This window comes from Vigna angularis, chromosome 8, assembly GCF_016808095.1.
Source record: "Vigna angularis cultivar LongXiaoDou No.4 chromosome 8, ASM1680809v1, whole genome shotgun sequence".
In the NCBI taxonomy this organism is placed as follows: Eukaryota; Viridiplantae; Streptophyta; class Magnoliopsida; order Fabales; family Fabaceae; genus Vigna; species Vigna angularis.
The window spans coordinates 756,455-900,104 of record NC_068977.1 but is presented as its reverse complement, the minus strand read 5'-3'; the positions used below and the strand labels follow the sequence as shown (position 1 = coordinate 900,104).

The 143,650-nt window shown below is 33.1% G+C and overlaps 12 protein-coding genes, 1 long non-coding RNA gene and 1 pseudogene across 26 annotated transcripts; 7 read left to right on the top strand and 7 right to left on the bottom strand.

Annotated features, from left to right (window-relative positions):
* The first annotated feature begins 6,393 nt into the window (after positions 1–6,393).
* On the top strand, positions 6,394–12,742 carry LOC108345976 (putative disease resistance RPP13-like protein 1). 4 transcript variants are annotated; one of them, XM_052866850.1, is made up of 5 exons: positions 6,394–9,844; positions 10,306–10,414; positions 10,844–10,969; positions 11,110–11,596; positions 11,773–12,742. In XM_052866850.1, the coding sequence occupies exons 1-2, from the start codon at positions 6,493–6,495 to the stop codon at positions 10,335–10,337; spliced, it is 3,384 nt and encodes a 1,127-aa protein (XP_052722810.1). In that variant the 5' UTR covers positions 6,394–6,492; the 3' UTR covers positions 10,338–10,414; positions 10,844–10,969; positions 11,110–11,596; positions 11,773–12,742. The 4 variants fall into 4 exon arrangements, with proteins under 4 accessions (XP_052722810.1, XP_052722811.1, XP_052722812.1 ...); XM_052866851.1 differs by having other exon boundaries at positions 11,107–11,596; XM_052866852.1 differs by lacking the exons at positions 10,844–10,969; positions 11,110–11,596; positions 11,773–12,742 and adding an exon at positions 10,488–10,625.
* A 449-nt stretch (positions 12,743–13,191) lies between these two features.
* LOC108345720 (DNA polymerase alpha catalytic subunit) lies at positions 13,192–20,058 on the bottom strand. 4 transcript variants are annotated; one of them, XM_017584438.2, is made up of 18 exons: positions 19,736–20,058; positions 18,372–18,511; positions 18,214–18,286; positions 18,055–18,111; positions 17,842–17,934; positions 17,399–17,521; positions 17,228–17,325; positions 17,078–17,123; positions 16,608–16,721; positions 16,412–16,495; positions 16,160–16,273; positions 15,982–16,071; positions 15,805–15,881; positions 15,053–15,266; positions 14,798–14,851; positions 14,592–14,711; positions 14,433–14,507; positions 13,192–13,558 (listed from the first exon to the last, which is right to left on the bottom strand). In XM_017584438.2, the coding sequence occupies exons 1-18, from the start codon at positions 19,775–19,777 to the stop codon at positions 13,412–13,414; spliced, it is 1,761 nt and encodes a 586-aa protein (XP_017439927.1). In that variant the 5' UTR covers positions 19,778–20,058; the 3' UTR covers positions 13,192–13,411. The 4 variants fall into 4 exon arrangements, with proteins under 4 accessions (XP_017439927.1, XP_017439928.1, XP_052722814.1 ...); XM_017584439.2 differs by lacking the exon at positions 19,736–20,058 and adding an exon at positions 18,847–19,668; XM_052866854.1 differs by lacking the exons at positions 14,433–14,507; positions 14,592–14,711.
* On the top strand, positions 20,050–23,788 carry LOC108345719 (putative disease resistance RPP13-like protein 1). Its single transcript, XM_017584437.2, has one exon. The coding sequence runs from the start codon at positions 20,153–20,155 to the stop codon at positions 23,606–23,608; it is 3,456 nt and encodes a 1,151-aa protein (XP_017439926.1). The 5' UTR covers positions 20,050–20,152; the 3' UTR covers positions 23,609–23,788.
* A 2,067-nt stretch (positions 23,789–25,855) lies between these two features.
* Positions 25,856–28,921, bottom strand: LOC108343680 (plasma membrane ATPase). Its single transcript, XM_017582004.2, has one exon. The coding sequence runs from the start codon at positions 28,919–28,921 to the stop codon at positions 26,069–26,071; it is 2,853 nt and encodes a 950-aa protein (XP_017437493.1). The 3' UTR covers positions 25,856–26,068.
* Positions 28,922–41,167: 12,246 nt separating this feature from the next.
* LOC108345321 (uncharacterized) lies at positions 41,168–42,210 on the top strand. The gene has a single exon (XM_017583912.2). It carries the CDS (start codon positions 41,246–41,248, stop codon positions 42,062–42,064), a length of 819 nt encoding a protein of 272 aa, XP_017439401.1. The 5' UTR covers positions 41,168–41,245; the 3' UTR covers positions 42,065–42,210.
* A 9,725-nt stretch (positions 42,211–51,935) lies between these two features.
* LOC108346026 (carbonic anhydrase, chloroplastic) lies at positions 51,936–56,141 on the top strand. Of its 4 annotated transcripts, none has more exons than XM_017584946.2 (10): positions 51,936–52,202; positions 53,359–53,417; positions 53,526–53,675; positions 53,769–53,817; positions 54,094–54,210; positions 54,483–54,536; positions 54,674–54,759; positions 54,980–55,085; positions 55,516–55,674; positions 55,935–56,141. In XM_017584946.2, exons 1-10 carry the CDS (start codon positions 52,002–52,004, stop codon positions 55,971–55,973), a joined length of 1,020 nt encoding a protein of 339 aa, XP_017440435.1. In that variant the 5' UTR covers positions 51,936–52,001; the 3' UTR covers positions 55,974–56,141. The 4 variants fall into 4 exon arrangements, 3 of the variants coding, with proteins under 3 accessions (XP_017440435.1, XP_017440436.1, XP_052722983.1); XR_001833765.2 differs by having other exon boundaries at positions 51,937–52,202; positions 55,516–55,738; XM_017584947.2 differs by having other exon boundaries at positions 51,937–52,202; positions 55,516–55,719.
* A 2,400-nt stretch (positions 56,142–58,541) lies between these two features.
* LOC108346063 (protease Do-like 1, chloroplastic) lies at positions 58,542–63,912 on the bottom strand. 2 transcript variants are annotated; one of them, XR_008244875.1, is made up of 9 exons: positions 63,459–63,912; positions 63,230–63,352; positions 61,802–61,973; positions 61,268–61,305; positions 60,685–60,883; positions 60,405–60,557; positions 60,007–60,141; positions 59,001–59,134; positions 58,542–58,855 (listed from the first exon to the last, which is right to left on the bottom strand). XR_008244875.1 is itself a non-coding variant. In XM_017585006.2 (8 exons), exons 1-8 carry the CDS (start codon positions 63,833–63,835, stop codon positions 58,778–58,780), a joined length of 1,275 nt encoding a protein of 424 aa, XP_017440495.1. In that variant the 5' UTR covers positions 63,836–63,911; the 3' UTR covers positions 58,542–58,777. The 2 variants fall into 2 exon arrangements, 1 of the variants encoding a protein (XP_017440495.1); XM_017585006.2 differs by lacking the exon at positions 59,001–59,134 and having other exon boundaries at positions 63,459–63,911.
* Positions 63,913–65,778: 1,866 nt separating this feature from the next.
* Positions 65,779–74,716, bottom strand: LOC108346152 (uncharacterized). The gene is made up of 13 exons (XM_017585171.2): positions 74,281–74,716; positions 74,105–74,172; positions 73,435–73,488; positions 72,732–72,815; positions 72,525–72,610; positions 71,899–71,979; positions 70,865–70,986; positions 70,522–70,563; positions 69,883–69,959; positions 69,711–69,801; positions 69,548–69,629; positions 66,314–66,386; positions 65,779–66,100 (listed from the first exon to the last, which is right to left on the bottom strand). The coding sequence occupies exons 1-13, from the start codon at positions 74,521–74,523 to the stop codon at positions 65,932–65,934; spliced, it is 1,272 nt and encodes a 423-aa protein (XP_017440660.1). The 5' UTR covers positions 74,524–74,716; the 3' UTR covers positions 65,779–65,931.
* Positions 74,717–86,566: 11,850 nt separating this feature from the next.
* LOC108343679 (L-aspartate oxidase 2-a, chloroplastic) lies at positions 86,567–91,791 on the top strand. 3 transcript variants are annotated; one of them, XM_052867470.1, is made up of 8 exons: positions 86,567–86,706; positions 87,302–87,453; positions 88,041–88,392; positions 88,834–89,076; positions 89,288–89,344; positions 89,436–89,516; positions 90,009–90,070; positions 90,524–91,790. In XM_052867470.1, the coding sequence occupies exons 2-8, from the start codon at positions 87,320–87,322 to the stop codon at positions 91,578–91,580; spliced, it is 1,986 nt and encodes a 661-aa protein (XP_052723430.1). In that variant the 5' UTR covers positions 86,567–86,706; positions 87,302–87,319; the 3' UTR covers positions 91,581–91,790. The 3 variants fall into 3 exon arrangements, with proteins under 3 accessions (XP_052723430.1, XP_017437490.1, XP_017437492.1); XM_017582001.2 differs by lacking the exon at positions 86,567–86,706 and adding an exon at positions 86,717–86,774 and having other exon boundaries at positions 90,524–91,791; XM_017582003.2 differs by lacking the exon at positions 86,567–86,706 and having other exon boundaries at positions 86,744–87,453.
* Positions 91,792–97,013: 5,222 nt separating this feature from the next.
* On the top strand, positions 97,014–99,944 carry LOC108344700 (GDSL esterase/lipase At3g27950). Its single transcript, XM_017583154.2, has 5 exons — positions 97,014–97,392; positions 97,785–97,985; positions 98,478–98,644; positions 98,737–99,007; positions 99,409–99,944. Exons 1-5 carry the CDS (start codon positions 97,134–97,136, stop codon positions 99,642–99,644), a joined length of 1,134 nt encoding a protein of 377 aa, XP_017438643.1. The 5' UTR covers positions 97,014–97,133; the 3' UTR covers positions 99,645–99,944.
* A 2,205-nt stretch (positions 99,945–102,149) lies between these two features.
* Positions 102,150–105,503, bottom strand: LOC108346055 (protein KINESIN LIGHT CHAIN-RELATED 2). 2 transcript variants are annotated; one of them, XM_017584990.2, is made up of 3 exons: positions 105,417–105,503; positions 102,800–104,761; positions 102,150–102,507 (listed from the first exon to the last, which is right to left on the bottom strand). In XM_017584990.2, exons 2-3 carry the CDS (start codon positions 104,731–104,733, stop codon positions 102,291–102,293), a joined length of 2,151 nt encoding a protein of 716 aa, XP_017440479.1. In that variant the 5' UTR covers positions 104,734–104,761; positions 105,417–105,503; the 3' UTR covers positions 102,150–102,290. The 2 variants fall into 2 exon arrangements, with proteins under 2 accessions (XP_017440479.1, XP_052723494.1); XM_052867534.1 differs by lacking the exon at positions 105,417–105,503 and adding an exon at positions 104,862–105,368.
* Positions 105,504–105,684: 181 nt separating this feature from the next.
* LOC128193620 (uncharacterized) lies at positions 105,685–107,120 on the top strand. The gene is made up of 2 exons (XR_008244972.1): positions 105,685–105,721; positions 106,732–107,120. It is a non-coding gene; the product is annotated as an uncharacterized LOC128193620 (long non-coding RNA).
* A 7,363-nt stretch (positions 107,121–114,483) lies between these two features.
* On the bottom strand, positions 114,484–116,490 carry LOC108346133 (2-methylene-furan-3-one reductase). Its single transcript, XM_052867293.1, has 4 exons — positions 116,115–116,490; positions 115,557–115,880; positions 115,285–115,444; positions 114,484–115,125 (listed from the first exon to the last, which is right to left on the bottom strand). The coding sequence occupies exons 1-4, from the start codon at positions 116,340–116,342 to the stop codon at positions 114,860–114,862; spliced, it is 978 nt and encodes a 325-aa protein (XP_052723253.1). The 5' UTR covers positions 116,343–116,490; the 3' UTR covers positions 114,484–114,859.
* Positions 116,491–135,326: 18,836 nt separating this feature from the next.
* LOC108346132 (2-methylene-furan-3-one reductase-like) lies at positions 135,327–137,357 on the bottom strand (annotated as a pseudogene).
* Between the last annotated feature and the right edge of the window lie 6,293 nt (positions 137,358–143,650).

The following is a 143,650-nucleotide window of genomic DNA, read 5'->3' as shown; positions in this document are numbered from 1 at the left end:
ATGTCGCCTGCGGAGTTAGCTGAACTCAAGGAGCAGATTGAAGAATTGATAGAGAAGAAGTTCATTAGGCCGAGCGTGTCACCTTGGGGAGCGCCCGTGCTGTTAGTAAGGAAGAAGGATGGCAGCTCTCGGTTATGTATAGACTACAGACAATTAAATAAGCTGACCATCAAGAACAAATACCCGTTACCTAGGATTGATGACTTGTTGGATCAGTTACATGGGGCTGCTGTGTTCTCAAAGATTGATTTGAGATCCGGATATCATCAAATCAGGGTCAAGGAAGACGACATCCAGAAGACAGCGTTCAGGTCTCGATATGGGCATTATGAATATGTGGTGATGCCTTTTGGAGTGACGAACGCTCCAGCCGTGTTCATGGAGTACATGAACCGCATATTCAGGCCCTATTTGGATAAGTTTGTGGTCGTCTTCATAGATGATATTCTCATCTATTCCAAGACCGAAGACGAGCATGAAGAGCACCTTAGACTTGTACTTGGAGTGTTGCGGGAGAAGGAGTTATATGCCAAGTTGTCTAAGTGTGAATTCTGGATGAAGGAGATTCAGTTTTTGGGTCATGTGGTGTCGGCTGGAGGCATCTCTGTAGATCCAGCGAAAGTGCAAGCGGTACTAGATTGGGAGAGTCCGCGTTCGGTCACGGAAGTGTGTAGTTTTGTTGGACTGGCGGGCTACTACAGACGTTTCATTGAAGGTTTTGCTAAGATAGTAGCACCGCTAACTCAGTTGACTCGTAAAGATCAGCCGTTCGCATGGACCGATCGTTGTGAGGCCAGTTTTCAGGAGTTGAAGGTGAGATTGACGAGCGGTCCAGTGTTAGTTATTCCGGACACGTCTAAACCGTTTGAAGTTTATTGCGACGCTTCTCATCAAGGTCTGGGTTGTGTTTTGATGCAAGAGAAGCGAGCGGTAGCTTACGCGTCTCGACAGTTGAGGATTCACGAGAGGAATTACCCAACGCACGACCTGGAGTTGGCAGCGGTCGTTTTTGCGCTGAAGATTTGGAGGCATTTCTTGTATGGATCCACGTTCCAAGTCTTCAGTGATCACAAGAGTCTCAGGTATCTCTTTGATCAGAAGGAGCTGAATATGAGGCAGAGGAGGTGGCTCGAGTTCTTGAAGGATTATGACTTCGAGCTACTGTATCACCCTGGAAAGGCGAACGTAGTAGCGGACGCTCTAAGCAGGAAAGTGGTGCATGTGTCGTCCATGATGGTGCGCGAGCTGAGCTTGGTGGAAAGTTTCAGAGATCTAAGGTTACAGTTTGAGTTAGAACCGAACAGCATCAAGTGCTGTAACCTTAGAATATCTAGCAATGTGTTCGACCGGATCAGAATGAAGCAACGTGAGGATGAAGAGCTGGTGAAGATCTTAAGCGCGCTCGGTACGGATCGAGCTAAGTGGTTCAATACGGGAACGGACGGCATGTTGCGTTACCAGGGAAGAACGTGCGTTCCTAACGATGGCGAACTGAAACGAATCATCTTGGAGGAAGCTCATCACAGCCGTCTTAGCATGCACCCTGGCATGACTAAGATGTATCAAGACCTCCGGAAATCGTTTTGGTAGCCTGGAATGAAGGGTGATGTCGCTCGTTTTGTGGCATCATGTCTAACCTGTCAACGAGCGAAGGCGGAGTATCAAAGACCTGGCGGTTTACTTCAACAGTTGGAAATTCCCGAATGGAAGTGGGATAGCATATCCATGGATTTCGTGACTCATCTACCACGCACGGTCAGAAATCATGATTCAATCTGGGTAATCGTGGACAGATTAACGAAGAGCGCACACTTCCTAGCAGTTAACTTGAAGATGTCGATGACCAACCTAGCCAAGTTGTATATCCAAGAGATCGTTCGTCTACATGGAGTACCGTCGAGCATCATTTCCGATCGAGACACAAGGTTCACTTCGCGGTTTTGGCAGTCACTTCAAAGCGAGCTCGGTAGTAAGTTGCAAATGAGTTCGGCATATCACCCTCAGACGGACGGTCAGTCTGAACGGACCATCCAGACGTTAGAAGATTTGCTGAGGACGTGCGTCCTAGATCACTTAGGCGCATGGGATGAGATCCTGCCGCTAGTGGAGTTCACGTATAACAACAGTTTCCAGGCGAGCATTGGAATGGCACCGTTCGAAGCACTCTATGGGAGGAAATGCCGAACGCCACTTTGTTGGTTCAAGGAAGGAGAGCACGTGCTGACTGGACCTGAGCTTATCCAGCAAACGACCGAGAAAGTCAAGCAAATCCAGGAGAGGTTGAAGACGTCCATGAGCAGGCAGAAGTCGTACGCTGATAAAAGGAGAAGACCGTTGGAGTTCGCTGCAGGAGATCATGTGTTCCTTCGACTCAATCCAGTCACTGGTGTAGGACGAGCCGTTCGCCCAAAGAAGCTGTCTCCCAAATTCATTGGGCCGTACCAGATCCTGAGGAAGATCGGACCAGTAGCGTACGAGCTTGCATTGTCGCCCCAGCTATCCAACCTTCACCCCGTTTTCCACGTCTCTCAACTTCGGAAATATATAGCGAATCCATCACATGTATTGGAGTTGGAAGACATTCAACTTCGTCCAGACCGAACGTTGGAATTACATCCAGTCCGTATAGAAGATAGCCGCACCAAGTACTACAAAGGCAAGGAAGTTCGTTTGGTGAAGATGGTGTGGGACGCTAAGACTGGTGATTCAACGTGGGAAGTGGAGAGCGCCATGAAGGACTTGTACCCTAGTCTATTTTCGGGTGAGTCCTTAATTTTCGAGGTCGAAAATTTTTGTAGATAGGTGGAATGTGAGATCCCGAAATTTTAAACGTAATTAACATGTCAAATCTGTACTTATTGTGTTGCTGAGTCACTTGTCAGCTTCCTTAAATGCGTCTCGTCACACGTTCAGTGCATTAAAAACGCACTCATCGCTGCATGCACGAGCGCCACTTGTCACGTTGGAAGGTTCTGAAGTCAGAGTGAGTGTGCAGGTGTCGGATCGGAAGACGTTCGTCCGCACGAACGTGGATTGAACAAAATGAGTTTTCGAAAAACCCTTCCACTCACCTGTACCACTCATCTTCTTCCTCAGCAACCTCAACTCTTCATCTTCTCTAACTTCTCTCTAGAACCAGTTCACCTCCTTTCTTCTGTAACTCATCATCTTCTTCTCCGATCACGTTTCAGAACCGTAGAAACGTTCCTGGAGACGTGAGCTTCAATCCGAACCGAACAGATCCTAGTTCTGTAACCGATAAGTCACTCGACTCTGGACGTTGATCTGAACGTTTGTTCTGTAGTACATGCAAACTAAAATTTAGTTGCATGCATGGGTTATAGGTCTGAGTCGTTTCTGATTTCTGGTGTTTTAGATTAAGTGAAAGTTGTTGAGCGAAACCTGAGGGTAGAACGCTGTTAGAGGTCGAACCAAACCTTGCATTTCGGGAGTACACTGTTATCCAGGTAAGGGAAGCTTAGTAATTTAATTTATACCTGTATGTTGTATGTAAACCTGATATGAACTGAATGTATGAGATGTATGCTGGTTGAATATGCATGATCGAACATTGCTGTGCTGAATGAATAAGATATATGTCGGTTGAAATATATGTTATGGTTGAGTCGTGCGAATATGTCGTATACATGCTTAGAAATGAGTGAATGTAAGTGAAATTTGATTATAAACTTCCCTATGATAACGTACGTCCGACATTAAACGGTTCTTGACCGTTTGATGTTCCAGTAAACTTCCTTGAATTGGAATACTTTCATTTGGGAAGGATTCTGGTCGAGTATGAGCTATGTAGGTCTTTTACTTAGAGCTAATAATGAGCAGTGTCGATCTTACACATAGTAATCGTATTGGACAGTGCTCGGTCTTACACCAAGCGCTCTCACTCTTTTCTGGAAAAGTCCTTGATAATACAGATCATCTGTCTGTGTCGACCGATAGTGTCGAATACCTTTGTTAATACAGATCATCCATCTGTATCGATCGACAGTGTCGAGTACCTTTGTTAATACAGATCATCCATCTGTGTCGACCGATAGTGTCGAAATACCTTGTTAATACAGGTCATCCATTTGTATCGACCGACAGTGTCGAGTACCTTTGTTAATACAGATCATCCATCTGTGTCGACCGATAGTGTCGAATAACCTTGTTAATACAGATCATCCATCTGTGTCGACCTACAGTGTCGAGCACCCTTCTTAATATAGGTCGTCCATCTGGGTCGACCGACCGTGTCGAGCACCCTTCTTAATCCAAGTTGTCCATATGTGTCGAGCAACCTTGTTAATATAGGTCGTTCATCTATCTGATAGTCGGTCCTATTCTGTTTTGGGACGGGGTAAATTCTTCGGTCTCGTTCCTCACGTTTGTCCTTGTTGTAAAGAGGGTTGAACGTTCGCCTTTTTATGAAAGTGGAACACAGAATGAAAATGTAAATAAAAGGAAGAGTTAAGGTGTGCGAACAATATAAGAAGTGAAGTTATGATGATGGTATTTGAACGAGCGTTCCAAGGAGGAACGACTCTGATTTATATATATTGGATATTAAATTTGGTAAAGTATGACTGTGGATGAGTTAAGACTCGCTGTCCATCCTGATGTTCCGTGAATACTATCTTCATGTAGAGGAAGTATGTCATGCGTGGGAACGGCAGGAGGTCCTTAGTCCATAAGTTAACATGGGCGACGTAAGAACGGACTGACCTCGAGTGGCAGCTGTTTGGTGTATCCCAGTTACTACACCACTCGGGTGCAAGGACGCTTGTAACTACACAGATTCATACAGTCCGGACGGTCGGTCTAGCATTATATACATTTATGTTTTGGATGATGTTATATGTATTGAAGTTATGTGTTTTATTTGAATATAAATGTTGTAGTATGAATTTAAATTACTTAAGCTTACCCTGTGTCGTTTCCTTGTGTTGTCGTTGTCCATGTACGTTCGTCTTGTCTTTGCAATGATCATCCGTGTGGATGTGAGCAGATGGTGGTGCGTCCCTTGAAGAAGTGCTAGAAGAAGAACATTTGGAGGACGCGACTCTGTTAGACGTTGAAGTTAAAGTCGAGCCTTAGAGCGCTCGCCCGTGTAGTTTAGTTGTGTTATGATTATTTTGCAGACGTTCGGCTATAGTTTTGTAAAGCCGCTCGTCCTTAAACTCTTGTACATTTTAGCGTTCGTTATTTCTGTATCTTTATGCCGCTCGACTTTTAACGCTCGTTCGGTTTCTTTTTGTAAGACTGCACTGTTTTATTTACTTAATGTAATTAATTCTGATTATGGTAATTACTATATTTTGGGATGTTACAAATTGAACCAGATTTTGTGGTAAATGAACCGGTAGGATTTGCCTATTTTTTAATTAGGCTTGTAGACCTTATATTAGAGCCCAAATTAGGCTCAAATTGCTTTAGGGTTTTCTAAAATTAGGGTTTAGGTCAGAGCTTATTAAAGCCCTAATTCTGTCCAAAAGCAGAGAACATAAATAAATTATTTTCTCTTTATTTCCGCTTCTGATATTTAATAATGAAAAATTAAATCTTTGAGAATCAATTAAGGGATTTAATATCAAACAATACAAATCGAGTTCTTGCACTTATTGTTATCCAATTTGAATTTGTCCTTTTCTTTCTTAATTTTGGTATTACTCTTTGTGATATCAATTTATGTTTTTGAAATTAAAATTTGAATTAGAGACCAATTGAATCTTAACTTGATAATTGAATACGAATTGAATTGAATGACATTGAGATTTAATTAATATATATTTAACTTATTGATTGATACATAAATTATTCAAACTTGGAATCTAATATCTAAAGAACTACAATTTTCGAATTATTTGGGTGTTTGAGTATTGGATTGATGTATTGATTTCGATTTTTAATTTTGCTTCCTAATTTACGTTTTGCATATTTAAACAAAAAGAACAAGTAAAAACATGGGAGGAGTATACCAAGGCCCATGTATACAGAACATAATACATCTGTTTAGCACAAGTTGAGCAACCAATGTAATTAGAGATAAACGTAGTAGGAAAAGGAAAAATTGTAACAACAAATTTTTCCACATATTTCATATAACTTTCTTACCTTTTAATTTTTTCTTTTTTTATACATAAAAGCTAACTTTTTTAATAACTAAATACCTTGGTGGTAGTGGTGTAAAAAATCAAACGAAAGTTTAAAAGTTTGAAAAATCAAACGAAAAAAATTAGTTAGTAAATAGTAACACCATCCTTATCACAATTCTCGAAAAATATCTCCAAAGAGCTACTCTCTCTAAAGCACTAATTAGTGTCAAAGATGCATTAATTAGTCATTATAGCATCCTGCACTGAGTCATTGGCGCCTTTAATAATGTTGTTAAAGTCAACATTGTAGCATCATTATAGCATCCTGCACTGAGTCATTGTGGTTAGTAAACTCCACTTCAAATTACACACTTCCATTCACCATTTTCAAACTCCTACCATGGCAGCAGAACTTGTCGGTGGTGCTCTTCTTTCCGCTTTTCTTCAGGTTGCATTCGACAGGCTGGCTTCTCCTCAATTCCTAGACTTCTTTCGTGGAAGAAAACTTGATGAGAAGCTGCTCGGCAACTTGAACATCATGCTGCACTCCATCAATGCTCTCGCTCATGATGCAGAACTGAAGCAGTTCACAGATCCACACGTTAAAGCATGGCTTTTTTCTGTCAAAGAGGCTGTCTTTGATGCAGAGGATCTCCTGGGTGAAATAGATTATGAACTCACCAGATCCCAAGTGGAAGCTCAATCCGAACCTCAAACCTTTACTTACAAGGTATCAAATTTCTTCAACTCTACTTTCAATTCGTTTAACAAGAAAATTGAATCAGAGATGAAAGAAGTCCTAGAAAAACTAGAATATCTTGCAAAGCAAAAGGGTGCTCTTGGTTTGAAAGAGGGTACTTATTCTGGTGATAGATCAGCTGGAAAAGTGTCACAGAAATTGCCATCATCTTCTTTGGTGGTTGAAAGTGTTATTTATGGCAGAGATGCGGACAGAGAAAAGATCTCTAATTGGCTCACATCTGAAACCGACAATCATAACCATCCATCAATACTTTCCATTGTGGGAATGGGTGGGTTGGGTAAGACCACACTGGCCCAACATGTATACAATGACCCAAAGATTGAGGAGGCTAAATTTGATATCAGAGCTTGGGTTTGTATTTCCGATCATTTTGATGTTTTGACTGTGACTAAAACAATTCTTGAGGCAATCACTAAATCTAACGATGATAGCGGAGACCTAGAAATGGCTCATGGAAGATTAAAAGAAAAAATATCAGGAAGGAAATTTCTTCTTGTTTTGGATGATGTTTGGAACGAAAGACAAGAAGAATGGGAAGCTGTGCGAACTCCTCTGAGCTATGGGGCTCCAGGAAGTAGAATTCTTGTCACAACACGTATTGAGAAAGTTGCTTCTAACATGAGATCTGAAATGCATCACCTAAAGCAATTAGAAGAGGATGAATGCTGGAAAGTTTTTGAAAAACAAGCACTAAAAGATGATGATCTTCGATTGAATGGTGAAAAAAAGGAGATTGGTAGAAGAATAGTTGAAAAATGCAAAGGATTACCACTTGCTTTGAAAACAATTGGAAGTCTTCTCCGAACAAAGTCATCAAGCTCATATTGGAAAAGCGTATTGGAAAGCGACATATGGGACTTACCAAAAGAAGTTGAAATTATCCCTGCTCTATTATTGAGTTACCAGCACCTTCCTTCTCATCTGAAGAGGTGCTTTGCTTATTGTGCATTATTTCCAAAAGATTATGAGTTTGACAAGAAGGAATTAATTTTGCTATGGATGGCTGAAGGTTTTCTTCATCACTCTAAACAGATCAAGAACGTACAAGAAATTGGTGAACAATATTTTGACGATCTATTAACAAGGTCATTCTTTCTTCAATCAAGCCTTGAAATGCGACAGACCAAGAATGTACAAGAAATTGGTGAACAATGTTGCGACGATCTATTAAGGAGGTCTTTCTCTCTTGAATCAAGCTTTGAAATGCGATTCGTCATGCATGACCTTCTGAATGATTTGGCAAAATATGTTTGTGCAGACTTTTGTTTCAGGTTAAAATTCGATAAAGGAAGCTGTATACCCAATACAACCCGTCATTTTTCATTTTCACTCGATGACGTAGAATATTTTGATGGTTTAGGGAGTTTAACAGATGCTGAAAGACTGCGTTCATTTCATTCAATTACAAATAACTGTGGCTATGGAATCGATCCTTGTCAATTCACTATTTTGGTGCATGAATTGTTTTCCAAGTTCAAGTTTTTACGTGTCTTATCTTTGAATGGATATAATGAGCGTTTTGAGGTCCATGATTCTGTTGGTGATCTTAAACATCTCCATTCGATAGACCTTTCATATACTCGTATACAGAATCTACCTAACTCAATAGGTTTCCTCTATAACTTGCTAGTACTGAAGTTGAACTGTTGTTCATTTCTGGAGGAATTACCTTCAAATTTGCATAAGCTCACCAAGTTGCATTGTCTGGAATTTGAACTTACAAAAGTGACAAAGATGCCAATGCATTTTGGAGAGTTGAAGAATCTTCAAGTACTGAGTACGTTTTTTGTTAATAAAAATAATGAGGTCATCAGTATCGAACAACTAGGAGGACTCAATCTTCATGGAAGGCTATCAATTAATGAGCTGCAAAATATTGTGAATCCTTTGCATGCAATAGAAGCAAATTTAAAAAATCATCACCTTGTGGAGCTTGAGTTAAAATGGAGTTTGAATCACATCCCCGATGATCCAAGGAAAGAACAGAAAGTGCTTGAGAATCTACAACCTTCTAAACAATTGAAGAGTTTAGAAATCAACAACTATGGTGGTACACAATTCCCAAGTTGGGTATTCGATAATTCATTATCAAATTTGGTGTCCTTATGGTTGGCTGACTGTAAATATTGCCTATGTTTGCCTCCCTTTGGACTTTTGTCATCTCTAAGGATTCTACAGATTATAGGGTTTGATGGAATAGTGAGCATTGGTGCTGAATTTTGTGGGAGCAGCTCTTCTTCATTCAAGTCGTTGAAAATATTGGAATTCTACAACATGAAGGAATGGGAAGAATGGGAATGTAAAACTACTTCTTTTCCACTTCTTCAACATCTTTCTATCCATAATTGTCCGAAACTGAAAACTCTGCCAGAGCAACTTCTTCATTTAAAGAATCTAGATATTAACAGGTGTGATAAGCTCGTAATTAGCGTAAACAGCATGTTCATATCCTCGCTTCAACTCTGGAGAATTATTTTATGCCCACTTGTGGAAATTCCTATGACCCATTACGATTGTATTGAAGCAATGGAGATTAATAATGACTGCGTCTCTTTCACCATCTTTCCGCTAGATTGCTTTCCAAAGCTCCGTTTACTTCAATTGAGTCGGTGCCAAAACCTCAGAAGAATTTCACAGGGACACACTCATAATCATCTCAAAGAACTAAGAATTGATGAATGTAGCCAATTTGAATCATTTCCAAGTGAAGGATTATCTGCACCGTGGCTACAAATAATTTCAATTCGAAAAGCGGAGAATTTGAAGTTGTTGCCAAAACACATGCAAATCCTGCTTCCATCTCTTACTGAACTGGAGATAATTTTGTGTCGAAAAGTGGAGAAGTTCCCAGATGGAGGTTTGCCATCAAACATAAAACGCATGTCTCTTTCAAGTTTAAAACTTATCACCTCCCTGAGAGACAACTTGGATGTCAACACACGTCTTAAAAGCTGGACTATTGAAAAGTTGGAGGTGGAGTCTTTTCCCGGTGAGGTTTTGCTGCCACGCTCTCTTCTAAGATTCACATTTTTGCCTAAATCTTAAAAAGATTGACTACAGGGGTCTATGCAACGTCTCCTCTTTCACACATTATGGATGCCCCAATCTTCATCTAAGAAAATTTCAAATTTCTTAGTTACAAATATTTCACTCTGTTACTAAACAACAGATGCCCAAAGTTTTAAAGGAGATGGTGAGACGACTTTTAATGGATTACCTATTGATCTTACAAGATTATTTACGAACCTCACATGAATTAATTTCTTGGAAAAACATTTTATTGCTTCAGAAAAGACTTTGAGAGAGGCTTTTATCAAGTTATGGGTATTGATTGGAGACAAGATGGAAACTGCTGTCAACATAGGGTACATTAGCAAGTCTTGTTATTGATTTTTTTTATGAGAAGGTTGTGTAAAATTTAATTTATTTTCCACCCTTTTCTTTGTACAGGTATGCTTGCAGTTTACTTAGAAAAGACATGAAACAGATAGTGATCACTCTTGATTCCTCAGATATCCTATACTTGGAAAAACAAGGGGACAAGCAGGCTCTAGCAAAGGTACACGGCCTTTGAATTTATTTGGAATTTAATTTTGTCACTATTGTAGATCTTTGATACAAAAATTTCTTAGGCTTCTCTTGAAAGCATTAAGAAGCAAATTGGAGAAGGAATCTCACAAATTAACTCTGCAAAAGAGAGTTCTAATGCAAATAAAGGAAGTTCTTCTGGGTTTGGTTTGATAATAGATGGGAAGTCCTTGGATTATTCTCTTAACAAGAATTTGGAAAGGTCCTTCTTTGAGCTTGCCATGAATTGTGCTTCTGTCATATGTTGCCGATCTTCACCCAAACAAAAAGCTCGTGTGAGTCTATGGGTGTGTAGTTTGAATTTCTGTCATATAAATAATATACATTCCTTGAGTAGTTCGTATAATCATAGGTTGGGTTGTTAAAATATTATAATCATGTCAGCCATAAAAATATGCAGGTTACAAGGTTGGTAAAATTGGGAACGGGGAAGACAACATTATCTATTGGTGACGGGGCAAATGATGTTGGCATGCTTCAGGAGGCTGATATTGGAGTTGGTATTAGTGGTGCTGAAGGGATGCAGGTCTGAAGATATTCTTATTAGCCTATTCCAGTAACTTCTATATTCAAATTTATGGCAAACAATCTTATATGAGATAATAACTTCTTGATGATGTGCTTAAATAAGAGTTTTTTACCTTAATGTGCCCTTAATCTTAGCAGGTATGTCATTGCATTTGGATTATTTCAAATTAAGGAGAAATTCACTTGAGCATAATCAACCGAGCTGTCAGACCAACATGGATGCAACACAAGTTATCAGTAATGTTATTATGTACAGAATAGAGTTGTTAGAAATGACTATTTTTACGAAACTGTGTTCAGGTGCGAAACCCAATGAAAATGTTTAATGACAATCAAACCGCCATGTAGATAGTGCCTAAACTCAGAAAATTCAGCATTGTGATGAAGTTGGTTTTAATTTTCTATATTGGATTTGGTGATTGGTGGAGTGATCTTATTATTCAGCCTTTGGATTGAACACTTCTTATGAATACTGAACCAAGTTGGGTGTGATTGACATTTAATATCTATTCATTACCTTGAGGAGGAATGCTGGAAATATTCTTAACAGGGTAACATTACTATCTAGTCTTATAGGTTATCTTGGCCATTACTTTCCATACAAGTAACCATCATTAATTAACAGGTAATAGGTATATAAAAACATTTCGTTTAGTAACAACTACTCCACACAGCAGTCCTAAACACTTCATTAACATTTCTGAATGTACATGTTATTCTTTGTATGATTAGCTAATGATGAATTGAGTTTGAATGACAGGGTCCCAATTTCTGATATCTGTGAATAAATGTTGTCTGCAGGCTGTAATGGCAAGTGATTTTGCAATAGCTCAATTCCGGTTTCTAGAGCATCTTTAGTTGGTACATTGTCATTGGTGTTATCAATGTATATCAATGATGGTAAAACCATGCATCCATCTATTTCTCAGTCTTAAAGATTTAGTGTTCACCTACTCAATGCTTTCACAGTTCAACTTTAGTTTCCTCAATGTTCTGAAGTTACAGAAAGAGAGAATAACAAAATTCAAGAAGTATCGTAAAAGAAAAATTGTCAGGAAGGAAATTTCTTCTTGTTTTGGATGATGTTTGGAATGAAAAACAACAAGAATGGGAAGGTGTGCGAACTCTTCTTAGCTATGGAGCTCCAGGAAGTAGAATTATCGTCACAACACGAGCTGAGAGAGGTGCTTCTAACATAAGGTCTGAAGTGCATAGTCTGAAGCAATTAGAAGAGGATGAATGCTGGAAAGTTTTCATAAAACATGCACTAAAAGATTATGATCTTAAATTGAACGATGAGCAAAAGGAGATTGGAAGAAGGATAGTTGAGAAATGCAAAGGATTACCTCTGGCTTTGAAAACAATTGGAAGTCTTTTATTGGATTGCATCTTTTTCTGCAGGGTCATCAGATTGATGCCTATGGAATTGGTACATAGCTGGTTACGTGTTATGCTCAAGCTGCTTTAGGTGTTGTTTTGAAGCTGGTTGAAATTAATAATAAACCTCGTATCAAACTTTCTGAAGCTGTCTCAAAGGTTTGAACACTAAACAGAATATAGAAGCGAATATATATAGATTGTATGGGAAAGAAGGTTATGCTTTGGTAGACATAATGACAGGAGAAGATGAACCCCCTCCAAAGGGTTCAGAACCATCACATTTCTTAAATCACAATTAATCTTCCCATCATATCTAATTAAGATTTTAATTCATGAGAAAAAATAAATAAAACATAGCAGTCACATGTAGACAAAATAAGACTTATTATTTTATAAGGCGTGATGCTTTATTATTTTATAATTTTCCTTTTAAAATGCTTTTAACACCTTTACTTCAAATTCTGGTCAGGTTAGTGTGAGTGCAAACTTATATGACTTCATTCATTTCTTGTGGGTCAATGAGGCACCTGTTGGAGAGCTGCGATAACAAGGTAAATAAATGGAGATGCACCTGATTATTTAATATCATGTGAAAATATCACGTAACAAAATTTCAGTCATGTTGGCTATAATCATAAATTTTGATATTTCAGTTATGTTGGTGCTTTAAAATCCATTAATAATTTATTATTATACAAAAATATATTAAAAACATTATTTCGATCCAAACGTTGTGGCGTTGTCTCTTTTGGAAAAATACATGACTTAATCATAAAACTAATCAACATTCTTAAAAAGAATCAATCATTAAATTTTTTATAATAAAAGAATTACCCTAAATTGTAAAATTACATTAGGCACACTGTAATCCATTGAGGAGCTTTGAAAATAATAAAGATAAACGTAAACATATTTACAGAACATGTGAAATTGTTCTATGAACATCTACAGCTACACAATCAAGTACATGATTTGCTCAATCACGCTTGATAATCTATTTATAATTCTTCATCACTCTGCTAAGAAACCCCTTGCTTCGGGGGGACACCAAACCTCCAGATTAAACTGATACGACCAGATCCTCCAGTCTCACCCAACCAAAGGCACAATGGTCCCTGATCTTCTGCGCTGTTGAAGCAGCCGGATCAATCATCGGCCTAATTTTTATCACCTCTTTCTCTATAGTTATTCTAGATTTGGCCTCCATCTGGAAGAGTCACGTCCAAAAACAGATGATTAATAATGATGAACCAAGTTGTATAGTTAGTTAATCATTATTCATATATTTAACTCAAACATCACAGTTAACAAATTATCCTCATCAATCTTGTTGTCGCATCCTTTAGGCTTTGTTATTTTGGGTAGATTTGGGGGAGATGATTTGAGTGGATTTGAGGGTAATTTTTTAGTTGTTTTTTTGAGTGGATTTGTGGGTAATTGAGAGTGGATTTGGAAGTAAAGTTTGTGAGAATTAGTGTAGGATTTGATTGATGTGATAGATTTTAAAAATTAGTTTAATTGGTAGAAATTAAAGATTACCAAAATGTCCCTAATTATAAAAGTAATATAAAATGTTATTTATAAATGTTATATTTAATTGTAAAAATGTTTATAAAGAAAAAAAATTATGAATAATTTATAAAATTAATTTTTAAAAATTATAAAAATTAAATAATCAACTTATTTTTAATAAATTAGAAAATATAATATACCTAATTTTATTAAGATGTAGATCTTTTTAAATTATAATATTAAAATAATTATACAAAAAACTGAAAAATATATAGCGGCGTAACCGGTTACGCGTGCCAACCAAAACTTCACTCTGCTGTAACCGGTTACACTCTGTTGTAACCAGTTGCGCCACCCTCTTTTGTTGCTTAAATTGGAGGGCACATACGACTTTTCCGCGACAATCCACTCACAACCGCGGGTGACTGAACAGTGCAACCATCCCGCATTTTACCGCAAATCCGTCCGTGCATTTCACTTCAACCGAACGCATAACGAGCTTAATTCCTCGTTCGCAAAACTGTGTGAACAGTTAAATCGCTTCAAACGAACACAGCGTTAGTGAGTACCTTTTCTATACAAGAAACAGTGTCAAACACGTGGCAAAAATACGAGAGCTGCTTGTACAAGTCTGCTTCAGTGTACTGAAAAATCATATAAACATTTAGTATATTATAATATGCGTATGAAAGCGCTTGTTAAAATTCAACAAGTTCGTGGAGTGAAACCTTTCTAAGCAGACGACCATTGCAACGAGGATAATTTGGACAAACAGTTCCTCTCTCGGAATCACCAACCAACCAAAGGCTGATACTTCGCGTTGTATGCTTACACGTTTCATCATCACACTGGATATGCAAAAACAGCCAAGGAAATGACACTTAAACTTTCACAGGTTACTAATTTTCATAATATATTTAGAGAGGTGACTTACCGTTAGTAAACCTTTATAGTACATCAAAACAAACATCTCTGCTTGCCTTTTGACCTATGAAGTATAATGATGTGTAAGTATATTCTCGGGAATAATATTCTGTACTAAATCAAATCAAAAAACATGTTAGGTGTTACTTTAAATGTTCTATTTTGAAGTTCAGTCCAGAGTCTGAAACTGGTGTCCAAACTCTCCTAGATGAAGCGCACTTAAACAACACTTTTAGAGATGCCTTGAATCTTGAATTAGTCAAACCTGATTCGCTATCATCGCTGGAGAAATTTTGATATCTTCGGAGCATTTAGGACAACACAGCTTACGCCAGAAATTGAAGTCAGATTCCTCGGTGGATACGCTGGTTGTCATTCCACTTTCCAACAAGCAGCAAATATATTTAGAGACGGGTGGGCAGTCAAATGTACCAGAGCAGCTGGGGCATGACAAGACCAATGGCTCACATCCTCGATACCTGAAATTATTTTATCACATCCAATCCGTGAATTAATAATTATGGATAGGGAAATCATCAGTAAAATCCATTGATCATAACACAGCTTTAGCAATAATCTACCAAAACCTAAATTAATAAAGCTAAAATACTGTTAATATTTTTTATAGCTTGTTCAAATCTCTGCAGAGTGAAACAGTGATCAGGATAAAAAAAAACTATACTCACAGATATCTACATGTAAAATTCATATGATATCCTCGATGGATACATGCCGGTTATGAACACGAATATTTTATTACTCACTTATTGACAAGACGTATAGGAGTATAAAGATATACAAACCAGCAAATACCCACTACTGGTTAATTATTTTTAGTAAATTTTATTTGAATTAAAAAAAACAAATAAAAACAAAGTTACTAGTAAAAAATATTAACCATTCAAGAATAACCCTTTGTCATTCCTACCCAGTATTTATATTAACATTGGTAGCGCATATCTGCATTTAAGAGATTTTGACAATTAATGGGATCTGAATTTAAAAACCAAGACATACCTCTCCTCGTCGTTAGCAGCAGACAAGAGTAAACTGCTAGAATCATCATTAAAAGCTTCACATGATTTATGATGAAACTGTAAAACAATATAGTTTTCCAATTTAGATAACTTGTACAAAAAATAAAAGTAAATACCTGGATCTGAATTCTGAGACAAACTAGGAAGTATATTTTACCTTTGAGGAGTCAAGCCCTGAGCAATCAGCCAGTCTTTCTGGGCTTGTTCCCTGAATTGATGCACAAAGGCGTGATACTACGGGATGGATCTACAAGAGCAAAACATAAAATACTCAATTAGAGTACAGTACTCGGTAACCATTGTTATCTATAAAATTAACCACTGTATTCTAAGACCTGTTGTGATAAATAGTAATCAATGTCAATCAGCCATGTCCCTTGTTCCCCTTTAAGTTCTTCAGGATGTCTAGCACGTTGAGCAATGCCACCAGCACTGCCTGAACTGCCACCCTAATCAAAGCAAAACGTAATATTAAAAATACAAAAGTGAGAAAGAACATAACCAACGTGTCGATTACTTCATGAAAAAACATTTCCCAGGGTTACACTATTTGTCCTTTATAGGAAGTGAATTACTAAATGACAAACCTGTTCATAACAAATTATATACGGGATTGTATCACCAACAGAACAGCCAGAAGAGTAACCTTGTTGCTTCAGTCTTTGTGTCACCTATACGTTGTGATCAAGAAAAGCATCCTCAGAAGTCAGAATCAAGTAGGTCGTAATAAAAGAACATAGATCAGACTATTTGAAGTAACAAATGAAAACAGCTTGGACTAACAAGAACATGTGGCTGGTTCTTGGCATCAGGATAAGCTTCAGGGGGTTTAGTCAATGTCTTCGTAGTGACATATTTCTCTAATGGTACTTGTCCGTTCCTCATTTCTTCTTGTACCTGTATTAAGATTAACATCGACCGGTTTGCAGGAAAAACAAACTTCAAACGCCAATATAAAAATCATTAATTAAAATGAAAGGAAAAATTTACATGAACAAAATCCCCAATGAACTTCAATTTCTTCAGAAACGGTTGATAACTAGATCAACCAAAAAAAACTATTCCACATCATCCATTAATCCCATCATATGTGGATTATACACCCAAGCACTCAAGTTTTTGGACCATCCTATAAATAGCATTCCACTCTTCCAGCAGAAAGTAATGAGCCTAAAGCTCCAGGAAGAAGTTTTCTAATCACATGGTAAGTTATTATAAACAAATGTCTGATACTTCAAGAAATCACAATTTACCTTCATGAGCGAGTTGTGGATTGACTCCACTACATCTTCACATGATCTGTGAGCATGGGAACCATAATATAACTAGTTGGTAAAAAAAATTGAGTGATTATGCATCTAGGCAGGCAAAGTGGCAAATTGGCAAAAAGGTAAGTAACATACCCTCCAGACAAAATTTGAGTCAAGCAATAATCTCCTAATTCTTTAGCTAATAAGCTCCAGTCACGACGAACAATGTCAAGACCTTTACGTTCAATCACCTGCACCATGCAATAACCTCACTGTATGATCTTATGACTGGTAATGTAAAAGAATAAGTTATCACAAGCATACCTCATATGGGGTGCCATCTTTAAACAGCAACTTCAATGCTGCATACTTCTTTTTCTTGAGAAGCAGCATTCTTTTATATAAACCATCAAGATCAATTTCCAAACATTTATATTTCTTATTGACCTGATGACAAATTAAAGCAGAAAACACATATCACGAGAAGATAGCTGAAAAAAGAAGAGGGAAAACTGCCATTTATTCTTGAAATATGGAAATATGCCAGAAGTGCAAACTAAACGTGCTAAGACAATGTTGCAGTCGTGTCCAAATTAAATCACCTAACAAAGAATCTTGAAATATATTTAACAAGGGGATAACAATGCTGAAAAATTATGGGTTAGCTCTAAAACACCATGTAGCACGGCATAAGAACAGAGGAAAGGATATGCAAATCTAAACCACCAAGCATTAAGAGATTTTCACAGCTAATAGTCAAATCTTACCTCTTGAATAACTTTTGCAGCAATTTTATTAGCTTCCTCAATATCATCCAGCCCACTGTAAATCATTATTGAATCGGTGTCGCCATAGATCACCTATAAAGCAAAAAAACAATGCACAAATTAAGAGCCTAATATTCACCACCAGTTACATAAAATAAATATAACTAATATACCAAACTCTAATACTTCAAGATGAAGAGTACTAGAGATAACCTCTAAATTCAAGGCATTCTGAACTAAATCAACAGTACTCTGCAGTATCTCCCTTCCCTGTATGGCCAATAGACATGCAACTGAAAATGTGAGCATTTGAAAATATGTTTCGGAGTACAGTAATTACTCGTTACACTGAATAAGCAAGTGTATTCTTACTTGTAAAGTAATAAGCTCAGCCAACGGCTTAGCATAAAATCTTGAATTGGAAAATCCCAGGCACCCATACATACTGCATAACACACCATTAAATTTAGCACAGAAGGAACAAAAGCATTTAATATTGAAAGATGCAAGAAAAGGAAAAAGAAATACACCTGTTAGCAGTAAGCTTAAGTGCTTGCTGCTGAATATCCAGTTGCTGAACCCTTGTAGGATCAGCTTTTTCATTCTTCTTTTTTTCATTCTTAATCAACGACTTTACGTTCTTCCTCCTATCTACCAGATTTTTCAGCACCTAGCAACAAAAACATCCTCAATTATACACGCATCTAAACTCTGTAGTCTACAAGAAAGAATATGAAAATAACTTGTACATTAATGAAGTTATAAATTTTTAGATATATTGATAAACCACACAAAAAACAGACGGTGCCACTTTTACTTGAACAAAACAACTAAATATCCTAGGACCTTGATTGTGCCAATGTGCAAAATCTAAGGAGCATTTGTATATGGAATTCTAAGACAAGATTATTTAGTTTGAGGCAATTTAAAATGAATCATTATGAAATGCTGTTTTCAAATAAATACGCTTTGTAGGTGAAACAAACAGCCCTGGCCTGTACTTACTGTGCTACTGCTTTAGGTTAGTTGCAGTGATTTTCTTTTACACTTTTGTACCTCATTCGGTAATAGAATTCTTCACTTAGCTTTCTTAATGAACATCACACCATATTTGCACAAATATAACAAGAGCCTACATCAGTCAGTGAGAGGTTCAAATTGCTGTATAATAAATACATATTGGAAGAAAGAAAGTTTAGTGTCGGATGGAAATGAAGCCATGTCAAAATTTGGTTAGATGAGATATAGTTATAATAGAATGTTCATCTGTAAGAAATTATTATAAGCCATCCACACAAAAGCATAGGTGTTGAAAATGAAGATAGAAGAAAATTTTAGAAGTATGACTAAAAAGCTCGACATATTAATGAACAATTAACAAATTTCATAGTGACATACAATATGATTCTACAAACTTCACAAGACCATCTAATTTTCTCTACTTGGATATCTGCAAAGATTGATCTAAGCTTCATGTTAGATAATTGACACTCCTAAAACGAGAATAAGAATTTCTACAATATTCCCATGTTCAAGAACAAACACTGTTACAACTACAAGAAAACAGTACTCAACAGGACTGAAAATCCATGATAATTAAAGAGGTAATTGTTTTACGTTTTCTTTGTAAAATAACTGCAGCGTCTGAGGCTATAAAATTTTTCAACTTGTCATAGATAAATGAAAATATCATCAAAACCATTAATACCACTAATCTAAATTAACAATCATAGAGGAAGGAAGATGACATTCAATTAGCAGCTCAATCTTGATCAAATGTTTTTGTAAGATGGTGACTTTAAGTCTCTAAATCTTATACACTCATAATGTCTTTACTATTATGACTTTATAAATTAAAGATCATACATATAAAAGGACATATATAGTTACTCACTAATACCGTATCATGAACATTGTTCTGTGAGATCCTTATCATTCGGTGAAAGACAGTACATAAGCGTTGGGGATGATAGCTTTTTTTTTTCTTTTTTCCTTTTTATTTGTCAGTACTGAATTATTGTCAGACATTCATTCATGGATTACAGCTGTGAACATTTTTATGATCAGAAAGACTCAACAATTATTGCTTCACTGGGTCCCACAACCCTTTTTCCGTATCAGGATTTCATACTTTCATTCATCCCAACCGTTGAATTAATATCGAACTGCCCACATCTTATATTGCTGAGTCACACTTATCCAATGTCAGCTAATTACTAATTTCATCGGTATAGCATCTCTTCACTGAATTACAGCCGTAAACTTCCATTTCAAATTACACACTTGCATTCACCATTTTCCAACTCCTACAATGGCAGCAGAACTTGTTGGTGGTGCTCTTCTTTCCGCTTTTCTTCAGGTTGCATTCGAACGGCTTGCTTCTCCTCAATTCCTAGACTTCTTTCGTGGAAGAAAGCTTGATGAGAAGCTACTCAGCAACTTGAACATCATGCTGCACTCCATCAATGCTCTCGCTCATGATGCAGAACGGAAGCAGTTCACAGATCCACACGTTAAAGCATGGCTTTTTTCTGTCAAAGAGGCTGTCTTTGATGCAGAGGATCTCTTCGGTGAAATAGATTATGAACTCACCAGATGCCAAGTGGAAGCTGAATCCGAACCTCAAACCTTTACTTACAAGGTATCAAATTTCTTCAACTCTACTTTCAAAACCTTTAACAAGAAAATTGAATCAGAGTTGAAAGAACTCCTAGAAAAACTAGAATATCTAGCAAAGCAAAAGGGTGCTCTTGGTTTGAGAGAGGGTACTTATTCTGGTGATAGAACAGGTGGTAAAGTATCACAGAAACTGCCATCATCTTCTTTGGTGGTTGAAAGTGTTATTTATGGTAGAGATGCGGACAAACAAATGATCTGTAACTGGCTCACTTCTGAAACCGACAATCATAACCATCCATCAATACTTTCCATTGTGGGAATGGGTGGGTTGGGTAAGACCACACTTGCTCAACATGTATACAATGACACAGAGATTGAGGAGGCTAAATTTGATATTAAAGCTTGGGTTTGTGTTTCTGATCATTTTGATATTTTGACAGTGACAAAAACAGTTCTTGAGGCAATCACTAAATCAAAAGATGATAGCGGAGACCTAGAAATGGTTCATGGAAGATTAAAAGAAAAAGTATCGGGAAAGAAATTTCTTCTTGTTTTGGATGATGTTTGGAGCGAAAGGCGAGAAGAATGGGAAGCTGTGCGGACTCCTCTTTGCCATGGGGCTCCAGGAAGTAGAATTCTTGTCACAACACGTGTCGAGAAAGTTGCTTCTAACATGAGATCTAAAGTTCATCACCTAAAGCAACTAGAAGAAGATGAATGCTGGAAAGTTTTTGAAGAACAAGCTCTAAAAGATGATGATCTTGAATTGAATGATGAGAAAAAGGAGTTTGGTAGAAGGATAGTTGAGAAGTGCAAAGGATTACCTCTTGCTTTGAAAACAATTGGAAGTCTTCTCCGCACAAAGTCATCCATTTCAGATTGGAAAAGCGTATTAGAAAGCGACATATGGGACTTACCAAAAGAAGTTGAAATTATCCCTGCTCTACTATTGAGTTATCAGAACCTTCCTTCTCATCTCAAGAGGTGTTTTGCTTATTGTGCATTATTTCCGAAAAATTATGAGTTTGAAAAAGAGAAATTAATTTTGCTGTGGATGGCTGAAGGTTTTCTCCATTACTCTTCACAGAACAACAATTTAGAAGAAATTGGTGAACAATATTTTGATGATCTGCTAACGAGGTCTTTCTTTCTTCGGTCAAACATCAAAATGCATTTCTCCATGCATGACCTTCTGAATGATTTGGCAAAATATGTTTGTGCAGATTTCTGTTTCAGATTGAAATTTGATAAAGGAAACTGTATACCTAAAACAACCCGTCATTTTTTATTTGCATTCGATGATTTAAGATATTTTGATGGTTCTGGGAGTTTAACTGATGCTAAAAGACTGCGTTCATTTGTTCCGATTACAAATAACTTTGTGCATGGTGCTTTTCCTTGTCAAATCAAAATTTTGATACGTGAATTGTTCTCCAAGTGGAAGTTTTTACGCGTCTTATCTTTGAATGGAAATTATGACCTCGAAGAGGTCCCTGATTCTGTTGGTGATCTTAAACATCTCCATTCATTGGACCTTTCTCGTACTATGATACGAAAACTACCTGACTCAGTAGGTTTGCTCTATAACTTGCTGATATTGAAGTTGAATGATTGTTCATTTTTGAAGGAATTGCCTTCAAATTTGCATAAGCTCACCAATTTGCGTTGCCTGGAATTTGAAGATACAGAAGTGACAAAGATGCCAATGCATTTTGGAGAGTTGAAGAATCTTCATGTACTGAATATGTTTTGTGTCGATAGAAATAGTGAGTTCAGTGCTAAGCAGCTAGGAGGAATCAATCTTCATGGAAGGCTATCAATTAATGAGCTACAAAATATTGTGAATCCTTTGGATGCATTAGAAGCAAATTTGAAAAATAAACAACTTGTGGAGCTAAAGTTAATATGGAATTGGAATCACATCCCCGATGATCCAATGAAAAACAAGAAAGTGCTTGAGAATCTACAACCTTCTAATCAGTTGGAGCATCTTTCAATCAGGAGCTATTGTGGTACACAATTCCCAAGTTGGGTATTCGATAATTCGTTATCAAATTTGGTATCCTTAGAGTTAGAGGATTGTAAATATTGCCTATGTTTGCCTCCCCTGGGACTATTGTCATCTCTGAAGACCCTCAAGATTAGAGGATTTGATGGAATAGTAAGCATTGGTGCTGAATTTTATGGGAGCAGCTCTTCTTCATTCAAGTCCTTGGAAATATTGAAATTCTACAACATGAAGGAATGGGAAGAATGGGAATGTAAAACTACTTCTTTTCCACGTCTTCAACATCTTGTTATTGTTCGATGTCCCAAGCTGAAAGGTCTGTCAGAGCAACTTCTTCATTTAAAGGAACTTTTTATTGAGTCATGTCCTAACCTCATCGTTAGCGAACACAGCGAAGACACATCAGCGCTTGATCTCTTGAGAACTCGTTCATGCCCACTTGTCAATATTCCCATGACTCGTTATGATTTCATTGAACAAATAACAATTGATAAAAGTTGCAACTCTCTTACAATCTTTCAGCTAAATTTCTTTCCAATTCTCCGTTTACTTCGTCTGGAAGGATGCCAAAACCTACAAAGAATTTCACAAGAGCACCCTCATAATCATCTCAAGAAAATGTCAGTATGTGCATGTCCTCAATTTGAATCATTTCCCAGTGAAGGATTATCTGCAGCATTTCCATTTCTTACTGAACTGGAGATAATTTGGTGTCGAAAAGTGGAGAAGTTCCCAGATGGAGGTTTGCCATCAAACGTAAAACACATGTCTCTTTCAAGTATAAAACTTATCGCCTCCCTGCGAGAGACCTTGGATGTCAACACATGTCTTGAAAGCTTATCTATGAAATATCTTGATGTGGAGTCTTTTCCCGACGAAGTTTTGCTGCCACCTTCTCTTACTTCTTTAACAATCAGTAATTGCCGAAATCTCAAAAGGCTAGGCCACAAGGTTCTCTATAACCTCTCCTCTCTCACACTTTTTGATTGCCGTAACCTCCAATGCTTACCTGAGGAGGGTCTGCCCGAATCCATCTCTTCTCTTCAAATTTTGAACTGTCCATTGCTGAAGCAGCGTTGTCAGAAGCCAGAAGGCAAAGATTGGAGAAAGATTGCTCACATTCAAAATCTGAGAGTTTGATAATAAGATGAAGCAGAAGTTCAAAATTAGACGTGCTTCAATTCCCGATCATCTTCCTTCTCCCTACTTCAAAATTAGATGTGTTAATTCTTCTCACATTCTAATTGCATGGCTTCGACAAACTCTTCTTTGTTTTGATGTTTTTTCTATTAGAGTGGCATCTGATCTCTTCGTTTGGAATTATATTTATTTGTTTGAACCAAGAAGAAAAATAAAAGATGGATTTTTTAAACAGTACAAATTATTATTTGTGGAATGATAAGATGAAAGACCGGTTGTTGTGAAGAAATTGCATGGTTGGTCTTTTACTTTTAAAGTTTTATTCATTTTAGTTTTATCATTTAACATCTTTGCACATATGTCATCTCCAATGAGTTGTTGCAACTGATTATACACATTAAGAATCATTAGTTGTTTCTTTAAAATATAAATTGACTTTAAAAAAAGTTTTGTACGAACAAGACACAGAAGATTAAAGATTTTTATATGATTAACTCATTATGTATAACGACATAATTAACTCATATTGGACTTGGTCACTCTACAGAACTTTTTGAATTGTGTCTATATATTACAGGAATCATATAAGAAGCTTTTAGCATGTATGTACTTCGATCTTTTCTCAATCACCAAAGTCCTTTTATTACAATTTTGTCTCTCATTGTATTAATATATGGTATGGTGTAAAAATAACACCAATATTTATTTAAAAATAAAATTTTATTTCATTCTTTAGTAAATAATTTAGTGACCTTTGTTTAATGATGTATAACGTTAATATTAGTAGCATTTTTACAATATTTCCTTTATTACAAAAACACTACCAAAGGTTTTAAAGTAACATTTCAATGTTACTTTTTATAAAATAAACAGTACTAAAAACTTTTAATAATATTTTTAGATTGTTTTTTCTCTTGAATAAAGTTAATAAAAAAATTTAATAATATGAACAAGTAGCTCTATATAAAATTTGATATGCTAAATGCATTTATTATGTGTCCACTCATTCTTTTGTTGGACCTTTTATATCTATATAGGCAAATCTCATTCATAAATTATAATAATAGGCTATTTTTTTAAAAGTTACGATTAAGTCGTTAGGCTGCACGACTTTAAATTGAGAAATCGTCTATCCCAGTCAACTTTTGAATTGATAGAGCCGAACAGTGAAAGTCATTAATCTCTCAATGACTTTAATTAGTATGTTTTAATCAATTACGATAAAAAGGTAATTGATTATCTTATGTTAAAGTCGTTGAGAATTGACTACTTTCAATTGTAAATTAAAAGTCATCTGACAACTTCCATTATAATCGATTACAGAGTACTTGTGATCGATCAGTAAACTTTATTCATATAATTTGAAGTTGTAATCAATTACAAGTTTCCTATAGCAATTACCAGGTAACTTTCTTTGTAGAACACCAAATTATAATCTATTACGTTTTTATGTCATTGATTATTAGAGGGATTTGGCTCCTACCATATAGAAAACGTATTGTAATTAACAAAAATCTTGATTGATTCAATGATTCATTCGGTATATATTTATGATAATTTAGTTATATAAGTTTATAATTAAGTATTAAGTTTGTAGATATTGGTTATTTATTAAATCATTTATTTTGATTAATAAATAACATTTAATTTGTAAGCTATCTAGATTCTCACGGAACTATATGAGTTCTTTAATTACTTTATTGGGTTTTCTGACTTTCTACCAAGATATTCATGTGTCTTGTCTTGTCGACCTAGGAATTGAATGCACGTGTCTTGCTCACCTTATTAGATTGGAGACGTGACACACTGTTTATCACCAAATTTGTGACTTTTTGAAAAGAAAGAGACAAAAATTGATCAAAGTTTAGAATAAAAAAAAATAAGACACAAAAATATATTTAACTCTGTGAGAAAATGTTACTAAAGAGAGAAAGAAAGACTAATAATCAAATCTTGGCTAATTAAAAGTTACTCACTGCATATACTAAATTGGCTTAATTATCCCAAGATAACCAATTAAGTGAATAAAGAAATAATGAGAATTAGTATATTGCATGAATAAAATATAATTGATGCAATATATATATATATATATATATATATATATATATAGTTTTATATTTTAAAGTCAGAGAATATCCAAACAATTAAAGTTTACTAGGCCCATATATAAAATTTTGGCTTCAAAATATTGTAAACCAAGAAAGAAGATTAATTTATTTCACCTTATTGTCAGACATGCATTCATGGATTACAGAAATGAACATTTTTCTTATCAGAAAGACAATAATTATTGCTTCGCTGGGCCCTCAACCCTCTCTCCACACAGATAAGGTTAAATTCATCTCAGAGAAGGTTTTGGTTATGTGGAGTTAAATTAACTTAAATCCACTTTTTAATATGGGAATCATGAATTAGAGTTTATCATGTTTACAATACGTAGAGTGTTAATGTCCCACTTCAAAGTGTGTAGTTCTGCTGGATTGTATCAATGTCAAGTCCTTTGAGCTTCACGACAGACTCAACATGACCCTTCAGAGTGTGAACCTCCCTTAGCCTGGCAACTTCGGCACGTTTCTTGGCCTGTTCTGCAAGTTCAGACAGCTCCCTGTAATCGTTTCTCTCATTCAAAATGTCATGAACAGTTTGAGGTGGATTCAAGCCATGTAATGTGCGTTGAGCTGCAGCCCACTGTGCTTCTCTTTCTCCCTTTCCATAATCGTTCTTTGAGTTGAAAGCAACCCTATTCTCAGTGATATTGTTCCAAGCTTTTCCAGTTAATGCATATCGGATGATGAACTTCAGAATATCCATGGGAATATAGAAAATTATGCTGTATACCCAAATCACACCAGCCCAACCCCATCCAATGCCTTTAATCTTTGCAAATTCCCAGTTTGCATACACAGCTATGATTGTGGCTATGAGCTGTGCTATAAGAAAAGCAACGACAAGAAGCAGACCAGGGCGTTCAACGTAAGACCAGCTCCTGGAGCGTGTCACAAAAATGAGTGCTTGACTTACAATGCTCACTTGAAGATAAACAGCTGCCGTGAGCTCGCCGTGGCTTTCCCTGATGGATCTCACTCCGAATTTGTCCGAGAAAAAGTTAGATGCATAAGCAGCCCAGAAGAAGACAACAGTCATGATAGCTAGGTAGGCACCGAGAACAACGCCGGTAAAGAAAATCTCTCTCAACTTCCAGGAATCTGGCACTGGAGATGGCTTCACCCTGTCTTTGGAAATGGTCATGATGGTACCATCATTCAGAATGGCAATGATCAAAACCATGAAGGGTGAGAAGTCAAACTTCCAGATCAGAGCAAGCAGCATAAACCCTAACACCACTCGGATGGTAATAGAAACAGCATATATGGTGTAATTCTTCATCCTTTGGAAGATGGCTCTGCTTGTCAACACAGCACTCACGATCACACTCAAGCCAGGCTCGGTGAGAACTATGTCGGATGCACTTCGAGCTGCGTCAGTTGCATCGGCAACAGCGATCCCAATATCAGCTCTTTTGAGTGCAGGTGCATCGTTCACACCATCTCCTGTCATCCCACAAATGTGTTTCCTTTCCTGGAGTCTCTTTACTATCTCGTACTTGTGCTCAGGGAAGACACCGGCAAAGCCATCAGCTTTCTCAATAAGTTCATCAATGGGAAGTGCAGCAATGGACTCATCCTTATGCTGACCGAGGAGGGATGAAGAAGGATACATGTTGCTTCCCATGCCAAGTCTGCGACCAGTTTCCTTGCCGATGGCTAGCTGATCACCTGTAATCATCTTAACGTTAACTCCTAGATGGAGAGCGCGCCTTATAGTCTCAGCACTGTCATGCCTTGGTGGGTCAAAGAGTGGCAACAGACCCACGAACTGCCATGGTCCTCCAGCACTCTCCTTTGTCTTTTCTGGCACCTCTTGTTTCGCCACAGCAAGCGAACGAAGACCGCGGTCAGCAAATTTATCAATGATGGATAAAGCCTTCTTCTTCACTTCTTCCCGAAGGTTGCAGAGCTCGATAATCTGTTCTGGTGCACCTTTGCTTACTCGGTACCACTTACCTTCACTGTCTATGTATGTTATGGCTGTGCGTTTGTCCACTGGGTTAAATGGCAGAAAATGCACCTCTGTAATGCCATCTCTAGCCTCTTTTGGATCGCCCAACATTCCAACTATGCAAGCATCAATAGCATCCTGGTTTTCAACTCTGGAGGCCCTAGCCCCAAGCAAAATTACTGTATCCTTGTCAGCATCTCTTGAGAAAATCTCAATCAAAGACTTGTCCACTGTAAGCTTGTTAAGTGTAAGAGTGCCAGTCTTGTCACTGCACAGAACATCCATCCCAGCCATCTCCTCAATGGCTGTCATCCTCTTGGTGATAGCACCTTGCTCAGAGAGCCTGTGGGAACCAATTGCCATTGTTACTGACAACACTGTAGGCATGGCAATGGGAATCCCTCCAATCAGAAGGACCAAGAGGTTGTTGATTCCGCTCCTGTACTTGCGGTGCTGAATTGGATACATCACCACAATTTCAATGATCATCCCCAAAGCAATTGAGCAAATGCAGAAATTTCCAATGGCCGTCAACACCTTTTGGAAATGCCCAACTTGGTTAGTGCTGTCGACCAGGTGAGCAGCCTTACCGAAGAAGGTATGAACCCCAGTAGCGATTACAACTGCTTCAATCTCTCCTTGCTTCACTGTGGAGCCAGAGAAGACTTCATCGCCGGGGTTCCTAGTAACAGGTAATGACTCGCCCGTGAGTGCAGACTGATCAATCTTGAGGGAATCTCCTTCCAAGAGACGAGCATCAGCTGGAATGATGTCTCCCAGTTTGATGCTGATTATATCTCCCGGTACCAGTATGCTAGCGTCCACTTCAGACCACCTTCCATCTCTCAAAACCTTTGCTTTCGGAGCAAGGCCTGCCATGAGTGCTGCTGCAGCATTGCCGGCGTTGTTTTCTTCAATGAAACTGATGGTTGAGTTGATAAAGAGCAACACCACGATTCCAACAAAGTCTTGCCAGTCTGGGGGCTCACCCCCTCCATTTGCCAATGCAATGGCCATGATGGCTGCGGCTTCCATCACCCATGACAAAGGGTTCCACATAAAACCCAAGAATTTAAGGAGCTTGCTTTCTTCCTTTTCCTCCAACTTGTTTGGTCCAAAAACCTGCAACCTCTTGTCGCCTTCCTCATTCGTCAGACCTTCCTTCGTACAATTCAGTTCGCGGAACACTTCATCCACAGGAATCCGCTCCAGATCCACTGCCTCGTTCTTGATATCTTCGAGACCTCCCATGTTGTCGTTGTTGTTGTTATGTTAACGAGAGAAACAAGATGGTTGCTTGAGAAAGAAAGTGTCACAGATGGGTATATATGCACAAAGAAATGCTAATTATTTTGGTTCTTGGCATGTGAGTGAGAGCTTCTCTCTCTACAGTTATTCTAAAATCACTCCTTCCCACTCGTTCACTAACAAACTAGCTCTCTTTTCTTTATACTACTCAATCAAACTCATCCAATATGAACCGTTCATTCTTAATATCACCATCATTTTGGAACAAAGCTGATAAAATTTGCGATCAAAGAAAATTAAAGTCAAATCTTCTTCGTAAAATAGCCAACCCCTCATTTCATATAGCACTGAATTACACATTTCCAAATTACACACTTCGATTCTCTCCATTTCCAATTGCTACCATGGCAGCAGAACTTGTTGGTGGTGCTCTTCTTTCGGCTTTTCTCCAGGCTGCGTTCGACAAACTGCCTTCACCTCAATATGTAGACTTCTTTCCTCGAAGAAAATTTGATGAGAAGCTGCTCGGCAATTTGAACATCATGCTGCATTCTATCAATTCTCTCGCTAATGATGCAGAACAGAAGCAGTTCAGAGATCCACACGTGAAACCAGGCTTCCATGTTTCCCTATCATGCTAGAGCTTCTCAAACCAGCAATTACAATATACATACACATATACATAAATGCCATAGACATGTTCTTTATCAATGATCACGTACATCAGTCACTTAGCGTAGTCGATTGAAGGTAAATATTACACAATCCAAAAGCTCGTGGGTATTATGGGTTTGAAATTTTGAATGTTTACGCCATATAAATAGTAGAAATTGCTTGCTTATAGTACAAAATATACTTTTAAAAGAAGCTGAGACACATCACGGAAGAATTTCATTAACTCTTATTCATATATACACTCTAGACAAAGCATAGTAATCTAATATAAAAGAAAAAATTATATTATAAAGTGTATACATCAAACTTATTTTATATATTGAAAATACATATTCACACTAGTTCTCATGTTCTTGATTCTTAACATGAAAATACAGATTCCTGAATGTATTGAAAAGCCTTTCTAGGATAAAATGAAGTTATGGTATTGAGTGGACACAATATGAATGGAAACAGCTCTGAACATTGGGTGCACTAAGAAAGGCTTGTTCTGGATTCTGTTTCTAAGGAGCTGTGATAAATATAAGCTAATGCTATGTTCCCTTTTCCTTAAACAGGTATGTTTCTTTCTGGTTTACTTTTACAGAAGACATGAAACAATGATCCTTGTGATATCCTGTCATTGGAAAAACAATGGGAGAAGGAATGTCTAGCAAAGGTAAACGACCTTGGAAGTTTTCTCAATGATTCTCTCTCTCTCTCTCTCTCTCTCTCTCTCTCTCTCTCTCTCTGTTTTATATGTTTTACACAATGATTGCTTAGGTTAGTATCAAATTTAGAGAACAAGCTCAAATGTGATAATTGTTTTCATGAAGAGTACTGAAGCTGGAGAAATTGAATTATATATAATCAACCAAGCTGTGAAACCCCTACTTATGCATCATAGGCTATTGGTAGAGTTATCTTTTGACAGATTTTGATTTTAAATTAATGATATTGGAAGACCAGAAGCTCTGCTAATCACACTATCTTTTGACAGTATCCTTTTCTATATCTTGAGGGAGCAGAAGACACCCTCTTTAGAGATCTTCCTCTTGACCACTATTTCTTTCTTGAATCAAGCCTTCAGAAGAGATGGTGAGGTGGCTGTTTTTTGAAATACTTAGGGTCACGGTGTATTATTGCAAGCTACTAAAAATGGTTATAGATTACATTGATTACTCATTAGAATCATTGTATTATTGCAAGCTACTAATTTTCTTCAATTGAATACATTTTATAACTTAAATACTTAACAAATTATTCTTATGCATGCTTGGATAAAGACAAGCATATCTATCATCTGTCTTTCGAAACCTCTCTGTGGTGTCCATACCAAAATATAGAAAAACAAATTAGTGTACTAAACTACTTATTGATGATGACATCATGTGCTCCATGAAGACAGGTCGGGCTTGGATCAGTGACAAAATAGAGATGGTTCGGTGTTGATGTGTGTAGTGTGGTCAGTGAGAAACAATTTCTAAAAAGGTTAGGCCTATTATAGGGAAGGAGGTTAGAGGAAGCTAATCCAGAACCTCTAACTATGGGACTTAAAAAATAAAATGGTTTGGAGTGATCTTAATAGAGTTTCATTAAGCATTCGTTTTTATATAGTTGTCAAAACAGGTCACCCGTTCCGGCTCACCACGGGTTGGTCATTAGCGAGCCAACCTAACCTAGCTCATTTATTAACGAGTCAGAAAAATTCAAATCCGGTCCGACCCACCACGGATTGATAGGTAATCGGATTGGCTCACTTAATTACAATTTTTTTTTAAAAAAAAAATTACAAACTTTCTATAATTCAAATCTAAACAAATTTCACTCCTAAATTGCACTCCCAACATGAGTGTTTAATTAATTTTGAAAATAAGGAACTTAAATAATTTTTTCAAGCAAAAAAAAATAATAAATATTTTGTTTATAAAATTAAAATTAAATTTTAATAAAATAAAATTAGGTAGGTGGGTTGGTTCAACCCGCATGAGCCGGGTTTAAATGAGCCTGGTTTAAATCTGATGCGCATAAAAATATATAATTTTTTCAAACTCAACCCGGCCCGAACCCGTGGTGGGTCGGGTTGGCCCACGGGTTGTGACCCATTTTGACAGCTCTAGTTTTTAACAATGATGGAGGTCTCTATTTATACGAAAAAGACCTCCAATTTCACGCCATGAATAACGTGTTGGGTCTATCGAGGAGGTTCACCGGGGAGACACAAACACCACTAAGATCTGAAACCAACCATATAAGGGATTGACACCACTCTCTATCCAAAACCTTAAGGTAATGGGTTAATGGGTCTTTCATCTTTATATAGTGTTCTATTTTCTCATTTCTATCCAATGTGGGACTTTGACTCACACTTGTATTCCCAACATAACAGATCAAGGGACAAGTGTCACTTCACGCATTGTGTGCCTTTACACCGTGTGCTTAATGTGCTCCACATGAGGTGTTCTAGAATAATGAACTGACTTCTAGCACATAGCTCGATAATCAGTATGGAGCTTGGCAACAGGATAACCAACTCGACAGGAAGCATGGAAACTCGTTAAACAAAGTAGGAGCTCGATAGGTCAACATGGGAGCTTAGATGGAATCATGGGAGCTCGGTTGGAAGTATAGGAACTTGACTCGAAGCAGAGGAGCTCGATTGGAAACATGGTAGCTCGGCTAGAAGTAAGAAAACTCAGTTGGAAATAAGGAAGCTCGGCGGGAAACATGAGAGCTCGATTGGAAATAGGAGAGCTCAGATGGAAACATAACTCAATTTGAAGCAGGAGAGCTCAATTTGAAGCATGAGAACTCGACTGGTATCATAACCAACCTAGCTTGGTCCAAAAATACAAGGTCCAAAATGTTAAAGAAAAACCTATACAATTCCACATTACTTTTATATATTTAAAAAAGAAATCATGAAAACTAAAGTTGGTCTTGTCCATGGACCCATGTTGTAAACCCTTAGGATGGTTATCATCATTCCTTCCCTCTTGAAAGGAATTATCCTCAGGGGTGTATTAGGATCCACAACTTCAAATGTTTATTACTTCTTGGATCAAATATCTTTTTGCAATAAACATCAAACATAATCCCAATTAATTTTTGTTCCATAAACAAGGTATATATAAAGACAACATTAAAAGAGGGTCTCATTGCATTTTGGACTACATCTTTAAGAGAAACTAGAAAGCCCATTTCATAAAATCTTTGGTATATCCACTTTGAGTTAGTTGTAAACTAGGAGTAACAATAACTCAAGATGTTACTTGGAAATATTTGTGGAGGAGTTTTAAACAATGGACAATGGAGGTGGAGTTGCAATATTTTCAAGAGAAAAGTTTGGAATAAAGAAAAAAACAATTAATGAATGGAAAAGAATTCAAAGAATGCATAAACTAAGTATATAATATTTGCTACTCCTAGCAAAGAAAAGATGCAACTCTTCAATTTTCTTCTCCCAAGCTAAGTATGATAATGCACTTATCTTCTCAAAAAAAAAAAGGAATGGAAACATGGAAGCTAAATTGGAAGCATGGGAGCTCAACCGGAAGCAAGGGAACTTGGTTGGAAGTAGGGGAGCTCAGTTGGAAACAGGGAAGCTTAACAGGAAAAACATGGAAGCTTAGCTAGAAGCAAGAGAGCTTGGCTAGAAGCAAAATGGCTCGATTGGAAGCATAAAAATTCGGCTGGTAACATAACCAGCCCGACATGTAGCTTGGTCCAAAAAATACAAGGTCCAAAATATGAAAGAAAAACCTATACAATTCTACATTATTTATATATTTAAAAAACAGACAAACTCTAGTTAGGCTTGTTCATGAATCCATGTTGTAAAGCTCTTAGGGTAGTTGTCAAAAGAACTATTTATTGAATGCATGTAATTTGAATCATAGGTTTTTGAGAGGCCTTCACTATCCTTCATCTTAGAATGTAGATTTCAGTATAAAAATCCGATTTTCATGATAATGATTGCCTTGTGTTGATATTGTCTCTGGTAGATATAGGACTTTATTTTTCCTATACTTAACAACTAGGATTCGTTTTCATTCCTTTACTCCTAACTTCATCCCTATTTCTGCAATACTCACCAACTACAACTAACTAACTATGGCTAGTTATTAATTCTTACACATGAAATGGTCTCATTCCTTTCCTCCATTTCTCCTGTACACTGTCATAAAAAGATGTTCTGTCCCTGTCATTAACAAATTTTTCCCAACTATTTTCTTTTCTCATCTTTGCCATTGATGCCTTTATATAAAGTATGGATCCAGTTGCTGATATGTGTTCAATTTCTTTTCTCTAATCTGAGGCATATGAAAGAAATCATCCATTCCTCTTTTTCATATAACAGCCATGAACCATGTGGATGAAACAGGTTAAAATATATCAGTAGCAGATTAGCTATTTAAACCAAAAAGGATCCATGTATTTGTTTTTCCACTAGTGCATGATCGAAACACTGCTACCTCTATGTCCTATGTAGCTGTTCTTGTATGAGAGAAAAGAATCTAAAGAAATAATAGCATAAAGAATACAATAAGAAATAGGAATGTGTATACTTGTGTAAATAGTTGTAATATTTGTTGAGATTCAATATGATCTAGAAATATAAAGTAGTGTTACAATCCTACACAGAACAGAATACCAAGAGTGGGTTAGTAGGACAGAAGAGAAAGGCTGCATGGGAAAGGTTTGTCATTATTAATTCCTATGTATGTGCTGTCTCATGCAGCCATCATCCATTAAAGGTAAGAAAAGCATTATGGTGGCCAATGTAAACAATCATTTAATATATAATTTATACCTATCCACACAACCCACTAATTTCATATGCTGAGCAAAGTTTGGAGGCTGCTCATTAGAAACTTATTACTATCTTCTAGATAGTATTGTTAAGAAAATGACATTGTTTAAGGCAATTCATAAACTTTAAAATCAATACACTAAACTAATTAAATGAAAAGAATAACATAAAAATATTACTTATTACTTATATTGAGCTTCTACTCTGATATTATTTGGAAATTGTAGATTTATTTGTTTATCTAAAAGTTTAGAGTCAAAAAGTACTAATTAGAAATATAATTTTAATAGTTATTTAACGGATCCTAGTATAAAGTAGAAGTTCAAATAGATTTTCACGTGAGGTCATACTTCTAGAAAGGTGCTGACTTGGGGAATGAGCTTTAAGATTAAGTTTATCTAATTAGCACTATTGCTCTGAAACTAAAAGGAAAAGATTAAGTTTAGACTATAGATATGTATCTTGTTATTGAATATATTACTTTTTCTTAGGGTAAATTAGTGTATGATTAAGTGCTTTCTAGAAGAAAATCTTTAGACCCCATCAAAGATTTTTCCTTTTGAAAAAACAATGTAACTTTATAGTTGCCAAATTAATAACAAGAATGCATCAATGTGAATTACTATTTTACTAATCATTCATTCATGATAGGGATGTGAAGAATCTTTTCAATGGGAAAACAAAAGGAATGCCAAAAATGGGGTTTAACCCAAAACTTGTTGTGTAAAGTTATTTAGGTTTTTTATTTCCTACAAGGACTTTTAGAGACAAAAAAAATAGTTTATTAAGTAGAAATAATTTATACGTATTAATTTCTAAGTTTTCGCAAATAACTTTTTCAAATTTTTGTTTTTATTGTATAGAAAAATTCGTTGACTTATGTCCAAAATCCAACGCTAGTGTAAATTAAAAATTACAATAATAATAAATTCTTTACAAGTTTGTCAAACTCTTATCTCACTTCGAATGATGAAAATAGTTTCCTTGGTATGCTTAAAAGCTTGTCAAATTATTTAAAGCGTGCTTTGAAATTTTCATCCTAGGCAATAAAAAAAGTATATATTCAATAGAATCTCAATCTGGTTTATACTTAATTTCAGTGACTTTTCCTTAATCAAGTAGAAAGTTATATATAATGTAGTAGTTAGTTCTATTCCAAGTCTTAAACATTGTAATGTGAAAGCTAATTTAATAGTCTGTAATTTTATTTTTGTTTCTTAAAACTTGTAGGTTAGATGGGTACTTATCTACAATATTATGGCAGTATGTCAAATCATAAAGTTAATTAAGAAATCATCTCTTATGAAATCTTATAATGTCCTTATCATGTATCTACCTCTAATTTTATTTTTATTTTTGTGCTTGGAAATGTAATATTTAATCTATTTAATTGTTCTGACTTTCAAGAACACCAGGTCCTGTGCTTAATAATTAATTGTAATAGTATTTCAAACATATGTGTACAAGGAAATCAAGCTTTACCAAAACCTGAAAATGTCCCCTATTTTTATTTTCACATTCTATAATATTTTGAGTATTTCTAACGTTATTTTAGTTGGAATAGAACTCAATCAGAAGAAAAATATGAGATTCAATTCTATAAATAAAAAACTTAAAAAAATAAGATTGTGATAAGTTGTATGAAGAAATCCCTTGTAATGAGAATAAACGGAGAAAAAAATTTAAAAAAGAAGGTAGTTTTCTTATTATAAGGAAATTAAATTGTTAGAACATTATTTATTTTTATTACATATAATTATGTGCGTAAATTGAGCTGTTTATAAATTAATTATTTGAATTTGACTTATTAAAATTCTCAGTTATTTTTTTTTATTTAATCAAGATTAAATTTAGTTTTAAAATATATAAATTGAATATTTTTCATTGCATGGTTTTACACTAATTCAAATATGTTTGAGATACTAAATTAATAAATTGAAAAATAAAATATACTCAAAACTATAAATAGCCCAAATAAGACAATTTTATATATGCTTTTGAATTGGATTTTTTTTAAATGAATTCCATTATTTTCATAAATTATTTTTTATTCCAATTAAGGAATCTTTTTACTCAATTATGTAAATAAAAAATTAAGTTTGAATTTGATAGTTTAACTATATATATATATATATATATATATATATATATATATATATATATAGACATTCAAAATAAATGAAAATATGTCCTTCAAGTTTATTGGGCAAGTGATAGCTAGTTGATGCATTAATATTCAATTATTCGGTTTCTTCCTAATGAGGTTTTTGATTTGTGAGCCTAATCCATATTATATAATGATCAAAATGGCAACATGTTGTGCTTAATAATAAACTAACATATTATTCTTTCCCATTCATCAAGGTGATGGGAATATACTTTTTTTTTAATTTAAAACTTATTCTTAAAGATATACATAGATTGTTGGACTATAGATATATATAATTTCTTCTAGAGAAAGTCCATGCCTATGGGCACATTCATTAATTCTAGAATAAAGCAATGAAGACTTAAAATCAAACACTTTCAAACTCCATTAAGCTTTTTGGAAAAATGGTGGAAAGTGGTAATTTCCGCCATTGTTAGTCATCATTGCATGCACCCAACTGTTTAGACTAACTTTCCCACTTACCCAATATTCTTGGGTCACGCAGATTTTTTGTAGGGTCAAGTGTGTGCAATATTAATTGAAAATTAATTAATCTCTAAGTAAAATATTAATTAATAATCAATTACAAAAATGGAAAAAATATATGGCATTTTACACGAAAAAACATCGTCAAACTAACCTAATTGTGTTCGTGAATCATGGAATGTGAAACACATGAACGGCTAATTAACTCGTTCATCGGTTTTCATATTAGAAATCATTTAATTTTAAGCAATTCAATTAATTTTAATTAATACATGTTTTTATTAATAAGTTTCTTAACTGAAAAATAGATATTTTTCTTTCTTTCTTTCTTTCTTCAACTTTTCATATTCCCTCTCTTATACTCAATATATAAATGTTAAGAACTTACGTGGAATACTTGATTGCATTAACAACTCATTGATTTTGACAATATTCTAAAATCACATGTATAACACATAAAAAAAATATTTTATTGATAAGAAACTTATGTAATATCCACTCAATTAATAAGAGTTTTGCTTTTATTATTATTTTAATAATCTCCATAATATTTTAATAAAGAAAATGTATAAGTTTTTATATTAGTTAACTAATCACGTTCTTTCTTGAAGAACGTGAAAGAATATAATATTTCTTCTGAAAAGTTACACACAATACATTTTATATTATGTAATATCACTTTTTCTTCCATTACAAAAACAAAACTCACTTTTTTTCTTTTGAATTAAAAAAAAAGGATAAACGCACATTCATTATATCAGTCAAACTGTGTGCGCAGAAATGAAGCAACTTTTCTAGAACTGAAATGGCTGCCACCTTTTTAGGTTATATGTATCAAAACCAGCTGATAATAACTAATTTAAAATCCATAGTTATCAAGTTAATAGATTGAATTAGAAGCGTTAATTGTAAACTTATATGCTGAAAATTTGATAAATATAAAACTCCACACGTCTATAACTTTTTATATAAATCGTATATATTTTTGTCTTTGTGAACAAATATATATTATTGATTAATTGTAGCTTTAATTTTGTATTAATTTTGTATTAATTTTAACAATTTAAAAAATAAATAAAAGAATTCACGTGTTCAATTACTAAGATCAAATTAAAGAAAAAAAGTAAGTTACGGTATAAAGTTAGGTAAATTAACACGTGCTTTATTAGTTATAAGTTAGTTAAATAAGTCCTATGATACCCTCATACATTTTAAATTATTATTGACCTTTTATAATTGATATCAACATTCTCTTAACTATTATCAAACATTTTTAATTACTCACTCTTGCAATTTGTCTTTAATATTCTCCTACAAATATTTCTAAATACCATTTACAATTATAATATATATCATCACACATAATATATATATATATATATATATATATATATATATATATATATATATATATGTATATGTGAAAAATCACTCTCAAGATTGTGCATAAGATTCTCAATGCCAACTTGATAAGAAAATAATTAGATTGTGACTTCTTTACATTTAGGAATATAATAATGGCTAAATGCGTCTAGGAGGGTAGTTAGGTTAATCAAATATTGCCTTGCAGTATTATTATGGTATAAAAGAAATGATAAACCACTTTTTAATATGTTTGGTTCATTAATTAAAATTGAGTTTGTTTGGCTATCAATGTATAAGTGTGGAGTATGTCAATATACATAACCAATGAATTTGGTTACCTAATTCAAATGTCTAGTAATATATTAATAATATCTTATCTTATGAGCACCATTATTAATCATCAATTAATTTATTTATAGATAATTAATATTAAATATTTTAATTTATTAACAAAATTTATTAAAAATTATTTTATTAACAAATTTTTAGTTATTGATATTTTTTTAGTAAATTTGATTTATTGAGGAATTTTTATTATTATCGATAAATTTACTTGTTTGTAATTTTCTTTTAATTTAGTCACGGTGATTTTAAAACAAAAAATTACTTATGTTGTGTTTGTTTTCATATGTCTATTGTTTGAGCGGATATGTGAAGACAAATTTTTCATCGACTTTCGTGTTTGTTTTCATGCATATGAGAAGATTTGAGAGAGTTAATTTGTGTGAAAAAGGAAATAAGTTGCAAAGATTGAAAAAGGTGAATTATTCATTTAAATGGAAAAAACAAAGTACTCTTACTCTATTTTGAACAAAAAAGCTCAAGATTCCAGGAGAGCGTTGTGTGAGATGAAATCAAGTATAGTAGTGGTAATGGAATGGTGGAACACTAAAAAAATCATAAAATTACTGACAGAATTTTACTTACAGATTTAAATTATCAAAGATTTTACTATTAAATTTTTAAATTTTAATTACTGATAGATATTTTATTGATAAATTCATTGATAATATATATTTATAGGAAAAATATTGTCGCTAGTTTATTTTATTTACCAACAGAAAAATTCGCCAATAAATTTGTCAATAATTCATATTTCATTTTTTGACATATTTTTATAGATAATTACTGATAGATATAAAATTTTGTCGGTAAATATTATCAACTACATTATTATTGACGGATTTTGACCATCAATAATACATATTTTTCTTGTAGCGATCGATTATGGAAATATGGATATAACTGACACAATCGATTATGTAGTCATTGAAGTGATAGAATCGATTCTAGTTTGGTATAATCGATTATGAGAGTGGTAGAATCAATTCATTGTTGTTGGAATTGATTATAACCACTTAAATGAGCTTGTTGTGCTTACCGACCGAGCTTGTCAAGGTAAACCCAGTTTGTCAATCTTGTCGAGTTAAAATAAGTTTGCTTTATTAAGTTTGACTAGCTTATATTTGTTGCTAGCTTAACTAATGATTTTAATCTATCATATTCATCACATCATTCACAAACTCTCACAAATTTTTTCTTTAAATCCCTTTTGTTAATTCTTTCAAATCTCTTAATCCAAACAACACCATAATTCTTTTTCTATTCCATAAAATCCATCTAATCACTCTCCTTCACCCCCTAATCTCCCTCACTCCCTAATTAATACATAATCTTAAGATTAGGAATAGTCCCATCATAATGTCCCAAAACATCGAAGTAATGAAAACAACATTTTGCCAAAATTTTCATGCACACTCTAAGCCTCATAATAAACATTCCCAAATCTACCACATTTCTTACTAAAAGAAGCCATGACAAGAATTGTTTTTTTTGTCTTTTTGTTTTTTTTTCCATGTAGCTGTTGATTGGAAGTATTGCCCCGTCAACCAAGCCTCAACTTTGTCCCTGCCTTAAAAATCAAATATATTAACAAAATAAGAACATTAACTTTTTGCCACTTTCATGTATCATACGTAAGCCAACATAAAAATTATAAGTAATTATCGTAGTTATATGCCTTTCTAGAGAAAAACAGTTAGCACACAATCCGCAGAAGTGTGAAAAACATTACAAGACAAAACAAGGTTCGTTGCTATGTGAAACAAACATATGTGCGTGTATATATTACTTTCTCTTTACGTTACTAAGTATCTTTAACTTCAAACTTTAACCAATGAAATAGAAAAACAATAGCAGCATTTATTATATTATAAGGTGTTCAAAAATATGTTTATATTTTTAAAATAATCTCTTTGGTTTTGCCATATTGTTTTATAAATATATTAATTTTTTATTATAAAAATATTGTTATCATGTTACTTATATTAATTTTGGTTGGTCGGAATATTTATATTATGAAATTGCAAATAAAAATAAAAATTTAAATAAGACCTCTTTTATTCTAAAAATATAAATAGATACAAAGTTAGAAGACAGTTGTTTGACGACAAAATAAAGAAAAATAAATAAATAAATAAATAAATAAATAAGGGTTTTGTTGTCACTATGTATATGCATTATGGATGAAGTGAAAGTGTAAACATGTTCCATATGGTCATTGGTCAACAGAGGTGTGAACCAGCCCTGAAAGTAACATTTAAATAATTAAAATTCATCACAATTTAAAAAAAAATAACGAAAGAAGATAATTATATTTTTTATAAAAAAGTTCATTTATTAATCACTTCTTTTTTATTTGGAAAATTATAACTCAAGATAATGTTTAAATAAAAAACAAAAGCCAAATTGTTGGTGGCTGTTTGTATATTCTTAGTTGTGTATAAATAACACCAAACTCAGTCTCATGCTTCTTGGAAGAGAACAAAATAATAAAATTCAATAAAAAAAAAAAGAAATCATGCAGAAAGAAGAACATGAGAGTGTGGAGGAGTGGTTGGTGTGTCCAAGCTTCAGCGCGTATTCCTCCAACACGCTCGACGATATCGCGGATCAGGTCACGCGAAATGACGATCGCTTCGACCAAAACGACACCGACTTCGAGTTCGTCGCGTTTCGTAAGGTCGCCGACGGTGTGTTCCTGGAAGCGGTGGCGGAGGCCGAAATTCCGACGTTTCCGATCTTCGACCGTGATCTCGCTGCAGAGGCGGAGAACGGCGGCAGAGGTCGAGATTCCGGTGAGGAGGCCATTCAGAGTACGCTAGGGAAGCTTCTGCTGGAAGATTCGACGTCCTGCTCGTCTTCGGAGGTGGACGACGAACTGGAGAATGTTCCGCCGGGGACGTACTGCGTGTGGACGCCGAAACCTTCTCCAGCGTCGACGCCGTGTCGGAAGAGCAAATCGACGGGATCGTCGTCGTCGAAGCGGTGGAAACTTCTGGATTTACTGCGGCGGAGCAACAGCGAGGGGAAGGAGTCGGCGGTGTTCCTGACGCCGTCGGTGAATTCGTTGAAGAAGGGAGTGAAATCGGAGAACGGAAAGAAAATTGTTGCGAGTGGCAGAGACAGTAAGATGTTTCCAGCGATTGCGGCTATTGGCGGCGGTGGTAAGAGGTTTCCGGCAATTGCAGCGGTGTCGGCGCACGAAGCGCTTTATGTAAGGAACAGAGAGATGCGGAGAGAGGATAAGAGAAAGTCGTATTTGCCCTATCGACAGGATTTGGTTGGGTTCTGTGTCAATCTCAACGCCATGGGCAAGGCCTTCCCTCTTCTTTCTTGAATTTTTATTTTTATTTTTTCCAATTCTATAAGAAAAAGTTAAGCTAAATTAAATGGATTGAAATATCCTAGGCGAAATTATGATAGTAAAAATATAGTATAATAGTGTAATGCAAAAGTTGCTAAGACGAAAATTGAGGTATCAGACGTCAGATGTCAGAGTTATGAGGAAAATGTTTGAGATGTGTAAGTTGTCTGTGTGTTACCTCTCAGAGACGATGTTATGGCAGAAGATTTTAGGTCTGGTTTCTGGTAATATTGTAGAATTTGTGGTAGTTATAATATTACTTTAGTTAGTGAAATTAATTATTTCTTATTTTAACATAAATATAGTAAAACCAATTATCATTAATTATACTTTAAATAGTTTCTTTAGTACATTTTTCTTTTTTTATAATTTGAATCTAAGAAAGAAAAAGAAAATTAGTTAAAATTAAAAAGAATAATTAATGAATCATAGTTTTCCTAAAATAACAAATGTAAATGAATTACTAATATAGAGGAGTAGGAGAGTTATAATTTTACTATATTTGATTCTAGCAAATAAAGATTTAGTTATCTATGAGATAACCAATGAAAATTATGTATAAGGGAAAGAAACCAAGAAACCAAAATCATTTTTAAAGATTACTTATTGTTTATCATGATTAAAGATTATTTTTCCATCAAAATTTGAAATCTAAAAGTTGGTTATAGTTTTTAGAACATAACTAATATTAAGAGAAAAAGTGAATTAGTAACATAAGTGAGTGGGAGTTGTAGTTTGATCTCAACGAAGAAAAAGATGTTGAATGGTTTCTTGCTAGCTTTGAAGAATTGCTTCATCTTTAAGGTCTTAACTTTGTCATTGTTTTCACTTTATCTCCCATTGACTCCCTTTTAGATTTCAAAAGGAAACCTATTTATATGTTGTTTTACGAAAAAAGGTTCATAATTGCATAATTTCATGTACCAATTTTACGCTTGATTATCAACGATCTTCCTTAGTACCAAAACTTTTGTCTAATGAATTTACTTCGTTCACAAGTTTTGATTTTTTTTTTCTTTCATTGGTTTGACCGATCCTTACAATCAAGTAAATAATGGTTTTCAACTACTCTTTTTTCTTACAATTTCTTCCTTATAATAAATTTTTAAAAATTAAGCTAAAGGTCAAATTAAAATTTAACCCAATTATGTTCGTTAAAGAAGTAAGTTTGACAAGTGATATGTCTTTTATCTTAAATATATTTTTCCATTCAAAACTTGTGAGCTTGTACCTTTGGTTTAAAAAATCAAATTTAGTATTACTTGAATAATTTTGAAAGATTGATTTTGTGCATGGTTGTAATATATAATTGTAATTAGTATTGATTAAAGAGTTAAATTAAAGCTTTTAGTTTTGAAGTTTGTTTCATTTGAAAAATAGATTTAAATACGATTTAATATTTGTAAGTAAGAAAGAGTTGATAAGTAACACTAAACTAAATAAAAAAATAATTATATGAGAATCATATCATATAATGTTAGAAGATTTATGGGAAAATTAAGACATTTTAATTTGTTAGTAATCATAAAAATTTATTGGTACTAATGACCTATTGATGATAAAAAAATTTATCGATAAAATGTTTGTCAATAAATTTATTAGTGAATATTGTTAATGGTAAAAAATTTATTGATAATTATTAATAATCAAAATCCATCGATAAATACTTTTTCTTTTTTTTTTCGTTTTCTTCTCATTCATCTTCATTTAGTTTACAACAAATATTTTGTTAGATTTAGAGAGAAAATTGATGTTTATTTTACCGATAGAATTATCGATGGATTGTCAAAATACAATTACCAGTAAACTTATTAGTAGATTTTCAAAAATACAATTACTAACAAATTAATTAATAATTTTTCAAAAAAATCAATTACCACCAAATTTATCAATAAATTTTCAAAACACTAAATTATGTGTTAGTAATTAAAATTTTAATATTCGTCGATAAATTCTATTTTATCAACAATTTTTATTGTCTATAAAATTTGTCGATAAATATTAATTTAATGGTGAATTTTTTCGTCAATAATATATAAATGAAAATATTTGGTAGCAATAAAAAATTTAAATTATCACCAGTAATTTTACTTGATAGATTTATTATTGACGAATATTTCTATCAGTAATTAAAATATTAAAATATATTAATTAATTTTTTTATTGATATTTTTTTCTATTAATAAAATTCATTTAATAAATGCTATTTTAGTAAAGGATTTTTTTATATGTAATATGATATTTTCTTGTAATGAAAGAAAGTAGATCAAACTATTAATATTGAAGAAGGTTTAGGTGTTGTGTAGGTAAGAAACAAAGATGGATCGACTTGATGAAAAAGTATATCAACATGGAAAGACTAGGATGTATAATGAAGAGTAAATATTAATGTTAAGTCAATAAGAGGGATTTTATGTTTTACGGGATAAAATGTCTTTGAATTAAAAGTTTTTATCAAGTAAAGGGTATATAATTTTGGGTACAAACAAAGTCTCACGTCGAATAAAATAAGAAATAGACATGGATTTATATATATATATATATATAAGATGCATTTCTTAGTAAGAGACCTTTTGGAGTGGTACCAAAAACAAATCCGTGAAGACTTAGCTCAAAGTAGACAATATCTTAAATGGTGATTGTCAATGTCTCCTCATTCTCCAAGTATGAAAAAAAAGAGTATATTATAGGAAAGTATAATATTATATATAAATATTATTATTTTAAAGGAAATTATGGCTGCACGATACGAAGAAGAATAAAGGTAAAGTTGTTTCCAAGAAATTTATTACTAGTTACCAGCAAGAAAGAAATAACTTGTAATAGTATATTTTTTAAAGTATATTTTTGCTGAAATTTATTAAAATTAACATAATTGAATATATGAAAATCAAATTTAGCTTATAATGAATCTATATTAAAACACACAATAAAAATGATATTGTTAATATATATATATATATATATTATGAATTATATAATGTATTAAACAATTATAATATATCTGATAGTAATAACTAATGTTTCATGGATATACCATTTATGTCACTTCAACACATTAGAATCCGTCTTAAAAAAAACTTTAGTTTTAATTTATCATTCTTTCATTAATCAAAACTATATAATCCAAATAAAAAAGTAGTTGGTTCAATTAATACATAAATCTATATCCTTTTAAATAAGATCTCAGTTTAAACTATATAGAAAATAAATATACAATTAAGAAAATATATTAATTATTAATAAAGTGGATGAATATTTCATATCTATATTAAAAAAACTGAAAATTGTTGTATTGTTTGGTCAAATAAATTTATTACCCTATTTTTGAACATTAGAAGATAAGGATATAGAAGGATTGAACCACCCAAAGCTTTGAAATATGGCTGCTAAAGACTATATATTATGATGAAAATGAAGAAGATTATAAGAGAAAAGAGAAAAGATAGAAAGTGAAAAAGTAAGTGAAGCATTAAAGGAATTTTCAAGGAAGCAGAAAAAAGCTTATACATATTAAATGCAATGATGAAAATGTTGACTATGAACATAAAGAAACATAAATGAATAGGTGATAAATAACCTTCTATGCTACCTTCTTTGGAGGTGATGTTGCTTTAATCTTTATGAGTGATTCATTTTATATCTTCAAGTATTGGTCAGAAAAGAAAAAAAAAAAAAGAAATCACCCCATAATGTAAAAGTGTAAACTTCTGAATGCTTCTTGAATTTGTTGCATTGACAAATACATACTTACACTTTGGATAACATTGTAAACCACATGAAGATGTAACGTCATGAATAACTACTTTGATTGAGATTTGGCAGGAGCTATTTTTTTAATGAAAATATTTTCAAGAGTTATGTATGTTTTAATAGGGTGTTTTTAGAACTTTTTTTTCATGAGAGAATTTTTGTATTAGTTTTTTTTTTTTTATCACATAGTGATTTCACGTGATTTAGGAGTTAAAACCTAAAATTGTTTAAATATTTATTTATTTTTCTATCTTTTGAGACATTTTAAAAATAAAATTTTCCAGAAGAGACAATATCTCAAATAAGTGATAATTGGATTTGATTTTTTATGTTCTTCACGTGTAAAAGTCGTTCGAAACTAGAACTTCGATAGTTACAGTGGTAGACGACGGTGTCATCGATATCAGTAGACAACGTCGTTGTTGGCAGCAGAAGTGGATTTTAAGCTTAACTTAACTCTACAAAACCAACTTGTAAAGTGAGATTTACACATACTTATATACTCTAAATTGGTCTTATCTCTAGTTGACGTGATACTTTCAACATACTCCTCACGCCGAAGTATATACATTTTGAGTTTGAGACTAGACACTAATGGGTGATCCGATAAAATGATGTGTCTAACAAACAATAAATTTCACTATGATAGATTTTAATAATAACTCTAATACTAAGTTGAGTTTTAATATTTTATCTCTTTTAATACATGTTTTTGTGTTTTAAATAAAAATATAATATTTTGGAAATTATATTAAAGATAATTTAAATTATCTTATATTATAATATAATCATTTATAAAAATATAAATATATGTTAAAATATATTTTGTAAATTTTAATTATAATATAATTTATATATACTCAAAGGAATTTTAGCCATCTAGTGCACTTTATTTGCTAACCACAGTACCATTTATTTTTAGTACAAGCGCTTTAAAACATAAAGGCGATTATAATACTGTTGGATTTCTTTATAATCGACAATTATGGATGTTTGGGATCAGTAATAAAATTTTAAGGAATATGTTTTGAAAATATTTGTCAATTGAAAAAAAATTATATCATATTTGAAAATTTAATTTTCATATTAAATGATTTGGGGAAACTTGTGATAGGTAACATAGGAAAACAATTTCTTAATTCAGAAAATTTTTAAAAATTTCATTTTTCATGTGAATAATTTATAGGTAACATAGGAAACTATTTCTCAAAATACATTTGAAAATGTTATTTAAAAAAATGGAAAACATAATTTTCAATTTCAGTTTACGAAAAAAAAAAGTTATTCTATATCAGACGTCTTTTCAAGGAAAAAGTTTCACTTTCTAGTAAACAAAATACTTTTGAAAATGTTTTTTTTAACTCATTAATTTTTTTATTTATATAATAATTTATAATTAAATAATAGTCGATGAGTATTCATAGTACATGCACTCTTTACTCAAATTTGAATACATTAATGATGTAAAGAACATTTACATTATTATTATTATTGTCTAATAATAAATTATGACATATTTAAAAGTTGTTATATCTTTCACACTAATTATTCTAAAAAATATATATTTTAAATTATTTAACAGAAAAAGATATTTATGATGGTAAAAGAATATACTGAAAAATAATATTCATATTAATTAACAGTATCAAATAAAACATTTTCGTGTAAATTGAGAAAATTAGTTAGTCTTTGTTATTTTCTTATATGTCTTTTATGTTGTGAAAAATGTCTGGGCAGCTCGTTTGGGCGAATTGCTTAATATATTAGGTAGTTGGATATTTCTTTCCACACCCCATGATTCTTATACCTCCATGCAGTATGAAAAGACAAAAATATCCTTATTCTCTATTAATCTTCCTCAGTGTTTCCCTTATTTCATTAGGAACGTAATTTTATTTTTTAAATCATATAATTTAAAATTTTCTTAAATTTTTTTAAAGCCTAATAAAAAAGAAACTATGATTTTGTTCATATTATAACAATAACCTATATTGGCGAACCTATAATCACCCAGCGGTGACACAGTCTACAAACTATTACATTACACACAACAAGATGATGACATATATACGAAAAAATAAAATAATGTCTCTTTCTGTGTAAATGTTTTTTTTTCATATTTCTTAAATTACAATTTTAAAGTATATATAAATTCTTTATTTTTTGCTACATGTTAATCGGAGTAAAACTTGATTTAGATAATCTATGCAAGATCCTATTGTTAAATTTATCAATAGAAAAATATCTTTAAAAATAATTTTCGTTAACGAATAACCTCATTCTTTTATGAAAATTAATCACAAAAAAATATTAAGGATATAATTATTTAAAAATTGAAAATGATAATACGAGAAAAAATTAATTTTTGATTGGACTAATTTAGTTTGAGTCAGTTGAAAAAATTAAATATAAAATAATTAATAGAACTAACATGTTTTATTGGCTCATTGTTTTCTCCGAATTTGAACTCAAGAAACCACGTTTGGCCTCGTGTCAAACTTGAATGATGATTACAAAATTCGCATCTTCTTAAGAAAAGATACATCGTACCTAACGTTATAACTTTCCTAATGTTATGAATAAAAAATTAAATTACTTTTTACAAATAAATTATAAATTTAATTATATTTTTAATCCTGAAATTTTTAATGAATCCAAAATTTGTCTCTCCAAATACTAAAACTTCATTTTAATATGTTCAGTTTAAAAAAAATAAAAAACATATTTAATTCTATAAAAATTAATTTTCGTAATATAATACCAACATTAAATTACTAAAAAATAAAATATAATTACTCAAAAGTCATGTACATTGATACTTCAATCTAAATAATGTATCCGTGTTTGTCACGCAATAGTTTATGATATTTATCGATATATGAAGTATATGCAATCGTACTAGTATTTTTATAATGACAATAATTTATAATTTTTTATTTTGTAATAAATATGATTTTCACTGGATTCACACAATAACAATAGTATATTTATATATTTTTAATTCTTTTTAACTTTTTAATATATACTTATCACTTATAACGTATCGTATCTTATTATTTTTAAAATAAATTTATCAATATATATAATATCCATGCATCATAACTCAAAAGTATTTTTATCCATAAAAAACGAGATAGAAGTTATAAAAAAAATGTTATAAACATACTTTTCTATTATCACTTAGACTTACCATTTCTTTCAACAAATGATTCTACCAAATGTTTATACATTAATAACTTCAATTTTCAATTTTCAATTTTCGAGTTTTTTTTTTCCAAACAAGCTTTTGTCTTCACTCGAGTAAACCGTGGAGGTAGGACATCGAAGAAATGTTGACATAATATCATCATATTGCACATTGAATGTTGACATACAAAATCAAATGACAAAACTCATAATTATTGAGTGTAATATATAACAACCAAAGTCTGTCATCACCCATTTGATCATCCAATTCAAAAACCTTCTTCTCTCTTTTGCTCTAACCTTTGCACCAATCTCTTCTGAAACCAAAACTCCCCTTCACCACTTTCATTTCTGTTCACATGAATCTCTCAAAGTTCATTACAATGATCAAAAGACATTTCTACCATGGTGATTGGTCAATGATTCTTGTGCAGCCTTGGGTGAGAAAAAAGTATGTTAACCTCTCTTCTCTTTCTATCTCTCATTCACATTTAGATTATAGTTTTTTAAATTAGTAGGACTCACTAATTAATCATTTCTTTTTTGGTGTTACATTACTAAACATTGCTATAAAGACATTGTTTAAGGAATCAATGACATAAGACATTCATCATACATCATAATTATGTAGAAATGTATTAGAATGTAAATCACACTAAAAGTGCATTAATAACATTTCTAATAGAAACTTTCTCTTTCCCTTTTATAACTATTGTAAAAAGCATTTGTCAATGTTAAGAAATATAAGAAAAAAAACTATAATTATCACATATTTAGAAAGTTGAGTATGATATATAAAAAAAAACTCGTAAATTTATTGTCTTAAAACTTTAAATTAACAATGATATCAATCTTCCATGTAAATTAAATTTAAATAACATTTATGCAACCTTTTCCTATAAATTCTCAAAAAGAATCCATACTAAACTAATAAAAAGTATATTGTGGAATGAATATATTATAAGTCTAATTGGTATTTGTGACATGTTACATTTTCATACAATATGTATATTAGTATATTTGATATTGCACAAAATCTTTTTTTTTTCTTGGTTTCAACATTAACCCTTTAATTATATAAAAATGACTGCACTGCTAATTAATTCTCGTATTTTACATCAAATTTGTTTTTTATTGTTTGAAAAACTTTACATTATATCCACTACCAGAGATGTTAAAAACCAGAAAAGTTTCTGCAATATCACAAAAGTTGAAATGATGAATGTATATAAATTGTTCAAACTATTTTGAAATGCTTGCTGAATATGATAAAAATGGCTGCATATGCGTGAATCCATAGTACTATACTATTTTAAGCTTTTGCATGTGCATATATAAACCCAACAGAAACAACACAGTTGCAGTATTTAGATGCAGAGCCACAAAATTGAAGGTTGAAAGATAGGGTTTTATCTATTAGGTCCACCACTTGCTTTATCTGCTTCCTCACATATCAACCATAGGTTTACCAATGGATAGAAAAGACCCTCACAAAGATATATTTAATAATAATTCCCAATTTTTTTCAATCCTTGAATCTTCTTCCACTTAATTAATGCTATAAAAACTGTGAATTTATTCATTTATTTATTTACCTCAAGCATTTGTTCTATTCTCTTTTTCAATTTTGGCCTTGGATTAAACAAAAAAAAAAGGTTTATTATTCACTGTGTCTATCATATAGGTAAATATATATGATTCAAATTGTATGGTAAATATGATTCACAAGAGTATTAACAACACGTTTGTTTTTCCTAACTATAATTGATTAAAATTAATTGAAAATTAAAAAATTAAGAAATAAAATTATTAAATAAAAAGTCAAACCTACCATAAAATGCTTGATTTTCAATAAATTATTAGAATTTTCAAAATAATGTGTCTGTTGCATTTTGTTAGGATTAAAGTTGTACTCTTACGTTTTCTTGGGCATTATTTTATTTTATTTTTTAAAATTGATGCAGAGTTTATAATCTCATTATATAAAGTAGCTAATATATTGCAAGTGACAGAAAAGAAAAATGAATTTGAGTCACATTTAGGTCAGTAAAGTAATGTAAAGAAACCAAAACTACTTTTTTTCACGTTTGTATATCAATATATAAAATCAAGAAAACGCAATAAGATTATAGTTTAATTATTGAAAATGTAAAAAAATTATAATATTAAAAGCATATATCTTATTTTCTCAGTGAATTGTTGGATCATTCTGTGTCAGCGGACAGCATAGGATTCGAGGTTTCATATAGAATGATTCAACGTGAGGATTGCACTAAACTGTATAAAAACTATGTATATCTGTGATAAATGGAAAGAATATTGATACACACTTGCAGGAAAAGCAGTGAATAGAAAAATATAGTTACTGCAATTGCAATGTTTTGTCCCTTTCAAATGGGGTACAAACAATTACATTTTCACCCTACGTGGCAACATGGCATTGCGTGCATGTCATGACAGAAAAATTGAAAGGAGACACAGTGTGCCCTACAGCCATAAACCTCTGGAATTAAGTCCCTAGGAATACCCACTACCACACTTTCTTTTTCATTTTATCTCATAAATGCAGACCCTCATAAGAATTAACGTGAATCTCATAGATAATATCTACAAACAATGTTATGGTCCATAGCTGACAAAGTGCTAATCAAGCACCTCATGATCAGAAGTCAAGAAAACCAATTTTAATTAGTGCACACCGAAAATCTATGGCCATTTTGTGTGTTTGTGAAGGTGAATGGCAAAAGGGGTGTGTGTGATCCAAAGTGAGAAAGGGTTATGGTCATTCTCTCACAGTTAATCTCCAACATTCAAACCTCATCTACAAGGATAGGAATGAAGCTCTCATTTGTTTGGCTTTCGTTTTCATTATCTGCCAAAGGTCACATAAAATGGGGATACCCTATTGACATGCCACACCAGATTGCATCAAAGGGCTATATAGCATAAAGTTTTGAGTCCTCATTGCACCATGTCGTCCTCTTCCATAAACGGTTGGTGCCTCTCTTCAATCTCCCCAGCCAAAACCTCTCTTAAGAAGGCCACATTACGACCTTCTGTCTTTGCAACCCTCACCACTCCTTCTTCTCCTTCGTCTTCCTCTTCTTTCCCTTCTCTCATTCAAGACAAGCCTGTCTTTGCTGCACCTTCCCACATCATCACCCCAACTGTGGTATATATGCACTACTCTTTCATCATTCATGCATTCAAGTTCATCACATGAAAAATGATTATTTGACACACCTAAATTTTTTACATTCGTGATATATATATTACTGTTGTTGTTGTGACTGTTATTTATCATGCATGACAGTTTATGTTTATGGTTAGACTACACTTCAAAATTTACACTCTTGCTGCATGAATAAATACTTTGTTGTTTTCTTTTGTATGCTTTCTTCTGTAGTTTTCAAGTTCCAAGACACATACTGATCAGTTTTCAATTTTGGAACACAATGTGTGTTAGTTGTTATAATTATTCGTTAGAGTTTGACTTTTCTACCTAGTTCGTGTGAAAAAACATTTCTTGCATCAAACAATCAGACATCATTAAAGTCAACCAAACTTACTCAGTTTGTGATGGAATAATGGTGATGTAAAATTTCTATTATGGGTTATTTTTACTGTTTTGTTTTTGTGTGCTTTACAATTTAAGGGACGCAAATTCTTATCCTTGGTTTGCAGATTTGGATCACAACGAATGTGTTTTTGACTAGTCACTTGTCACGTATATTAATTGGCCTAGCTAGGTCTTCATGTGCTTAATAATCTAACATAGTCCACGTATATGGGGTTGCCACTATGAAGAAAAATGTTTAAGTGTGCTGTTTAAAGTTTAGTTTTCACGTGGAAACACCGTTTGATCTTTCTTTGGCACCTACCACATATGCACATTGTTAGCTTGGTTAGGTGACAGAGACAGGTGTGTGGCATGGATTTGCTCATGAACTACTGGCATGTGTCAGCATCCACCACCATAAAATTATCAAATTTATTTTATTAGAACTACATATAACACGAATTAGCGTTGTATTGGGGGAAGTGTGTGTTAGTTGGATGATTCTAAGGCCAACAAAGCAGCAAATCCAAACTACTATATATAGAAGAAAAAGTCCATTCAAAATTAAACAGCTTTCCCAACCAAGTTAGCAACTAATTAATCATCTGACAGTGTAAAACCAATTTTCAACTTTTCTGAGGTTTGACACTATTTCCTTACAAATATATTTGAATTTTGGTTTCTCATTTCTTTATTAAGGTAATTTTGCTACTAACTATTAGTTTTTTGTTTGGTCTTTTAACTGACACGTATTTATTCATTTTTGGAGAGAGAGGATATGGCAAAGGACTATGAGCAAGCTATTGAAGAACTCCAGAAATTGTTGAGGTGAGTCTCAACCACACTCTAAGATGTGTGAAACTTATATAATTAAAGTACGCAAATTTTCAAGTATATATGTGTCTTCCATGGAAATTGACTTGTGTTGAAATGTAGGGAGAAGACTGAACTGAAGGCCACAGCAGCTGAAAAAGTGGAGCAGATAACAGCTTCACTGGGGACATCATCATCTGATACCATCCCGTCATCAGAAGCCTCTGACAGGATCAAATCTGGTTTCCTTTACTTCAAGAAGGAGAAATATGAGTTAGTCATCACTACCACCTTATTTTCACTGCTTTAGTTTAATCTTAAGTTTTCTCTAATTCCTGTTATTGTTCTTCAATTACCATCCCTCAGCAAGAACCCAGCTTTGTATGGTGAACTTGCCAAAGGCCAGAGCCCCAAGGTACCTTTTTTTCTGATGTTTTCATGAGTTTAATTTCTACACACAAAGTAAAAAAGATTAAACTGTCAACTCAGCTTATAGGTGTTGTTTTTAAAGTCAACCAACTCATTATATACTATATTTAAACATAAGTAAAAAGATTACACATAGATGGACTTTAATATATAAGTGAATTCAAGCTAACTTAACTCTATTTAATGTGATTAATTATTTGTTACAAAATAAAAAAATTGTGGACTAACTAATATTTTCTACTTTATGTGTTTGTTTTTTCAGTTTATGGTGTTTGCTTGCTCAGACTCAAGAGTTTGCCCCTCCCATGTGCTAGATTTCCAACCTGGAGAGGCTTTTGTGGTCAGAAATGTTGCTAACATTGTCCCACCATATGACCAGGCATGTTTCCAACACAGCAAAAGAAATTCCTGTAAAAACGATACTTTTGACACATAATTTTTTTACATTCATTTGACACTACTTTTTCTTACTTTTTACTTTTTTCTTTTTCAAAAAACTATAAAAATTCATTCTTTTATGACTATTTTATGCGTGTTAGGTGTGTCAAATGAACGTAAATGTGTATGATCTTACTATTACTCAAACTCCTATTGACATGTCTTAACACAAAAGTGCTCAAACTTACTTTGTTTTACTCTGCTGTGCACCAGTCAAAATACTCTGGAACTGGGGCAGCCATTGAGTATGCTGTTTTGCATCTCAAGGTATGTTATCAATCATTGGAAGATAAATGACATGCACAGAATTTCAGGCACAGTGTTCTCTCTGTGTGTTACTAATATGAAAATTAATAATGGTGAGAAAATGTCAAGAATTTTTAATCCATATGATTTTTCTACAGGTGTCCAACATTGTGGTCATTGGACACAGTGCTTGTGGTGGTATCAAGGGGCTTTTATCTTTCCCTTTTGATGGAACCTACTCTACGTAAGCCATTTTTCTCTGCATAAAAATTACACTTTCTCAATTATAATTTGATGCACAAATTTCACCTACTTCTTAATTCCTAGACCATCATGACATTCAACATTCCTCATTAAACAGTGTATATGAAAATTTTATGTTTACCTTTCTGTACATTTATTTAATTTACAAAAAGTCTCACATGACTCCATAAGAAAAATTACTTTTGATTTGTTGTATTCAGTGATTTTATTGAGGAGTGGGTCAAAGTTGGCTTACCTGCAAAGGCAAAGGTGAAGACACAGCATGGGGATGCACCTTTTGCTGAGTTGTGCACACACTGTGAGAAGGTAAGGAACATTAATGCAAGCCACATGGTTGATAAATATTTTCATAAAACTCATTGAATTAACTTGTACATATAAGGACAAAACTTATATGTAGTTCAATAAGTGTTTTTTAGTACTATACATTCTTCAGTCAGAATTAAAATTTTACTTCATTTATCTATGTTAGCCTTCAGTATAAATCTTGATTATTCAAATTAAAGTGAAATGGTTTGGCAGTTCAGATTCTCTACTGGGTTTTTTGGTGCTGTCCTCTGCTGAACATTAATAATATACTGTTGTTGGTACTTTAAAAATCTTTATAATATATTTTAAGACATCAAAATCAATATCAATCAATGTATTTTGAAGACAACACTACTAAATTCATGATTTAGAAGCAAACTAAAGTGATGTAGGTGATGCTTACAAGTTAAATTGGAATGATGTGCAGGAAGCTGTTAATGTTTCCCTTGGAAACCTGCTAACCTACCCATTTGTGAGAGATGGCTTGGTGAACAAAACATTGGCTCTGAAAGGAGGATACTATGACTTTGTTAAGGGATCTTTTGAGCTCTGGAGCCTTAACTTTGGCCTTGCATCCTCTTTCTCCGTATGAACATCAACCATTATCAATGACCTCATCTTGGTTCCCTAAGTATTCTCCTATCTAAAATGTACTCTGTAATTGCCCTTGTTATATATAACGTGCATGTGCTGAATTTCCTAATAAAAGCTGCATTGAGATTATCCATAGATCACTCTCTCTCTCTCTCTCTCTCTCTCTCCTTCTCTCTCCAAATTGAAGTTCTTCAAGTAAGAAAAATGTAATGTTTTATGGTCTTTCACCACTGCATTTTTCTTCTTTGTTAGGTTAAAGATGTGGCCACCATTCTGCATTGGAAGCTATAGGCCATGCTTAGAGGTCGTGTGTCTGCAATGAAGAGGCCTAGCCACCTTTATCATATGATATTTTATAAATATATATATGAAACTATGAACTGCGTTTATGCATGTCGGAAAATCTTCTTTTAATAGGAGTTGGAAATCCTCTTATGTAACAAAATCTTCTTTGTTCAACCTTCATCTTTCTATATGCACAAAATCATGAGAGGTGAGAGAAATCAATCTTAGTTAATTACACTATTCTCTCTGTTATAAAATAACTTCAGTTTAAAGTTTTTAATATACAACTAAAACAAGAATATATATGTCACTTCTTAAAATAACATCTTTTTCTCAATAAATACATTACTCTTATAGACTGCATGATGCAAATATTAACATTGTGTATCTGAGCAAATTATAATTACAACTAAAATTAATACGAACTTCAGTTAGTTTGAAATCTTTCGAAAATAAAACTACTGTAATTTTGAAGACAAAAGAAGTAACATTTAGCACTGTTAGACAGTACCAAAGGTTTTGTGTGAATTTTTTTTTTTGAACAAGTGTTTTTATGTAATTCACTCAACTATAATTTAAAAAAAAGTTGGTAGCTAACGGAAATCATGAATGATAACTTTATATAAATTAATAATCTAGAGAGATTGATCCAAAGTCTTTGTCAAACCTTTGCAGGCCACTTTTTATCATGGTCCATGAGCTTTTTCTGCTTTGCTCATTGACTTGGAAGTTTCGTATGGAAGTTTTTATAATTTTACCTTATCAATTTCATGTCTCAAACTAAATTTAGAAAGAATTTTCTGATATTTACCCCTGAATAAATATTAAAGACAAGTTTATGAATTCCAACAAATATATGGTAAGGTGAATTTCTATGGATTTAGTTCGAAAGCATTTTGATGCTCTGCATTGAAATTTGGAAAATCATGGGAAACAAACAGCGTTTAGACTGAGTATTACATCCACCAAGTATATGATGTGTGTAACTTGAACTCTTGAAGAATGAAATTATGTATTCTTATGAGTATTTAATTCCAAAATCATTAAACAAATTTGCAACCTGGTGATAAATTAACTCTATCAGAGTACATCACAGAATAGATGTTTTATTTAATAAGTTTTGATTATTCAAGTGTCAACAACTCTGGTTTTTAAATTTTGAGGAACATAAGAAAATGGCAGAAAGTGAAATTGTAACTACATTAGCAGTTAATCGGATAAGAGCTGAAGCCAACAGCATTTGCAATTAAGCATCATGAAATTTCAATTTTCTTATGTTGTTGTTATGTTGTTGAGTAGGAGAAGGATAACAATAATTATACGAGTGGTAATTTTGAAACTAAAAGAAAAACCGAAGGAAAAAGAGTGATATTGTTAACCGAACTGCTATTGAAATTTGGCAGAAGAAGCAGAATTACAAATCTACATATGTAGATAATTAAGTCATTTTTGCATTTATCTTAATGAGAAATGCTCTTCTAGTTTTTGTTAACTCTGATGGCATTCATCCTATTAAATTTTTTTGGTAAAGTCCAATCTTACAACGTGAAAAGTTATGGGTAAGATTCTCTTAGTGCCACGTTATTCTGTTGTAGCTTGTTAATGTTTTGCTACAAGTGAGATGTTCAAAATCTGTAAAATATTGTCATTCAGATGAAATTTCCATAGAAGTTGTGCAAATTTAGATATCTTAAAAGATTTCATAGGTATGTCTTCTTATAAGAATTCAAAGAAACATTTATTCAAGAGTTTAAAAGAGAAGCAACCAATAGAGTTCTTGAATGCCATTGTACTTGTTTGCCTAAAATCTGGTATTAATTAGTGGTTTATAGAACTCTTGCTGTAACAAAATCACACACTAGCCTTAATGATTGTTTGACTTTAAATCATAAGTGAACTGAGTGATGAAAGATAACATAATGCAGAAACATCAATCTTGATACTATTGACCAAGTGGATGGATAAATTTCTCCAGAAACTTAACAAACCACTTCCAAAACTGTTGTAGGATATGTTACACTTCCAATGTACTACAATTTGCCAATGATTTCAAGAACTCTAGTCACCTAGATCGTATATATACAGTGTCATACAGTGTAGACAATGTCGGGTGGAAAAAAGCACTAAATTAATATTTTGCAGCTGTGTGGTCCCTATTAAACCTCGACCAGATTTTCTGAGATGGACTAGTTCAAAGAAGGAAACTAATGGTTTATTAACATAATGGATTATATTGAACTTTATTAAATAGATCCATTTGGATCAGACTTTTCCTTAATCTTTTAAAGAATAAACTAATGAATTTATTTTATCTGATACATTATAATAATTCAAAATAAAATTTATTCAATCTGTATTGTTTGTCACCTCTACTTAAATTTATTGTTTAGAAACTAAAATTATTTCAGTACCTTAAATTTTGGTTTTTGAGACTAAATTTATAATGAAGTTTGAGAGGCGGATAATTTTCTTTTTAAATTGTGGGAAATTAAAATCATGTTTACTTGTCTGAAAAAAGATGATAAAAGGAACAAAACCATTTCAGCAAAGAGAATAAAATGTGACACAATGAGCATACCCCTTGTATGAAATTGTATGGGGGCAAAATAGAACTGCCAAATTATATTATGTTTAAGAGTGAAAAAGTTAAAGGATGATGAGCTTTCAGTTCCATAGTATGTATATATATATATATGTACAATTGGAGCTGTTTATGAAGCAAGATACAACAACTAAAGAATACCCATAAAACAGCTTCATTCACTCTCTGGTAATCGCATGTGAATTGTATATATACATAATCCTTGTGATCATGATTCATCAGGTTTTGGCTCCAGAATGACAGGGATCTTCTCCTTGTGATCACCTCTCAAAACCTCAACAATCACCTGAATAGCAACACCATTAACCATTAAACTAGGAAAATAAAGTAGCTTCAAATTGAGTCTCTCAATGCAAGTTATTTAGCACAGGGTGAGATGTTTTACATAGAAGCAATTCAACACCAAGTTTAAAAACAGATTAAGAAAATACATAGGTCTTATACGCTGGATTTCCCTTGGGTATCCCACTCAGCATGAACTTTCGATAAGGTCATTTGATTAGAATTTGTTCTGAACAAGACTCAAGATTCAGTGATGTATGGAAGAGGACCGAGTCAGGACTTTCTGTTGAGACATAATATATCACACTTTTAACATTATAAGTAGGTAAATCGTAAAATTAAAGTATGACCTGACATATAAGTTGAATTTCTATGCACTATTAATAAATATTTTTTACTGTTAGTCAATAAAATACTATGCCAAATATGATCTTTAAAAATAGTTATTATATAAGTAAACAGATTTATATTCCATAACAAGATGTGATTGATAACAGTATGAAGAACCTTTACACTGTAGTGCATTCTAATCAAATTCATAAAACATAAGTCAAGAAGTATTATGACCAATATTGGTTAAAAAAAGTATATTCAGAATATGTGCATCAGTCAGGTTTGGGATGATTGAAGTATAATCCAAACTCATCCTTGAAACAACTTGGTCTAATTTCTAAAATCTGAACCTGTTAAAATTAGCTTTGACTGTGGTTAGTGAGACAGAACAGTATTAAACAGCCATAAAACTAGATAGCCCTTTCGTTCCATTCTTCCAAGATTTTCATTTTTCTGTTGATTATTACTATTCAGACGAACTTATATGTTATTATGATACACATGTTACAATAAAAGTTTGTACGGACAAGAGAGAATACGATGTTTTGATTTGAATCTTTCCAGACTGACCAAATATTAAAAGGGTGTATTATATACTACCTCCGGGACTATAATTTAAGGTTTTTTTACATAGATTAAGAATAACCATAAATATGCTGCCATGTCAAACATATGCTTAAACACACATTGAAGGTAAATTTGTAAATGTTCTTGCATCATATTTTTATTTGCTTTAGAAATCCAGGATCTAGTAATAGTTTTGAAAATAGAAAAGTTATACATTTTTGAAGAAACAATAGAACAGTTGAATCAGCATCATACCTTTTCACCTACTTTACACTGGTCAAGAATTCTGTACAAATCACTTCCATTAGTAACCTTCTTGTCATTCACAGACGTTATGATGTCACCTAAAATGAGTCTACCATACGAGTCACGCTTTGTTGATTGCAGGCCCTGAAAACTAGAAATTAGCCAGGCTCCATTGAAAGATTGTAGTTTAGTAAATTAAGATAAAGCAAATCAGTATTAGTTTTAATATGTGATAATGAAGCTTAGGATGTGTTAGTGGCATTAACATTTTTAGTGACTAGCTTTAGTGGAAGTAAAGAGGCCAAGTTTATATTAACATGAAATCTATGACCCTATTCGGCGCATATAGCTGAAATTTCGTAATGAATTTCCCCTTTCGTATAAAAATAATCTTTGATCAAACTTACTGCTTTCCCAGCAGGACCATTGGCAGGAGCATCTAACACAAGCACTCCACTTACACCCAACTGCTCCACAGACTGATCTGGAGCAAACTTAATCCCTAAAATAGGTCTTGTAACCTTCCCAAACTTCACCAATTGGTCAACAATACCATTTACCTGAATATATAGAACAACAAGCACATTAGCAATTTTATTCAGAGGATTACTATGTTTCCATAAAAAGTTGTCCCCTGAAGAAAGAATTGGATATATAAATTAAAAACAAGTCAAAGTAAGAACTCACAGTGTCCACTGGAATAGAAAATCCAACACCAGAGGATGCGCCAGATGGAGAATATATGGCTGTATTTATCCCAATGAGGTTTCCAGAACTATCTAAGAGAGGCCCTCCGCTGTTACCAGGATTAATTGCTGCATCTGTCTGAATAACATCTTGAATTGGACGACCGGTTGCAGCAGAACTAATTTCTCGCCTAAGACCACTGTTGAAGACATATGTATCAGTGAAACACAATCAACACAAAAGAAACATAAAAAGGAAAGACAGAGTAACCACCTTTCAAGTTATCAAGTATCAGCACAATGATGTGAACATTTGAAAAACAGTATTAACCTAAAGAATACCATGCTTAAAAAGTTGAGATTTCGAGGGAAAGAGATGGGAAGATGTTGTATTAACTATAACACATTTATTCTTGAAAGGGATTAATGGCATCCCACTTCTAGACTCCTTAATATAAAAGGTTTGATTCACAAATGTATAATCTGGCACGAGGAAATAAAAAGGAATAGCAAAGTAGAAACTGTTTTTCTAGGTAATGGGAGTTACATCAAAATATTCACTTCACAGTTTTAAGTTTTCATACCTGATGACCCCTGTTGTGAGTGTGTGATCTAGTCCAAACTGCAAGATGAGAATGAGGAATCATATTGGCATATTCAAGAAGAGTTCGTGGTGTCAATCATCAACAGAAAATAGCATTTGAGCCATGAATACAGCTCCATAAAGCAGTTTGGCAGCAATTACAAGGTACAATTTACAAATTTAGTAATTTTCTTCTTATCTTTCGAAAACAAGTCTGCCTTTACATCACAGGCATTCATAACTCAGATCTCCAATGCATTTTTTAACATGATATTTTGCATACACATTTACAACTGGAGCAGGAAATGCTGACTAAATAATTATATAATTATACAAACTACATAATAGATTAAATGAGACAAATGTTAAAAGTATGATTTAAGTAGAACAAAATCCACCTGCTTATAAAAATTCTAGCTAAAGCTCCAATTAATATTAGATTCAACCAGGATTGCCATCATTTCTTTATATTGGAAAATTCATAGATAATGAATATTTACAACACAATATGCATTGATCGGTATGGACAACGCACCGGGTTCCCAATGGCATAAACCTTCTGACCAACAAGCAAGTCAGCAGAGACCCCAATAGGTATAGGCCTGAGCTTGTCACTTGGTGCCTCGACACGCAGCACAGCAACATCCTTGTCTTGGTCAAAACCAACAACTTTGGCATCATAAGTTGACTGGTCAGCTAGAGTGACCCTGCACATAACTAGCATGTCTTTGAATAGGAGTAATCACTTCACTGAAGTCATCACAACACATACATCAATCTATCAGCAAACTTTCTATGTTATGAATTCACTTCTCAATGCCAGGAAAAGTTGCAATGCAAACACACCCAAACGTGTTGAAGGAGGTGTAAATGTACAAAGTAACACACAATTATCACCTCCCTTTTGTTTTAATACAAGGTTACTTATACACCCTCGGTCCCTGATTACAACAAATTGTCTTGAAATTTCTCTGTCGTTTTCTAATCATCCCAAGCATCAATTATTGTTTTACCATAATATCCTTAAAAATTTTGTTCACAAATAAATAATAAATGTTATGAATTGTCTACTTCTCTCTTATCAAGATAGAAGAATTGGAGGGTTAATTTCATAATTTAAGGCTTCACTCTCTCTCAATTGATTAATTGTTCAAGAGAAAGTTTGAAAAAACTTAATTACTGCCAACTTAATGTCACTACCTAAATTAACCAACTTTCTTAATAATTGTGAATTAGTTATCAAAGTTTCATATTTAGGAATATAATTCGTTTAGCAATAGATATATGTCACATTGCACATAATATTAAAATATTTGGCCGCATAACTAAAAAGTTCCTATTTGTCAGCATAATACCACTCAAAGGTCAAGACCAGACTAGAAGCGGCGGAAAAGAAAAGGTACAAGCCTGAGAAACTGGATCAAAAGATGCCAAAAGTAAAAAGAATTTAATTAAAATACACTGATAGGATAAAAAAGAATTCCCATGTATATGGTAAGATTGTTGCCCTTTGTCATAATTATTTTTAAAATGACATCTAGAATGACTTTTTATTGGCTAAAAGTGTAAAAATCTTTACACTAACCGTGCAAGAAAATTAACCCAAAAAAAAAAGAATTTCATTAGAAAACAAAGACATTGTAAAGTTTATTCTTACTCTGTCATCCAATTACAAATTCTCATATACAGTAAGATTAGTTAATTACTTTAAAGACCGTATTTAGGATGATTCCTATTTAGTTAAAATTGTAAAAACGAATACATTGACACAATACATACATAACAAACTCTCATATTTATTTCCTTCCCTGTTATCCAATTACAATTTCTTAAATTTAGTAAAATTGATTAACGCTCCAAATACCTCTAGGACGATTTTTCATTAGTTGAAATTGAAAAAAAAAATCTGTACATTGACCACTAATAAAAAAAACAAAATAATCAAAAGAAAAAGAATACCCACTTGAGATCAGAGGCACCACGAATAACGTGATAATTGGTCACAATATGACCATCCTTATCCCAAACAAAGCCAGACCCGGATCCCTGGGGAACCTCCAAGACGTCCAGCGTGAATGCATCCTGCCTAAACACAACACCCCACGTTGAGAAACCCAAAGACAAAGCAAAAGGGTCAACGAAAAACCATTCAAAGACAACTTTTGAAGAGGATCGATAAAAGGGGTAGCTACTTGACAGCAAGGTTGGTTATGTAGACAACAGAGGGAGTGTTCTCTTGGAAGAGGCGAACGGTGGCGAGTTCGTCGGACTGGAGCTTCCGCGGCGAGGTGACGACGAAGGCGGCGGCGGAGTCGGCGTTGGAAACGAGGAGAGTGAAGGAGAGGGCGAGGGAAGTGCAGAGAAGGAGAAGAGGTTTGGGAATGGAGAGTTTGGGTAAAAGGGGTATTGTGAGTTTTGGTGATGGGAGGCGAAGGAGGAAAAGGTTGGGAGTGTGAAGATGAAGGGTTTTGGAAAGGTGAATTGTTGTGGTGGGTTTGATGGTTGAAGAACGAAAGAGTGAAGAAGAAGGAGAATGGAAGCGTGTGGAAATGAGTGAACAAGTGGCCATGGTTTTTGCTTGGACAGAGGAATGGTCTCTGTTTATGCTAAATGGTTGGATCAGTTTGGGTCTGCTCTAGTGTTGTCAACGTGTGAAGGAGCTTCGGTTAAATAACAATTTATTATTATTTAGCTAAATATTGTGGATCAATAATGAAATTTGTTTGAAAAATGATACAACTTTTGAAAATTAAGATTAATTTTGAAATTAGTTATTCTTGCCTCACATGTTATGATTGTTAAGTGGATCTTGTTTTATTACATAAAACAAAAGCATGCATAAAATTATTCTTCCCTTGCTAAAACACAACTTCAATAGTTATTGAATATTTGTTATTGTCATTCTAACTGCATTACATCTTATATATTGAAAATTATTGAAACAATCAATATTGATAGGATATAGATGTTCTTAGGTTAAATAAAAATAACTTTTTTAAAAAAGTATACTTGTAAAGTTTTTTTTTTAATTCTGAAAGTACTTGTAATCTTGATACATACATATATATATATATATATATATATATATAGATAGATAGATAGATTATTACAAAACCAGAACAAACATTTTGGAGATTGTTTGAACGAGAACTGAGACTTTTGTCTTTCCCTTTTCTAATCAAGGAGATTTATGTTTTTAGATCTCAATAATTTCTTTATTTTTCTGTTTCTTCCTTTCCCCGCAGTGATAAAATTGACCTTTAAAAGTCCTATATAATTTGAAATTAATTTTTACGTATTCGTTAATATTTTTTTTTCAAAGTAGTTCATAGTAAGAATTTTCAGAATGATATTTTTTAAACAAACTAAAATTTATTCTAAAATATTCTTTCCCAAATGATATTTATAAAGTAATAAATTTTTATTTATAAAAAAAAATGACATTTTGCAAATATAATTGTAGAGAAAAAACATTTGGAAAAAATATCCTAAAATCTTTCAGAACTTTTTTTTTACAATAATAATAAAACGTTTTTAAATGAAAAATGTAAAATATTTTAAAGTAATATCTGAAAATTTAAGAATATAATTTTTCCAAAATATATAGTCTGAAATTTATTTTAACACATTCTTAATAACAACTTCCCAAAATTGTCAAATTTTAAAATAAAACTTATCATTCTGTACAGATGCAGTGAAATTACGGATTTACAAAAAGGTAAAAGCCCGAGACTTTTCAAGCAAAGCGGTTCAAAACTTAAAAGCAACCTCTGTAGGCATTTATGTAGTCTTTACTCCCTTACCCGTTTATTTTAATACTTTCTTTTGACAAAAGTACTCTTCTGAAAACTAGTCTAAAAAATTGCAACGTACCACTGCTAATTACATTATAGAAACTAGTTTCCTTAAGATAATTATATTTCACTACATTACAGAAAATAGTATTCATAATCTATTAAAACAAAACTACATTATGTTAAAACAAAACTACATTATGTTAAAACATTAACTACATTATGTTTCTATGATGCATTAAAACATAATTACATAAACAAACTATAAACTGGTTTGCGTACTGTCTGCAACATGTGAAAAAATGTATAATTTAAAGGAGATGACTTGGGTGAAGGAAACGCTAGTGAAAGAGAAGGATGCAGGGGAGGGAAAAGAAAATGGAGAGGAGCAATGGGTTGCCAATAAGAAGGGAAAGAGGGAGAATTGTGAAGAATAAAAATGGGATTGCAAAATGAAAGGTCTTCTTCCTTCTTAAGGCAACCCATTTGAATAACAGATTAACTCCTTAACAACTTGGCAATCACAGACAGTTTATAACATAGCAGTGGCATCTTCCTCCTCTATCCGGAAAAATCTCAGCCAACATACTCTTTGATTATGGAAAGGTAAATTGGAAATGTGAAACTTTCATTCTAGATTAACCTTTTCATTATAAAAGGTGAGGGTTGATATTTTTGGGATGCATGCATGAAGAGGCCCAAAATCGAAAGCAAGATGTATCATAAAAAATTATGCATTTGGTAGATATTATAGTCAATGATTGTACGCACTGTTCTACACTAATTCTCATGAAAGCAATTCCACTGGCCACTCCTAAATAAGAATGGTGCCCTTAGCCGCAGTAGAAAAAAATATAAAGCTAACAAGATATTACAAAATTTTATCAAAAGGTCGTAATTCTTTAGGTAAGCCGTCAAAATGTCCAGCGTCTATGTCAGATTGAAACATAGGTCGCTTTCCTGTTTCCCAGATAATGCCCTCTGCTAAGTGCTCCTTGCTTGGCGTGAGCATTACAAAATTGGGATCAGCTCTTTGATAACTGTAAACAAGCAAAAGCGAAGGTGAAAATTAACCGGTGTAAGATACAAATTTTGAAAGAGTACATTGATTCTATTCCACCAGCTCATTATAAAAAAGAAAGGTAAAGCTGAATGATACAATAATATTTTATCATGCAGTAGCATGGGTAGGGATTCATTTCATAGAAGCATATACTTTATTGAATAAGACATATAAGATAAATGAAACGAACCTGGCTTCTCTGAGGCTCTCACTTTGGATGCCAAATCCGTATTGCATTTTACCATCACCACGATCTCTAGTGGCTACATACAGAATAACAAGACATTCTCAGCACTTCAATCATCCAGTACCAGGATCATTGATCGTACTTTATTTAGAATCAACCCCCAACCCACTCTCCCAAAAAAAAGTCTGAAAGAAACTTCATTCCTTAACTGAGATACTAATTATAATCTTGGTATACCATTTACATTTAAATTTAATTAAATCTACCACATATAATCAGACTTTACTTGCAGATTTTTTTTTGCAAAATGGCCCCTGGCGGTCCCAACATAGGATCAGGCGAGGCTAAAATATATGGTTTGTTTTAAAGTATAGGTTAGACTTGAGATTGAAAAAAAATAATTCTTGAGGGTTTAATTGATCCCTCTCATAATCTTCTAACACTGAACATACAAATTGTATGGGTCAAGCTTGGAATAAATAAACACAATCCAACAAAATCAACTTGTCTAAAATGTCAAGACAATAGACGTGGTAACTTTGGCTCCAAACAAGATGCACATATGCTTCAGACCATCAAGAGAGAATGTCTATAAACCAAATTGGACTCACAAACCAGCGTAACCAAAGAGACTCCTCATAAGCTTATGGAGAATAATATTGGACAACCACGAAACTTCATCTAGCACCATGAACCTTCAAGTAATGACTTTGACAAAGTTGATTTCCATCAAAAGTGAATGACAAGTGGTAGACAGCGACAAACTACAGAAACTGGATTGCCATCAAGTAAGGATGGGACCTGCATGACTAAAAGCAATAAACTACAAAGACTGAATTCCATCGAGAAAGGATGGAGCTTGTAGTGGTTAAAAGCGACAAATTACAGGGATTAAATTGCCATCAGTGACTGATGGAGCCTGTAGTGGTTGAAAGCGACCAAACTGCAGGGACTAAACTGCCATCAAGTAAGGATGGGGCCTGCAGTGACGGGAAACATACTCCCCTCACTGCAGGGACTAAATTGCCATTACTGACTGATGGGGCCTGCAGGGACTAAATTGCCATCACTGACTGATGAAGCCTGCAGGGACTAAATTACCATCACTGACTGATGGGGCCTGTAGTGGCTAGAAGCGACAAAACTACAGGGACTGCCATCACTAACTGACGAGATGATGGGGGCCTACAGTGGTTGAAAGGACAAAACTGCAGCAACTGTCATCATTGACTGATGGAGCATGTGGCTGGAAACATATTGCAGTGGTTGGAAGCATACTCCCCTTACGACAAACGACGGAAATGATGACACCGCCGATGACAAATCGTGAAAGTGGAAGATCATAATGATCTCTTTTATTCATCAAAGCATCCAAAAATAGATCTAATAAGGGACTGGTGAAATTGTTTGACTAAGATTCTGAATCTGGCTAGAAATAAACTCCCCCTCATGCCATGAGGAACTTTCAACCTATGACTTTGGTGTTGAAATTCCTTGGTGTTAACCAACTAATAGCACTAACTCTCCTTGGAGACTTATAAATAAATGACACAAGCCATCAGGAACATCACAGCTACTACAATACGCAAAGCTAAACAAATATTATGAAAGGAGGCTAAGAAACAATGCTGAAACAAAGGTATAATGCTCAAATAGAGAGTTTTTTTTTATTTGGTCGAGCGAGACGAACGACAGTGACGCCGTGTGATTCCGACACCGGAAAGGTGGCGTGTGACAAACAAGCACCGGAAGCTTATCAGAGAGAAGTCATGCGTGACAAGATGAGAATGAGGCAATGACTAGGGATGGGTCGCACTCCTCGAGGCGCACAAAACCCCTAACTTCGACAGAGAAAATGTGACAATGGCGGAGGCGAACGTCGGACAAATGTGGCGCACATGACGGCACCTGGATGAGAACTAGCCCTCTCGCTCAATGAGGCGATCCAGATCACTAGTCGTCGGACTAAACTGTGGCAGCAGATGGCAACGGAGGACAATAGACGGTGGTTGGCAGCGGACGGTGGTCGGCAGCGGACAGCTACGGACGGTGGGAAACAACAGATAGCGACAGACAATGACGAACGACGTCGGGAATAGAAGTTGATGGTGACAAACTTCTACAACTCCTCACAGTGGCAAAACAGTGCTAGATGGACAACGACAAATGGCACCAGACAACGACAAACAATGTCAAACAACGACAAACAGCGCCTAGACAGCAGCAAACGGTGCCTGAACAACGGCAAACGGCGCCTGGACATCGGTAAACGGTGCCAGACAGCGGCAAACAACGCTAGACAGCGACAAACAACACTGGACAACGACAAACAGTGCTTAACAGTTGCAGACAACAACTAACGTTTGAAGACTAGACAAAATTCAGAACGAAACTGCTCATTTAGGTATTTTCGAAAAGATGAAATTTTTAAGGCCGCCAGGTGCCAGCATCGCCATCGGCGGCAACAAAGACAAAGTAGGAAAAGACTCAGACAACCTGCTCTGATACCAACTTAAGATTGAAAAAAAATAATTCTTGAGGGTTTAATTGATCCCTCTCATAATCTTCTATTTATAAAAATAAATTGATACAAGAGTACATGATAATTAGGTTAACCTTATTAGACACAATATAATCATAATAAATAAGGTAACTCTAGACACAATATAATCATGATAAATAAGGTAACTCTAGACACGATGTAATCATGATAAATAGGGTAACCTTAGATATAATATAATCATGATAAATAAGGTAATCCTAGACACAATATAATCATGATAAATAGGGTAAATATTCTAACAGTTAGGTTGGATTATTAAATTTATTTAGTTGGCCCTAGAGCTGGGTCAAGCTGCTCGTTTTGACAGCCCTAGCAAGCAGATACCTAAAAAATGATATTACAGAGGTAGTACTCACTAGTCATCCAGAAAATAATACACCACATAAACAAATCTTGCAGTGGGAAACAGGCCATCTAACGAACTTGATACTTTAATATGGGACAGGGGCTGAAGTAGGACTAGAACTTTCGGTGACCAAAACTAAAAAAGCAGAATCATGATATAAAACTTAATTTTTATGCTAGATATTGGTGTTGACCCTTGATCATCATATCATGACTACATAGGTGTTGGCCTCATAATACACACATGCTAAACAAGTCCCGGTAGCACTAAAGAAAGGAGCAGGATAAAGAACTGAAGCAAGATTGAGTAGAACAATCAGTCAAGACACCTGAAATACTGAGAGTGAAGGAAGGTTTCCACCATGACTTGAATGCAAGTGCCATAGATGAGCTACGAGGTCCAACCTTTGCCTGAAAAGATGAGAAATAATCCACTTAGATGCATCATATATAATCTATATAAATCTGCTTAACATTGCATCTGTTTTCTACCTTCAGCAAGAAATTTTTATTAGCCTGCCAGGATGCACCTATTTGAAAGCTGGCGTCTGAGATATTGTTTGCTGCTATGGCTTCATCAACACTGACACAGAAAATTAGATTGTACCACATTGGTTCGACTGCAATAAGTTTGAATATATCTGTTTAGAGCTAAAAAGAATACCTTGTAAGTAACTCAAACCCAAAGTCAAGGTAGTTTGTAATTCCAACAACAGAATTCTCTTCAAGAGGGTTCTTCACCTGTTCAAATCATGCTTATGACTTTCAGTATAATATATTGATTTAACAAGAAACTATATCAGCCAGTTTACTACAACTCCAAAAGAAAACTCGAGTGAGGGTAAATTTTAACAAGAATAAATAAGTAATAATGGAATTCTATAAGCATTACGGTATCTAATCACAAGGAAAATATCCAAAATATAACTAAAAATAGGCCCAGGTCTTGAGTAAAGAAGCTTCTGATTCAAAAAACTTTTCATGCAGTGACCTCAACTCAGAAACTTATGAAAACTTAAGTACTGTTGGTATCCCAAGGCTAACGTTCACTCTTGAAAACTAGTAAAGAAAAAGGAAAAATTAATTACATGTACGGCACTACAAAGATCAGATACATGTACAGCTTTTTTAGAAAACCAAGGAAAACCCATTAGTATGTAATTTAATTTTAAGAGATGCGACTAACTTCCATAAATCTAGACATCACCATGTTTGCAAAAATGAAAAATGAGACACTAATATGAAGACAGAGAACCACTCAGAAGATAATGGAATGAAAGAGAGCAAAGACAGAAGAACATACCCTTCTTTGAACAACCATGTGTTGATAGAATGAGGCAATAAACTGCAGATTATTTAGACTTTGAAATTTCAGTACAAATGCTTCTCAAAATATCAATCAGAACTACACAAATCATAGGTTAGGACAAACAAATGCTAAGGTGCATTTAATATAAGCGGTTTAAAACAAAAATTAAGACTTATGCTAAGTTACTAATGATTAGGGAAATTTTTAAACATCAATTTCTTACAAGTCACAAAACTTTCCATTTTAATATGTCAAACTATTATATTACCATCAAATGACATTAGCATAAGAATTAATTAAATGCCAAAACATAACCAATTTATGTATGTGGACAAACCTGAGAGCTTTTGACAAGCTCGAGGTTGAAATTGAAGGATGGACACAATGGGCTGCCTGATCCAACACCATAGCCCAAAGCACAACTCCAGTTCGTTAAATTTGAAAGCTTGGCATTTCGTTCTAAAATAGAACACAGGTTAGTATGCATGTATTCATATCCTTATTGCATTCAAATTAATACAATTTAGATAAATATGTTTCTAGAGTTCGGGATTTTGGGATTGTTTGGGTTCATCAATAAAAACCAAATTACTAAAACTAAAATTTAATAAAGCACGAATTCAAGTTCTCCAATCCTATTACAAATGCAGGAAGAAAAAAAGAGAAATTGACAGAAAAGAAAAAGCATATATGCAAACAATTTTATTGAATCCAACACCAGGTGAAAGAATCTTTCTTCGCAAGTTTCTTTTTCATACAAATGTCTAATTGTTTGAGTGAATCCTTCCATCTTTATTCTCCATATTTATCTAATTGACCCCCTTCAACTAACTAACCACTCTAACTGCCCCTAACTGTCGTTGCTCTACTGTGACCAATTATAAGTGCTTAGATCTTTTTCACTCTGTCCATTGCTCCACCTTTCATGGATGTAGTTGGAACTGTACATGCATGTGCAAATACACATACACTTGGAGGTAAACACACAATTCAGGTATTGCGCAGGTTCCATTATAAAATCTAAATATAATGCAAACGCTCAACATTAATAAATTAACATACTGACTAGATGATTGATGCAACAATGTCAACTTTCTGGTGAATGCAAGATAGTACTTTTCAACTTTGGCCTATCATTTACTTACAAAATACAAAAGCAAACATCTTTAGGTCAATATATTCAATGAAAATCAAGTTCAAAACAGCATGACACTAACTACCAGAAAGGTAACCATAGTTCAATATACATACCATAGAGAAACCAAAAAATTAAAAATTAATTTAAAAACCCAGTGATGTAGTAATTTTAATTAGAAAAAATCAACACATAAAGAAATATTTCTAAAGGAGTAAAATATGTGTAGTTCTTACTTTGCGGTTCAAACTGCACCCCAGCAGTCACCCTTCCCATCTTGCTTACCAACCATGCACTTTTTGGTAATTCGTCTTTCACTGCAATGTATGACAGTAACACGGCAAAGTTTATTTCTATTGTTTCTCCAAGTGATCATAAATCAATATTTGAAAAAATATATAACAAAATGTAAAATTTAGTGATCATGGAAAAACAATTAAAACTTCAAATGCCAGATGAAAAGGCACCACCTATATATAAATCTCATATATTTAATTCATATATAATGAATAAGACGGATGCTAACCAGTCTAACTAATTAAGGATGTCAAAAGTAGAAAGTTTTTATTACCGTGCTTTCCTATAAAAACTGCTTCTTATTGAAACCTTAATTAGTCTATAGAGAGCACTGGTTGACAAGATCCTAATTAAAAACATGTTTAGAAAAATATAAGAAGATGGTCGGCTTTTGAAAAAAGAAGGAAAAAAATCAATTTTATTAGTTCTTAGAAGCTAGAAAGTGTAGCTTATTAAAAAAAAAGAATATGTAAAAGAATTATATCATACAAGCACTTTTATTCAAAACTTATTCATTCGCACCCTAAATATGGTCAAAGGTCATTGGCAAAAACCAGGGACCTACAGGCAAAAGGCATAAGTGTGACTCCAAAGGATAGATTTCCAGAACCATATCTCAACCCCATCAGGCCATAATCTTGGGAGCTTTCTCTGTAGAATTGATTAACTTGGTCAACATTGTATATTGCAATCCATGTCAGACGTGCATGCTACAATAAGATCCTAAGTACCTAACACCTGTTTCTGCCACCATCATCAAACGAAAACACACCTTTTCTTCAACAGTAAAGGGAACACTCCGAAAGCCCCAAATCCATATTTGGAATAGAAAGCACACGATCTCATCTGCAAAATCCTGAATATACAGACCACACAACATTCATAATTCCAAATAGATGCATTGTGCATTTTAGGATCAAGGACGTCAGGGAAAGAGAAGGGAGTGTAAATGCTAGTAAAACTTTCAATACATGCTCTATTACTAGATTTCGTTTCACCCCCAACAAATAACCTTGATCCACACCCTATTTAGTGGGATCCATATTTCATTCACCTAATCATAAGAGAGTGCGCAGAAGAATAATTACTATTTCTACATATAGTATTCATATTCACAAAATGAATAAGGAATTATTTGAAAGTTTTATTATAAGATAGTTGTAGTTCTTTAAATGAATTTAAATATTATTCTTCAATGAAAATTGAAGTTTCACCTCAGTACCCGATGCTGACCTTAAGTATCGACCTTCAGTGTACTATTAGTTACAGAGCTAAATCCCCAATTCTCATTGGACAGCAATGCCAAAAATAAATTAACCAACTCAATCTGAGTATTGTCCTTCATTATAAATAATTTCCTTATTCCTTTCATTCTAAAAAACTCAGTCTCATGTTTGAAGTGAAAAAAAACACATTTGTTTTACTTCCATTTCCTAAACAGATCCTCAGAATTCGTTCAAGTTAGAGTTACTTACGGATCAGATGTGGATACATAAAGGTCCATAAACGTATGAGGATCGTTAACATCACTGCACACTCAACAAAAACCACAAACAATTCAAGTTACTCAACAGATTGCAGAATAGGAATGACAACAAAAAAAATCCAAACAAACAAGGTTTTAAAAATGGTCCCAGAAATCCAATTCAACCACAACAGCAAGGTTTTTAAAGTGTCATCAATGTAATTCTCTTAAAGTAGATTTCAATTCTACAAAACCAGCGTAAGATGAGAATTACCTATCATTAATCCATATAAAACTTCCAACACACTCCTTTAGGTCATTTATGTCATGGATGAGACATCTCGAAGTTTGCAGAAATAGTATCGTAATATGATCTAATGAAGTTTATTGGACATATTAGTCCTGTGCTCCATATGTCCTGTCCTTAGCACACGAAGGAAGTATATACATTTATGTTCTAGTGAAGTTATATATATGAGGATATTTTATTCTTATATGAGGATCAATTTCATCTTGTAAGGCTAAGTAAAACTTATCCAAAATCTACGAGTAATTATAGTGACATAAGTTGCCTTTATACACAATATTAAGGAACGCCACGAAACAACATTTGTCCGCTGTTTCCCACAATGTAAAGAAATGCAACAAAACTGCGACTGTGACAATTTAGAGAAGAAAACCTTTGCCAGCGAAACAACGCATCTCCCATGATGCTGTCGTTGGGCTTACGATCGAGAGGACCTGTAACCTAAACATGTCACAGCAATAGATAATAAACAAGTTTTTTTTTTCAGTTTCCGTATTACGCAAGTTTCTGAAACTAAAGAGAGGTGGGAGAGAAGACAGGAGAAGATACAGTGGCTATGAGATCGACGTGAGGATCATCGATTGGTTTGAGCATTAGTCGCGTGGTGAAGTGCCTGGCCTGGTGGAAATAGTCTTGGAAGAGCGAGGCGAGGGCGATCTTGCCAAAAGCGACATCGTAGGCGGAGTGAAGCATGCGGTTACGCGCGGCGATGGGAGGGAAGTCGAAGAGCGGAGGGACCAGCACCACCGGCGCCGGCGGCTTGGATTCTCTCGAGAACAACCACTTCCACATCGTTGTTCTAGGTTTCGAATCGAGGAGCAAAAGAATGAGTATGGTGGAGTGAAAGAACCTCAAGAACGAGAAGAACAAGCAGTTGGTTCTACGAAGGATTTCGTTAGGAATAGGTGCTCGCGCGCGCTATTTTCGCACCACCGCGACTACAATGACCCTGACGGTTTCAACTTCGAATGTGCATTTACCACATTGCCCCCTATGGATTCTTTTTTGGAGAAACAAATACCGGCTACTGGATTGGTCCAATTAGGATTAAGCCTTTACTCCCTGCACCTCATAATTAATACTGTCCTCTCTGGTAAAGACAAAAAGATCACAATATCATTAATCTATAATTTTAAAGTAAATATTGAAGAAAGGAAGAACCACCTTTAAAATAAAATAAGGTAAAAAATATGGGTGTACACTCAGTAATCCTTGTGAGTTTTTATTTAAGTCCTGAGGTTAACCCTGACCTCTTTTATACTTAGCTCATTTTTATTGACCCACATCTTAAAGGGGCTTTTTTAAAGGAGTGTCACTTCCTCCACCACCACATATTGGTACATGCATCTCTTTGTTACTTTTCTATCCTTCAATAATATTTAAACGGATGTTAACATCCGTGCACGGATATCGACATCCATTTAATAGACAAACGAATGTATATATATTTGCATTATATATCAAACTGTCAGGAACCAAAGCTTCTTGGATTCATAACTATACTTGTTTTCTTTTTTTAAGAAAGGAAAAATCTTGGGGTTTACTAATTAACAAAAAGGTATCCTTCATAAACAGAAACAAGCACAAAAAGTGGCATTCACCTGTTAGTGAGCCAGCAACCATTGTTTCCAGTATCCAACCATTGTTATAAATGAGAAATAATGTTAGTAGGTGAGAATCACATGTCCCACATTTTTGTATCACAGTGTCTGTCTGCTAGCACAACATTACCACCCCATCTGTATAACTTTTGCACTACAATGTTTGATTTTAGACATTTCTGATGTTATAGGCTAAGTAAAGTCGTTGCAATAAGATAAACGGAAGGTGTAGAGTATTTTTGAAATTAAAAAAATAATGGGGAAGAGTAGGGTATTTTTAGAATTAAAAAAATAATGGGAAGGTGTAGGATATTTTTGGAATTAAAAAAATAATGGGGAGGTGTAGGAAGTTCTTGGGGTGGTGAAGAGAGCAACACCCTTTTTAAAGCCCCTAGCCCCAAAGCCGCATCAAATGGGGGCTGTGAATGAATTAGGGTTGGGTTAGCCCCCTAGCCCCAAAATATCATAAACTCTCACCGAAATCCAACACCTTCGCTCCCTCCCTCTCCCTCGCCTCCTCAACAACTCCCACTTCGACTCTCCGCCTCCCTTCATCGCTCTCGACCTTGACTCCTCCGTCGCATACAAAAAAGAACGCTCCCGGAGCGGCCGCCAGCTCTCTTGGGTATGCCTTCTCAAATGCCAGCAGTTCGTCGCCTCGCTTGTTTGGCTCTACGACGGCGTCTTCCACCTCGCCCGCACGGCGCACCGCTGAATCGCGGACTCAACGTCACTGTGGGGCGACTCGTCACGACTCTACCACGCGATCCGCGTCTTCCTCGTGGTGGTGATTGTGCTCTTGGGGTTCGAGCTCGTCGCATATTTCAAGGGGTCGCATTTTAGGCGCCCCGGTCCCACCGACGTCCTGGGCATGCTTGTCGTTTACGCCTTGTGGGTCGACGTCCGTGCTCGGTACCTGTCGCCACCGTTGCAAAGCCTGGCAAATTTGTGCAGCGTTTTGTTCATCGTGCAGTCGGTGAACAGGGTCGTTTTGGAAGATTCGGAGGCTCAAGCCTGTGGCAAGTGTGGATTACGATGTTGTGGGTATTAACTCGGAGGATTTCCCGATGGTGTTGGTTTAGATTCCCATGTGCAACGAGAGGGAGGTAAGAAGATGTAGGTTGCTTTGTTCTTTTGGAATGTCGAAATCTGTGAATGTTGATCTTCAATGTTAGTTTTATTATCTGTTTGTGATCTGGTGTCTTGTTTAAATTATGTGCTCAACTGATGTAGATTTTAGCGATGAGAACTTTTTTGCTATTGTGGCTTGGGTGCTTTGTATTATGAGGGTCTTTCTGAGCGGTATTATGTAGACATGAATCCATAAAACATATTTTCTTGTTTGGTTCGATCGTTGTTTTCACTTGTCAGAAAGCCACTGAATTGTTAGCTCTAATTTCCCTGAGACAGGATTAGGAAATGGAGGACAATCTCCTTCTTGGCAAAATCAAAAAGCAGGCACAACTTTTCATGTTAGCATAATGCATATGTAACATCCTCTTGACAAGAACAGGTAACTTTCCCATTTCACATTCTTGATTCTTGGTTAATTATAAGTTACAACAATTTAGTTTTTATGTGTGCTTTGTTTCAGTATTAACTTACTTGTATGATCAAAACAGAGAAACTTACTTGTATGACATATTCTTGAATTCAAAATCCTTTTACTACTAAACAACTCAACCAGATTTTCTTCAACATGCTAGGTCTGCTCCATAGTTAATTTAAGGTTTGTGTCTTGTAATGTTTAATGTGTTTCATGATTCAATGTGACATTACGTTTTATGTTTAAATTTAACATTGGATGTGTTGGAATGGTGATTGATTTGGCTGATATTGAAGGTTAACATAAAGAGGTATTTCATGGATACTCTTCTAATCGGCGTTGCTTTTGAGGTGGTAGTGTAGGGCCTACACATACACAAATGTCTGTTCTGAAATCTGAAATTATATTCAATGGTTCTGTTTGTTATGTGATAAGAGAAAGTGGTGACTTCAAAATTAAGGAATGTGTTTGAATATGGATTTGGTGTAAACTATAAGGCATTGGTTCATCTTTTTCCTGTGACTTTTCTACCCTATATTGTATGCCACAAGATCTTAGAAAGAGGAAAAAATATGGCTCCATTATGATTTTCTGGAATACAGGTTTATTCTATTTCAGCTCGTTGTTGAGTTGTGTCATATAAAAAAGGAATCAAGGAAAATTTTTGTATTACTATTATAAATTCATCAGTATCAAGAGATTATGTTTGTCTTAGATGATAATACAGTTTCTAATTCTGAAAATATGTTATTCTTGTTTTCGTTTTCTTTGCCCTCTTACAACTAACTTTTTCTAATTATTGTTTTATAATAATTTACATGCAGCTATATACATATAATACAAAGAAGTAGTTGATAATTAAGTTCTTTCTAAAAGCCAATTTGGAAAAAGTGGATGTTACAATACTATCTTGGTGATGCTGGATTTATGTTGAAAAATACAATTTTAACTCCATATATAAGCGTCAGATATCACCTTAAAGAATATACATGTAGAGGATCACAAAATCCACGCGAGTTGTTTAATCATCGACATTCATCGTTGAGAAATGTTATTGAAAGAACTTTTGGTGTGTCGAAAAAACGATTCTCTATCATTGCAAGCGGTACTGAACCACACTATGGATTGGAGACAATGACAAACATTATATTAGTTTGTTGTATCTTACACAACTTCCTTCGTGGCGTGGATAACGATGACTCATTACTTGAAGAAGTTGATAATGAGTTGAATGAAAGGGAAGACCATAATGTTCCATCATCTCAAGTTAGAGAAGAGGATCATAGGATTGGTAGTAGTATAAGGGATTCCGTAGCAGATCAAATGTGGCGAGATTATCAAAACTCGTAGTTATTTTATTTTATTGTGTTGTATGACTATTTTATTTGAATATGACAAGAACTTCCTTTTATGTCTGATTAATGTTAACTTCTTACCATATTGTTTATCAATTAGGTTTAAAATGAACTGAGGTAAGGGAGTAGCCATTGAGTCCTCTGGTCCTACTAGAGAGTTCATAAAGTGAACAAAGAACATGGACGCACGTCTTCTACACATCATGGTTGAGGAATCACGACTCGGTAATAGGGTTGACGGAAGTTGGACATCCCAAGCATATAGTAACATAATTGATCATCTTCATAGCTCTCGGTATGTAGTCATTACGAAAAATAATGTCAAAAATCGTCAAAAAGTGTTGAAAGATAAATGGCGTGAGGTACATGACCTCTTTTCTGGATTAAGTGGATTTGCTTGGAACGCCGTAAGTATGAGATTTGAAGCTGAGGACGAAGTTTGGGAGGACCTCATTCAGGTATTTGTTAAATACTCAAATTTGGTTTATTCTTATAATACATAATATGTTGCTAATATTTGTAATGTATGTTGTTTCATTCGAGACCAAGTGCCGCAAAGTGGAGAGTTAATAGTATTAGACACTATGATTTAATGGTGGACTTATGGGCGGCTGATCGAGCTACTGGGAGTGATGTTCGGCCTATCTATCCGGTACAGGTTGATCTGAATCAGAATATGAAGTACATTCCATAAGAGCCTATCTATCCGGGGTATAGAGACCCAACTCCATCATCACCTCCTCCATCTGTTGATGAGTATAGTCCAAGACAGACTCAATCTGTGTCTTCCGTTCCATCCGGAGGAACTTCATCCTCACGAGGTTCCAAAAGGAAGGCACCTATGGTCGATGTGATAAATGCTCAATTTGATAAGTTGACGACCAGTCTGGATAGTTTCACAAATGTCCTTGACTCTACAAATGTTCATTTTGGTGTAATTTCTGATGCAGTCGTGCGTCAAGTCTCAACAATGGAAGATAGAAATCAAATACTCTATCGCACCTCGACATACACATACGCAGAGGGCGACATTTATGAAATGTTGAGTGCTATGAATATTGTTGATGAAAACTTGTTCGAGTAATGTTATGATTTCTTATGTGGAAACCCCACATGTACAAAGAGGTTGATGGGACTTCCACCACACAAGAGGTGGAATAAGTTATGTAAAATGATCTGGGATGGTGACTGTTAGGAGGTCTTAAATGATTAGTTGTATTACTATTATATTATTAGATGTACCTGTTTTGTAATTATGACTTCTAGGTTTTCATCCATCTTCAATTTTTAACTTATGCTTATGGTTATGATCTAATGGTTTGTCTTTGGTTGTTGTCATTTTTAATCTTCAATAATTTGTTAGGACTTACCTTGTTATTGTTTGCATTTATGGTTTTGTTGAAGAAATTGTGAAATGGCCTCATCATCAACCAAAAGGCCTAGAAAAAGTCGTAAGGAAAAAGAAGCCGTAACTAAGCCAGAAGATTCGGCCAATGTCAGACCATCTGTTGTAGAACAATTAGATCAACGTCATTTCTTCAGTCACAACCATCAGATAGAAAATTATGTAGCTGAATTCTACACAAGGAATATTGTTGTTCCAAAAGTAATGAATTTCGAATCATTTGTTGGTTCAAGGTTATTTTTCTAACATCATCTTCTATTTCAAGGGGTGGTCGAATTTTTAACATTGCAGGGACCCTTCTATCCGGATTTAATCAAATTTTTTTATTCAAATCTGAAGATTTCTGGAAATGGATATTTGATCTGTGAGGTCAACAAGAGAAGGATTAGATTGAAACCTGTTGATTAGTTGAATGTTGCTAATATGAAGTATGAGGGTCAAAAATTGTGTTATTCAAATATCCCATATGACTTTCCATATGATTGAGACATGACATTAGCTACTATGGTTAGACCAGAAATGCAGGGTCACCGTGTTAAAACGGTTGGTTGTTTGAATATTAATGATAGACTTCTGCATTATGTTATTGTGCACATGTTGACTCTACGACCTAGAAATTTTGCAAAATTATTGCAGGAGGATATCTTTATGTTATGGGTGCTCAAAAATAATATAGCTATCAATTGGTCTCATCACTTCATGCAACATATGCTTAAATGCACGGCCGGTGACACATCCCTACCATACGGTGTCCTTATCACACAAATCATGCAATATTGTAGAGTACATGTTGATGTCGATGTTAGCACTCATATTGGGACCAGACATCATTTTTCAATTACTTCTTTGAAGAGGTTGAATATTGTTAATGTCCACGGTGTTTGGCAACACGACGTCGGTGATGATGACGACGACGAAGACCAACCACACCATCATGGCAACCCTGTGCAACCTCCTTCACATTTTACAAATACTAATATGATGACTGAAATGTGGGAGGGGGTACAAGACTTGCAACAGAGAATGCAGGGTATGGAACAAATACAGGTGCGAGTTCAGCGGATTGAAGATAAGTTGGCAAACCTATCCCTCCACATGAACCAACAATTTGCTCACCTGAATCAGAATGTAAACTTAATTCTTCATCATTTAGATGATTAGGATTGCTTACTATTCCGTAAATGTATTAAACGACTTTTTTTTTTTTACATTATCTATTTTTGAATGTTATTATGTTTCATATTAGTTTTCATACATCTATTTATCATTTAAATATTTCTTTCTTCAAAATTAATCAATCTCACTTCCATAACAAATAAATTAATACTACTTGGTATAAAATTATATAAGAAATCAATACTACATTTAAAAATAAAATCATTTTACTAAATATTAATTTTGTTACTATTTATAAATAATTTTTAATTAATATTTTAATTTTTTACTCTTTACAAACTTTTTTACAATTAAATATAACATTAACAAATAACATTTTATATTACTTTAATAACTAGGGGCATTTTGGTAATCTTTATTTTTTTACCAATTATACAAATTTTTTAAATCTGTCACATTAATCAAATCCTACACTAATTCTCATAAATTTTCCTTCCAAATCTACTCTCAATTACCTCTAAATCCCCTCTAACAAACAACAAAAATTTTACCCTCAAATCCCCTCAATCACTCTCTCCCAAATCATCTCCCACAAATCTACACAAGTGAACAAAGCATTAGTACCCTATTCTTCTCCTTTAACATATTAATATCATGTTGCTTCTTTCTTGGAGGCATAAGAAGTTTATCAACAATGGTTTTTGAAGGATCAAGATACTTTAACAACTCCTCTGCATGATCTTCAAGATCTAAATTTCCATGTATTTGAGTAAAATTTCGAAGAGACTCCCAACCCTCAACTCCAACCTCAATTGGTGAAAGAAGTCGCGTTTGTCGGCCTTTGGTGGCAGAATGTGAGCGGACGATCCAAGGAAGGAAGGAAGACGTTCACGCGTGAAGGAGGAAGAACGGGCTATCATGGATGGGAGCAAGAGCATCAACGAAGGATGACAAAGGGGTTTGAGCAACGTGGAGGTCAGCGACGTTGCAATGGTTACCAATGTTAACGGCGGTGGCTGTTGGTGATGGAGAATGGCTGGCGAGGAAACCTAGGGTTGCTCCTTTGGTGTGGCACGTTGGAGAAGAGAATGCAGAAGAAACCCTAATGTGATTTCTAATTTGGAGAACGAAAGAGGCCTTGGGCCTAGACTATCAAATGTCAAGTGCACACCTAAACTTCACATGTACACCAGATTCTCTATTGGGCTTAGGCTCATCATTTCTGGATGCACCTTGAACATCATAAGCAGACCCTTATTCTTATTTGGACCTTGACTAAGGTCTTTTTTTCCTATGCTTCTATTTTTATGGACTTGTAATTTTATTTTTCAAATAGGTAACGAATATTTGCGGGTACGGATAGTGTGATACCCGAATCTGACCCGTTAAAAGGCGGGTATTAAAATACTCGTTACCCGTAGGGATGGCAACGGGTCGGGTCGGGCACGGATAGTGCCTACCCGCAACCCGACCCGACAAAAAAAATCCACCCGTTACCTGCACGGATACCCGCTTAAAAAATATCTGCGGGTATTTTAAAACCCGCGGATACTCGTGGATATCCGCGGATACCCGCAAATATTAAAAAAAATATATTTTAATAAATTATTAAAATAAAATTTAAATAGAATTACAAAAAATATATAAAATATAATACAATATAAATTAAATTTAAATTTAAATTCAATTTTAATTAAATTTAATCTTGTAAAATATAAATTAATGTTAATTTATATTAAATTTAACTTAATAAAATATAAATTAAATTTTTATTTTTATTTTTTGTGGGTAGCGGGTATCCGCGGGTACGGATAGTATAATACCTGCACCCGACCCGTTTATAAGCGGGTATTAAAATATCCGCTACCCGCGGGTTGCGGGTAGTAAATATCTGCGGGTATCAACTATCCGTCGTGGATTTTATCCGCAGATATCCGCGGGCGCGGATTTTTTTGCCATATCTAGTTACCCGCATGTACCTCTTACTCGCGAGTATTAAATACCTGAAGCGGATTTTACTTGTGAATATTTGCGGGTACGAATTTTTTTGTCAACCCTATTTCTGTCTATAATATCTTTGGAACCTAAATTTGTTTTGACAAATTTGGGAGTTCAGAACTCCATCTGTCAAATAACAAGAAGGGTGTTTCATCCTACTCATTCAACACATCATCCTGCACCTCCAAAAATTACATTTTTAACCTTTTGACATCTAATCTTGCACTTTCAACTTTTTAAAAAATTTCATTTTAAACTTTAATAAATATTTTTCTATTTTTCTCTCTTTTTTATTAAAAACATTCTACACCATCTTAATAATAATCTAATTTGATTTAAAATTTAAATATTATTTAATATAATTTTATATTTTAATAATTATTAAAATATGATTTATATTATAATAGTTATATTAAAAAAAATAAATAAAATAATTAAAACAAAATAATAATAACAAAAATAAAAAAATAAAATAATAATAATAAAATAAAATTTGATTTATATTAAAATATTAAAGTAAATTAAATAATTAAATAAAACAAAAAAATTTAAAAACTTGTTTCTCGGACATCCATAAAATATGTTAACAGTCTTTATTTCAAATTTAATAAATATTTAGTTTAATTGAAAATTATAATTTGAAAATTATAATATTATCTATTATATTTTTATACTTTAATATAACTTATATTTTTATAATAGTTTTATTAAAAAATAAAAATAATAGTATTTAAAATAAAAGTAATAATAATAGAAATAAAAATAATATTGAAAATCACATTTAATATATTTAAATATATTATATTATATTAAAATAGTAAATTAAATTAAATAATTATTGAAACTTAAAAAAACCAAAATTTTAGAAAAATTTGTTAATCGAATATAAAAATCCGATAATTTATAATACATGGATATCCGATTAACGAATATTTGTAAAATTTGTTTCTTATTTAAATTTTAATAATTACTTAATTTAATTTAATATTTTAATATAATAATTTAATGTAATATATTTAACTATATTAATTGTGATTTTAAATATTATTTTTATTTCCATTATTATTATTTTTATTTTTGTTATTATTATTTTTATTTTTTTAATAAAATTATTATAAAAATACAAATCATATTTTAATAATTATTAAAATGTAAAAATATAATAAGTAATATTATAATTTTCAATTAAATTAAATATTTATTAAATTTTAAATAAAAAACAAAACGGTTTAGTATATTTTTATGGATTTTGATATCCTATTAACAAGATTTTTAAAATTTTTGTTTTTATTTAAAATTTAATAATTGGTTAATTTATTTATATTTTAATATTTTTGAATATAATAAATTAAATTTTATATTATTATTATTATTATTTTATTTTTATTTTTTAATATAACTATTATTATAATATAAATCATATTTTTATATTTATTAAAATATTGAATTATATTAAATAATATTTAAATTTAAATTAAATAAATTATTTTTAGGTGGTGTAGAGTGTCTTTAATAAGAAAAGAGAAAAATACAAAAGATATTTATTAAAGTGGTTTTAATAAGAAAGAGAAAAAAATAGAAAAATATTTTGTTAAAGTTAAAAATGAAATTTTTGAAAAAGTTGGAGATATAGATGTTAAAAATTTAAAAATATAATGTTTAAAAGTACAAAACGAAATTTTGGAGGTGTAGAATGAAACATCCTAACAACAAAGATATGGTGTAAGAGTAAAATTAGTTTCTTAAATAAGTGCTATGGTAGCTTTTTAGTGTAATACCAATTATTTTATTCCTAATTTATACCTTTAAAGTAATGTTTTTAATACATTTATTGAAAGAGTGAAATTAAGATGATGACAATATATTTCATCACACCTCCAAAATAGGATATTCATATAAAATTTATCAATTTCGTTGAAAATTAATTTTCTAATGGAGAATCTAATACCTTCTTAATAAAGCACGTGTTATTCTAATATAATATTATTTCCATAATACAGAAATCTAAGCTTTTTTAGGACCATTTTTAACCCAAAAAAAAGGGTACCCTTTTTTTTTTGTATAAGTGGTAATTGAGGTTCCAAGAAATGGTGGCCAAGTTGCCAACTGCCATTTGTCTTGTTCTTGAGTGTCCCCATTGAAAAAGAAGAAGAATGCTTCTTTCACTATCGAATACAATTCCTTTTCTCCCAAATTCCAATTCTAATGGGTAATGCTCACTTTTTCATCAAAAAGGGTTATACTATATGTTCTTTCTCAACTTCAAAATATTAAAAAAGTTTATAATTTTATTTGAATGAAACAATTCAAATATTTTTGTTTTCTAACACTTTTATTTCTTTTATAACCTATCAGATTTTTTTTTATAAATATTACTTTTTGTTTAGTGAAATTTCACTTATGGTCTTTAATTAAACTAGATCTAATTAATTGAGTATAGAATTTTTTTTATTAAATTTTTTTAGTCATCAATTTTTATTAAGGTATTAAAAGAAGTAAAATATAAACTAAGTAAATAGTCTATATATTGATAATTACTGTCATCCATAGCAAGATATGGATAAATTTATTAATTTTATGATAACAACTTTGAAATTTGTATCTATTTTAAGTTTTGACTTGTGCTAAACATTTAGTTTAACATACATAAAAGTTAAATTATATAATTTACTTTTCTTTATGTTTTTTTTTATATATAGAAACAAGTACACGTAATCCGATAGCTCAAGGGATTAATCTAATTTTAATTTGGTTTGAATGGACTTTAGATAGAAATTTATATAATAAAAATTAAGCTTAAATCATTATTCTTTAATTAGACATTTCATTTTTTAAATATTATTATTTTGTAAATTTTATTATCTTATCGTCATGTTTTTTGTTTTTAATTTTACGTGTTATGAGTTCTTGTTGCTAATTGGCATTATTTTTTAAAATTATTTTCCTTTGTTAACATGTCACATATAGTGTTACACGTTGTTAAATATAAATAAATGACAAAATTCTGAAAAACTACGATAAAATTCATGAATTAATAATAACAATGATGATGAGATAAAATATATTATTAAAAAGTATTAAATCACAGGTTATTTACCTTGATAAATACTAAGTATTATTAATAATACTACAAAGTTAAATAATAATAAACTTTATTTTTCATGACATTAGATATTATAAATTTGCCTTAAATATCAAGTTTTGATTTTTTGTTTTGAATAGCTAACCCTTTAGAAAAAAAAAGGTTATCCAATAAATTATTAAATTTTGGTTTAAGTCCAACATAATATTTCTTTATATTTAATTTGAACTTTTATTATTCTATTGGCTCTCTTAATTTATTTGAAATATATTTATATTGTTCTTTTGATTTGTTACTTCTTTTATTATAAGAATTGTTTGGCATCATATTATAGCTTATATTCTCTGTACAGCTAATGCAAAATACTTAATAACATTCGATTTTTCAACATTTTAGACGATAAAAACATATCAATTGAATGAACTCATCAAGTAAATCAAAAGAGAGAAGAAATTTAAAGAAATTCTATAATTGGTTAATAATTTCCACATGGAATTTAATGAAAAAAAAAATAGAAAAGTTAAAATAAACAGAAAGGGACCACAAAGTGAAGATCCTTTTATTCTATGTTTTTATTTTTGAGTCAAGCAACAAGCTCAAATTCTACAAGTAACTTGGGTTTTGTTTTGTGTATATATTTATTTCTTATTTTCTTCAAAGCAACGCAGTCCAGATTGTACTTTTCTTGTTTTCTTCTGACTCTAACAAGGTATACTGATATGCTATGTGTCCACGTTAACCGTTAAATTTCACTATCATCACGAAAACGTGAATACTAGTTGCTGTGTTATCTTTGCTTTTCATCCTCTTGTCTTGTTGTCAAATAAACAATTTCTCAACCAAAAGCTTGTGTTTTTCTGCGTGTTCTTTAGGTGGGCATCATTTGTTTCTTTATATGCTGCTAACCCATTTCTCTCTTTTAGCCTCGCCCTCCAACCTTGTATGAAAAATTTGTTCTTTGTTGTTTCTGAAATCTGAATTTTTCTTACTGTTGGAACTTTTGTACCATATTTCACTTTTTCTCTGACTCCCACCGTCTAGGATGAGGGAAAGAAAGAGGGGATTTTTAGTTTGTTTTTTGAGTGGATTTTCCGCATTTTACATTATTTTCAATCGTTTATTTATTATGTAAGAGTTTGCATGTGCTAAGCTTAGAATTTGGTTCTGCATGTATAGCTCATGGTTGTTAATAAGCATTTCTAGATTTGAGCGTGATCAGTGTTTACATTGAGTTAGAATGTTAAAGAGTGTGGTGTTTTATCCTTTGTTAACTTTGTGTTGTAGTGTCAATGTTTTTTTACCAACTATTGTTAATGGTTTCTTCTGATCACATTTTCCTCTCCCAAAGGGAACTGATCATTTGTTACTGATTGCTGCGGCAAATGTGTATAACGCCTAAAGTGAAGAGTGAAGACTTTTTGTTTGTAGTTTTCTTCAATTTTATATCTTTCTGCTTTTCATATGCAGTCGCTTACTTGTATTGCAATGGCCACTTGTATACCTGCTGGAAGTGGCACGCTGCAATTTAGAGTGACAAACTGCAAGGGAAACGGTTGTAGAAAGATTGCTTTAGTTTCTGATGCGCCAATCGCGAGATTCTTACAAAAAGATCTTTCATGGTAAAGATTTCAATCCAGGATTTGTATTAATAATTTTTTAAGTCTAAAATGCTGTTCCTGTTTGCTTCTCAGTGCTAATTGTTGGGTGAAGTTTTATTTGTTTGCATGACATCGTATAATTTTTTGTTGCAATTATAGTGTTTACTTATTGTTTTTCCCAAGGTACGTTCAGAAGATTTTGATTCACGAATCATATTAGAGGTGTTCTGTATCTTGCTCTGATTGAATGCCTAAACAGAAACACCTATTTTATTTGACAGAGTCTAATTTTGTTTTTGATGAAATTTTACCTGTTTGGACAAGATCATTTAGTTAAGTTATCATCTAGTTCTGTACTTTGTAGCACTTTCACATTATTTACTTAAATGTTTGAAGCCAAAAGTTGCGGGAGCTGGCTAGAAACCTATCTGTCTGTAAAGAGAAATGTTATAGTAGTGTTATTCATTGATTAGCTATTTATACTTAAGTGTTTTGAAGAAGCTTCTGGAAATTTGCTCCTAAAGACTCCATGGAAGTGGATGTTCACTTTCTGCTTCATTCTTAGCCGAATTAATGATTTTCCATTGTTTTGGGGTGCAAAATTTTAGGTCTAAAGCAGTATCCAAGGTCCCTCAGACCCACAGATGTGCATTTTCTGCACCTCCACTTCAAAAGAATCAGAAACTCTTCAAAGTCATTTCCTCTTGCAAGGTAGATGGTCCGACACGGTGCTTTGACTTTTCCGTTGTTGGTAGCGGGATTGCTGGCCTTTGCTATGCGCTTGAAGTTGCAAAATATGGATCTGTTGCAGTGATAACCAAGGCTGAGTCTCATGAATGCAATACTAATTATGCTCAAGGTGGTGTTAGTGCTGTGCTATGCCCTTCAGATTCTGTGGAGAGTCACATGAAGGACACCATTGTGGCTGGGGCATATCTTTGTGACGAGGAAAGCGTCCGAGTATGTTCTGGTCCTATTAAGATTGTGAATCATTCTTACAACCTGATCTATGTCCTGGTTGGTTGAACATTAAGCCAATTACATCTGAAATTCCGAATATGCTTTAAGGATAATGGCTCTTATAAGTTGTTTTGTCAACAGAGTTTTTTGTTTTTTCAAAGTATATTTTCATATTCTGGCAGTGATGTTCTGTACTAACAAAATTACACAATCTGGGTGTTTCCAATTTATATTTGAACTTCAATCTATTTACTTGGTTCCTTCTTGGCAATTGCTAAGCACTGAATTCTAGTGATTCCTTAATTTATGTAACTAATCAACATTCTGCCTGATTTCCTAGGATTGAAAACATGTAAGAATTGTCATGTGTAGTTGTTCAATAATGAATTACTATGTTCTATGACTACTGAACAATTTATTAACTTTGATTCTTTCTTTTAGGTTGTCTGTACTGAAGGACCTGAAAGAGTAAGAGAATTAATTGCTATGGGTGCATCATTTGACCATGGGGAAGATGGTAACTTGCATCTAATGAGGGAGGGAGGCCATTCACATCATAGAATTGTTCATGCTGCTGATATGACTGGAAAGGAGATTGAACGTGCTCTACTGAAGGCAGTTATCAACAATCCTAATATTTTTGTGTTTGAACACCATTGTGCTATTGATCTTCTTACTTGTCAGGTTTGTTATTTCTGAGATTATATTACTTTTCCTTATATTAAATGTTTTGTATCTTTCACAGTGTTGCTAGTGGACAGATGTGCTTGCATTTTGAAAATTTAAAGTTTGAGGGCTTTTGTTCTTTTGAAATTTTCACACCCAAAATTGATATTTAGAGCAATTTGAATGTTTTGATGTCTTCACTGACCAAAGCATTCCACTGTTGCTGCAGGATGGATCTGACATAAATTGTCTTGGTGTTGACACACTGAATACTAAAACCCTAGAGGTGGGAACAGCAGTTATCTGTCATCTTTTGAGAAGAAAATAGCTGCCATCAATGAATATGTTTTCTGAAATTTCATTTTTTTAGCTTCTAGGTGGTCAGATTTCTTTCAAAGGTGACCTTACTTGCATCTGGTGGAGCTGGGCATATTTATCCCAAAACTACAAATCCCCTGGTAGTCCTCTCTTTTAAGGAATTGAACTATCTCTTCTATTTTACTATTTACTGATTGGTTCATTTTCTATTTTAAGTATTTAAGAAAACAATCATGGTGAGAATTTAACTATTTAACGTGAGTTCATAATGTTGTTTTATTCTAAAAGCTAAACCAGTTATTATTATTAAAGAGTATCTCGAAGTAGAAAGAATTGAAAGTAAAGGACTCCTTATTTAGTTACTAACTCGTTCATAATGTCATCAACTTACTTGGATTATACACTATAATTTTATAATGAATGATTAAGGTATAAATAAATATCAATGTGCAATAATAGAGTATACTTGAAATTAAAAGTGCCGTGCTTTAAAGTATTTGTTCTTAGTGTTCATAGTATTGTAATGAATCATCTCATTTTTGCGCCTCATATGTGTTGTCCTGTTTACTCTATAACCTGCATTATGATAGTCTTATTTGCATGTTAATTTGATTTACTTTTTCTAATCACAGGTAGCAACTGGAGATGGGATTGCTATGGCACACCGAGCTCAAGCTGTGATATCCAACATGGAGTGAGTAAATTATTTCAAAACTGTGATTATTTACTGTTTAAGGAATATCTCGCACCAATAATAGGAAATAAACAGAATGTGCCACAGGTCAGGGATATCTATGACAAGTCTTAGTGTTTTGATGATATGAGGGCTTTCATAATAATAATCAATCTACTTACTGCTCAATGAGAGTTATATGAACAACATAATTGCCTCCAGTGAAAAACATCATTTACATAATTGCTCTGGATTTCTAGACCCCACTTGGGGCATCTTTCTGTATCACTGAACTACTCTTCTAAATGAATGAAAATAAAAAAAAAAAAGTTAACAATGATTTGAAGTTAATGTGTGATGTATTCTATTATAAGCTGCAAATTATCTGGCCGTGTGTGCGTGATGGAGCTTATCAGCTTTATATATCCTATTTCTTTCTTGTGACACGGATTTTCCAAAATCACAATTCCACAGGTTTGTGCAGTTCCATCCAACTGCCTTGGCTGATGAAGGGCTTCCTATTAAACCAACCAAGCTTAGGGAAAAAGCATTTCTGATATCCGAAGCTGTCAGAGGTGATGGAGGCATCCTTTATAATTTGGACATGGAAAGATTCATGCCCTTTTATGATGAGAGGGCAGAGCTTGCTCCAAGGGATGTTGTGGCCAGAAGCATAGATGACCAACTGAAAAAGCGTGGTGAGAAGTATGTTCTTCTTGACATAAGTCACAAGCCCAAGGAGGAAATTCTCTCCCATTTTCCCAACATTTCTTCTACGTGTCTCCTGCATGGTTTGGACATAACTCGCCATCCAATCCCAGTAGTTCCGGCTGCTCATTACATGTGTGGAGGAGTTCAAGCTGGTCTCCAAGGAGAGACCAATGTGAAAGGTCTGTATGTAGCAGGTGAGGTAGCATGCACAGGTTTGCACGGAGCAAACAGGCTTGCTAGCAACTCATTGCTTGAGGCACTGGTTTTTGCAAGAAGAGCTGTGCAGCCCTCAGTTGACTGCATGAAAAGCTCTAGCCTTGATCTGACTGCATCAAACTTGTGGCCTAGACCTGCTGTGCCTTTGTCTCTGGAAAGTAATGTCACTGACAGGATTTTGCCAATGACAAAGGAATCAAGGACAGAATTGCAAGCCATCATGTGGAACTATGTAGGAATAGTTCGGTCAACCATGAGACTTGAGACAGCCAAGCAAAAAATTGGTAACTTGGAGGCTAAATGGGAGGAGTGCTTGTTTCAGCATGGATGGAAGCCAACAATGGCAGGCCCTGAGATATGTGAGATGAGAAACCTCTTTTGCTGCGCAAAGCTGGTGATCAGCAGTGCGCTTTCTAGACATGAGAGCCGAGGACTGCATTACACAGTTGATTTTCCTCATCTGGAAGAAAGCAAGAGACTTCCAACAATCATTGTTCCAAGCTCAACTGTAAACGGTACTTGGAGTTCTCGACAGTTACACAAACAGCCCATGTACCAGGATGGCATCAAATTGTGTCACAACACAATACATATAAATAGGTAGGTCTAATTGAAATTTTTCGAAATAAGAACCTCAAGTGAATGTCTTCTCTCTCACACAGTTTTCTGATTTCTACTTACTTACACTCATTGTTTAACTATATTAAGAGATGTATTCTGTATAGGTGAATTTGGATGAATTTCAATCAGACACATCACCACTTGCAATTAAATCTCAGGAATTCTGAATACTTATTTTTGGTTCTTATGTGCTATCATGATTCTCTACATGCATATTGTTCATTCACAAGAAACCTTAGGAGGTGATTAATACTAGACATACATACCAGCACTATTCGATTATGACTTAATCTATATAATTTATGTTAAAGAGATAATTCATATTACCTGATGATACCTGCAAGAAAGATGTCGGCGGACTTTTCAGAATACTTTTCTTTCAACGGTTCTCTTCGAAGTTTAAGTAGAATTCGTTTTCACTGTTCCTTGCCCCCTTTCTCCTTTTTAAGCCATTGCATCGCATGATTCTTCATTAAAAAGGGAAAATTGATACAGGGCAAGAAATCCTTGCATGATTCTTCATTCAAAAGGGAAAATTGATACATATTGATACAGGGTAAGAAATCCTTGTAAACGCAAACTAAAAAAAATGACAGAGTGGCTCAAACATACAATAAAATTGTACAATCTCTATATGTACCAATGCCTAAAGACATGCAGGATAAAAAACTCTTCTAAATACAAATTAAAAGAAACCAAAGATATAATGTCATTAATGTTTTTTATTGTCATATATCTAATAGATTATATTGTTATTTAAATCACATAAATGATATAAAGTCTAGTGATCCTATAAATACACATGATGAGACTTTTAAACTCATACTTATAATTTATAAAAGATCAAACTTTCTTATGAAATGGCTATTCGTGTGTTGACCTACTTAACAAATAAAAATATCTAAAAAAATCACAACCCTTCATTAGTTTATCAAAACATTCATATAGAACTTCAATTTAAATCTAATACAACTATCAATGTTCTTAAAAAAGTCGAATTTAGAAATATTATAGTTCACCAAAACCAATAAAATCTTAATAGTAAGTCTGGATTAAATAAATCAATTCAATGAATTAAACTTAATTTTGTGATATTTTTTTTTCTATTTACCCCTCTGTCCATGTCAATATAATATGACTATTGGCATCATGTTTTTTCATGGATAAAATTTTAAACTCTAATACTTTTAATATATTTAAATAACTAACTTTAAGGTATATATATATATATATATATATATATATATATATATATATATATATATATATATATATATATATATATATATATATTACAATGGATCTTCTCGATCTAATGAATTAGATATCAAGTCCATGATTATCAGTAAACCTGATGAGTTTTGATGTAAGAACTACTTTTATGTAATAATAAGTATAGGTGGAATTTACTCACAACTTATAATCAAATTCAATTTATAATTAATTTTATTAATGATATTATTTAAGATTTATAGATTAAAATGAATAAAGATAGTAACATGGCGAATGTTAAAACTCAGATAAGCTAACAATTAATGGACTGAAAAGAAAAAGTAAAGAATGAGTGAACTTAGTTATGTGAGGATACCAATAAACTCTTTTAAGTCATTTTGTGATTGATGTGGTGAGTTGAAGATTAAAGGTGGTAAGTCATGGAAATTTGGTTTATTGATATATAATAACTTAAAATTTAGATAAAGTAATGTTAGAGGTTCTAATTATGTTCATTGAGATACTAGTGTGGATTTAGTTTGAATTTGTAATTATTTTTATCTCGATACTCTTATTTCTTTAGTTTTGGTGTTATCTTAACCTACTGTTTTGCTTTGGTGTAATAACTTTATTTTTTTTTTAAGTTGTTAAATGACATGAGAAAAAAATTTATTAGTGATACTTGATGCCAGAAGCTTTTTGGTGAAATATTGAGACAATCTCATAGATTAATTTTAGAAGAAGTGATGAAATGTTTTATACATATAAATGACTAAAATCTTATTTTGGTTCTCTAATTTTTACAAAAATTCAATTAACTCTCTAATTTTTATTTGGTTCAATTTAGTTATTTAATTTTTTAAAATATATAATTATATCTTTTATTTTAGATTGTTTGACTATAATAATAACATTAATATTAAGTATTACATTTATTTTTGTAATGACAAAAATAGTATTATTAATATTATTATTATTATAATTATAAATTACATTATTAGAATAATTAAAAAAATTGAACTTTTGAGTGGATTTGAAGATAATTTTTTTTGTCGTTTATTTGAGTGAATTTGGAAATAATTTTTTTTAATTTGTCACCTCAGTACAATTCTATACTAATTCTCACAAATTTTATTTCCAAATTCACTTTCATTTACCTCCAAATTCAGTCAAATAAACGATAAAAAAATTTATTTTCAAATCCCCTCAAATCCACTCCTTCAAATCCACTCAGAAGAACAAGGCCTAGGTCTTTTTTAATTTTATGACATTGTCAAATTGTATTGCTGTTATTCAATGTTAATATATTATTAGCAGAAAATTATATTATTTAACTATTATTTGGACCAAATTTCCTTAGTACACGTGAAAAATGTTTTGAAATGAAGATTATAAAGCCTTTATATATATATATATATATATATATATATATATATATATATATATATATATATATATATATATATATATATATATATATATATATATATATATATAAAGAGTATTAAGATACTGTAGTAATAACTTGTGACTAATTATAAGGTACAGTTTATTTATAGAAGAAGAAGATATTCAAAATTATGAATGGAGATGTAAAATTTTTATAAGTCAATTTATTAATTACGAATCTGACTTATAAGCCTAGCATTCAAAGAATACTTTTTTTGCATACGAAATTTTATACATATAATGATTTATCTCTTAGAATAATAGTCACGAAGGCAAATAATTTAACATATTACTAATTATACTGTTTTTAATATCTTAATCTGACTATCAAATTAAAGAGTGTCACCACATTAATGTTTAAAAGGATCACCACCACGAAAATTGGTACCACAGAACCATTTTTATATTAATAATTAAACGAAACTGTGTTAAAGTTATTATTGAATTGGGTTGAGTGTTAAATAATAAACAAAAGAGAATTACTATTATATTGACTATAAAGGTATTCATTAATCATGATTTATTTAGAGAAGAAAAGATTAAATTTAACAAATCGGAAAAGAAAATGTATAATATAATAATTAATACAATTAACTTCGTTTAATTAAACATATATATAAATGGAAATTTATTGGAAAGTTACAATGATTGAATTTATAATACGTGAAAAATCTCACTTTATAAACGCTTTATAAATTCGTTTTATAAAATTAAATTAAATTTAAAAGTTTATTATTTTTTTATATGTTTTTATCATGTTTAATAGTATTATTTTGTCTAGGAATTTAAGTATATATATAAGATAGTTTAAATACTTTTTTTTTTCATTTTCTTTTAAGGAAAAAAATTACAAGAAAACATGAGTTCCAAAGCTTTTGTTATGAGAAATTTTTATTTATAAAACTTTTTAATAGGAATAATTGATTTATTGTATAATAAAACAATTTAAATTGTATAATAAAATAAATTAATCTAGTTGTATGTTGTTGTTTGAAGTGGGTTATAGGTTACAAATGTGAGCTCTTTTGTTATATCACCACCGTCTTACTACTTGAAAATTATAAAAATAAATTTAGTTTATGTACATTAAACAAATTGTAGATGAAGTTGATATTTTTTTTAAAAACGAAAACCAAAGTAAACACTCTACTCTAAAACTGAGATTATCTGAATAATTAAATCTTATTTAAATATTTTGATTATTTAGTTAAAAATATATTCTAAAAAGATATATTAATTAATTTTTATATCATGAGAATGAGAGGTGGAATAAATAACTTGATGACATCTTGTGTGGCAATGAATTGAATAGAAGGAGCATTCCTGGCCCAGTTCTCGTGTGAACTGATGCACAGAATCTCTCAGCACCCTTGATGCTGCTGTCTGACACGGCACCTTCAATCATTGATCCTTATCCTTCACTCTCAAGTTGTGAATGGATTTGGTCATACTTCTCACTAAAGAAACACAAGTTAAAGTGTCTTCACTGATTAAGGTAATTTACAAGAATTAATAATTACGTTCAACGATTTATTTGATCTTTATAATTATTTTAAATTTCAGCCAACAGCATTAAAAATAAATTTAGTCGTTATGTACAGGAAAACTATACAAGTTTAAAAGTTTAATTAGGGTTATATGGAATATTTTTCTGCGTTAAAAATGAAATTTTATTACAGATTTTACTTTTACAAAATATTTTAAGAACGAAAAAGAAAAATATTTAAATTATTTTAAGTTTCGATTTTTAAACGGGTAAAACTATTAAATTTAATAAGAATAATTATTATTGCTAATATTAAAAGGTATTTTTTATATTAATAAACTATTACAAAAACTCATACTTAGGTATAAGAACTTAAATTTGAACTTTTAAAAGACAAAAGAATATAAAATGAAAAGACTAAAAAATTAATAATTCAATCTTAAAGCTGTATCATAAACTTGGAATGATGACACTTAAAAAATCATTCATTTTGACACATATATCACAAAAAGTAAGAAGTGTATTGTAGATACTTCTAAGCTGATTAAAAATGTAACTTCTAATTTAAGAATATATATATATATATATATATATATATATATATATATATATATATATATATATATATATATATATATATATATATATATATATATATATATATATATATATATACTCTTAATAGAATTCATAAAATGATTATTTCATACAGAGGTTGCTTGTGGATTTTCTTTTCATTTCAGCAATCATAAAACAGGAAAAAGTCCATTTCGCTTTCAAACATGAACAGAAATATTACCCAGAGCAAAGAACTATGCACGTTTGATGAATAAGAATGAAATAATAGAGTGACATGAGAACAAAGTTTATACATTCACGTGATACAATAATTTAGGTTTGAAAAAGTTTATTTCTCACAAACCGATTTTTAGTTTGAACACTTCAATACAGATTTTCTTTAAACTGAAAATCAATGGAACACAGAACTTAAACCAATAATTTACTCTGTTATCCAACTATACACTACAAAATAAAATCAATAATATAAAAGATGATAAAAAAATTAGAAGTATTGATCAATTTTTTAATGAAAATTAGTTATTAATAAAGTTGATAATCTTGTTATAGTTATAGAAAAACTTCTATGATAAATTTATTGAATGTTTTACAGTATGAGCTGCATTTACTTACTGTAATGCCATAAACTTATGATCAAATAACAATATTTAGAAAATATTGTCGGTGATATAAATCTCTCTTGTTAAGAGTTAGCATGAATAGTCATTGCCTCACTGGAGTCTGAAAAGGGTTCTTCATGATTCTATTTATTGAGTTGAAAAGGACCACTTTTCTGAAAAAACTTACAGAGTTTGTTACCACAGCACAACCATGAACTGTAGGAATCTGATTTATGCAATTGGGTGGTTCAATCTTTGTGTGGTATGTGCATTGATTCAACTCTCATTTGGGAAAGCCTCAAACTTCAGTAGATGTTGGTTCCCAGCAATTTACAACTTTGGGGACTCAAATTCAGACACAGGAGCTGTTTCTGCAGCATTCACAGGGGTGAAGCCTCCCAATGGCATAAGCTTCTTTGGAAGCTTCTCAGGAAGGGCTTCTGATGGCCGTCTCATCATAGATTACATGAGTAAGTAAGCAAAAGCATAGTCTATACACTATATTTTCCCTCACATATTCACAACCTTAATAGATAATACATTTAACTCTTGTTTGATACACGCACACATACACAGTTGAAGAGTATTTAACATTTGTTGGAAATGTTTCCTACAAGTGATAGTGTCCCAAAAATGAATGACATGTCAGAAGTGTCAGTTTTATATTTTTTTAGCTTTGTACTAACATACTCTTACTTTTATGTGATTTCTATTTAGTATGTATCAATTAAATAGTGATCCTTTTCACTCATCTATGATGAGATCATTCTACTCCTATTGGCTACTCATTTATTGGACTATGCAAGTTCTGCATTTCTTATGTGCATCTCTTTTTTGTGGGGATGTGTGTGGATATATGTAGCTGAAGAGTTGAAGCTGCCATACCTTAGTGCATATTTGGACTCAGTTGGATCAAATTACAGACATGGTGCAAACTTTGCTGTTGGAGGCTCCTCCATTCGGCCTGGTGGTTATAGTCCATTCCCTCTTGGCCTTCAAGTAGATCAGTTTCTACAGTTCAAGTCTCGCACCAACATTCTCTTCAATCAGCTTTCTGACAACAGTTTGTTTCTTTTCACTCTGAATTTTCTTTCCTTTTTTATGTGATTTTGTCACCATGCTAGACGAATGTCCATATATATTGTTTCCAAGTTCAAACAAGAATTGTGAACATTATGAAGTATAGTCAGAATTTAACACACCAACAAAAACCTTATTTCACATGGATTACACAACATCATCAATCTCAGTTGAAGACTATATCTTTAGAGATATTGTTTACTGAGAAATCTTTATTAAAGATCTCCTCCAATGGGTCTTATTGTTCCTCTCTTCGCATACTATAAACCATACAATCTATTTTCCTCACTATATATCTTAACCGATTTTTTGACATCTTTTTTTCAGTTGGTGTCATAACAATATTTCTTCATGTTCAATCCTTTTTATAGTCTATCCTTTCTAATGTAGCCACACATTCATCTTAATGTTTCTGATTGCATCTTAACGAATGATGACATTGAAACTTGAATCCGTGTGATGTTTTCTGGGATAGAGCCACCTTTCAAAAGTAGTCTTCCAAGGCCAGAGGACTTCTACAAGGCCCTATACACCTTTGATATTGGACAAAATGATCTTGCCTTTGGTCTTCAGCACACTTCACAGGAACAAGTTATTAAGTCAATTCCTGACATTTTGAGCCAGTTCTTCCAAGCAGTGCAGGTAAGCAGTCCCCAAAGATGTGGTGACATTATCAGATATAATAGATCTGTAAAAGTTGGTTCTTGAACTAACTTGTAATTGCTATATTTCAGCAACTATACAATGAAGGGGCAAGAGTGTTCTGGATTCATAACACTGGTCCAATTGGATGCTTGCCCTACAGTTACATTTATTATGAGCCCAAGAAAGGTAACATAGATGCAAATGGCTGTGTGAAACCTCAGAATGAACTTGCTCAGGAATTTAACAGGCAGCTCAAGGACCAAGTGTTTCAGCTAAGGAGAAAGTTCCCACTTGCCAAATTTACGTATGTTGATGTTTACACTGCTAAATATGAACTAATCAGCAATGCAAGGAGCCAAGGTACTGTTTAAGTCTTCAAAGTCACACATAATTTAGGGAAATACAATGTCAAATATATTTAGGATCATGATCTTATTTTTTTATTTCAATTTGGTTTCTTTTAGAAATGTTCACTATAGTTCTTAAAATGTTTCTTTTAGATCAAACTTGGTCAACTAGGTGACATATGCCAACCTGTGAGAGATGTGTCACTCTGTATCCGTCTGTCACATTAGTCCAATATAATGTTACTGCAAAAACTGATAGAAAAAATAATTTGGTTTAACATAAACATTTTATGGAACTAAAATAACACATTTCAAACAAATTGAAAAGAGAAGTTGAGAGATTCAACATGTATTTTAGCCTTTTATTATCCACTTATCATTGTTCAATTAACTTCTATGCTTGATTTATGACAGGTTTTACGAGTCCATTGGAGTTCTGTTGTGGCAGTTACTATGGCTACCACATAAACTGTGGGAAGAAAGCCATAGTAAATGGAACAGTGTATGGCAACCCATGCAAAAATCCTTCTCAACATGTTAGTTGGGATGGCATACACTACTCTCAGGCAGCAAATCAATGGGTTGCTAAGAGAATTCTCTATGGCGCCTTCTCTGACCCACCAATTCCAATTGGGCAAGCATGTTTCTGAGCATGTTCATCTGTTACTAGCTAGCTACTCATATTTAGATAGAGAACCATACATTATTGGGGGCTTCACTCTTCACATTGTTATTTCAATAAACATAGAATATGTGTAAGAGCAATTGCGATGGAATTCACATGTAATGTAACATTGCCTAATTTATGTTGTGGAAAAAGCTAGTGTAGCTTAGTTTCATGTGAGATCACACTGCAACGGCTCAACTACCAGAAAATGACCATATGTCTAAAGGATTGGGATTTCGAAGAGATAATTTATTGTTCAGTCAACCAATATATTTGGATTTTAGTGCAGTTCATGTCCCTTATAAGACTGTTTCATCATTTCACTAAGTTACTCCTAAGTGATATATATTTATTAAAGAACTGTCCTTTAAATACATTACTTTATACATAAACCAAATAAAAAACTTGTTGAAATATATCTAATGTGACAAATACAAATACAGTGTATCCCATGATATAGATATATTCAGAGGTGTTTATGGAAAATTTTGTTTTAATATATTTAAATATGATTATATTTCAAAGAATAAAAATTATTTAAGCGTAATGAATATTATATTATCTAAGACTCAACCAATGAGATGTTGGTAATAAGAATTTGAGTTTGAACTCGCATATACTTTAAGAATAAATGTCTTTATTATTATGTCAGGAAATTAAAACTCTCAAGCAGGTTATCCCTCAGTCACTGTTCTTCTTAAGCATTTGCTTCCTCTCCTTCTCCACCACCAGTCATCTCTTCAACACCAAAGGTCACATTTGACTCTACTCCAACATCAAAAACAGATAATCCTTCTTCAGTAACATCTACTTAATTTTATTTAGGCTTAATTACTCGGATGGTCTTTGTGTTAGAGATACGGTGTCAATTTGATTTCCAATTTTAGAAAAGTTTTAATTTCATCGCTGAATTTATTAATATTCATCAATCAAGTCTCTGCCATTAATTTTTCAGAAACGGTGTTAAGAGTGTGGTGACATGACAAAGGACAACACGTGTCAAATTTGTAATTGTATGGTAGAGAGGTTGAGAGGTTCACATGACATCCGAACACTTCAGCTAAGAGCATGGAAACTCAAACAGCTCGACAATACATCCGGATAGCTCGGCTAAGTACAAAGAAAACTCAAATAGTTCGACAAGACATTCGGAGAGCTCGGTAAAGTACATGGAGAAGTCACATAGCTCGGAAAGACATCCAGAGAGCTTGGTAAAGTGCATGGAGAAGTTAAATAGCTTGACCAGACATCCAGATAGCATGGATAAGTGTATAGAGAACTCAAATAGTTCGAGAAGACATCTGGAGAGCTCGGCATGTCAGACCAAGCTATTTGAATTTTCCATGCATCTACTAATCTGACTGGACTTTTCACTGAGCTATCTGACTTCTTGATGCACCTTACTGAGCTCTAGGGATTTCTTGTCGAACTATCTGACTTCTCCGTACACTTTACAGAGCTCTCTGTATGTCTATCTCAGCTATTTTAGTTTTCCATGCACTTAGTCAAACTCTCTAGATATCTTGCTAAGCTCTTTTAGTTCTTCGTGTACTTAGTCGAGCTCTTCGGTTGTTTTGCCGACCTCTCAAGGTTTCATTTTTTTTATTTTCTTACCGTCCCAAATTTCCATCTTAGAAAATCCTTATGTGTGACATCTGCATTAATTGTCACGAAAGTATGCCTAATTAGTTAACATTAATATTTAAACGGCATAAACAAAAAGACTTGATTGATGCATATTAATGAATTTGGAAATGAAATTGAATCTTTTTTTAAAAGTGGAGACCAAGTTGATATATTACCTCCAAAGTGGGGACCATCCAAGTGATTAAGCCTTTTATTTAAAATATTTGATTCCTTAAATTAACGTTAACAATGTTACAAAAGTAGTGATGTGATATAACAGGTAAACAATTAATGTGTATGTTACTTAAACGTGAGAGTTACTCCATCAACTACTACGATACTGCCATGAAAACAATACCATCCTTAGTCACCATTTAACAAATCATTTAAGGATTTTAAAACAAAAGTTAAAAGTTCAGATAACAGTACAATTATCTGATCTAAAGCCCAATTAATTTCTCAGAAAACATTTATCGTAGATAATATCAGAATGATCTATAAATCCTAAAAACTGGTCAAGACGTGCATTGCAATGTAAGCATAAGTTTTTGAAGTATGATGTCACCTACAACAACGGTTCTGCTGTCTGCAATGTCATATTCATGCTTGTCACGTTCATAAGACCCTTGACTGTAACATTGGAACTTAAAAATTTGGTTGCATTGAATCTAAAACGTGGTTAGAAGCAACTGAATTTTCTAATGGGACGTTTGATGTAGCAGTAGCAGCAGCAGCAGTGAAAATTGAGTTTCAACATACATTTGTATACATAGAATTTTGAATTTCCACCATTTATGAATTCAATTACACAAGGAAAATTATGAATGACCGAAATTTCTCCTTTTCACTATAGAAAATAGGATATATGAAGTAACTTCTGTGAACATCCTTTGGTAACAAACAATTGGACAGTGGAACCTACTTCCACTTTGTTATTGTTTCCTGGGAAAATTAGAAAACAATGATTAAAATGAGAAAATGTATTTTATATACAGTGACATGTTTATAGGACCTTGATGCCATTGTTTTTCATGAGCTGAGAGTTGCTGTCAAGAAGGGTTTCCAGTGATCTTCTTGATCTCCTGTTCCTGGCCCTGCCTGCTTCTTTCAACAACTCTTCCAACCTACGTTTCTCATCATCCACATCAGGGTTTGCTGTTCCAAGCTTCTCTTCTCTCATGCCGACAACATACTCCAAAATTTCAATGGCATCATCCACTCTGCAAAATATCACAAAATGAACAAGAAATGTTAGCAATAAATCTTCTTGCAATGCAAGAAGTAGGAAAAAAAGGAGAAGATATCCAATCACAAACTGCCATATATGGTAACTAGTAAGTTTGTGGATTTTTAGAATAACCACCTTAAAAATCATGTAAACGATTACTTCTGATTAATTGGTAGTGTAAAAATATTTTAAACTAACAAGGCATTATGATTTACACTGACAGCATAAAAATTAAACTTTCTTCAAATCAGAACAAGAAGACCAATAGAGAGTGAATATGTTACCTTCCCATAGCATCGTAGGTTCCTGCTAGATTGCTACAGACTCCTAGGGTGTCTGGATGATATGGACCATACTCTTTTTCCAATATAGTCCTGGACTCTTCAAACAGATCTGCTGCCTCATTTATAGCATAACACTGCACACAGGCTAGCCCCATTTGGTTCAAAGCAATCCCAAACAAAGCAGTTTTCTTCTCTCCGGTGGCACGAAATTTGGCAATGGCGCTTTTGAAGATGTTGTAAGAGTCAGAAAAGTTCCCCAGCATGTAATACATAACTCCCATTTGGGCCTCAATTCCTGCAACTGTGCTTTGTTGACCAGGAGCATTGGTATAGATCTTCAAGGCCTTTTTGAGTAACTTCAACCCCTTTTCCAAATCATTCATGGATTGATAGATGGCAGCTACATCTATCAGACCACTAGCAATCTCTTCTGAGGAGACCCCGGGCTTGATCTTCCCAAAAATTCTGAGTGCATTTTCACAGTAAGACTTAGCCTCCTTGAACTTCCCTATCTTGTTGTAAAGATCAGCCAATCTGACATAGACTGAAGCAACTGTTGGATGATTCTCTCCTTTGGTTGATTTGAACACAGTCAGTGCTTTCTGATAAGAAAACACTGCCTCATCATAGCGAGCCAATGCCAAATAGGCATCACCAATGCTGCAATCCACTGAAGCCACATCTGCTTCATGGCCATTTGCAGCCATGGCCATGCTTGCCAAAACATAATGCTCTAGAGCAGCTTCATAATCACCCTTTGAGTCACAGATAAGCCCCATCAGTCTCCTATCTGCTGCTTCCTCAATAGAAGCAGGAGCCCCATTTCCCCTGTGAATATCAAGAGCCATTTGACACAGCTTCTCAGCATCATCAAACTGCAGTGCCTGAACATGTGCCTCAGCCACATACCGGCACGTCTCACCGAATCTTGGGTCTATTTCTCCCAAGACCTGACCTTGAATCTCAAGACCTGCTGTGTAAAACAGCAGAGAATTCTCAATCTGACCCATCATTGCATATGTGTCACCCAATTGCATGCACCCTGCAAACTTAGCCAGTGCATGATCTTGGCCGTCTTCCAACACAGGAATATCAATGGAACGCTCAAGAATAGGAATGGCCTGATCGTACTGTCCTAGATTACAGTATATTGTTGCCAAGACATGCAGGCACATGACCATATCTAAACTTGGTTTCCCATCTGTACAAATCTCGAATGATTTCAAAGCTCTAAGAGCTAAATCGCGAGCTTTTCGTGGATTCTCACCTGAGGAGATCATGTCTCTTGTTTGCTTGAGCAAAAATGGTCCCAAGTCAGGATTGTCTAACCCTGCAGCAATACGCTCCTCAATCTCCTTCATACCAAGGTTCCTCCTATGCTTCCTGATGTGGTAAGCACCATTTGCTTTTCTGACACCCTTTTCATTCCTCCTTGGTGTTGGCTTGGATGATCCTTCAATGACCCTGGTGGTTGGAGAAGATTGGCTGTTATTATCCTTATTTGAAGGTTCCTTGCCACGTGACACAACATCTTTCTCAGGTGTTGAGCTACTAGCATTAGCATTGCCATTGAAATCCTCTTTGTTCTCTGTAACCACCACCTCCTTTGTAATCTCCAAATCCACAATATCTCCCACTAGATGGCCCAGTTCTGAATCAATCCTAGACTCACCGTCATAGGAGTAGAAACTGGCCCTGGAGGGTGAGTGATCAGAGCTCCTCATTTCACACACATTATGATACAATTGCTCAATTGAGGTATCCACCACCCCATCAATAGCCAAATCAATTGAATCACTCTGAATGCTTCTCGGACTCAGTGTACTCCTTGGTGATGCTTGTTGAGCAAAGCTATCCTTACGGGGAGTATAACTCCCACTAGGTTCCTCTGCTGCACTATTTACATTGAATTCATCCATAGCGAAACCAGGCATTGAACGAACACAATAATCAGCACCTCGCCTAAAATCAATAAGCCAAAAAAGAAGGAAGTTAGAAATTGTTGAAAACAGGAATACAAAAAATCAGAGTTTGCAATGCAACAACGTTTTGGGTCTCGTACAAAATCAAGAGCCAATTTTCACTTTTCAGGTGCAGACCCCAAAGCCAATGATGATTTCACGGGTGCCAATAATATTTCAGTAAAAAGAATGCTCCTATCTTAGCAGAAACAGAAAAAAGAACCAAAAGTAAAAGGGAAATGAATCAAACTTTATAACCCATTACAGCAAACCAAAAAGAGAATAAAGAAAAGCCAAAAGCATCTAATTATATTCCATCTGGTTGATTGCGTGACATTGCTTCTTCCCAGATGCTACATATGCACATCACATCACAATTCACAACACAGCACAGAAAACGTTTTCTGAGATTCCATCAATGTAAATGATCAAACTCGGTACAACAAAAAGGAATGTGAAAGAACGAACACAATAAAAAATCAAACACTTTTGCTGCAAATACCAGAAAGAAATGAAAATTGAGCAACAAACTTCTCATTGAGGAGAACATACAAACAACAAAAGGGTGTGTCATGCGTGATGTAAAGCATTAAATACAGAACCAAAGCAATTCAGCACAATCCAGACAATGAAAAGGGTGTTTGCGTTACTGTTACCTTTGGCACTCTCCAAAGAATATAAGCCAAAATTTTCCAAACTCCCTTGTATGGGTGTTATGCTATGTACAGATGAAGAGATATGGGTCAACATAGCTGTATCATTTGTATCGGCATGCATTTATATATGTGCATGTGGGGTGTGGAACAAGAGGGGTGTCAGGTAATGCAATTTTGAGACCATGTGAAGGGCAAAATGGGAATTGAGTTGGAATTATTGAGTTTTTGTAGATAATATTAAGCATTATGATGTGTAAGAGTTGTACTTGCTCCTCAGAGTTGGAATGTTGAAGCAAAACCAGAAGGTGACCTCTCTCCCACTTTTTCCCTTCATCTTCAACTTCAACTGCTTTATTATTCTCATAAAAGAATCCATAACTTTTCAAAGTATCAATTAAGGATTTTGCCAGATAGATAGATATGAATATATATATGTGTGTGTTCTTGGTACGAGCATTATCTATTATCAGTTAATGATTGTTTTTCTTAGTTGAAAAGAAATAGCTTAATTAGCAGGATCCAGAGCTAAACTAGACATGAAAAATAAATAATATGAATCATTGTTCCTTGAGCCTGAATTGATTATCACGATGTTTGGCGTAAAGTCAACTATATTATTGATCATATTGATAATATCCAAATATTTATTGTAAGAATAAATGGTCAATAAATATCTGATAATTTGCATCCAGAAAAAATAATAATAAATTCTTTATATCAAATCAATAGACCTAAAAGTGTGTGAAACCATCAAGTATAACAATCAATTCAATTATAATGAAAATTTTCTAACTTTAGCTGTTTTAAAATTTAAGTCTTTGGTATATGTTTAAAATGAAAATTTTATTTTATGCAGTAATTTATTCAACTTAAAAAAAAATCATAGAAAATATATACGTGGTCTTTTTTTTTCTCTCGTATCTTAATCTCCATATTTGGAAAATTTGACTCAATCATTAATATATATATATATATATATATATATATCTTCTATGTTTTACATTTTAAAAAACTAAAATTATTTTTTGAAAGTACCTTAAATTATTTTGCATGGACCTTGAAAAAATTATTGAGTCAAATGTTATTGAAATTTTTTGAACTTTCTTTTTATTTTAAGAAAAAGATTGTTTGGTTGACTTTTAAGACAGGAGTTTTCTTTTTAAAATTTTAGTAGATATTTTTTTATTGAGATTTCGTATTTCGTCATCATTAAAAAATGAAAAAGACATAAGAATTATAATTTATTTATTTATGGGTCATATATATATTTATATATATTATTAATTGATTTATTTATTATGTATTGGAGTTGCAGTTGAAACGTAAGAAGCATAGGTGGCGGTATTAACGGCTTTTGGAAGCGAAAAGACTAGGGACAACGGGGAATAGTAAAGTCCCTGGGCGGTTTCGTGTGAGGGTGAAAGTTGGAGCGGAAATTGACACGTGTCGATTATTAAAGCAATGATTGGTTAGTTTTGGAGGACTGTGAGAGTCCACGTGGACCACATTTCCAGCTGGTAACTGGTAAGTAGCAGTGATGGACCCCTCATACCAAGCCGCCAACGTGGGCCGGGCCCGGGCCCACGGGCCTACTTCCCAAAAGTCACATATTCCCTGATGAATATGACTTTCTGTTTTTGTATTTCATCCACTTTGGACACAACAAGATTGCATTATTATTGGAATTTAATTTGTTTTGATCTACTTTTATAAAATATATAGATAAATTAATTTTTAAGGAATAAATAGTACATGATAAAAGTTATTGAGATATGAAGAAGGACATAATCATTATTCTTTATTCCAATAACTAGTTAATTAAGTGAGATTTAATTAAATGGAAAAAACTATAACTAATATTAAAAATATTAAGAATATTTTATTAAAAATACTATAAATAAATGGAAAATTTAATGTCAAATCAAATTAACAACTTTTCTTAAAGGATGTGAAACAGTGGACAATTGTTTTTTAAGTATTTACTGATTGATGACTAATATATATGAGGACCTACTTGTTTAGTGAAGACCCTCTTTTTCAATCACTTTTTGTGTGAATATTTATTGTATTGCATAGTTAGGATTTGAATATATATATATTTAATATTATAGGTTGTTATGCATTGTGAATTTGCTAATTTTTATAATGTAAATAAATAATATATTGATATTATGAAAGTTTAAATGTTATCACTAGAATGGTCATGGAATCTAATTTTTATGATAATGATCTTATAAATATTATAATTGATAGTGTAAATTTTTAAAAAATGAAATACATGACTATTAAACTATTATTTTATATTTTAGTCTTGATTAACTGTGTTAAAACATTTAAACTCAAAATTTAATGATAGTGATATAAGTAAATTAATCTTTCCTTTTGGTCCTTAAATTTGTAAACATCGATTATTTTGCCTAAGTTTATGAATTTCATCCTCTATTTTAGCTATTAATTTAAATGAGAAAAATGAAGAAAAGAATATGAATATTTTAGTTGAGAATTGTTGAAAAGGAAGAAGCAAGTCAAGAGATGTGGATTTTGTGTTGACAGGTAGATAACGTGTTTTGAACATGTTTTTTAATAGTTTGTGTTTCTTTCATTTAAAAATGTTCAATGACATTAAAGTTTACAATTACGTAAGATTTTGTTTATGAAGTGTAAAGGGAAAAGGTTTTATGAACCTACATACATTAAGGGACAACTAGATGATTCACTTCCAATTTTACTTTAAGACTAAAATTATTATTGTGATAATTTGAGTTTTGAAACGGAATTGAAAAAGAAAAAAAAAAGTTGAACTAAACTTTTGTTCCAATCATATTATAAATGTACTATTTTAGTTTTACCTATTTTAATTCTATCAATTTAAGTATCATGCGTGTGTAATAAATATTTGATATACAGGAGTTAAAGTAAAAAATTATTTGCATACATTTCTTTATTTTCTCTCACCAAAGCATCTTTAAAAAAAACCATAATTAAGTCATCAAGTTAACATTTGAAATAGTATATTTAAGAGTTAAAATGAAAGATTATCAACCATTTATATGTATTTTTTGTTTGGTGTGTATATTTCCGTCTAATGTATAATGAGATGTCATCTTAATATTATGTTTTCTTATTAATAGATGTTTTTTTCTCTTTCAATTATAAAATCTCTTTTTCCATTCCATTTTTAAATAATTCTTTTCTTCACACTTCTTGAGTTTTTTTTTGTGTGTATATTTTGTTCATGGCATGTCTTTAAAGTTAGATAAACTTTCTGCTCATGCTATCAAATATGTCTTTTTAAGCTATTCACAACTTTAAAATGAATACCAATGTTACTCTCCTAAAACCAAGAAGTATTATATGTCTGTTAATATTACATTCTTTGAACAAACTCCTTACTTCTCTCAATTTGTTCAAAATGTTCATATCATAGAATAGGTCTTTCTTATTCCAGTAGTTGAGTCCAGTATTTCCAATGTCTCTATCAATCCAAGTCTTGATTAAAGTCCTCTCGAACCATCATCTCCACATATTGATATCCCCCACATAAGAACACGAAGGATAGTCTAGTTCTCCAAGAAAATGGTGAATCTCCTACTTTAGATTCTTCTCCCTCGTCACTTAATAATGTGACTCCTAGATAAGATGGTTTAGGTTGGACTATTTCTCTCAGAATAGGTACTTGTTCCACTCGAAACTTACATATCATTTTATAATTTTCTTAGCTATCATAGATTGTCGCCTTTCTATTATTCCATTTTATCTTTAATGTCTTTTGTGGTTATACCCAAAATTGTGAATAAAGCACTTAATCATCATGGACAACGACAAGCCATGATTAAATAAATACAAGCCATTGACCACAATAATACTTGGGAGCTTGTGTTCCTACTATCGGACAAAAAGATAATTGGTTGTTTAGGGGTGTATGCAGTTAAACTTAGCCCTGATGATGAAGTTGATTGGCTGAAAGCCCGATTTGTTGCAAAAGAGGCACACTCAGAGTTATGACCTTGACTATTATGACAACTTTCTCTCCCGTGGCCAAGATGACTAAATATTTGTCTCTTCTTTGCAATGATGGCAATTCATCACTGGTCACTTCATATAGGATATAAAAAATGTCTTCCTCCTTGGTGACCTTGAGGGAGAAGCTTATATGGAGCAACCTCCTAGGTTTATTGCTCAGGGGGAGTCTAGTATGGTATGCAAATTGTATCACTCTCTATATGGCCTCAAGCAATCACCATGTGCTTTGTTTGGAAAATTCAGCTTCATAGTCCAAAAATTCAGCTCCATTGTCCTTAAGCAATCATTCGGTCTTTTACTATCATATATCTTTCGGGAAATGAGTTTACTTAATAGTATATGTTGATGATATAATCATTACAAAAAATGATACTACTGGAATATCTCAATTGAAGCAGTACTTGTGTAGACATTTTCAAACTAAGGATATTGGAAGCCTCAAATACTTGAGCATTGAAGTAACTCAATCAAAAGATGGAGTTGTAATCTCTCAAAGGAAGTATGCTCTTGATATATTACAAGAAATGAGTATTATTGATTGTAGACCAGTAGACAATCCTATATATGGACTCAAATAAAAAATTAACGACAGAAGAAGGTGAATATCCAAAGAGATATAGGAGGTTGGTTGGAAAACTGATTTATCTCACTATTACAAAGTCTGATCAATATTTTTCAGTTGAAGTGGTTAGTCAGTTCATGCAGGCTCCATGTGTTAGCCATTAGAATGTTATCATTTGCATTATAAGGTACCTCAAAAAGACTTTCGAGCAAGAGTTGTTGTATGAAGATAGAGGAAACATTCAGATCTTTGGATACTATGATGGAGATTGGACATGTTTGCCTATTGACATATAATATACTACTGGATATTATGTTTTCCTTGGAAGAAACATTATTTCATGGGAAAGTAAGAACAAAATGTAGTGGTTTGATCAACAATTGAAGTTGAATATAGGGCAATGACGTCACTAACATGTGAACTTATATAGGTGAAACAGTTCCTTTAAAAGTTTAACTTTTTGTGACATCTAGATTATGATGATGTATTGCAATAAAGTTGTTCTTCACATTGCATTAAATTTAATGTTTCACAAAAGAACTAAACATAAAAAAATTAATTGTTATTTTATTCGTGAAAAGTTGTTGACAAAAAAATATGTACAAACAGGGTTAAACAATAAACTTGTAGATGTATTGACGAAATTTGTAAGGAGACTTCAAATTGAGTTTATTTGTTTACATACAATTTGTTTGAACTTAAGGAAAAGTGTTGGAATAATTATTGGATCTATTTATATTAGTCGAAAGGACTAAAGTATGAAGTAATGTATATGTTATCTATGTTATGATACCTAGCAGTCTAATACAATCTTTTGACCTTCCATCTCCGTGCTGTATCAACTCTTTATATATATAAACAGTAGATTATTAGAAGAGTCCATTAAGCCCTCTAAAATTATATTTCTCTATTTTTAATCTCTAGTATCCTTACATTTCCTACGATATATTTTCTTTAAATTATTTAATTACTATATTTCTCTTTATCTTTATTATAATTCTTATTAATTTTAGTCATTCAAATTTTTTATCTTTAAATTTTTTAATATTTTGAATGGAATATTCCTTATAATTTTTTTCTTAACATATAAAATATGTATATTAATATTTATTTTTAGATAAATAGTTGAATCAGTATTTACGTATTTTATTTTTAGTATAATAAGAAAAAATCATCTTAATATAAAGATTTTAATTTTGTTAATTTTATTTCAACTTCGTTAGTAGGAGTTGAGATAATTGCACGTACATTTAATTTTTGGTTAACATATATGCGTACATTAAAAAAGAAAATTAACATTAAGAAATGCAATTAATTTTGAATAAAATTTTTCATCCTTTATTTTTTGTAAATTTAAAATCATTAATGATTTTCTAAAGTTAATCTGTTTTAATAAGGACATGAGACATCTACTAAAGTCAATAATCTCATTTATAACTAAATTAAAAATTTTAATTTTTTCTTATTATATTAAAAATAAAATATATTATTATTATAGCAATCTAACTATTATCTTTTATTTTATTTTTGGGATATAGTTTTAAGACTGCAAAATTTTCATGACTTCAACCAGGTTTAACAAATTTAAGGGATATTTTATTTTAAGGGATATTCTTATAATAGGCCCAAAAAAAATATTATTATTTATTATGTTTAGTGAAAATATAAAAAAACACATTATTAACAATTCCCGGATCTTTACATTTTTAATTTCATGTTAGTTTATTGCTGGTTTTAGTAAAACTAAATTTGAATCTTTTAAATAATATTGCAAATTAAATTTTACGAATAAAAGATGTGATTTTTAATTTTCAGGTGTTTGTTTCTATTCAAAAAATATATTAAATTAAAGTTAATATACACATAAATATAAATATATAAAATAATAAAAATCATAACCAAACTCTACTTTAACTATATATTATTTAACACATTAAATACTAAGAACAAAAATTATCTTTAATAAATATTTAAGTGTTCCAAAAATGAGGAGTGCTAGGAAAAAAATTCTCCTAACTAAGAAAGATTGAAGGGTCTTCTCTAAAAACTTTGCACAAAATTCACATTAATTGAAATCATATACACTAAAATAGGAAATTTATGAATGGCCAAACCACCTAATTAACCTAATTGACTACATATACATTACATTCCACAATGCTCCAAACCATATTATAAAAAAAGAAAGAAAAAAATATTTTTCAGACCCAAAATATAGCAACCTTGTCTCTCAATTATAGAAAGCCATTAATAATATTTTTTATCTCATCATATTATATAATTATTTAATAAGGGAGTGAATACATGCAAAGTCAAAGGACCAAATCAAGACAAAATTGGGGAAACACCAAACCTTAACAAAATTTTTAAAATAATATTTTAGTAAAGTTCATTTTATATCTCCTTTAATATTTAATTCAAACAGTTTTTATTTTTCAAAAAGGATTATTTTAATCATCTTATGTTTTTTTTTTCTTACAATCACTGAATTAATAGCCTCTCACACTAACATTTTTTGGCCAAATCTCACCTGTTATAAAAAATAAATAAAAGGATACAAATTTATTCCTTTTATTTTTTTAATTGGTATACATATCTCTCAACTAAGTTTTTTTTAAATCTAATAAAAATCAAAGATTCATTTGAGTGACTAATATTTTCAACAAATATTATTTATAAGAAGATATATCTAAATATTATATGTCTAATTACGACATTACCAATCAAATATACTATAAGATGTTCTCAAAATCATTAATAATACAATACTGTCCAAATCAGTTTCATTAGCAGACATTTTTTTATCTTCTCATTTCACATAATCAATCATTATCTAGGAACAAATTAATCATAAAATAAGTAATATTTTAACAAATTGAAAACAAATCTTTTTTAAAAAATAAATAAAATAAAACAACAGTGATCATGAGACTAAACAATATACAAGCTGAAATGAAATTTATCTAAAAGTAAGAAACCTAAATACATTTTACTCATTCTTTTTACTAATTAGTAACTTAATCACAAAGAACTTTAAGTGGCCCATTAGGGTTAGGGCACATACATGAATGTTGAAGTTAAATAAAGACAAAGAAAACACCACCAGACATGAAAGGAATCTTGTGGTACTGTTATTTATTTTATATGATAATGGTATTATTTATTTATTTATTTATTTTTGAATGAGTTGTGATCTTAAAGAAATAAACAAGGGTATGAAGAAGCAAAGAGCTTGTTGTTTCTGGTGATGTATAATTTTTCATAGGGAAGTAGACGTAGGATCCACCATTTCCATGACAGGGAAATCTTAAAAATGATACACCAACAAACAATCTTTCATTTCTTCTTCATTTTTAACCTATTTTTTTTTCCTCTCTTTAATGGGATGCTTCCTCCATAACCACTACCAAACACTACACTACGCCCTCTACCTACTCAATTTTCTAAGACAAAACTTACCAATGAAAATATCTTTTGAAATAAAAAAAGTATACATTATTGTGTTGTTTTTTATAGTAAATTATTATATATGATAAATATGTTAAATTTTATAGTAACTAGTTCAATAACAATTAAGCAATTCAATTTCTCCAACCACATAGAAAAGACAACCAATTTATTAGGCCATTTTAGTATTTTAATCAACAATTAAAGAATAACACTATCAAATAATACATGATTGATTCACAAATCTTTGTGGAGACACCGTGCATGCAAAAAATACTTATCAAAATAGGAGGAAGAAATGCCGAATTTCGTTTTTAAAATTTTACAAGTTCTTAAAATTATTATTTATTTTAGTTCTTAATGAAGAGACTTAATAATAATGATAACATTAAAAAATAAATGAATAAAGACTGGCATAATTTAAAAATTTAAACAAAATTTCAAATAGTTTTAGTGACTATATCAGTTTTTTTTAGCTTTAAAAATTAATATGACAGTGAAAATATACTTAAAAAAATGTGATACGTTGAAATACAATTTTAGGGACTAATTGACCATTCATTTTTTTATTATTTATTATTGTTATTATTTTATTATTATTATTATGCAATTTACCACTATCGGCCTTGTCCATTTCAATGTTAGGCTTACAATATTTTGTGTTTTTGTACGTGATAGGCCTTTTCTGTTGGGCCTAGTTTACAGTAGGCCTTATAGATAGAGTTATTTTGCTAAAACATTGCGATGATACAATTCAAGGCAAAATGAAAATTGAACACTGTTTTTATGAGAAAATAAAACTTAATATATTAATTTACATTGATATTTATAATTTTTTAACAATAAATATATATATATATATGCAAGACATCTTGATAGTATGGTAAAGTCAGCAAGGTATGTATACTATGTTCTCATATTGAGAAAACATCCTGATAGTTCACTAAGGTGAATGAGTTCAAATAGTTTGGTTGGAAGTTCAAATAGCTCCATAGCATTGTGAATTCAAATAACTCGGTGAAAAGTACAAATAGCTTAGTAAAGTATGTTGAGAACTCATATAGTTTAATAGGTGATCCAGATAACTTGGATAACATCTTACTGAATTCTCTAGACTTCCAACCGAGTTATATGAGTTCTCCATGCATCTTAGAGAACTATTCTAATGCCTTATCGAGTTATTTGAATATTTTGCTGACCTGAAAAACAATACATGTATCTTGCTGAACTTACTGAGTTGGGGACTTGGCATAGGTTTACCCACGTCGATCTTTATTTTTCAGCAGCTAGGTTACTTTGCATATACATAAACATGGTAATGAAAAACTTAGCTAATTTAGTAAACACTTAAAAATGTTCATCACCAATAGCATTAACCATAACAACATGGAGAGTTTATCATATGTTGTGATCAGGGAATGGGATAAACAACCACTTTTCCTGTGGCTCTTGAAGTTTCTAAGTAGGAAATGGCTTCAATAAGCTGAGAAAATGGCAATGGAGTCTTGGCATCAAGTATAGGCTTCACTTGACCACTCTCAAAGTAAGGTCTCAGTTTCTCTAAGTTTGATCCTTTTGAAGTTAGCCCAAAAAAGATTGCTGGTGGATATCCAGGTGGCACTATTGTCACAACTTTTCCACCTTCTTTAATGGCCTTAAGGGCTCTGTCAGCCTGCCCTATAATATACACAAGTATTTCTTTTTCGTAAGCAATTAGGGTTTGATCAGAAGCAATAAATATGATAGATGAATAAAATATATTTTACCATACTTCTTTTTATATTATAGTAGTTTAAACCAAATATATGTAACTATTCAATGGTTCAAAATTCTCACCTACTGCATCATACACCAGATCATATTTTTCTGGAAGATCTTCAAAGTTGTACTTTGTATAATCAATAGGAAAGTCTACTCCTATCTCCCTTAGAAGTTCAAGTTTGCCTGTGCTTGCAGTTGCTGCTATCTTCGATGCCTTATAAACATGTTTGGCGAGCTGCATAACCAAAACACAGCAATTCACCATCTTAATCCAAAATATAATAACAAAATCCTTTTGAACTTAATTTGAACCTGTTTTCTGCAGAAAAATATATGTTAAGATGTACCTGAATGGCATAGCTTCCAACTCCACCAGCTCCTCCCAAAACAAGGATAGATTTCCCAGCAGAAAACTGAGCATGCTCAAAACCTTCAAGGGCAGTCTCACATGCCAAAGGAATGCTAGCAGCTTCAATGAAGCTTAGATTTGATGGTTTATGAGCTAATAGTTTCTCTTCTGCAACAGTATACTCTGACAAAGTGCCAAGAATCTTAAGATTCGACAAACCTTCCCCGTTGATATCACCATATACTTCATCTCCAACCTTAAATTTCCTTACTTCTCCTCCCATTTTTACCACTATGCCAGCAACATCAAAACCAGGCACAACCTTCTCACACCATTAAAAAAGTTTTATATATTGAAATTCTAATATTAATTGATTAATCAAATGCAGCCTTTCACTCATATCAGTCTTAGTTCCATCACAGATTATAAAAACAGTAAGATTTAAAGTTTATGTCAGAAACTAAATTAATTTTCTTAATTTTGAATCTTTTATAAGCAGGAATGAAACATGAATTATCAGAAAGAAAAAAAATAAAAATAGAGGTGATGTACATACAGGTAGATAAGAGTCAGTGTCCTTGAACTCCCCATGTATCCTCTTGTAATCAACTGGATTAAGGGATACTGCTATGACCTTGATGAGCACTTGATCATCTTTGAGTTGTGGTAAGGGCCAATTAGGATCAAACTTTAGAACATCAGCGGGTCTACCATGTTGAGAGTAGTACCAAGCTTTTGTGTGGGTTGGAATAGTGGAATCAGTGCTTGATGCATCTTCTGCCATGTTGGATGAATATATAAACTAAGAAGAGGTAGAGAATAAGGATTTAGATGGAGATGAAGAGCATGAAGGCATATATATTTATAGGATCTGATTTCATGGAAAATCAGCATTAATTTGGATTTAATCATGCCAAGTTCAGTTTCATTTCCTCTTTCCGTGTTCTTCATTTCTTAATTACCATCTGGGGTATCCTTTTCTCATGCTTTCAAATTTTAGTCAAATAAATTAAGCTCTGTATTCTTTGAAATTTTCTATATCTTAAAGTAATAATCAGTTAATAGTTAACACCAATATATATATTTATTTATTGTAAACTCAATTGACTCATTTTAGTTAAGAAAATTGTTTGGTTGTTTAGAATAATATGATAGTAACCTTTCAACTTTTACTTATACTTTTTATTGGGTGATAATATTTAGTTAATTATTTATAAAAAAGAATACGTATAATAATCAGACAAAATGGGCTTTTGCATCAAACTAGGCATTTTTGTCAAGAATATTACGTAAATAGGCAAATTTTGACCAAATATGAAGTCGTGGGGGCCCAAAACGACTTCCAATGAAGAAGTCGTGCCCCCTGCACGACTTCGCACTGTTCATTTGACAGTGCTGAAGTCGTGCACCCCAAAAACGACTTCTGGGTCCTGTAATCAATTACAAGAAAGTGGTAATCGATTACACGTTGTTGAAATCGTAACCCCCCTGCACGACTTCAGTTTAGTAGGCAAAAATGCTTCTGGTAATCGATTACGACACTTCTGTAATCGATTACTAGTGTTTTAACTGTGCAAGAACCACCCTGGTAAGCGATTACAAGTTTGTTGTAATCGATTACTAGTGTGTTTTGGTTGGTTTTAGAAAATTTAATTTGCAGTGTACATATTTTATGTAATGTTTGTGTTATACGAAAAAAGAAATTGTGGTTATTATTTAATGAATGGAGACAAATTTGAAGAAAAGAGAAAAGTAATATTAATAAAAATAATAATACTAATAGTAATATATTAATAATCGATTTGATTACAATGGGGTAAGATTAAGAAATAACTAATGACGAAATGGACAATTTCCCCTATGATGACCCCTCGACAATGACTCCACCATCTTCATACCAACACGCTTCTTCGTCACAAAACGTGTATCGACCGATCCTTGATTTCCAATACCTTCAACAGTCCAATGAAAGTCATCCCAGTGATGATGACCAACACACGCAGAGTCCCACGCTACAACAACAACAACAAAGGCGAGGCCAACGACAACGACGAAGACCAACATGTGGGACTAGAGGACATAGATAGATTGCCTCATCAATTTATTTATAATTATGTAATTTGTCTATATTTTCTTAATTAATGACAAAAATTTATATCGTAACAAACTTTTATCCTTTCAAGTTATTATTGCACATCATATCAAAACAAATATATATATATATATATATATATATATATATATATATATATAAATCAATTTTAATATATAATGCAATCAATTAATACTAAAGCAACAAAGAAATCAATTAATACCAGTCAAACCCTACCCTATAAATTCAACCTTTTCTCTCTCCTTACGAACACACACCATTTCCACTCCAGTTGTAGTGCCTCCACACGGTTTCTCCTCCTCTCCAACCTCAAAATCAAGTCCTATTCCACAAGTTCCACTTCTAAACACCATTTTTCAACTCTCCTTTCAATTCTCTTCAATTTGCACCGATTGGAATCTCTAATGGCGGAATCTTCAAAGAGGCAAAGAGTTAGGGGCTCATCTTCTATAGTTGGGGGACGTCGCCGCCGTCAGCCTTCACCCCCAGAAAGCTTACCCTCACCCTCACCACCACCGTCATCGACTGCTCCACACCAAAATCTTCAATTTTCCGCTCCTGCACTAGTTGAAAGGTATTTCTCGCTATATAAAGACCGTCAAATCATTGAGCCAAAATACCTAGATGACCAATATTTCGAAAGTCAGAGTTTTGAATTTTTTGGCATGCTCAAAAATTTGGAATTGGATGATTTTGTTTGCGATGTTGTGCGTTATTATCCTGATTTGGTTCGTGTCTTTTATAGTAACCTCAAATTTTCTGATAATGGAACAATGAAAACTAAGGTCAACAATGTGAAAATGATTATCAAACCCAACATTTTTGCTTCCATAGCCAACCTTCCCTCTGTTGGGTTGAACTTTGAGGGTAAATTATTTGAGGATTGGGCCGATGAATACAATACAGATGTTGCTAGACAATTAATTTGTTTGCCACACAATCCTCCTACGAGTAGAATTCTAGCCGACAATATGACAGCTGAGGCTAGAGTATTACATTATGTTATATGTCGTGTTTTGTTTCCACGTGTTTCTAACTTTGCACAGGCAACCGAGGAAGATCTTCTGATAATGTGGATAATAATGACGGCAAAGCAGATAAACTGGACCCATCTCATCCGACATAGGATGAAGAAGGCTTTGAGGCCAGGTGCTCCTTTACCATATCCAACTTTGGTCACCCGGATCCTATAACATTTTCAGGTTCAATTGGAGGATCAAATATCTGTCCCACCTAGTAGGCATAACACAATATCAGGAGGAGTGATCTAGTCATTTGGATTGACCAGAAACGCTGACAACAGATGGGTTCACAGAAATTCTCCTCCTCCACCTCAACATCAAAATCAACCACCTCCTCAACTACAACCATCACCACCACTAGTTCAACAACAAACTAGTTCATTTGATGACGTCATGAGAGGGATAAACGATCTCCGAACATTTGTTGGGGACAGCTTCAATACACTCAATGAAAGCATGAATGCAAGATTTGAACAATTGGAGCTGAACATGGGTGACCGGTTTGATACTATTGATGCTTGAGTTGAGCATGTGGAGCATGACATTGACTATCTGCGTCGTCATTTTAGTCCACACGGTGGATCATCTTCCTAGATGCGTTTCAATGTGTAGTGTCATTTTCTTTTAATTTAAGCTTCTTCATGTGTAATGCATTTTTAATTCAATAAAATACTACAAATGCCATTTATGATTTTGTCTTATGATTTACATGAAATCAATTACTCTTCCTATACATAACAATACATCACAATATAATCAACAACAATGTGTGCTTACAAAAATTCAGATCATTACACATAATTAACTTCAAAATATGCTTTACAACACAATAGAAATTTTCTTAAACCAACCAAAACACACTGGTAATCGATTACAACAAGCTTGTAATCACTTACCAGGGTGGTTCTTGCACAATTAAAACACTGGTAATCGATTACAGAAGTGTCGTAATCGATTACCAGAAGCTTTTTTGCCTACTAAACTGAAGTCGTACAGGGGGGTCACGATTTCAACAACGTGTAATCGATTACCACTATCTTGTAATCGATTACAGCACCCAGAAGTCGTTTTAGGAATGCAAGACTTCACCACTAGTCAACTGAACAGTGTGAAGTCGTGCAGAAGGGCACGATTTCTTCAGTTAAAGTCGTTTTGGACCCCCACGACTTCCCCATTTTGATATTTTAAATTGAATTTGCCTATTCTCGTAATATATCATGTATTTTTGCCTACTTTGGTAACAACAAAATGATATCCTAACATTTTAATTAGGTAGATGCCACCTACAATATGATACTATAGGATTACTAAAAGTTGGATGTTAGGCTTTTCTAGTGGAGTTTATTATTAATGTTAACTTTTTCTGTATTTAGCTTGCCAAAGTTCATATATATATATATATATATATATATATATATATATATATATATATATATATATATATATATATATATATATATATATATATATATATATATATATATGCACGTCATGCATGATGTGTTTTTGCATTCAACTTTATTCATCCTCGTATTAAACTAAGCCCTAGCTTTGAGTAGAATAGGTAAACTCTTCGTTGAATAAATTTTTTAAAGCAACAATTTTTGTTTGTCGGTGCCATAGATTCGTTCTGCATGTCATCCATGATGTATACAATTTTTGTTTTGTATTCGACTTTTTTTTAAGGATTAATTGAATTATTCATATCCATTCAACGAGTGATTTAATAAGAGGAATATACTTTGTATAATTTTATTTGTTTGCATTGAGATTTTCTTATTTGTTTAGTACGGGAGAGGTGGTGGTGATACCAATCACAAAAAAAAAAAAAAATTAAGTAGAGAAAGATGAAGAATCACAATATTTACTAATAATTAAAATTAGTTAATAATTATAAATGAATATTTATTGATAATTAAAATCTGTAGATAATTATAAATAAATATTTATTGAAGGATAAGTACTATAAAATTTAATTATTAAATTATGGATTAATTTTAATTGTAGACAATTATTAATAGATTTTGTTCACTTTTTTTCTCAGCTTGTATGTGAATCCTGAGTATCTCATACAAGCTCCTGGAAAAAGATTTTTTCTTATATTTTCAAAATCAATGAAACAATTGTCTCTCTAAAGCTAAGTATAGAACTTTTCCTTCCACCACTTCTGAAATACAATGGTTCACCTATCTCTTTCAAGACTTCTAAATTCATCATACTCAACCTTCAGTCTTCATCAATCAATCTGTTATTCAAATTGTTTTTAATTAAGTTTTTTCACGAACACATAAAATAGAAATTGATTGCCAAAACCCGTATTAAGATCTTATCAAGCTTTTACCCACATGTTCCCATCTTCAACAAGCTAATATATATTAACCAAAAATCTTTCTGCATCCATTTTTCATTAGAAGTTGGTAATGGTTAGCATCTACTTCCTACTTGAGCCTACTCAAGATATTCTCAAAATCAATTTTGCATAATGCGCTGAGTAAAAGAAGTCAACCTCGTGATATTTTGTTTTATTACACTCAAGTACATCCTGTCTGGACTTAAGTGATTTTCAGAGCTCCGAAATGACTTTGTATCCCAAAAAAGACTGTGAAAATAATAGTCGAAGCAACGATGAAAAATAATATGTTTAAGGTGTTGTTCCCTCCATCACTCCCCCCCTCCCCCCCTACTCTCTCCACCTCCTCAATCCTCTATAAAAAAATTTTAATTACAAAAGTAATTTTTTTTACTTTTAATTCTATTTATTTACTTTATTCTGAAACCCTAAATTTCTATCCATTTTTACTCGCCCATTTTCACTCGCGCAATCCCACCTCCCACTCTCCCAAGTCTCACCTTCTCTCTTTCCAGATTCTCACCCCCTCCAACTCTCACCAGATCCGTTTCTTCTCATCTCCCAACTCTTACTTCTCTTCTCCATATCTATTTGGTTCTTCTCCATATTCCTGTCTCCATATCTGTTTGGTTTCGTGATGTGGTGGTGTGGCCTTTTGTGGTGCGACGGTGCGGGATGTTTGCGGTGGTCATTTGACGGTACAGCCGTTCCGAACGATAATGAATATTTTATGACTAATATCATAAAAAAATAATTTTATTGACATTGATAAAAAATTCTAAATGACATCAATGGAAACATAGTTGGTAAAAAAAAGTGATTGCAAAATAAATCTGGAAATTAACCACAATTGATTGTTAACATGAGAGAAATATTCATTATTGTAAGTAAAATGTGTTAAAGTACCATAATCTCAATTTCAACATGATAACTGAATAAAAAAAATGAAAAAAGTATACATGAATTAAAAAATTTCAAAAGTTCAAAATTCTTACTATATAATTATAATTTAAAATTTTCTAAATTTAAATTATCAAATTCCTCTCTTAAAGTTTTAAAATTGCAATATTTTAATTTTTTTTATTTAAATGATTATATAAAATGTTTCAACCTTTTTATAAAATTAACTATCCTCCACAATATTTTTTCTGACACATAGCGACATATATTTCTTTCTCATGTATCAACATTTTTTTTTATGTGAGATTGCTTAACTCTTCGTACGTTAGTGTGTGTAAGATAAACAATCAGAAAGTTCAAAAATACAACAATGGAAAGAAGCATAAAAAACAAAGAGAGACAGAAGAAAATGAAACATAGAAACATGGGTCCACCATTAAAATGATTGTGTTGTTTGGGTGATGAGATCGAAGACAGAAAGAAACAACATAATTGTCAATAACAAATGCTTGTTGGTTAAGTATAAACCAGACAATCGCATTCATGCAGGGGATTAGAGTGGGTAAAAGTTAAAAAATATTAACTCTAAAAATAAAATTGTACTGAAGGGTAAAACAGGAATAGGAAGGTGGAGGGAGGGGTAAAACGGGAATGGGGAGGTGGAGGGAACAAGGTGTGGTGGTGAAGGGAGCAACACCCATATGTTTGGTATATTGGGTCTTATTGGGCCTATTTATCCTTTGTTAGTTTGTTTTCATTTTTCTATGTGTAACCTTCTTTATATTTAAGTCAGCTTTGTTTTTACTTTCATAGACGCTTTTGGTTTTTTATCCTCAATAACTAAATCCAATTCATATGCTATGATTAAAATTTCATGAATTTTTACATTCTTACCAAAGCTTTTCCATTTGCATAATTGCATCACTTTTCTACTGCAAGATTCACTACTCTCTTTCTTTCTTTGTCACTAGATGAATCATGCAGCCTTTTTTCTACCACTTCTCTACTCTCTTCCCTTCTCTTCCCTTCTATGTCGTCAATGCGAAATATGTCGTCAAGTAGTGATAACGAACCTCCCTTTCCTTCCTATTTTGAAAGTGACAAGAGGTTTATCTTGTTTTTTTTTTATGTTTCATAATCCTTTCTTTCTAATGCAAGTGTTTTTTTATTGCCTTTTATTCTATACGAGGGTGAGAAGTATGATGATGACTCTGTTTGTTGATGGGAAGTGTGGCGGTTCTATGGTGATTCTGAGGTGAAAAACCCTGAGGTGAAAAACGCTGAGAAGGTGAAGATAAGAAGAAATTGAAATATTTTTTTGTAAAAAAAAAATAGAATAGGTTTTGATGGAAGAAAGAACCTAAAGTTCGATCTTTTTATCTTATGTTTTAGTTAAAGAATTGAAATAGAATTTCTAAAATAATCAATGCTAAAGCCTTTACTTAAAATAGTGTATGAACATTCCTCAAGGTAATAATACTACTAACCAACCTTCTTCAAAAGCTGAGTATAGATCCCTTGCATATGTTACCATTGAAATTACTTGGCTTAGAAATTTGCTTAGTGATTTTAATATTTTTACATCTTTTGCTGCACGATACTGTGACAACAAGGTGTTATCAAACTCTTCCATATTAAAAGACATCATCAAATTGAAAATGTATTCACCAAATCTCTGCCAAGATATTCTGTTTATCTCTCATTTTCAATATGGGAATTGACAATGTATTTCTCCCATCTTAAGTATGGGCCTTATTGGGCCAGTTTATCTTTTATTAGTTTGTTTTTGTTTTTCTATTTGTAGCCCTTTTTCTTTTTATATTTGAGCCTGGTTTATCTTCAAAAACTTTGTATTTTTCTTCTCAGAACAAACACAAACAAAATGAACACTAATAAAAAAAGGGAAATACTTTAACACAGAAAACATAAAATAGGTGTGAAAATGAACACCCCAAATGATTATTCGGCAGGAAAAGAGAATTGACGCACGAAACTAGATGGGCCTCTGTTCATCTTCGCACTGAAGCGGAGTTTCATACTGTCACCACAAGACTTATTTAAATTGAAGCGATTTTGAAATGTTGTTCTTTTTTCTTTTTTTTTTAAATCAACAAAATTAGTTTACTTATTCTTTTATTTAAAATTTTATCTTTTTAAAATGATGAGATACAAATTATAATTGAAGCCTATAATTATTTTTATTTAAAATTTTATCTTTTAAACATTATTGATACAAAATTATAATTGAAGTATATAGTTATTTTTTTTTTATTTAACACTATTTTCAATGAAAAACATAACTAATCGTTTTTTTTAAATATTAATTTGATAAAAAAGTAAGTATTAATTTTAGTTTTTATGTAATATTGAGTATATGTGTTTTATTGTTAGTTGTTATCATCGTTATTATTATATATTTAAAACTTTTATTTACAAGTTATTATTATAAATTTAAAATTTTTATTTACAAAAATAAATACAACTCGTGAGTAAGTTTAGGAGTTTTTAAGTTGAGAAATAGATATGGGAGACTTTTTTCATAGATAAAGTCGGACCTATTTTTATAAAAGGTATTTTTTTTATTAATTAATAGTAATTACTTAATTGTTAGAAGTTAATATGTTTAAATATTTTTTTGAGGTTAATTAAAGTGACTTTTTAAGGAATTTTTCAATTAAAGTGATTTTTATATTCATCATCAGGGCTAAATCCTAACTTAGTTATGTATATATTTACTCATGCTTACCAAAGAGTTTAATGTAAAAACCAATATCTAGCTTACATAATAGTTTCAGTCAATAACAGTAATCCCGCTGTTTAAGAGCATAAAAGATAGAGGTAACATTGAAGATAGTGACATGTTTTGAAATTTTAGAAGTAAAATAGTGTACCATGGATTTATCGAATAAACACCATGATTTTCAAGATATATTTTGTGTTAGAAATTTCACAATTGATTAAAGATAAAATTAATTTAGAACATATAAATGAATATAAATTTTATTTTACAAACTAATTTTATGAGATAAATTTTACTTCACTTTCTGGTTTAATTTTTGACACTTCTATTGCAATTTCACTGAGTAGGTAAATCCTTATTGGATCAACTTCATCACGTTCGATTGGGCCAACTTTTCTGGCTCAACCAGGCTTCCGATTGTTGCTGCTGGCCCAATTCTCACCAAATGATAAGGTAGAATTGTGGTATCTGTCCAATCTGGGATACTTGAGTAGAACTTTAGGTAGATTATCCTGTTACTGGTTCCGGTCTTCTTCACGAAGTTCTGAACTGCTAGCTGAAATGAAGTGGGAAAACAGCTTATTTCAGAAAACTTTTCTCCACAGTAAATTGTGTCAATGAGTCCTTGGCAAAATAGCTCATAAGTCTGGATGGAGCTTGCTCCTGGGTAGACGATACATTTGGTGATGTTGTGCTGGTGCTTTGGAATTATCTTGTCTTCAGATTTTCCTCCTTGTGCTCTCAGCTTGTTGTAAGTTTCAATCCATTCCTGCTTGGTGAAAGAGCGGAGATCTCTTCTGAGGATTGGCTTAACTTCTGGGATGATTCCTAGACTCGCCATTGTTGATTTCTGCTTTTTCTCGGTCATTATGGCTTCCTTGTAGTCGTTCATTGGTATCTTTGGGCGAAGATAGCTGTTGAATGCAATTTTTGCTTCTACCTCGTTGGGAAATTCCTTCATGATATCTCTTTCACTGCCTTTTTGAGGATGGTTGTAAATTCCTGCTCTTGGTCCTGTGAAGATGACAAAGAACTTCTCTTTCTTTTCTTCAATCTTTGTTCCTTTAAGCAGATCAATCTCTTTTTCAAGAATTTCCTTCTGCAGTTTCTGAAGAGCAAGTTCCTTTTCCATGATGGCTCTCTGAGCTGGATCCATTGTACCTGTTGATAGTTTAGTTCAGGATCTTCCTGTTGTACAAAATACTCTTTTATTCCTGCAATGTGTTCTACTTGGAATTGGTAGTAGTTGAACCATTGCTGCCATCTAAGTAATCTTCCTTGCTTGTAATCACCTGCTATGTTTGTTCGGATAAAATCTCCAAAGCTTTTGCTTTCTGTTCTTATTAAAATATCCTTATTTATTATATAGATTCTAAATTTCTTTATAGTTTTCTTTATTGCTAAATATTCCTTTTCATTTGAATGATAATTTAGTTCAGAACCTTGAAAGGCTCTACTAGTAAATCTGCATAAATGCTCAATTCCTTCTTCGGTTTTAGCTTTTAACACGCCTCCCAAAAGAGTCACTGGCGTCAGATTCTATTATCATATAATTCTCTTTACTCGAATGGTAGGTGCTCACATTTCCTTTTACATTTAGCAATATAGCTAGTATCTTCTGAAGTCCATGTCAACCTTACATCTTTCTTTAATGATACTTTAACAACCACTAGTAAAAAAAAAAAAGGTTTTCTAACACGACTAATACGTCTCAGTTTCCACAGACTCGAAACAAATATAAACGCGATGGCAGTATTATAATTTGAGTGAATTTACAGGTCTCGGTTGAACAGGAACCGAGGCATAGTCATATAGGCATCGGTTGGAGGAAGGAGTCGAGGTAGTAGAAGTGTATTACTTCGGTTAAGGGTTAAGGGTACAACCGAGTCAGTATATGATCAATATTTCCACTACGCGAAGCAAGTTACCCTAGCCGCATTGTTCTTCTCTCTCGCTGCATCCAAGCAAAAATTTCTCCAATGTTTTTCTCTCTCGCTACATCCAAGCGAGAAGTTCTCCGCTGCATCCAAGCACTCCATCATCGTCTCCATCATAGGGTCGCTGATAGGTCGTCGTCGCCGCTATAGTGTTCTCGCATTGCTTCACTATTCCTTTTATCGCGTTTGATCTCCAAACACCATCGCCGGTGCTGCCATCCAACCATTGCCTCGTCGCTGCACATCCCCGTTGTTGCCTCGTTGTTGCTCCCTCCCTGCTGCGTCCACAACGTCACTGTCGCTGCCTCCCCGCTGCTGCCTCGCCGTCGAGGGAACGGGGCTCGAACCATTGACCCCGGTGCGGAACTGGAAGGCGTTGTACTCGAGCGTGGGCGCGTGCGAGGAGTGCGCATTGTCGAAGAGAGGGGAAGCTAGGAGGAGGAAGACGCGGGGAGGGAAGAGAGAAGGTTGTTCAGCGGAATTTGACTTTAGGTTTGGGTTTGAGTTATCGATTGAGGTAGAGAATTGAGAGAGAGACGAGAGGGAGGAGGTGACGGAGAACTCGCACATGGAGGGGCGGAGGGCGGATCGGCGGCGAGTAGAGAACCACCCGAGGACGGAGGAGTGAGGGTGGAGGGCGGAGGGGATGACAGCGCCGGAGGATTCATGGAAGGAGAGGGAGCATAGGAAACCGGTGACGGCGGCGAGGGTTTTTGGGTTTCCTTAATACGATGGCAAAGTCGAGGTTTGCAAGTGGTTTATTTTCTACTGCTAATATGAAATTACTTATTCATCACACTGTTTATTATTTTGGGTCCCATGAAAGAAGCAGGATTTCATGCCCAGAACAAGGAAATATCAAACTACAGCTTGTACAATTCCACTTGGTGCCATTACAATGGGGCTCCTAACAGTGTGTGTTCCACCATCGTCGATCCAAACAAGATCCCCGTACGAGATATTTTCCTTCTTGTACTTGCTATACTTTATAAGCACATTGTACCTTAGCTTCTCATTTTTGTATCTGAATGATAATGTCTCAGGTGACATTGTCAGCACAGAACCCTTAGGTTCTGTCACCTTGGCTCTGTATGTGGCAGCACCATCTCCAACATTGGTCACTGTCCTCTTCAACGAAGGCTGCCAGATGATAATCTATCTTGACATTGTTACCAGAATATTGTTATTTCAGTAGTTTTCTTTTAACTAATTCTAATTTGTGTTGCATTGCCAACAACTAATTCTTTTAACTAATTCTGTTATTTCATATGTGGTGTGAAGTTTGCCATGGTTCTTGCATATATGTTTGGTTCTAATGTTAATCCACCTATAACAAGGATGAGTGTTGTTGCTTATCTTGCTAGTTATCTCTCTCGTGCAAAGTTCCTTTCGGCTGCGTTGGTCACTACCATCCTATAAAGCTTGGTTGATCAGTGTTATGCTTATTGTAAGTTACGTGATTCTGGTTTAAACCCACGAGCACATCAAGTTTTTTATTCTGGATGTCATGCTATCATGTACATTCTGTGTTTTCGCATGAGATCTCTCATGGATGTTCCTAGGCTTAAATTGCAGCTACTTAATATGCCTATGGAGGCAATCTGGAAACATAAGTTGTGTCCGTTGAAGGTGTGTTTACAGTAGTGGAATTTCTCAGATCAGGCGTTGATGGCTTCTGGAATTGATTAAGAGAGAGAATTTGACAGTTTATTTTATTAGCAGGCAGCAATGAATTTGGTTTTGACCTTAGGAAGAGCAGACACTGATTTTGGTGATGAGACAAAAGGGACTGGAAACACCATCATGCATGAAGAAGCCTAGGAGAAACTTGGAGGCTGCTTTGATTCCAGAGATCGAAGAAGGAGCAAGTACCTGTCTTATCCGTATACAAACCTTAGATCAAAACAGGTTGGAAGAATGGAACAAAAATAACATTTCCCGAAAAGGGAAATGAATAAAGAGGAGTCATCCCTTCAGACTTTTTTTTTATATTGTGGAGATACTGCCTCGGTTCCTGAACCGAGGCAAAACGTTGTTCGAGAAAAAAAAAATATAAAAAAGAAAAATTGTATTGCTTCGGTTATCTGTGAACCGAGGTAAAATCCTATCCCTTTTTGCCTCGGTTCATAACCGAGGTAAAAAGCCTATCTCTTTTTGTCTCGCCTGTATATGTCTCGGTTGCGGAACCACTGCTTATAGTTGAAAATAACCATTGTCGTTTTCTTCGATTGCACTAGTGAACATTTTTTTTACAATATTTTAACACTACCTACTAGTCATTTTGTGATTGGTTTATGTTGGTGTTTATGATTATTATTATTGATTGCGGAGTAATTTTGAACCAATCACAGAATGATACGTAAATGATGTTAAAATGTTGTCAAAAAAATATTGTCAAAAAAATATTGTCAAAATATCATTATCCTTACTTTACCTTGCAATGGCTCAAGTTAAGCAATCAGAAATCTTTGCAACATTCCTTTGTCTTCCATTCTATCAGAAAAACCTTTTATATGTTCAAGAATATGTTTTTGTAACTTTAACTGTCCTTGCTAGATTTCAAGTCCAAGGATGCTTATTTCCTGTAAACAGACTTTTTTGCTTTCCTTTTGGATATAACTATGCCATTGGCAATACATTCGTCAATGTTAGACATGATCTACATGATCTAATATAAAATAATTTGTTATTATTTTGAGTATATTTTGTAGCATTAGTTGCCTAAAGGTTAGCCTAAATTATAGCTTGTCAGTTATAGCGACAGCCTAAATTATAGCTTGTCAGTTATAGCGGTAGCCTAAATTATAGCTTGATTTTTGTATATATTCCTTATCAATGAATATGCAAAGCACAGATGATTTCCTCCATGGTATCAGATTAGGTTACCTTCCTCAAATTCTAAAACACCTAGCCGTCACTGTTCTTTCTATTCTTCCAAGCAATTTTTTTTTCTCCCCTTCCTTCTTTCCATTGGCAATACATTCGTCAAGTAATGACATTTAGGTATTCACAGTGAGTTTCCTCTTCCTCATTGAAGACGAATATGTCATCAATATAAACAACACAATAACGTGTATGTTTCGAGAATACATGCTCCATCATACGTTGAAAAATACATGGGGCTTGTTTAAGTCCAAAGCGTACTACGTTCCATTCATAATGTCCTTGGGACAACTGAATGCTGTAATTGGCCTGCTTTCTTCATCAAGTCTTATTTGCCAGAATCCTGACTTACAACAGTCAAGTCCTGAAAAGTACCTTTTTCCTCTAATCATAGATAAAAGTCCTTCCTTATTACGTATATAGTATTCATCATCAATTGTTTCTTCATTAAGTAATTTATAGTTAATTACCATTCGTTTCTTACCTCGTTTCTTTTTGTCAAAGCGGCTAGAGCGGAATGGTTAGCGTGAAATAACAAACCAAGAGGGTTTTTAATACGAACGTGTGCCTTTTAATTTCTACTCAATTAAACTTACCAAACAAATAATAAAGACAAATAAAGAGAGTAAGGGTTAGAGAAATTTGCACAGATGATTTTAGCCTGTTTCAGATTTTACCAATCCTACATCCAGTTGCTTATCTCAAAACAAAATAAACAGTTCACTACTCACAAAACAATTACAAATTATAATCACAAAGAAACAATTTGTAAAAGTTTAGAAATCACCTCTCTTGATACCACAAGATGAACCTGCACCTCCTTTGATTCTTCACAAAGGATGAAACACTTTCTCCGAATACTTCAGGAAGGATGAACTTCCTCTTCCGAACACCTCCTCAGATACACCAAGGATGAATCGGCTATTTCCTCTGTCACCGTAGCAGCACTTCACCAGCTCCACATACACGAGTTTCACAAGAACACACACTTCTTAAGAGTTTCTGAGTTCTAAAGCATAAGGGAAGAGTTGATGTTGAAGGAAAATGAGCGCCTATTTATAGACTCAAGCAAATACTCTTCCGTTCTTCGTTTCCAGCCATTTAACGCTTTTAATAGATTAATATTAATGTTAATAGATTAAAATGAGTACAACGACTAGTTTTAACGGCTAGAAAACTCCAACGGTCACTTTTAATAGATTAAAAGGTATTTTAATCTATTAGCTAATAAATTAAAATGTATTTTAATCAATTAAATCGGAAAAGTTTGATTTTTCAGCTTTTACTCGTTTTAATCGATTAGTACTTGTTTTAATCGATTAAAACAATGCGATTTGACTTTGGACATCAATTATATAATATAAAAATACATGGAATTAAAACCACTAAAAATCTAAGTCCTAGACACTGAACTACAATTATTACAAAAGCTTTTCATTGCAATACAAGTCTTCATAACATCTTCTTGAATCTTGATTTCTCTTGACTTGATTTGGACATTATCAAAACTTCATCTTCATCATTTTGCTAACATTCTCTCCCTTTTTGATGATGATCAAAAACTCCTTTGATTTAAAGCTTTTAGTAATAATCTAGATAAAAACACAACTTATGGAAGAAAAGAGCATTAGTGAATAAACACAAATAAATTAGCTTTAAACATTTTCTCCCCCTTTTTGATCATAATTAAAAAGTTGTGTTTAATGTTCTCCCCTTAAGATAATACTCCCCCTTAATAAAAGCATGTATGTATATGAGCTAAATATATTTCAAATTTAAAGATTCATTCAAACATACACAATAGGAGATTTAAAGCATGTAATTTTAGGATAAAGAACTTAAAAATCTTTATTTAAACATACATTGAACCATACAAGATAAGAATTTTAAAGCATACAAAAATATGGCTAGTTTTTCAAATATGTGAAACTGGAACGCATTTAATCGATTAAAGATAGGTTTAATCGATTAGCTTTAATCGATTAAAGAACTTGTTCTTGGAGAGTAGAGCTTTTCTCATGTTTCTACTCCAAGAAGCATAATTGGTCTCATTAAGGACCTGAGAAATGAGAGTGAGACCAGGATTCTCTCCTAGATGTAGATAGAAAGGGCTGGAAGGATTATTGGTCTGGTCAATGTATTCCATGATCCAAGAACAACAAAGAGAGTAGGAAAGAAACCAAGAACAGAGAGCAACAGAGACAGAGCAGGTACTAGACCTGCTCTGATACCATATTAAAGTAGCATATATGATAAAACGTGGAGAGAGACTCGCGTGCGGAAGCAGCAAAGGTTTTGGAGACCTCCATGGCAGAAACACATTTCCTGGAGAAGCTGAATCAAGATGCAGAGAAAGAGAAACAACAAGACTGTAAGAACCTGTTTTTTTTTTTGTAGTGGTGGGGCATGGTGGGGACGTGGTGGTCACCCACCTCTTGCATTATTAGAATGCAATTATTGGTGATGCATTATTACGGGAGGGGAGCAAAAGGGAGGGGCTCATTTTTTTCTGGGCACCAGAGAGAGTAGTCTCAAGGAAGGAATCCTTCCTTCTATTTTCAACCGTTCAAAGCACTCAAGGGAAGTAATACTACCTTTGTATATGCGGAGAGGAGGACTGAGGTTGGGCTTCTTGTGAGAGGGGAGTCCTTGCAGCAAGATCTGGGAGAGGAAAGGAAGAACGGTTGAGGTTGCAAGGAGATCTTGATCTGCACGTCTGGGAGGAGGTAGATCCCAAAATTTACAAAGAAAGTCTTCAAGAGGTAAGGGGAGCTAGATCTTTTGTTTGATTGATGATATATGTTGTGTTTGATGCAAATCTGGAAAGAAGGGGATGGAAAATTTGGGGTTTCTGGGTTTTCTGGAAAACCTGCGATTCTGCAGAATTCTGCAGAAACGCGCGTTCGTCCAATTTGATGAAAATTGGACGTTCGTCCAAAATGGCTCGACCAATTAGTGGTCGGCCAAGATATTGGCGCGTTCGTCCAAAACGGCTCGACCGTGGTCGGCCAAATTATGTTGAGCGTTCGGTTTTTAGTTCAGGGTTAGTGTTCGTCCTCTCAAACTGAGTGAGCGTTCGTCCCAGTGAGCGTTCGTCCAGTGAGTGTTCGTCCTCTCAAACTGAGTGAGCGTTCTTCCCAGTGAGCGTTCGTCCAGTGAGCGTTCGTCCAGTGAGCGTTCGTCCAGTGAGCGTTCGTCCAGTGAGTGTTCGTCCTCTCAAACTGAGTGAGCGTTCGTCCTCTCAAACTGAGTGAGCGTTCGTCCCAGTGAGCGTTCGTCCAGTGAGCGTTCGTCTCAGTGAGTGTTCGTTCAGTGAGCGTTCGTCCAGTGAGCGTTCGTTCCAGTGAGCGTTCGTCTCAGTGAGTGTTCGTTCAGTGAGCGTTCGTCCAGTGAGTGTTCGTTCCAGTGAGCGTTCGTCCTTTTGAGCGTTCGTCCAGTGAGCGTTCGTCCAGTGAGCGTTCGTCCAGTGAGCGTTCGTCCTAGTGAGCGTTCGTCCTTAGTGTTTCGTTGAGCGTTCGTCCTTAGTGTTTCGTGAAGCGTTCGTTCGAAATTGGGCATTCGGTTTTGATGGATTAAATAGTGTTCGTCCAAATAGTGTTCGTCCAAATAGTGTTCGTCCAAATAGTGTTCGTTCAAATAGTGTTCGTTCAAATAGTGTTCGTTCAAATAGTGTTCGTCCAAATAGTGTTCGGTTCCATGGTTATTTTTGCTCTTATTATAAGTGTGCAATGTGTTTTGTATATATATATATATATATATATATATATATATATATATATATATATATATATATATATATATATATATATATACTCTGGGGTAAATTCATGTGAAACAAAAATATGTGAATGCATGAGATGTGATAAAATTACTGTGATAAATGTATTTTATTATGTTGATATGAAATTGTGCATTTGATCACGAAATGATTATTACGGGGAGAGTTACATAGAGGTGTAATGTGAGTTGAGGAATATGAGTATGGTATGAATCTCATGGAGAGATTCTATAAAATTATAGTATTAGTGTGTATGTTGATGTTGAGGGTCCCGTAGTTGGAGGTTATCCTGATACTCTAATAATCATCCAGTCTCATGTAGAGAAGGATGAATTATGTGGTGAGAGGAGCAGGAGGTCCTGGTCTATGTTCCGGTGTGGACATAGTGAGGGGACTAACCTTGTGAATGGTATGAAGTATTTTGGAAGTATATTTGCAAGGAAAAGTAGAAGTCATCACAAGTGCATAACCTCCCGTGACCGCTCATCAACGTATCATCCGGATGAGTGTCTAGTAGTAATTGTGGTATGATAGTATATATGAATGTCTGACATAAATTTTATATGATGTTTATATCAAAGCATTTATGCATGTTTTATAATTGTGGTGTTGCATGTTAGCTAACCCTTACTTATTTGTGCATGTATCGGAAAAATCTTATTTTTGCGATGATCGTATAACGTTTTTGTTGTACGGGAGCAGATGAAGGATTGTCGCGTGATCCGGTGCAAATGAAGAAAGAGTTGGAAGACCAAATTAGAAAGATTCAATGTATATATATTTGTAGTTAAATCTGAGCTTAAAATATATGTATAGGGTTAAGTATAATGTTACGGGGTGTTACTGTAAATGTATTATTATAATAATTTTTTGAGTTTGAATTTTATAAAGTGAATTTTTGGGACGTTACAAAGACCCAGTAGAAGAAGAAGTAGCAGATAAATGTAAGAACTTTTAACATTCAATAATATTTCTGTATATTTTGTAAGGGAAAAGGGGAGAAGGAACCCTAGATATATAGGATTCCTTAAACACTGAAAAAGAAGAGTGATTACATTTAGAAAAACTCTTTCTCATAACAGAAAAACTAACCCTAACAACCAATTAATTGCTCTCATTAAGAAACAATTAACCTAAAACAAAGAAATAGATAACATTAAAAAATAAATGAATAAAGACGGACATAATTTTAAAAATTAAAACAATTTCAAATAATTTTAGTTACTATATCAGTTTTTTTAGCCTTAAAAATTAATATGACAGTGAAAATATACTTAAAAAAATGTGATACGTTGAAATACATAATTTTAGGGACTAATTGACCATTCATTTTTTATTATTTATTATTGTTATTATTTTATTATTATTATGCAATTTACCACTATCGGCCTTATCCATTTCAGGCTTACAATATTTTGTGTTTTTCTACGTGATAGGGCTTTTCTGTTGGGTCTAGTTTACAGTAGGCCTTATAGATGGAGTTATTTTGCTAAAACATTGCGAGGATACAATTCAAGGCAAAATGAAAATTGAACACTGTATTTCTGAGAAAATAAAACTTAATATATTAATTCACGTTAATATATATATATATATATATATATATATATATATATATATATATATATATATATATATATATATATATATATCAGCAAGACATCCTGATAGTCCGATAAGGTGAATGAAATTCAAATAGCTCGGTCGAAAGTTCAAACAGGTCGAAAGTTCAAATAGCTCAATAAAGTATATTAAGAACTCAAATATCTTAAATGGCGTTCTAGATAACTAGGATATCACTTTACTGAATTCTCTGGACTTCTAACCTAGCTATATGAGTTCTGAATACATCTTACAAACTATCCTAATATTTTATGGAACTATTTGGATATCTTGCTAACCTAAAAAATAGTACATGTGTCTTGGTGACCTGGTTGGGACTTGGCATAAGTTTTTATTTTTCCGCAGCAAGGTTACTTTGCATATACATAAACAGCAGAAAGGTTACTTTGCATATACATAAACATAGTAATGAAAAACTTAGCTAATTTAGTAAACACTTAAAAATGTTCATCACTAATAGCATTAACCATAACAACATGGAGAGTTTATCATATGTTGTGATCAGGGAATGGGATAAACAACCACTTTTCCTGTGGCTCTTGAAGTTTCTAAGTAGGAAATGGCTTCAATAAGCTGAGAAAATGGCAATGGAGTCTTGGCATCAAGTATAGGCTTCACTTGACCACTCTCAAAGTAAGGTCTCAATTTCTCTAAGTTTGATCCTTTTGAAGTTAGCGCAAAAAAGATTGCTGGTGGATATCCAGGTGGCACTATTGTCACAACTTTTTCACCTTCTTTAATGGCCTTAAAGGCTCTGTCAGTCTGCCCTATAATATACACAAGCATTTATTTTTCGTAAGCAATTAGGGTTTGATCAGAAGCAATAAAGATGATAGATGAATAAAATATATTTTACCATATTTCTTTTTATATTATAGTAATTTAAACCAAATATACATAACTATTCAATGGTTCAAAATTCTCACCTACTGCATCATACACCAGATCATATTTTTCTGGAAGATCTTCAAAGTTGTACTTTGTATAATCAATAGGAAAGTCTACTCCTATCTCCCTTAGAAGTTCAAGTTTGCCTGTGCTTGCAGTTGCTGTTATCTTAGATGCCTTATAAACATGTTTGGCGAGCTGCAAAACCAAAACACAGCAATTTACCGTCTTAATCCAAAATATAATAACAAAATTCTTTTGAACTTAATTTTAACCTGTTTTCTGCAGAAAAATATATGTTGAGATGTACCTGAATGGCATAGCTTCCAACTCCACCAGCTCCTCCCAAAACAAGGATAGATTTCCCAGCAGAAAACTGAGCATGCTCAAAACCTTCAAGGGCAGTCTCAAGTGCCAAAGGAATGCTAGCAGCTTCAATGAAGCTTAGATTGGATGGTTTATGAGCCAATAGTTTCTCTTCTGCAACAGTACTCTGACAAAGTTCCAAGAATCTTAAGATTCGACAAACCTTCCTCGTTGATATCACCATATACTTCATCTCCAACCTTAAATTTCCTCACTTCTCCTCCCACTTTTACCACTATGCCAGCAACATCAAAACCAGGCACAATCTTCTCACACCATTAAAACAGTCTTAGATATTGAAATTCTAATACTAATTGATTAATCAATTGCAGCTTTCACTCGTATCTCTTAGTTCCATCACAGATTATAAAAACAGTAAGATTTAAAGTTTATGTCAAAAACTAAATTTCAATTTTCTTAATTTTGAATCTGTTAGGTACCTGGGTTTGGAACCTAACAACAACACACTCAGAAGATAGAAAAAACAATGAAAGAATGAGTTTCTGTATTGATATTAATAACAAAGTACACTGATAGTGCTAATGGATGCCTAATCCCCCTCTTCTGGCCAAAGTTCATATTTACAAAATAATACTCAAAAACTCCCTCTGAAATAGAACTCTATTTATACAATACCTTCATCTCACCTTTCCTAACTGCTCTCACCTCCATCCCGCCTTTCCTAACTACTCTCTCATTTCCTCTTCTTTTATAAGCAGGAATGAAATATGAATTATCAGAAAGAAAAAAAATAAAAATAGAGGTGATGTACATACAGGTAGATAAGAGTCAGTGTCCTTGAACTCCCCATGTATCCTCTTGTAATCAACTGGATTAAGGGATACTGCTATGACCTTGATGAGCACTTGATCATCTTTGAGTTGTGGTAAGGGCCAATTAGGATCAAACTTTAGAACATCAGCGGGTCTACCATGTTGAGAGTAGTACCAAGCTTTTGTGTGGGTTGGAATAGTGGAATCAGTGCTTGATGCATCTTCTGCCATGTTGGATGAATATATAAACTAAGAGGTAGAGAATAAGGATTTAGAGATGGAGATGAAAAGCATGAAGGCATATATATTTATAGGATCTGATTTCACGGAAAATCAGCATTAATTTGGATTTAATCATGTCCAAGTTCAGTTTCATTTCCTCTTTCCGTGTTCTTCATTTCTTAATTACCATCTGGGGTATCCTTTTCTCATACTTTCAAATTTTAGTCAAATAAATTAAGCTCTGTATTCTTTGAAATTTTCTATATCTTAAAGTAATAATCAGTTAATAGTTAACACCAATATATATATTTATTTATTGTAAACTCAATTGACTCATTTTAGTTAAGAAAATTGTTTGGTTTTGTTTAGAATAATATGATAGTAACCTTTCAACTTTTACGTATACTTTTTATTGGGTGATAATATTTAGTTAATTATTTATAAAAAAGAATACGTATAACAATCAGACAAAATGATATCCTAACATTTTAATTAGGTAGATGCCACCTATAATATGATACTATAGGATTACTAAAAGTTGGATGTTAGGCTTTTCTAGTGGAGTTTATTATTAATGTTAACTTTTTCTGTATTTAGCTTGCCAAAGTCCCGAGATATATATATATATATATATATATATATATTTGCACGTCATGCATGATGTGTTTTTGCATTCAACTTTATTCAATGTCGTATTAAACTAAGCTCTAGCTTGAGTAGAATAGGTCAACTCTTCGTTGAATAACGAGTGATTTAATAAGAGGAATATATTTTATATATAACTTTATTTGTTTACATTGAGATTTTCTTATTTGTTTAGTATGGGAGAGGTGGTGGTGATACCAATCACGAAAAAATTAAGAAAAAGAAAATGAAGAAGAGTAATTATAGCATTTATTAATAATTAAAATTAGTAAATAATTATAGATAAATACTTATTGATAATCAAAATTTATTAATAATTACAAATAAATATTTATTGATAAATTTTATCCGTAGATAATTATCAATACACTTTTGTTCATATTTTTTTTTATCTTTCTTATCACTCAACATCGTCAAGCTTGTGAATCCTTGAAAGTATCTCTTAGAAGCTCCTAGGAAAATATTTTTTCTTACTTTCAAAAGTAAAATTCAATTTAAATAGTAATTATGATTGAGCTGATTGTCTGGGTTGACGTCGGTATATAAGTGGTTGTAAAGTTTTTATTGTGAATTCTCTTATATTTTGAAAATCAAAGAAACAATTGTCTCTCTAAAACTTTTCCTTCTACCACTTCTGAAATATAATGGTTCACCTATCTCTTTCAAGACTTTTAAATTCATCATACTAAACGTATCTCTTTCAAGACCTCAACAAAATAGCATTGTTGAATGCAAACAGTTGCATATACTTAATAATGCTTGCTTGATTATCATTGCTATAATACAAGTTCTGATTCTCAGAGTGTTTATCCTATACATAATTATCTTGACTATGGTTGTCTTTCCCAATCTCATACGAAATTTATTTGTCAAATATTCTCTCATTTTGTGAACCTCAGACCTATAGTTAAGCTACCAAACATTCTCATTGGAAAGTTACTATAGAATTTGAGCTATAAGCTAAAGATTTAAACCAAACTGTTGTTCGCCTTACCCTTGGTAAAAAGCCCATTAGTTATAACTGGTTGTTTAAATTGAAATTAAACTTTAATTATACTTTTTTCTAAGCAAAAGCTAGGCTAGAGGCTAGAGGTTTTTCTCAACAATTTGGTATTGATTTTCAAGAAGTCTTTTCTTCTGTTGCTAAAATTACTACTCTTAGACTTCTTTTATCTATTGTTGCCTCTAAAAATTAGATTTTTGCTCAACTTGTCATAAATAATGTTTTTTTAAATGGTAATCTTAGTGAAGAAATTTTTAACGTGCAAAAACATTTTTGAAATTGTCTAATATGTTTTGATTTTAAGAAAAACAAAATCTTTCAAAACAAAGTAATAATTTTGAATTTTTTTTATATAATTATAGATTTTAATTCTAAAATAATTGAAGCCTATATTAGTATAGACTTTGATTGTTTAAATAACTAAGGCTTATTCATATGCTATGATTAAAATTTCACAAACTTTTACATCTCCATCAAAGTTTTTTCATTTGTGTCATTGCATCACTCCTCTCCTGCAAGAGTCACTCTCCTCCCTTCCTCGTCGCCAAACGCGAACCATGCAACCTCTTTCGCTATACCTTTATATACTGCTTTACTTTCTCATTTCTATCCAATGTGGGACTTGGACTCACATTTGGATTCCAGACATCATCAATTGTTTCTTCATTAAGTACTTTGTAGATAATTACCATTTGTTTCTTACCTTGTTTCTTTTATGCTTAATTTTCTACCAAAAATGTTATATGGGTGGTTTACTTGGTCTTATAAGTTACATATCTAATAATTTCTTTATTTGTTTCCTCCTAAACTCTTCTCTATCTCCTTGGGGTATATATTTAGGGTTTTACTCGTATTACTTTTGCTGGGTCTTTTAGAATTATCTATGTTACCTCTGTATTAGTGTTTATCTTTTCATCTAGTGAGTTTTCACTAGCACATAGTTTAAATTTCTTTTGCATTTCTTCTCTTTTTGAGATATTTGCCACGAACAAATTTTTCTTTAAGTTTAATTCCTCGAATAATCGAATAGCTGAAATTGGTTGGGGTTTCTCTAACTCTAAGTGTGTATACGTTTTCGCTTTTTAACTATAAGTTCCTTTACATACCTTATGGATGTATACCTTTTGGTTTATATGTTTTCTTTTTGTCATTAATTTTTATACGTCATTAATTGGGTTCTTAACTAAAGTGGTAGTTTACTGTCTATGCTTAACATCTTGTATAAATTTGTCTTAAACCTGTTGGGTACAAACAAAGTCCCACATCAGATAAAATAAGAGATGGACATGGGTTTATATACACATAAGATACATCCATTGATAAGAGGTCTTTTGGAGTAGTACCAAAAGAAAATTCGTGAGGACTTGACCCAAAGCGGACAATATCAGGTCCGTCTTCAAACCCTTAGGGGCGACCTGGAAAACATGAGGATGAAAGAGTCTAAGGAAGGTATGGGCATGTTGCCAAGGATTGCTACTCGATAAAATGCTACAACTGTGGAAAAATGGGTCATATTTTTCCAAGGATTGTATGTCAGAGAAGGAAAAAGAGGAGCCAACAAACTTCCTTGCCGAGAAATCGAGGTCAAACCAAGCTAGTAACCGTCAAAGGTTGAGGAACGATATGGCATCAACAAAAAAATGGGAGAATCGGAGAGATCAGAGATGTATATACTACGTACCCGATCTCAAAAGCAATATACTGATGAAGGACCGAGAATTACAACTGAGGGATAAACTCGGGAGGCTCATCGCCCAAGTAGAAATGAACATGTACAAACTTGAGTTGAAAATAGTTCAAGATAAATGCATGCAACTTGATATGGAGGATGAGGCCATGAAGTGGCATTTGCGGTTCGATCATCTTCACTTTGGAGGGTTGACCGACCTGGTGAAAAAGGAGATGGTGCTCGGACTGCCTAAAGTGGAATTCGAAAAGAGGTTTTGTGAAGAATGTGTGATCAGAAAGCAAGCGATGACTTCTTTCCCTCGGAGCTCTAAGTACCAAGCAAAAGAGCAACTCGAACTGATCCATACCGACTTGTGTGGGCCAATAACTCTAGAATCATTTAGTGGTAGGAGATACTTCGTCTCTTTCATTGATGATTTCTCAAGGAAGACGTGGGTTCACTTTTTGAAGGAGAAGTCAGAAGTGTTTGAAACTTTCAAGACATTCAAAGTGATGGTAGAGAAAGAAACAAACAAAGTCATCAAAACAGTTCGATCTGACAGAGGAGGCGAGTTCACTTCTGCCGAGTTCAACAAATACTATGAGGAACATGAAATCAAGCGTTTCTTGGCGGCTCCATATTCTCCGCAGCAAAACGATGTAGCAGAACGAAAGAACCGAACCATTCTCGACATGGTTCGATCTATGTTGAAAGGGAAGAATATGCCGAAGAAGTTTTGGGCAGAGGCAGTACAATGCGCAGTCTATGTGCAAAATAGATGTCCACATGCAAAGTTTGGCGAGAAGACACCTCAGGAGATTTGGAGTGGTGTGAAGCCGAGTGTCTCTCATCTAAAGGTGTTCAGTAGTGTGGCCTATGGGCAAGTACCAAGTCAGCACAGGACAAAATTAGAAGATCGGAGCAAGAAGTACATATTTATCGGGTATGATAAAAATTCTAAAGCATATAAATTGTTTGATCCTGTTAACAAGAAAGTAGTGGTGAGCCGAGATGTTCACGTGGAGGAAACGAAGGAGTGATGCTGGAGTAACCCGGTCAAAAAAGAAACTAGGTCGGAGGTTGTTGTACCTTCAACAACAACAACCACTGAGTCCTCAGATGAAGAAACCGAGCCACAACAGCCTAGGATGAGAAGTCTACAAGAAATATACGACACTACAAATGAAGTTCATGTTGTATGTCTTCTGGCCGACTCTGAAGACTTGAGTTTTGAGAAATCTGTCAAAAAAAAGATGAATGTTGAGGGAAAGGTTGAGCGTTATAAGGCTCCACTCGTGGTAAAGGGCTATAGACAAAAGGAGGGGATAGACTATGATGAAGTATTTGCTCATGTCACGAGAATGGAGTCAATCCGACTCTATTTTTATTTATTTATTAAAGGTTTAATTGCTTCCTTTGTCCCCAGTTTGGTTGAATTGTGTCAAATTCATCCTCATTTTTAAAAAAGTTTTATTGTCGTCCTCACGTGGTGTAAAAGTGTCAATTGAATCCAAACATAGAAAAAATTTGTGTCAATGTAGTCATCTCCGTTAAATACACACTAACGGTGTTAAGTGGCTGATTATTTGGCACTAGAGAATTAAAACGTGGCAAATGAGTCACAGTAGTGGTAATGACGTGGCACTAGATTATTTTACACGAAGTTACAGTTACAGGGAATTCTATAGTTATCAAGACATTTTCAAAATCACTTGTATAGCTTAAGTTATTCTCTTTTAAAGTAGGATGACTCATCAAAACCTACAGCAAATAATCATGTTCTCAAATTTATTTTGAATTTTGATGTATGCTAATGAAATTTTCCGGTTAGATACTTAATTAAAAGCTTTTGAAATCCTCTATATAGCTTTAGTTATTCTCTTTTAGGTTGAATCCTTAAAACTTACTGCAGATAATCATGTTCTCAAATTTATTTTGAATTTTGTTGTATGCTTATGAAATTTTCTGGTTAGATACTTCATTAAAAAGCTTTCAAACAAAGCATCGCCTTTTACAGCATCTAAACTGGAAAATTTTTCGTAAAAGCAATTATTCCAACTTCAAACCAAGCATCATAGATCTCATTCATGAAATTTAAAGAAAAATAAAACATGGTTGCAAAATCCACGCTTAAACCCCAATTTATCGCATGACTCGAAGGCTGAACTTCTGCCAAACACTTTTTGAGTAAATTCTCCAACTTTCCCAAGTCTTCAAATTTCTCAATCCCCTCAGCCCCTCTATTTGCAAAGCTACACAAGTCGACCCAACAACTTATTTATCACAGAAAACTCCGCAAGAAACAAGATTCCCTTTCAAAACCCTAGTTTACCGAAACCAAACACACAGAAGCAATTCAACGAATCCAACTCCAGAAATCAAGAGAAATAGCAATAAATTGAAGTTTAATCTCTAAATCCCTCACCACTTCGATCTTCTTCAACCTCCACGGAAAAAAGTTTAGATGTGCTGAAACCCGAAACTTGTGATACCCTTGAGTTTCTCTCGTTCTCCTCTTCAATTTCTTCAACTGTGAACAACACAAGGGAGATCTCGATCGATCTTCCTCTTTTCCTTTGTGTTTCCCCTTTCTCTTCCTCTCTTCTTCCTCTCTTTCTCTTCCTCTCTTCTTCCTCTCTTTCTCTCTGCTTCTTCTGCACTTCCACGTTGGAAACCCAGTGATTCCTTCTAGAATTGAAATTTCCAAATTGAATTTAATTAAGGTTAATCTGAAATCTCAATCGTCGAGTTCTTCCTTCCTAAGGACTGCCACGTCATTGACACGTCATTACCACTACTGTGACTCATTTGCCACGTTTTAATTCTCTAGTGCCAAATAATCAGCCACTTAACACCGTTAGTGTGTATTTAACGGAGATGACTACATTGACACAAATTTTTTCTATGTTTGGATTCAATTGACACTTTTACACCACGTGAGGACGACAATGAAACTTTTTTAAAAATGAGGATGAATTTGACACAATTCAACCAAACTAGGGACAAAGGAAGCAATTAAACCTTTATTAAATTTCATGTCATCACTGACAGTATATTTTTTTTAATAAAATATCCACCTCAGTATATCCATTTCAGCACATTTTAACGCCATTTGTGACAACTTAACGGTTATGGCAAAATTGGTTCAATTTTACAAATATTTGGACCCAATTGAGATAT

What these genes read in the sequence shown, in the direction of transcription:
- LOC108345976 (XM_052866850.1), top strand. Translation starts at nt 6,493, where the DNA reads ATGGCAGCAGAACTTGTCGGTGGTGCTCTTCTTTCCGCTTTTCTTCAG. An exon ending in GGAGGTGGAGTCTTTTCCCG is followed by an intron (nt 9,845 to 10,305) that starts GTGAGGTTTTGC and finishes TTCTTTGTACAG; the next exon opens with GTATGCTTGCAGTTTACTTA.
- LOC108345720 (XM_017584438.2), bottom strand. Translation starts at nt 19,777, where the DNA reads ATGATAAGGATCTCACAGAACAATGTTCATGATACGGTATTA. An exon ending in ATGTTCATGATACGGTATTA is followed by an intron (nt 18,512 to 19,735) that starts GTGAGTAACTAT and finishes TTTTGTTGCTAG; the next exon opens with GTGCTGAAAAATCTGGTAGA. An exon ending in CTGAGCTTATTACTTTACAA is followed by an intron (nt 18,112 to 18,213) that starts GTAAGAATACAC and finishes TTGGCCATACAG; the next exon opens with GGAAGGGAGATACTGCAGAG.
- LOC108345719 (XM_017584437.2), top strand. Translation starts at nt 20,153, where the DNA reads ATGGCAGCAGAACTTGTTGGTGGTGCTCTTCTTTCCGCTTTTCTTCAG.
- LOC108343680 (XM_017582004.2), bottom strand. Translation starts at nt 28,921, where the DNA reads ATGGGAGGTCTCGAAGATATCAAGAACGAGGCAGTGGATCTGGAGCGG.
- LOC108345321 (XM_017583912.2), top strand. Translation starts at nt 41,246, where the DNA reads ATGCAGAAAGAAGAACATGAGAGTGTGGAGGAGTGGTTGGTGTGTCCA.
- LOC108346026 (XM_017584946.2), top strand. Translation starts at nt 52,002, where the DNA reads ATGTCGTCCTCTTCCATAAACGGTTGGTGCCTCTCTTCAATCTCCCCA. An exon ending in TTCAAGAAGGAGAAATATGA is followed by an intron (nt 53,676 to 53,768) that starts GTTAGTCATCAC and finishes ACCATCCCTCAG; the next exon opens with CAAGAACCCAGCTTTGTATG. An exon ending in GCCTTGCATCCTCTTTCTCC is followed by an intron (nt 55,675 to 55,934) that starts GTATGAACATCA and finishes CTTCTTTGTTAG; the next exon opens with GTTAAAGATGTGGCCACCAT.
- LOC108346063 (XM_017585006.2), bottom strand. Translation starts at nt 63,835, where the DNA reads ATGGCCACTTGTTCACTCATTTCCACACGCTTCCATTCTCCTTCTTCT. An exon ending in ATAACCAACCTTGCTGTCAA is followed by an intron (nt 63,353 to 63,458) that starts GTAGCTACCCCT and finishes TGTTGTGTTTAG; the next exon opens with GCAGGATGCATTCACGCTGG. An exon ending in CGTGGTGCCTCTGATCTCAA is followed by an intron (nt 61,974 to 63,229) that starts GTGGGTATTCTT and finishes AGTTATGTGCAG; the next exon opens with GGTCACTCTAGCTGACCAGT.
- LOC108346152 (XM_017585171.2), bottom strand. Translation starts at nt 74,523, where the DNA reads ATGTGGAAGTGGTTGTTCTCGAGAGAATCCAAGCCGCCGGCGCCGGTG. An exon ending in GCGTTGTTTCGCTGGCAAAG is followed by an intron (nt 73,489 to 74,104) that starts GTTTTCTTCTCT and finishes TTGAGTGTGCAG; the next exon opens with TGATGTTAACGATCCTCATA. An exon ending in ATAAAAATTTCTTGCTGAAG is followed by an intron (nt 69,630 to 69,710) that starts GTAGAAAACAGA and finishes TCATCTTTTCAG; the next exon opens with GCAAAGGTTGGACCTCGTAG.
- LOC108343679 (XM_017582001.2), top strand. Translation starts at nt 86,730, where the DNA reads ATGCTGCTAACCCATTTCTCTCTTTTAGCCTCGCCCTCCAACCTT. An exon ending in CCAAAACTACAAATCCCCTG is followed by an intron (nt 89,517 to 90,008) that starts GTAGTCCTCTCT and finishes TTCTAATCACAG; the next exon opens with GTAGCAACTGGAGATGGGAT. An exon ending in GCTGTGATATCCAACATGGA is followed by an intron (nt 90,071 to 90,523) that starts GTGAGTAAATTA and finishes ACAATTCCACAG; the next exon opens with GTTTGTGCAGTTCCATCCAA.
- LOC108344700 (XM_017583154.2), top strand. Translation starts at nt 97,134, where the DNA reads ATGAACTGTAGGAATCTGATTTATGCAATTGGGTGGTTCAATCTTTGT. An exon ending in AGTTCTTCCAAGCAGTGCAG is followed by an intron (nt 98,645 to 98,736) that starts GTAAGCAGTCCC and finishes GCTATATTTCAG; the next exon opens with CAACTATACAATGAAGGGGC. An exon ending in CAGCAATGCAAGGAGCCAAG is followed by an intron (nt 99,008 to 99,408) that starts GTACTGTTTAAG and finishes GATTTATGACAG; the next exon opens with GTTTTACGAGTCCATTGGAG.
- LOC108346055 (XM_017584990.2), bottom strand. Translation starts at nt 104,733, where the DNA reads ATGCCTGGTTTCGCTATGGATGAATTCAATGTAAATAGTGCAGCAGAG. An exon ending in ACCTACGATGCTATGGGAAG is followed by an intron (nt 102,508 to 102,799) that starts GTAACATATTCA and finishes GATATTTTGCAG; the next exon opens with AGTGGATGATGCCATTGAAA.
- LOC108346133 (XM_052867293.1), bottom strand. Translation starts at nt 116,342, where the DNA reads ATGGCAGAAGATGCATCAAGCACTGATTCCACTATTCCAACCCACACA. An exon ending in ACACTGACTCTTATCTACCT is followed by an intron (nt 115,881 to 116,114) that starts GTATGTACATCA and finishes TGGTGTGAGAAG; the next exon opens with GTTGTGCCTGGTTTTGATGT. An exon ending in TTGGAAGCTATGCCATTCAG is followed by an intron (nt 115,445 to 115,556) that starts GTACATCTTAAC and finishes TTGGTTATGCAG; the next exon opens with CTCGCCAAACATGTTTATAA.